Consider the following 110,895-nt stretch of genomic DNA (forward strand, 5'->3'; position numbering starts at 1 on the left):
TTTTAGCCAAGGTTCTCACCAAAGTAGGAAAAAAAAGCAGATTTAAGCATGTGGCAGGAACAGGCATGATTGCACAGGCCTGGACAGTCTTTCAAGCTAATCAGATGTCAGTAAGACTTACACTTGAACCTGGGCCAAGCTGGATTCTGCGCTCAACTGAGAGTCTGGGCCATATGCCTATGACCAGTCTATGTTCAGCAGGCTTCCCTGGTCTGGGGCAGCTGCTCATTTTGTCCTAGATAAGATGGCTCCTCCCCCAGGAAACCTGGGGCATGGACTAAGGAGGAGAAGGAGGGTGGTGGCCCCAAGTCTGCAGCCTCCGGCAGTATGTTGAGGTCCTGAAGGCAGCTGGGAGTGGAAGATGGGGTCCAAAGGAGGGATTTGGGGACAGAGCTGACAAGTCCTGGGACAGAGGAGGCAGTGAGAGGTGGGGGTTGCCTTCCAGGGGCTCTCTGGCCCTGACCCCTGCCTGATGCGGCTCCCAACTCTGGGGCTTGCTCAGTGTCCCACAGACCCAGCCCTGCTAAGAGACAGGCAGCCTGAGCCTCCCACTCCTGGGAACGCAGGGATGTGGGTGCCTGTCCCCACGAGGAGGACTGTGAGGCTTGTTAGGGAGCAGTGGACAAGTAGGTCCCTGGGGCCTGGCCGGAGGGGACGCTGCTGTATATGACGGCTGTGCCCTGGGCGCTCACACAGCACCGGATGGCACAGTCTCTCAGATACCTACTAGCACCCACTGCAATATCCCCGCAAGCTCAGGCACCCAACTCTCACCCTCAGAGACGTACACAGGCACTGCACACACGCTTCCACTCACACCCACCCGCACTCCCACCGGCTCACCTGCGCACCCTCCCGAAACTGACAACACCCCGCGGCTCATCCGCACCCCACGCCCCCCACGCGCGCACTCCCCCACGTGCTCCCACCCCTCACCCCACACTGCGCAGCTCTGGCCAGGAAGCCACCGTCGCACCCGCCCCGCCTGCCCGGGGTCCTGAGCGTCCCGAGGCGAGCGGCGCCTGTTTGCGCAGCTAAGTGGCGTCCTGTGTACAGAGCCGCGCGCTTATCTCTCGCAAACACGGCGCCCGCCGCCCGCCTGCATTAGCCCCGGCCCGGAGCCCTTCGCCCCGCGCGCTCATCCGGCCGCCGCTGATAAGGAGCGGAGGCAGCGGAGGGGACCGCCACTCTCCGGCGCCCCACCGCCTCCGATCGTCCCGCGGAGCCCGGAAAAATGACGGGATCCCAGTCAGCGGCGCTCCAACCCAGGGGAGGCCGGAGCAGCTCCTCCAGCGCCTCCCCCCGCGCTGCTGCCCGCTCCTGCTCGGTCAGCCCCGCTCCCTTCCTCGCCCCACCGCCCGGACTGTGGCTGTCAGCCTGGCTGCCCCACGAACGCTTGGCTGTCCCGGCCTCCTTCCCCCTGTGGGACCCACGTCTTGACCTGGATTCCCCACGGATGGGAGCAGGAGACTCAACAGGAATTCCTAAATTCCCAGTGCTGCTGCGACTACTATTCAGCAGCAGCATCGTCAAAATAATATCTAACTTGACCAAGACTTAACTGGAGCGCAGGGCTGCCCGAGAAGCATCGCTATTTTCCAATTTCATTTTCCCGACAATTTCCCAACAATTGAGTGAGGGAGGCATTTTTTTAAGCCCCTGTTTACAGAGGTGGAAACTGCTGACTTAGAGAAGTTGAAAACCTTAGCACATGGATGTGAACCTGGTGCTGCCTGAACCCGGAGCCTGCACCAGCCTCCTCATAAGAAACCAGCTGGTTAGTCCAACCTCCTCGGTTCACCGATGGGGAAACTGAGGCACAGTCGGGAAGGCAGCTCCCAGACAGGCCTCAGTGCTGCCACGTCTGTGCCCTGCCCACTGCATCCGGGTGTCAGGCACCCAGTCGGCTCTGAGGTTACTGATATTGATTATCTAAGCCTAGATCTGGACCCGCGAGATCGTTAAATCTCGATTTTGCTCTTAGTTAAATCCAGTCGGGTGACATAAGTCGGTGAGAATCACAGAGACCCCTATTTTAAAAAGTGAGCAAGGGCAATGCACAAATGACTCACAAATGTAAACTGATTCAGTTCCACTTTTAATCAAAGAAATGCAAATTAAAACAGATACTTTTTTTCTACTAACAATTTTAGGCAAAGTTTTTTTTTTAATGATAGTGCCCAGGGCTGCCCAAGCCCCTTTGCAAACACTAGAGATAAGACTGTAAGAGAACTCTCAGGAGGCTGGTAACCTGTGTATAACCTTTCCTCCAGAGTTTCCATTTCTGTGAATGTAACCAACGGACACATCCAGAGATAAGCGCCAGGATACACACCACAGCCGCAATTAACAGCAGCACACACACAATAAGGGGGACAACACGAATCCCCCAAATGTCCCATAACAGGTAGATTATAGTATATAGGAAAGATGTGCTATTTTAATGGACCCATTAAAAATCACATTTTAGAAAAATGTTAAATGCTATGGAAATGTTTATAACATATGCTTAAATGGGGAAAAAGCAGAGTACAAAAATAATTCATTTAGAATGATTCCAAGTCTGTAAAAATATATATATATTTATGGAGAAATAATATATATAGATATTATATATTTAATATAATATATATTATATATAATAATATACATAAATATTTATATACATAATATACATAAAATTTATATACATAAATATATAATAGTTCTCCATAAATATATATGGAGAAATATTTATAGGGAGAAATATTATACACTTATAGGGGGAAATATTTCTATACATCTATTTCTAGGAAGAAATCCTATAGGGATATTCTATACATTAAAATGTTAATATATGCATAACGGATTCACTTTGCTGTACACCTGAAACTAACACAGCATTGTAAATCAACTTTACTCCAATAAAAAATTTTTTAAAAATTAAAATTAAAAGAAATGTTAAGAGTAGCTATCTCTTGCGATGGGATTACAGGTGGTTTTTTCTTTATATTTCTCTGTAATTTTTATAGTTTACAATGAATATGTATTTATAATCAGAAAAGTTCTAATTGAAAAAGATTAAAAACAAATGAAAGAAATGAGAACAAAAAATGTATAATTGACCACCACCTCCCTGGTCCAGTGTCAATGTCCAGCCCCCCTCTCCCACTCCCCTCCAGCCTCTGGCCAAGTGAGGGCCAGAGTTAAGACCAGAGCCCAAAGGGGCTGTGTTCTCAGCAGGGGAAAAGCAAAGGCCAGACTCAGGACCTGAGAGAAGCAGAGACCCACGATTCCCCAGGATTAGGTAACTGGGTGGGGCATCCCCTTGGCCCATAAAGAAAGAGGTGAGTTTCCAGCTCTTTCTCCCCCAGAGACCCATTGCTCCCCATGGCTCACCCCAGGATGAGGTCACTTGGTTTCCTGTGCCTTGTGTATCCCAAGTTTCTGTAGCCTTGCAGCCTAAAGGAAAGGGTCATTTGAAGACTATGGCACCAGAGAGGCCTAATATGGAATCCCAGTTCTACAACCCACTGATTTTTCAGCAAGCCACTTCACCTCTCTGAGACTCGGTTTCCTCATCTGCAAAATGGTCATAAGAAGAACACCCTTACAAGGGTCATTTTAAGGACTACAAATAATGGGAAAAAAAACACAGAGTAAGTATCTGTTAAAGGATACCTGAGGCTGTTAGGCCTGTCTCAGGACTCAGAACCACCGGCCACCATCAGGGAAGTCTGCGTGTTCCCGACTCACCTTCCGGTCATCTGCTCCCATGTGGATTTTCACATCCAGCTGCCACAAACTACTTTTTGAATCCCAGCTCTACATGTGTTTGCTGCATGCTAGACAACGCTGCTAAGCATTTTACATTTAATCCCCAGAGCAATCCTGTGAGGTCTGTGTTATTAGCTCCATTCTACTGATAAGGAAAACTGAGGCTCAGAAAGGTTAAGCAACTTGCCCCAGGCCTCCCAGCAGGTAAATGGCAATACCAGGGCTTTAGCTCAGGCCAGTCTAGCCCTGGCCTGAGCTCTTTCCTCTGTCTCAGGCCGCCTCATGGAGCCAGATGCCAGCACACTCCTCGGACCCCTGTGTCCCCTGCTCCTCTGGCGGTCAGCACAGATGTGGGTGACTGAGGCCTTGAAGCTAGGTCTCTATTACCAATATGCCCAGACTGGGCAGAACTGTGCCTTCCTCTGCCCTGATTAATTACACCAGGAGCCTCCTGAGACAATCAGGCCCTTCTCCCCCCACCCCTGCTGCTCTCTGGCTTAATTACTTCTCCTGGCTGTAATGAATGTCTCTGAACCCCCGAGACTGGAAACTTCACCAGGAGCAGCTGCCTCCATGACTCAGCCCTGCCTCCCCCAGCCCCGTCCCTTTGGGCCCAGACACAGGCCCAGCCTCTGCCCTGTCTCCAACCCCTGCCTCTGTGCCCTGGCTTCAGCTACAGAGAGCATCTGTGGGAGGGAGACTCTCAGCCCCTCAGCCGCCTTGCCCCTGATGGAATGCAGACCCCAAAACCAGGCACAATAGGTGTGCCCCAGATTGGGGGATCTGGATCCTCAGTCCCCCACCCAGCAATCTGCCCACAGGCTTTGGAGCAGATGCTTGGAATGACAGTTCCTTCTGGCTCCCTACCTGCCCACACCCCCTCGGGGCCACCTCGAAGAGGCCATTCTTTCCTTTCCTTCATTCACCCAGTATTTCCTGAGCACCTACACTGTGCCAGTCCCTGTTCCCGGCACTGCGAATACGACATGGAGCAAGAGAAGCAAGGCGTGCGTCCTCTAGGAGCTTACAGTCTAGCAGGAGCACAGACCCAAACAAGCAAACAAACAGATAAATACAACTACTTATAAGGAGGGGGAGCATGGGAGCAGAGAGTGGTAGCTTGGGTAGCAGAGGATGGGCAGGGAGAGATGGCACACACACCGCATCCCATCCTGTTTAATCCCTATGCTGGAAGTCCATAAAGCAGTCTGCCCTGCATCCCTCAGACTTCAAGGCCAACATGGTGTTAGTGGATCATCACCTCCAATAATCCAGGGCTTCGGTCACACACCCACCCCAGCCATCTCCTAAAAGAACCACAGGGAGCAGAGAGGGTGATCAGTGGGAGGCTGGGAGCCACCACATCAGGAATGAAGACAGGGCTCTTGGTAGCCGCCCAACCTCCCCCGTCTGCCTCTTTGCTCTTCCACTGGGGTCCCTCATCCTCCCATCAATCACCAAAATAATTTCCAGATAGATCAAAGAGTTAAATGTAACAATAGACTGAACCACAGGAAACCAGGAAGAAACAGAACAATCAGACCTCTTGAGGGAAGAGCTTTTTACTAGCAGAAAAGCACTGGAAGAAATCACAGAGAAAGGTCAACAACAGCCTTGCCCATGGAAGCGTTAAGCATGTGTGCGTGTCATAAAAGCACAGCTGAAATTACAATTCAGACCACCTCTCTCTACCAGGCTAACTCCTAAGTTGTTCTAGCTTTAGTTCCACAAGGAACTTTTCCTGACCCCACCCCACCCCTCACCTGCTCTGGGTCAGGTGTCACCCCTGACTGCTCCCCGCACCCTGGCTACTCCACCCTCTGTCGAAGCAGAGATGAAACTTCATTGGAACAGTGTTTTCTGCTTTCATCCTCATGGGCCATGCGCACCTTGATGTCTTCTGGTCTTCACAATCTCCATGCCAGCCCAGCACACAAAAATACTTTATACAGGATAGAGCTCAATAACTTTTTTAGTGTTATATTTTCTGCTCCCCCAGGTTTTTTTTTAATTATAATAAAAGACACATAACATAAAATTTCCCATCTTAATCTTTTTGAGGAACTGCCATACTGTTTCCATAGCAGTTACACCATTTTGCATCCCCACCAACAGTGTGTAAAGATTGCAACTTCTCCACACCCTCACCAACACTTGTTATTTTGGGGGGAGGGGGTTGATAGTAGTCAACCTGATGGGTGTGAGGTGGCATCTCACTGTTGTTTTGATTTGCATTTCCCAGTAACTGTTTTTTTAAATCAAAGTCAACAGACTAAAAAAAAAAAAAAACAACCCTTAAGGTAGTTATGACAAAAGGTTAGTGTCTTTTGTGTGTAAAATGAATATACAAATCTCTAAGTAAAACATTAGAATGCCCAAAAGATAAATGGCTGTGAACAGACTCCTTCAAAAGAGGGAAAACAACATTAGAACAAATAGTTAGCATCATTGGTTACCAAAAAAAAAAGACAAAACAGGATACCGTGTTTTACCCAGTAAGATTTTGAAACAAACAAACGAACAAAAAAATGGATAAAACTTACTTCTGGCAAGAGTGCTGGCAAATAGACACTCATTCATGGCTAATGAGAGTGTATATTGGTACAACCCTTTCAAAGAGCAACTTTCAAAGACTCGAGAGTATTAAACTTATTCATGCACTTTAACCCAGAAATTCACTGAAATAAACTGAATTTAGAAATCTAAGCACAAAAATGTGTACCACAACTTATAATAATAAAAACTTGGAAGCATTATAAATATCTAATAACAGCATACTCAGTATGACATTTTAAAATATCCCTGTGGCATAATGTTACGCAGTCACCCAAAAGACGATTATGAAGTTTATGAGACGAGAAACTGTCTAGGATTTAATGTTAAGTGGGAAAGGCAGGATACAAAATGTCACCTGAATAACGTCTCAACTAGGAAGAAATTAAGGGTCGTAAGTGTATATAAAAATACACGGCAGGCTGGTAGAAACTATCTCTGGCTGATGGACCTGTGGGTAATTCTTCTTTTCTCCATTTTGCTATTCTGTGCTTCCTCTCTCCAACTCAGACCTCTCTCCAAACCAATAATATAATTAAAACCTTTCATAGACTTTGATCAGCTACTCCCTCTTCTGAATATTGATCCTTTAAAAAAAAAAAGTCATTGAAAGACTTCCCTGGTGGCGCAGTGGTTAAGTATCCGCCTGCCAATGCACGGGACACGGGTTCCATCCCTGGTCTGGGAAGATCCCACATGCCGCGGAGCAACTAAGCCCGTGTGCCACAACTACTGAGCCTGTGCTCTAGACCCAGCGAGCCACACCATTGAGCCCACGTGTTGCAACTACTGAAGTCCGCTAGAGCCCGTGCTCTGCAACAAGAGAAACCACCACAATGAGAAGCCCGCGCACCCAATGAAGAGTAGCCCCACTCACCACAACTAGAGAAAGCCCATGTGCAACAACGAGGACCCAAAGCAGCCAAAAAGAGAGAATTCAATTAATTAATTAAATTTTTAAAAATCATTGAACAAAATGAGCGTAATTTTTATGCATAAAATGTTAATTAGGACATTATTTATAATCATATATAAATTGGAAGCAAATCAAGTGTTTAATAATAGAAAATTGATTAAGCAAATGAGAAAATTTTACCCTTGTTGAAATATTAGGCAGTCACTACAAGGCACGGTTAGGAAGTGCTATGGGTTGAATTGTGTATCCAAAAAGATATGTTGAAATTCTAACCCCTGTACCTTGGAATGTGACCTTATTGGGAAATAGGATTGTTGTAGATGGAGTTAGTTAAGATGAAGTCATACTGGAGTAGGGTGGTACTTAATCCAACATGACTGGTGTCCTTATAAGAAGAGGAGACACACAGGGAGAAGATCGCCAGGTGACTGTGGAAGCAGAGACTGGAGGGTGCCTCTACAAGGCAAAGAATACCAAGGATTGCCAGCAAACACCAAAAGCTAGAAGAGGCAAGTAAGGCTTCTTCCCTACATGTTTCAGAGAGAGCATGGCCCTGCTTACACCTTGATCTTGGACTTCTAGCCTGCAGAACTGTGAGACAATACGTTTCTGCTGTTTTAAGCCACCCAGTTTGTGGTCCTTTGTTAGGCAACCCTAGGAAATGAATACAGGAAGTAATATGAAAAATGTTTATGACATCCTGATAAATGAAAACTCAGGAAAATTAATATGTACACAATAACACAGCCATATTTTTTAAATTTATAAAAAGAGCTTGGCAGGAGACAGCCCAATGCAAACAACAGCTATATTAGTAGACTAGGTGGGTTTTGTTTATCCAGTTTTCAGTTATTTTCCTAAATTGCTTTTGTCATGAAAAAAAAAAAAGTTTTGTTTTGTTTTGTTTTAAAGTATATCCTAATTGTAACCACCAGCTCCTCTTTCCAATCCCACTGTCAGGACCCTGGCCTCTCTCCCTGGGATCCACCACCCCCACCTCTCCCACCCCATCCCACATCCCTTCCTTCTTCCAAGAACCCGGCTGGGATCTGGCCACCCTCCTCCTCAAAATCCTTCAGTGGGTCCCCAAAGTCTCTTTAATCCTCACCCACGGCACTGGCCTCAACCCACCCTCAGCTGTGCCCTTCCCTCCCCTTCATCTGCCCACCACACTAACAGTCCAGTCGCGGAACATCGTTACTTTCCTTGGGGTTCCTCAGTCGGAGGCAAAACGATCGGTAAGGTAGCGAGCTAAGCAAGTGTTCTCCCTGCTGGGAAGACGGAGACAGAGGATCCGTCCTCTGCGTGGGAGCGAAAGTCCTATACGAAGCCAGCCAGAGGCCAGTCTCTGAGGCTGGGACCCGAACCCGCGTGTTCTGAGCCCAGATCAAGGCAAGGACCGAGCCGGATCGCTGTGTCCACTCGCCCAGCGCCCTACCCAGTACACAGAGGGGGCTCCATTAATGCGTCCCGTCCCGACTGAGGATGCCTGAGCCCCCTCCTCCCATTTTTGCCCCCAAATAAAACTCCCACTCCTCTCAATGTCTTTGCCCCTGACTCCCCCCTTTGGCTGCACCCTCACTCCCTGGCCCGCAGGCTAGGTTTCCAGGGAAGAGGGTTGGCGTTAGGGACCCGAGAGAGGCGCGCGAAGATGGGGTGGCTCTGGTGGGGTGCAGGCTGGGGGTGGGGGTGGCCGCAGCTCGGGGGGAGGGACATAAGTCTTGGCATGAGGGAGCCGGGAGTCCACCTCCAGACCCACCGCCCAGGGTGCGTTCCCATGGGCCCCTCGCGCGGATTGCTTTACTTTGAGGATGTGGGCACTGCAAGCAGACGGGATGCGGCCAGTAGAGATCTCATACCGCGTGGCCGGACCGGCGTCGCCCCCTCGTGGCAATAGTTTGTAATTACAGCCTGTAGGCACACAGTGGAATCGGCGTCCACCACTCACTGAGGGCCAGGAGAGTCTTTGGGGTGTGGACCTGCGCCCTGAGTTCCCTGAGTCCCAGAGGCTGACTATTCATCCTTAGGACAGTTTCCTGAGTCCTGATACCCCACAATCCCCTACCTACACATTAACCTCACCTCTGGACATGCACATCTTAGGATGAACCGTATGAAATTTCCGTTAGTTGACTTTTTTTTTTTTTTTAAGATTTTCCTTTTTTTTTTTTTTGGCTGTGTTGGGTTGTGGCGAGCGGGGGCTACTCTTCATTGTGCTGCACGAGTATCTCATTGCAGTGGCTTCTCTTGTTGCGGAGCACGGGCTCTAGGCACGCGGGCTTCAGTAGTTGCGGCATGTGGGCTCAATAGTTGTGGATTCTTAACCACTGCGCCACCAGGGAAGGCCCCCTCTTGACCTTTTTAACGTATAAAAAACACACACATAGGAATCCGCCTGCCAATGCAGGGGACATGGGTTCGAACCCTGGTCTGGGAAGATCCCACATACCAGGAGCAACTAAGCCCCTGCACCACAACTACTGAGCCTGCGCTCTAGAGCTTACGTGCCACAACTACTGAACGCCTGCACGAAGCTACAAAGATCCAATGCAGCCAAAAATAAAAATTAATTAATTAGTTAATTAAAAATTAAAAAAATAAAATAAATGTATCATCACCTTTAAAATAGCACACACAAACATATGCACTCTGCCCCACATCTCACCTTCACACATGCCAACACACACACACACACACACACACACACACACACACATTAACTCTCTTCTCTTCTCTGGAGAACACACAGAGCTTTCAGCCACTAGACATGGAAATACTGTACCACCCAGCCCCATACTGACTTAGCCGTGAGTCCCACACAACACTCCAACCCCCACCCAGCCGTAAACTCACACACAACACCCCTCAGTCCAGCTCCCCACCCCGGCATCTTCACCTCACCCTCTCCACCTCCTCAAACTCACTAGGGACATCCCCATACTGAAAGCCACCTCTCCTGACCTCTAGGGACAGCTCACATCTCTGCTCCACTCTTTTCAGACTTTAATGCCCCCAGAATCCCCTGGGGATCTCGTTAAAATGGAGATTCTCTCTCAGTAGACGTAGAGTGGGTCCCAGACTGCACATCGCTAACCATCTCCCGGGTGATGCCATGGACACACTTTGAGTACCGTGGGCCTGCTTCTTTCTCTAGCCTCAGTTGCCCCAGGAGTTCCACACTCTGGTCTCATCCCACACCTCTCCCCAACCCTCTGCCACCTGGCTCCCCCACCACTCCACTGAAACAGAAAAGTCCCTGATGAGGGAAGCCAATGGCCTTTTCTCAGGCTTTGGGTCATCTACGGTGTGGGCTGCCCCTTCCTTCTTGGAACATCGCCACCTGTGAATTCAAGGTGACTCAGGTGGGCCTCCTGCTCTGGACCCCCTCCAACCTTTCCCCTTTCTACAGCCCTCCCTGGCAGCTCACAGCCAGGCTTAGGGGTTTCATCCACCACTCTCTCCTTACGTCTCCAGCCCTGACCTCTCTCCTGCGTTCCAGGCCCCTTTTCCAGCTGTCTGCTAGGAAGCTGTAACTATACCCTGAAAGCACCTTACCTCCACTTGTCTGAAACCAGCCTCCTAGAATCTCTGTAATAATGGTGGGAATTCCCTGGCATTCCAGTGGTTAGGACTCCACGCTTTCACCGTCGAGGGCATGGGTTTGATCCCTGGTTGGGGAGCTAAGATTCCATAAGCTATGTGGCTTAGCCAAAAAAAAAAAGATAACGCCTAACTTCATGGCACTATGTGAGAATTAAGTAAGTTAATACACACCATGTGCTTAGAATAGTACCTGAGGAGTTTGCTTTTTTTTTTTTGGCGGCGCCCCACGGCATGCAGGATCTTAATTCCCTGAGCAGAGATCGAACTCACGTCCACTGCAGTGGAAGCTCAGGGTCTTAACCACTGGATCACCAGGGAAGTCCCTCCTTTTTCAAAAAATTTTTAATATGTTTATTTAGCCCAATGTATCCAAAGTATTATTTCACCATGTAGCCAACATAAAAATTACTTGTGAAGTCTTTTACATTCTCTTTTGTATTGATACTAAGTCTTTGAAATCTGGCATGTATTTTACACTTAGAGCTTATGATCCAGCAATCCTACTCCTGGGCATATATCCAGAAAAGATGAAAACTCTAATTGGAAAAGATACATGCACCCCAATGTTCATAGCAGCACTATTTATAATAGCGAAGACATGGAAGCAACCTAAATGTCCATGGACAGATGAATGCACAAAGAAGATACAGTACATACACACAATGAAACACTACTCAGCCATTAAAAAGAATGAAATAGTGCCATGTAGCAACATGGATGCAACCAGAGACTATCATGCTAAGTGAAATAAATACCATACGGTATCACCTATATACGGAATCCTAACAAATGATACAAATGAACCCATTTATGAAACAGAAACAGACTCATAGACATAGAAAACAAACTCATGGTTACCAAAGGTGAAAGAAGGGGCAGGGACAAATTAGCAATTTGGGATTAACAGACACACGCCACCATATACAAAACAGATAGATAGGGACTTCCTTGGTGGCACAGCAGTTAAGAATCTGCCTGCCAACGCAGAGGACACGGGTTCAATCCCTGGTCTGGGAAGATCCCACGTGCCAAGGAGCAACCAAGCCCGTGCACCACAACTATGGAGCCTGCGCTCTAGAGCCTGAGAGCCACAGATACTGAGCCCATGTGCCGCAACTACTGAAGCCCGCATGCCTAGAGCCCATGCTCCACAATGAAGAGTAGCCCCTGCTTGCTGCAACTAGAGAAAGCCCATGAGCAGCAACAAAGACCCAACGCAGCCAATAAAAGAATTTTTTTTTTAATGTTAAAAAAACAAACAGATAGACAAAAGGGACCTGTAGGTCCCTGTATAGCATAGGGAACCATACTCAATATCTTGTAATAACCTATAATGGAAGAGAATCTGAAAAAGAATATGTACATATAACTGAATAATATAAGAATATATAATATATACAACTGAATCACTCTGCTGTACACCCAAAACCAACACAGCATTGTAAATCAACTATACTTCAATAACAAAATAAAAATTAAAAATAAAAACTAAAAAAAAAATCTCAATTCAAACCAGCCACATTTCAAGTAATGAACAGACACATGTGGTTAATGGCTATTGTACTGAACCCCTCAGCATCAGATAATTAAAAACAAAGGGGAACAAAGGGGGGGAGATAATCTAAGGACACCAGCATTCAGAAAAGAGGCTGCCTGCCTATTGCAATAGGGGAAGAGGGGCCATAGTTTTCTGAGAAGAGGCCACCGCAAGTATTGATGGAAACTTGATCATTTTGTTATCATCTTCATGGTCTTCACAGAGCTTGTTCCATCTTCCCCCTGACCTTGTGAACTAGGGAGTTTTCTCTCCTGATTAACAATAAGGAAACAAGTGTCAGTAGTCTAAGGTCTGGTCCAAGGTCACACCATGAAGGAAAATTGGATGTGGGATTCAAGCTCAGGGCTCCTGACTCCTTGTGTTGGCCATATGGTGCTCTGGCAGAACCTGCTTCTAGGGGACGGTTCCTGAAACTCCAAGGGACTCTCATGGCTTCATTCTGTCCCCAGACCCCTCCCAGCTCCTCGAGGCCCTGTAGTGCATTTGGCTGCAAGCATTGCTCTCCGCTTACCTGATGGGGTGTGCTAAAGTGCTGGACTTGGGGACACCACTGCAGGCACAGCAGGGGCCCCCAGGAGGACACCTAGACCTCATATAACAAAGGAAGAAGGAATGGAGACCGAGGACCACACGGTGGACAGGAGAGATGAACAGATGAAACTGCCAGGGAGGCTTGGCACCATCTTCCAAGCAGATCAGGCTAAGGGGCAGGAAAATGGGTCGGATATCACCTCTGAGTGCTGATTTTTCTTACCAGTAACATCAGTGTAACTTGATGAATGGTGACTCCTAATGAGAAGAATGTGCCCAACCAAAGAAGTTCCGTTGGCCAAAGCACAGCAAAGCAAACACTGTGATGCCAAGGTTCGCAGCCAAGAAAGAGTTTACTCACAAGGCGGCCAAGTAAAGAGATGGGAGAACAAGTCTCAGGTTACCTCCCTGAAGTTCGAGAGTCTATTCCTTTTAACAAACCCCCAGGGCAGCAGTGAGAGCAAGGCAGAGAGTAGGGAGCCCCCTGCTGGACAAGAGGTTCATGGCACATTTGGAACTGAAAATCTTGTATCCATACATCTGTGGGTTTCCTCCTCCATCTTGTACTATGTATTTGCGGAGTATTTAGTATTTCACATATTTATGCCTTGGAGGAAAACTATGCGTGGAAGGAGAAAACTAGCTTTTACTAAGAGTCTACATTATGTCAGACTGGGAACATGAACGAATGGGAATTCATTGAATCTTTTATTTTGCAAATGTCCAAGCATTCATAAAACTTGGGAGATTGTATAGTGAATCTCCTGTATCCATCACTCAGCTTCAACAAGTATCAACTCCTAATTCATGGTCAATCTTGTGGCTCTGTTCACCCACCCCACTTTCCCCTTTCCTGGGTTATTTTGAAGCAAATTCAAGGCATCTTATCATTTCATAAATATTCAATATGTATTCTAAAAGATATGGAATCGGGCTTCCCTGGTGGCACAGTGGTTAAGAATCCGCCTGCGCTAATGCAGGGGACACAGGTCCGATCCCTGCTCCAGGAAGATCCCACATGCCTCAGAACAACTAAGCCCCTGTGCCACAACTATTGAGCCTGAGCTTTAGAGCCCATGAGCCATAACTATTGAGCCCATGTGCCGCAACTACTGAAGCCCACATGCCTAGAGCCCATGTTCCGCAACAAGAGAAGCCATGGCAATGAGGAGCCCGCACACCAAGACAAAAGAGTAGCCCCCACTCGCCACAACTAGAGAAAGCCCGCATGCAGCAATGAAGACCCAACACAGCCAATAAATAAATAAATTTATTTAAAAATAAAAAAAAATGGAATCATTTTAAAAATAGTAACACACAGTCATATCACATCTGAAAAATTCATATATCAAATATACTTTGTGCTCAAATTTTCCTGATTATCTAATTTTTTATGGTTTGTTTGAATCAGAATCCAAATAAGAAACAACAAGGTTCTACTGTATAGCACAAGGAATTATATTCAATATCCTGTGATAGATAAGATAAACCATACTGGAAAAGAATAATGAAAAGAATTTATATATATATGTATATATATATGCATATATATATTACTGAATCACTTTGCTATACAGCAGAAATTAACACAACATTGTAAATCAACTATGCTTCAATTTTTTAAAAAAGAATCCAAATAAGGGTGAAAAGGGACTTTCAAAATACATGTTTTGATCTATATGTTCATCCTTCCCCCTCCTACTCTTTTCCTTGCAATTTACTTGTTGGAGAAACCAGGTTGTTTGCCCCACAAAATTTGCCAAGATCTGGCTGACTGCATGCCCACAGAGAACTTTACATCTTCACCACGGTGCAATGAGGTTGTTTTACTCTCTTTCCCCCATTTTACAGGTGAGAAAACTGAGGCTCAGAGAAGTTACATGCCTTGCCCAAAACTCTGCATCCTAGAAAGCAGCAGAGCCCAGGCCTCTTGACTTCCAGACAGAAAAAAATGGGACTGCATCCTCAGAGCACCTAGTTCAGTACCTGGTACATACTACGTGCTCCTCACAGGTGGAGAGGGCTGCCTTGGGGCTGCCTGGGCAATGCTAGGGCCAAGCCCATGAACACAGATTCCACAGACCCCACAAACCATGCAGCCAGACCTTTCTTTCCACAGGTTCTGCTTCTTTCTCTCTGTCTTCTCTTCATGAATTCATCCAATAAATAGCTACTGGGCACCTCTCCTATGCCAGCGCCATCCTGGCATGTGAATGAGTACGGCTGTGTGCCTCTGCACCTGGGTAAATGGGTACGGTCTCGGGGAGGAGTGGGTTCTGCTTCTAACCCCGTATGCAGTGTGTGTGTGTGCACACATGCACAAGTCTCTGTACACTTGTATTTCCAGCTCTAAATATCCCTGCAATTGTCAGTGACTACAACTGGGTGTACAGTTGTGTGTTCTCAGTATCTATCCATGTATATGTGTGTTTCTATGTATGACACAGTCGCTGAGAAAGCCTCCGTAAATGGGCATAATTCTGTATGCAAATGTATGTGTGAGCAGACCTGTGTCACTCTGTACACCTGTGTGTGTCTATGTGCACATGTGTGTCCGTGTGACGATGGATGCTGGGGGGTCTCCATGTTGTGTGCTCTGCGTATCTCTGTACCCCTGTGTGTCTGCGCATCTGTGTATCTGTGTGCATCTTGATGGACGGCGTGGGTCTCCACTTCTGTGTACTGTGTGTGTGTGTACTGTGTGTGTGTGTGTGTGTGTGTGTGTGTGTGTCCCCTCTGGCACTGTGACTGGGACTGTCAGATATCAACCTTGGCCCCTCACCTGCCCAGACTCCTGTCACCTCTGTGCCCACCTATACTAGGTGGCAACCATGGAAGACTCTCATGGGAAGGAAAACCTTGGCTCTTCAAACCAGCCCCTGTGCCCAGGGCTGAGGTCCCTGCTGAGAGGGGTGTCTGGAGGGGTCCTAAGTTTGTGTCTGCTCCCAGCATCTTGAGGACCCAGGGCCTGGTGAGAAGATGGGAGCCTGGCAAGGGTAAAAGAGATTACAATGAGTTGGGGGAGCCAAACTAGAGTATGAAATTACATTAAAAAAAAAAAAGAAGATAGGAGCCTGATTGTGGGTCCATTGACAAAAGGCTTTGCTCTGAAAAATGAAACATCAGCCTGCTTCAGAGGGGAAAACATAAAATTCAAGTTGGAACCATAGACCAACAATGATCCCGTAGGCCTTCAGTTCAGAGGGGTGGGTCGGGTGGGGGTGTTGACCCTGTGCACCCACGTGCGTCTCCTCCAGCAAGCAGGGCCAATTCCCAACCACAGGCTGGCCTTCCCCAGGGAGCGTGACCCCAGGGTCACCCGGCCTGGAGTTAATCATCTATCTACTCGGGGTATCCCCGGGCCCCATTGGCTGCCTGAGGACACAGCCCTCTGGGCTGAAACCCAAAGGAGAGGGAAGGAGCTCCCCAGTCAGTGTCTGCCCCACTGGCCCAGGGGAAATGGGGCGGATGCTGTTGGCTACTGGACCCAGTGGACCCTCAGGAAGCCCTCAGTCTGAAGGGAGAGGCCATCTCTGCCTTCACAGGGGCCCTGAGTTGGCAAGAGGCAGGACTCAGCTGGGAGAAAGGACCTTGAAGGGGAAGTACAGTTGAGTTGGGAGAAGTGAAGAGGGGCCAGGCCAGAGGCAGAGACCCAGAGCCACAAAGGCAGGACAGACCCAGAAGGAGGAAATCTGAGTAGAGAGGGGCCCGAAAGCGTGGGCACTCTGATGAGGGGCTTGGATGGAGAGACTGGGAAGGGGAAGCACATTTGAGGTTGGAGCTCTCTCAGAGCAGAAAGAAGGAAAAGGATTACGCCTGCGCCCCCCCCAGGGCTAGGACCATCTCCTCTGGTGGATTCTGGGAAGTGTGGGGGTGGGAGGAGCAGCAGTGAAGAGGGAAGAGAAAGAAGGGCCTGGAGGTGGCTCCACAGGGCAAGGGGTACAGGGCCTCCCTACCATTGCTTCACTCTCTGTTGGTACCCAGGATTTCTAAGTAGAAAAATGGAAAAGTCAACGGAGGAGATCACAGAGGTCAGCTCCCGGCTCGCCCTGCCAGGAGTCTCCTGTCCAGGCATGTGCTGTGCTGTGTGTGCGTATACGGCTGCTTGTGTACGTGTGTGTGTGTTCATGGGAACTTGTTGTGGCGAGGGATCCCAGGAAGGGTCAGTGCACTCACCCAGCACCCTCTGGGATACTTGGGAGAGAAAAGCCCAGATCACTGCTCCCCATTCAGGCAGGGCCCCAGGAGTCCTAACTCTCAGCATAGGGAACACAGAACTGTGCACGAGGAAGGAAAGAGCCAGGGGGTGGGAACTCAGGATGCTAAGGGTCTGGCCATGACACTAACAAGCTGTGTCCTAACACAGACGTTGGCCAAGTCACCACCCCTCTACAGTTGGTTTCGCCCTCTATAAGGACAGAGGATGGGTAGAATGTACCCAAGGGCAGGATGTGCACCACACCAGGTGTTTTTAGGCAACACACGTATTAAGCAACAATGAATCACATCCTGTGAAAGTTTTCAAGTCCTTTTCAAATCTTGCTTAAGAGCATGGATCAGGAGCAAAACTGCTTTGCTCCACTGCTAAAGAACTCAATGACCTTTGCCCCATATATTTCTGTGCCTCAATTTCCTCATCTGTAAAATGGGTGTAATAGTAATACCCATTCTGGAGTCATTGTAAGGATTAAGTTACTATGTGTGAAGTGCTTTGCAGGATGCATGGCGTTCTGCATGTCTCAGCAGCTGTTATTGTGAGGAGCCAGCCTCACAGGGTGCTAGGGGATCTCTACCACCTGGCGCTTCCTAGCCTTCTTTGCTTCCGAGAGAAGCAGGCAGCACCATCCAGCCGGAATTTATCACATTTTGTTCTCTTTTTGTAAGGCTTTCTTACAAGTGATATTGGCCTTCTAGTTACAGTCCTGATGCGGATAAATTTTAAGTTTAAAGAAAAACTTTAATCCTAATAAGGGGTGATTTGAGGATATGACAAAATTCTTCAAGGTGGTACCCAGTGGCTGGAGTTTAGTGAACCTTGGTAACCCCGTGATTCTATCTTCTTTGAGCTCAAACAGGACAGAGGCATGCCCCACCCTCTACTTTTTCACGCTTCCCCCACCGCTCCCTCCAGTCGGCAACAGCGACCTGCTCTCCCCTCTTGCCTTAATCACACTCCCCCTTAATCATTCAAGACCACGCAGAGGACTTCCTAGGTGGCGCAGTGGAAAAGAATCTGCCTGCCAATGCAGAGAACACGGGTTCGAGCCCTGCTCTGGGAAGATTCCACATGCCACGGAGCAACTAAGCCCCTGCACCACAACTATTGAGCCTGTGCTCTAGAGCCCGTGAGCCACAACTATTGAGGCCCACGTGCCTAGGGCGCGTGCTCCACAACGAGAGAAGCCACTGCAATGAGGAGCCTGTGCACCACAATGAAGAGTAGCCCCCGCTCTCAGCAACTAGAGAAAGCCCGGGTGCAGCAACGAAGACCCAATGCAGCCAATAAATAAGTTTATTAAAAAAAAAAAAAGACCCCGCAGAGAGCCAAAGCCACCTTTGGGTCCCCTGAGCCCTCCCTGGAACTAGCCTCAGCAGCAGATTAAGACACCCAGCCACCCTTTATCTCGGCCTCGTGACTCTCGCTAGTGGGTTCCATCCCCCCCAGGGGCGGGGGATCCCGTCGGCGCCGCCCTCTGATCCATGGCCTGACCCTCCTCAAACGCACCCTGAGGCAACTCCGCGCCCCGCCCCGGCCGGCCCAGTCCCGCCCCGCTGCAGGTTAAGAGGCCCCCAGAGCCAGGAGCTCCGGACAGAGGGTCTCACGCAGGGGGGGCGAGCTGGTTTGGTTGTCATGGCGACGGCGCGGTTGGCCTGGGCCTTGCTGGCCACCCCTGCTGGCGTGAGGCTGCGCGGCCCCCGAGGCACTGGGGACGCCCGGAGGCTCAGCGGCAGCGCGCGGCAGCGGGCGGCCAGGGGCACCAGTCCGGGACGCCGGCTCAGCACCGCCTGGGTGCCGGCCCAACCCACCCGAGAGGAGGCCGAGGGCGCCGCCCACTTGCCTGCAGCGGAGAAGCCGTTGTGGACGCCGCCCCCCGCGCCTCCGGTGCCCCCCGACTCCCCCGGGCCCCCGGCCGGCCGCTCGCTGGTGCAGCGGGACATCCAGGCCTTCTTGAACCAGTGCGGGGCCAGCCCCGGAGAGGCGCGCCACTGGCTCACTCAGTTCCAGGCCTGCCACGACTCTGCGGACAGGCCCTTCGCCGTCATCGAGGTGAGCGGAGCCCGGCGTCGGCCGGGTCACAGACAGGGGATGGGGGTTGTGTGGCGACGTGTCGCCAGGCATGGCAGCGGACTCTGCGCAGCGGAACCAGGAAGCGGCTCCACGGAGCCGGGAGGAGCGCCCGGGACCGCGCGAGGCTGCTCACTCCTCGAAAAGTCTCGCGCCCAGCCCGGGTGAGGAGCCTGGGGTCCCCAGCCCGTCACGTGTGATGCGCCAGAGAAGTCCTCTCATCCTGGGCGCAGTTAGGGGTTCCGTTGGCAATTGGGGAACCTGGACAGAAGCCGCCTGCGTCACCCCTCCCCCCTAAGGTGTCCTAGAGTCCAAGGTCGCAGGGAGGAGCGGAGGGAGAAACACTAGTGTGAGATAAGAGGATGGCAAGACCCAACGGGGCAAAGGGCGGAGCAGGTGGGCTCAGGTGGCCAGAACTGGGGCCCGACAGCTCCTGGGCAGGATGGGGGCCCCCGAGAGGGCCCTCAGGACCAGGCTGTAGCAGCAAGCAGGTGCAGCAGAAGTCAGGGCCAGTGTTGTGCCCCCTGAACGCCCACTCCTTCGCAGGTGGATGAGGAGGTGCTCAAGTGCCCTAAGGCCGTATCCAGCCTGGCCTTCGCCCTGGCCTTCCTGCAGCGCATGGACATGAAGCCGCTGGTAGTCCTGGGGCTGCCCGCTCCCACGGCGCCCTCGGGCTGTCTTTCCTTCTGGGAGGCCAAGGCACAGCTTGCCCAGAGATGCAAGGTGCTGGTGGACGCCCTGCGGCACAATGCAGCCACTGCCGTGCCTTTTTTTGGCGGCGGGTCGGTGCTGGGCGCCGCTGAGCCAGCCCCTCATGCCAGGTTAGTGCCGACCCTGCCTGCCCCTGCGTCCTCAGATCACGCTACTCCGCCCGCCCAGCCCCAGGCCCGCGGGGCCTGGAGGCGACCTCCTTGAGCACCACGTCTGGCCCACAGCTATGGAGGTATCGTCTCCGTGGAGACTGACCTGCTACAGTGGTGCCTAGAGTCGGGAAGCATTCCCATCCTGTGCCCCATCGGGGAGACAGCCGCGCGCCGGTCCGTGCTCCTGGACTCGCTGGAGGTGACCGCGTCCCTGGCCAAGGCGCTGCGGCCCACCAAAATCATCTTCCTCAACACCACGGGCGGCCTGCATGACAGCAGTCACAAGGTGCGTTTCCCCCTTCCGGAACCCACTCCCCGAGACTCTGCGCCTGGATGAGCCCCTCTCTTGCGCCCACTGCACGCCTCCCTCACGGGCCCCAGAGACACTCTCTCTCAAGCCGCATGGATCGGGAATGGAGTGTGAGGGAGGGACTCAGCCTATGTGCTCAGAGCGGAGTCCTCCCTGGCCGAGGACTGCGGGAGGCAGTAAGGGAAAAGGTGTCAGCGAGGAGAGGTCCGTGGGGCGGGGACGCAGACCTTGTCCGGCTGCTGGTGGGAGGCTCACCCCCTCGTCCTGGACATAGGTCCTGAGTAACGTGAACTTGCCCACCGACCTGGACCTGGTGACCAACGCCGAGTGGGTGAGCACCAAAGAGCGGCAGCAGATCCGGCTCATCGCGGACGTGCTCAGCCGCCTGCCCCATCACTCCTCAGCCGCCATCACCGACGCCAGGATGCTGCTCACCGAGCTCTTCAGCAACAAGGGTGAGGGCCGGGGCGGGGGGCGCGCGGGGGTTTGGGGAAGCCGTAGTGAGGAAGCCTTAGGGAACGCCACAGTAAAGGCTTCCTGCTCCTGCCAAACCTGGGGGAGGTGAGCAAGGAGGTGGTCCGGCGTGGGCTAGAACTGGGTGGAACTAGATAGTTGGGCGGGACTTGGGTGGGTGGGAGGAACCACAGACCCAGCGGCACCAGGTGGAAGGGGCAGAGCTGGGAAAAGTGGGCGGGGTTTGGATGGGTGGGCGGGATCCGGGCAGGGGGAGGGCTAGGGTAGGCAGGACTAAGGAAAGTAGGTGGGCCTACAGGCGATGCTCGGAACTTGAGGGACCAGCTGCCTGGGAAAAGCATTTCCCTGAGTGAAAATCGCGTACAAATCTATGCAGACCACAGGAAGCGTCTCATTGAGAGCTCCCAAAGAGGGTACTTGTCCCATCAGCCCCTGTCCTATCTGGAACCCCTACCAGTCTGCGCAAACGGAGGAGTGGAGGGGACCTGGATCTCGGGCTGAATTAAACCCTCCACCTCCATCCCACCCCCAGGGTCCGGGACCCTGTTCAAGAACGTCGAGCGGATGCTGCGAGTGCGCAGCCTGGACAGCCTGGACCAGGGCCGCCTAGTGAACCTGGTCAACGCCAGCTTCGGCAAAAAGCTCCGGGACGACTACTTGGCCTCGCTGCGCCCAAGGCTGCACTCCGTCTACATCTCTGAGGGGTGAGCCTTCGGGCCGCGGAGGGCAGGGACCAAGGGACAGAGCCGGGGAGCTTTGGGCCAGAGAGAGGTCCCAGCCTGCCTCTCCCCCGCTGCGCCAGGTACAACGCGGCCGCCATTCTGACCACGGAGCCCGTACTGGGGGGCACCCCGTATCTAGACAAGTTTGTGGTGAGCTCCAGCCGCCAGGGCCAAGGCTCCGGCCAGATGCTGTGGGAGCGCCTGCGGCGGGACCTGCAGACGCTTTTCTGGCGCTCCCGGGTCACCAACCCCATCAATCCCTGGTAGGTCCCGCCCCTCCCGGCTCTGGGCTGGGCCCCGCCCGCACTCTCCTCTCCAGCTCTCGCCAGCCACGCCCGGGCTCCACCAGCCAGAGAGGCTGGACTTCCCCTTCTTTCATTAGCCATCCTTCCCCAAAGGAAACGGCCAGCTCAGTGTGGCCCGGCTCTACCCTGGGAACAGACCACACACGGAGCCTGAGATTTCCCTAGAGGCAGAGCACACCTAACCTGGCTCTGCCCTGCTATGGTAGATTCCTTGAAGACACTCTCCACCCCGCTCGCAGCCTGCTTCTCCCAGGGTCTGGAGAAATCCAGCCCCTTGGGGCTCTATTCCAGGCCCCATTGGCCAAGCTCTGACCCCAGCCCTATTGCCTCTCCAGTGCAACACTCCCTCATCTTTTTCCTTCTGCAATTATCCCCTCATCCCCCACTACCCTGCTCTATGGGCATCAAGAAGTGAACAAGAACCCCTCCCCTGGCTGCACAGCTAGAGCAGTGTGGAGAGAGCAAAAGAGGGCTTCACTCTAACCCTCCTAGATGTGTGACTGTGGCAAGTTAGCTAACTTCTCTGAGCCTTAGCTGCTTCTCTATGAAAAGAGCATAACAACACCAGGCTACTGGCTGATGCTATGAGGATAAAATCAGATTACAGACTGCAGGTCCTAGCAGTGTCCAGAATGTATAGGCATACCCCACAGAGACTGCCAGTTTGGTTCCAGACCTCCACAATAAATCGAATATTGCAATAAAGCAAATCACATGAATATTTTGGTTTCCCAGTATATATAAAAATTATATTTACACTCTACTGTAGTCTATTAAGTGTGCAATAGCATTATGTCAAAAATCCTACATAAAATATGTACATACCTTAATCTTAAAATACTTTTATTGCTAAAAACTGCTAACCATCACCATCAGTGAGTAGTCATCTTTTTGCTGGTGGAGGGTTTGAAATGTTTCAAGAATTACCAAAATGTGACATAGAGACACGAAGCGAGCAAACGCTGTTGGAAAAATGACACTGATAAACTTGCTCCACATAGGGTTGCCACAAACCTTCAATTTGTAAAAAACGCAGTATCTGCAAAGCACAGTAAAGTGAAACGCAGTAAAACGAGGTATGCCTGTCGTAGGTCCTCAATAAATGAACCAGTGAGTATTGAGCACTGGCCTTGCCTAAAACCTACCTCCCACCCTCACCAGGTACTTCAGACACAGTGACGGCAGCTTCTCCAACAAGCATTGGATCTTCTTCTGGTTTGGCCTGGCCGACATCCGGGACTCTTATGAGCTGGTCAACCATGCCAAGGGGCTGCCAGACTCATTCTGCAAGCTGGCTTCTGACCCAGGCAGCTGACCCTCTCTACCGGCCCTGCAGGCCCTGGGACAGCCAGGGTGAACCAAAAGCCATGCCTGCTGGAGGTGACCTGAGGCAGCCGCAGGCCAGACCAGGCTTGTTGGCTGAGTGATCTGCAGAGGAGGCAGCAGCCCCGACTCTACCCTGCCCATAGGGGGGCACCCAAGTGAAGACAAGTGCAGGAAGGAAACGGGCCTGCCTGAGAACCCCTACTTGCTCCAAAGCCACAACCAGATGGCCCTGAATTTTCAGTCTAGGGATTTGGGGGGAGGAGGGCTTGCCTTCGAGGGCTCTACCCAAGGCTTAATGGTGGGTCAGTGTCTGCGGCCTCTGTGCTGTTTTGAGGCCCCCATGCCCAAAATATCACCCACATCTGCCTGATATTCCACCATTCATTTTAATTCCTTCGGATCTTGCAACTTTTCAGGAGGTCTTGATTAAAATGAAAATACTTGTCTGAAAGTCAGCTCACACTTGAAAGGAAATCAGCAGTGACCCTCTGGGAGCAAGATCTTGAGGGTTGGGGAACCTCTTTCTAGAGGGAAGACAGGAGCTAAATGAGGCTGAGGCCCTGGGATGAATGCTGCCACCGCCTCCCTCATCCAGCTGTCAGCAGGCCCCAGAGGGGCTCCCCTACCCCTTAGTTAGAAAGTATCTTCCATGTGACAGACCAGACTGACAGCAGCCCCAGCTTCCTTTCCAGGCAGGGCTCAGGGCCAAGCCCAGACTTGGGTGTTTTCCCCTAGGCCCCCCTGGAGGTTGTGTCTCCATCCTTGCAGGAGCAGAACAGCTCAGACGGGCAGGAGTCCAAAGCCCGAGGTTTCATTCGATATTTTTGACCCCCACGATGTACCAGGCACCACACTGGCTGCTGGGGCTACTTTCTGTCAGGAGGTGTCTGGACGAGAAGAGAGAGGGTGACCATGGCATACCAGGGGCTGCTGTGACACAACCAAACCCCGCGAGCAGCCTGTCTTCCCTCAGGAGAGTGGTGGTGTTGAGTACACATCTGGGTGTGGGCATTAGACAAATCTGACCTAGAATGCAGCTCTATGGCTTGAGGCAAGCTGCTCACCTTCTCTGAGCCTCCATTTCCTCATCTGTGAAATGAAAACTTCTCGGCCTTATAGTGGACACTTAATATCAGTTCTCTCCCTCTAGCTGCCCTCACCAGAGATCTCTTCAAAAAGAACTGGCACGAAGTGGGGAGGAAAAGACAAGCCACAAGAGGGACTGAAGTGAAAGGTCAAAGCATGTCCTACAGGGAGCATTCAGAGACTCTTGAAAAAAGAGCCAAAGGACTGTGGGAACTCTCAGAGCAGGGGAAAGATCATGGGCGGATCAAGGTGGGGCTTAACCAGATGTGGTCTTTCAAGAAACCCGAGATCAATCCCAGCCAATGGCAAAGTGCCCCGTGGGGAGAACAGAGAAGCACAGCCAAACGTCTATATAAAATGTTTATTTTTGGAGGACTGTGTGGTCTGGTGTTTGGGAGGGCACTCATCCCCACCAGGCCAACCATGGAGCTGGAAACAGAAGGCCAGAGGCAGGAAGCTGGCCGCTGCCTGCCCCACCCCTGCACACCCCCAAGTAGACTGGGGCCTGCTCTGCCCTCAAGGTAGGTGACAGCTAGTGCTGTTTCTGCCCCTGGCACACCCTGAGAGCCCACATGGCTTCTGTGGCGCCCAGCCCCTCTGCTCCTCCTGGGCCTGATCCACGTGTCAACACGCACACTCACTCAGTCTCAGAAAAGCACGGGCGAGCCTATCTGCATCTGCCAGGTTCAAAAAGGATTTTTCACATTGGCTCATTTCCGGTTCTGTCTTCCTTCCTCTGTCTCCCACTCTCAGTACCCCCACCCTAACCCTGCCTTACTCCTTCCCTGTGACAGGAGCCCCAGGGCAGCAGCTGGCTTCAGCACGCCTCATAAGGAACAGGAAAAAGAAAGTTGTAAGGCAGTCATCAGGGCTCCCACCCCACCAAGGCCTGAGCCCAGGAACTGGGGAAGAGGCCTGCCTGTTACCAACACACACACACACACACACACACACACACACACACACACACACGCGCGCGCACGCGCACACATAACACAAAGGATCAAACAAATAGACCAAAAAGCATAAATAAACATAACTGGGCCAGCAAGGAGGGAGGCAGAGTGGCCCTCAGTGGCTCCCTACACCCATCTCAGTGACTCCCGCTGTGCAACTCAGCCGTCAGTGGCCAGGATGACAGCCGCCCCGAAGATGCCCACACTCTCTCCAAGCAGCTTCATCTGGTTCCAGAACTCAACGCGCCGCGTGTTGTGCCAATAGGCAACATTGCCATCAATGAGCAGCATGACCGGGGGCAGCAGTACAGCCAAGATCTGGGCAGCCAGGGTCACGTAGTAGCCTGACAGGAAGGCCAGGGCCAGGACACCATACAGCACGAAGAAGAGCTGGATCATCAGCTCCCCTCCTGGGAGATGGTTCAGATACGCCAGCCGGTCCTCCTTGCTGTGCTGCAGCGAGTAGGCCTGGAGACACACCGTCCTCTAAGGCCCTCCAACAGGCTGAGGAGCCTGTCTGGGGAAGGCCACCCCTGAGATGCAAGCCAGCCCCTACAAGGTGGCCTTCTGACTCCCTTCTCAGATTTGGGGCTTTCTGAAAGTAAGGCCTGTGTCTCCTCCTCAGCCTAGGAGCTCCATGAGGTTAGGGCCTCTGTCTCTCCTCATCCTGGGGGCTCAGAAGGGAGGCGGTTCCACAGTCAGACCGGGGCTCTCACCTCTGAATACAGAGCTCTGCGCATGGGAGATAGTGCCCAGAAACTAAGATGAAGCCAAGTGACTTGGGGCCTTTCCATGTCCCCATCCACACTGGCCTTCCCTAGCACCAGGGAGGACGTAACTGGCTACGCTAGGCAGCCCCATCAGTTCTAAGTGGCAGAGTCCCATCTGGGACCTGAACTCTACCAAACCTCTCCTTTGTCCCCTCTCCCAGTCCTCTGGGGGCTGAAGCCATGAGAGGACCAGTCCTGCTTGTTCTCCTGGCTCTCAGGCTTGGGACTGAATGGTCAATCCCTCCTCTTCTCTCCCTAGTGGCAATAATGTTGGAAGAAGGGACTCTCAGCCAGGTCTCAGGCATTTAAAGGGCCCCCGAGGCCCAGAAGTTAGCGTGGGCAACTGCCGAGAGCCAGGCCATCAGGAACTACATGCAAGGCCTCGTTCTGCCCACCTCCCTGGGTTCTGCCAGGTACCAGGCATGGGCTCACATCTCACTCCCAGTCAAGCACCTCCAGCCAACACTCCCCCAACCTACCACGCAGATGAGGTAGATGCCCAGGAAGACCTGGCCGGTGGACTGGAGGGAACGGCTGCGGGGTTTCCGACGGTACAGCTCCCCAGCACCGCTGGCCAGCACCAGAAAGCCACCAATGATGGCAACTGTGCGCGAGTACATACGGACCTAGGCCGAGGCGAGGGGACCCCAGTCAGGAACTGAAGCCACCACACTTCTCCTGGCTGCCCCGAGCAAAGAACTGCCCATCTCTACACATCCCATTCCGTCTGATGAACCCTCTTCCCGTTTCCAAGTGTGGTGGGCAGATAGAGCAGAGATAGATAATTCTTCTTATCAGAAGTGGAAACTGAGGCCCAGAGGGGTTAATAAAATTATCCAAGGTCCTGCAGAAAGTAAGTGGCAGATCCCAGATACCAAGCGTTGCCCCCCTCCCCACCCCCAGGTCTGCTCGAAGTCCCATGTTCTTTCTGCTATACAGTATACACTGTTCCATAAGCCAACCATTGATCTCACTATAGCTATTCATACATCTGCCTCCCCTACTGGACTGACAGTCCATTCCTTGAGGGTAATGCCTTGGTCCAGGCTTACCTCTAAGGCTGTAGTGCCTGCCACAGGTCCTGGCATCTACAGGCTTAAATGCTTCCCTAGGATTAGATAAATTTCATAAAATTGGATGGGTGGACCAGGTACTCTCTAAAGTCCCTTTCGCCCCCTGAGTCTGAGATTACTAAACTAATGGTTTAAAGGGTTCTGGGAACCAGGTGACCTGGGTTCTGGTCCCACCTGTAATGCTAACTGTGGTGTAACTTTGGGAAAGTCTGTTTCCCATCTCTGGACCTCAGTTTCCACACTCTGAAGGGGAGTTCTGTGTGGTCTCTAAGGTCCTTCCATTCTTTAGGTCTGTAATAACCTCTACAGGCCTGGGGGTTTAGCCTTCCGAGGCTTCGCACTGTGCTCCTGGCTAGCACCAGGCATTGCCCAACTGTCCCGGGCACTGGCTAACTGTCCCGGGCATTGGCTCCCCATCACCCCAACCAAGTCCCATCTAGGGCCGAGGCGCTCACCTTCAGCCAGTCCCCGTAGTGGACGTAGCCCCCGATGTAGGCGGCATAGGTGCTAATGGCCAGCTGGAGAGCGGCCCCCAGCGCGAACCAGCGGCGCTTCACTCCAAAGGACATGAAGCTAGCGCACAGCACGGCCGCCCCCATGTCGAAGTACAGGTAGGGCACTGGGATATCTGGCTTCCTGCAAGCCGAGAGAGGGGGAAGGAACGAGGTCAGAATGAAGCACAGAATGAAGTGGGAGGAAGAACCTTGAGACCCCTTGGGCTCCCGCAAGCTCCACTTCTTCCCCAAACCAGAGCCCCCTCTCAGGGCTAGGACCCCCACACCACGCTCGATGCCCACCTTGCTCCGGACCAGAGTCCCTAACAAGTCCAAGGTCCCAATTCCTCCCAGTCAAAAGGTCCCAATTTCTGGGCCGCAGCTTCTTCCCCACCTCACCGCACCCCCTTTCCTGGGACCGGCCGGACCGCCCCCACCGCGTTCGGCGGCCGCACGGGCCCGCTCACCGGCGCGCCTCAGCCCTCTCAGCGTACAGCATGAGCTGGCTGAAGCAGCCCCAGAAGGGGCAGCGTGTGAGCAGCACCGAACCCAACTGCATGATCAGCTGCAGCATCCACCGTCGCGAACCCATCTTTGACGCCATCTTGAGGAAGGGCAGTCCGCCGCGGCCTCACCCCGCGGCCAAGGAGGCCGGCGCGAGGACGCAACGCGCAACTTCCGGGTCTCGCGGGGTGTTTTTCCCCCTTCCGTCCGGAAACAAAGCTCTCGCTCTCTAGTTCTGGACCGAACGAAATGTTCTAGGTGCAGGGTTCAGTCTTTCCTTCTGCCCATGGAGGCTCAAGGGTTCCTGCTTGTAGCTGCGAAATTGAAAACTAGAGTAGAGGAAGGAACAGTAAGCAAACTAGCCTTTGAATGCAGCTAAACATGGGCCCAACCCTAACGCAACCCTGTGACTTTAGGCATGCCTCCTACACTTTCCAAGATTCATCTGGGAAACGGGGATGACATCTACCTCACAGGGTTATTGTGAGATGTAAGTGTGACAGTGTTGGTCCTAGCACATAGTAGGGGTTCAATAAATGGTGTACACAACGCGGGCAGACACACACACACTCTAGAGGAAATCCCTCTGCTTCTGTTTAAGTTTAAAGTAAGAGATTCTTCTAAGAGCCACTGGTAGAGAAGTTTGGTCTTGGTCTGCCTTTCTTCTGTCCCCTGAAAGAAGAGAGATCTGATGTGGACATATGGGACATCTCAGGTAGTCCATTTCTCCAGTTCCAATGCTCCCACTGTAGCCCAGACTACCACCTTTTGTCAGTTTAGCTGAACCGGGCTTCCGACTGCTCTTCCCCACTTCTCCTTTGGCGCTGTTTGTTCTCAGCTCCTCTATTTTTTGTGCTCATAACCATTAGGTACCCTTTCTTTGAATCACTTAGCACATTGGCAATTATATATTTGTGATTTCTTTGTTGTTGATGACAAGATTAACACTAGATTGTGAGTTCCATCAGAGCAAGGACAGTGTCTGGTTTCTGTTTACCATTACATCCTCAGGGCCTAGAAGACAGGAAGCGTTCAGGAAATGTGTGCCCAATAGATAAATAAAGGAACAAAAAGGTGTTACCACTATTTCTTGTCTCAGTAATCATTTCTTGAATAAATAAATAAGCAAAAGTTCTGGGCACTCTGGGATTGCCACCACAAAGCCACCCTCCCCCCCATCTTCCTGCACCCCCCTACCACCCTGCAACATACAAATTTATCTTCTAATGTTCAAATTAACACTCTACAAGCACTTCCACTAGGCAATTCAGGTCTGTTTCCACTTTCCTGGGGAGGGGAGAGGGCGCTCATGTCCAAGTAGCATTTCTGACAGTATGAATTTAAAATTCCCAGTCAGGGCTTCCCTGGTAGCACAGTGGTTTAGAATCTGCCTCTCAATGCAGGGGACATGGGTTCAATCCCTGGTCTGGGACAATCCCACATGCCAAGGAGCAAATAAGCCCGTGAGCCACAACTACTGAGCCCACGTGCTGCAACTACTGAAGCCCGTGTGCCTAGAGCCCATGCTCCACAAGAAGCCACAGCAATAAGCCTGTGCACAACGAAGAGTAGCCCCCACTAGCTGCAACTAGAGAAAGACCTTGTGCAGTAACGAAGACCCAACACAGCCAATATGAAAGAATAAATTTATAAAAAAACAAATTTATTTTTTAAAAATTAAAATAAAAAAAAATTCCCAATCAGCCAGTGTAGGCTGGACAACACAACACCTTTTCACATCTAATTTTTAACAAAGTCACTAGGATAAAGTTTGGGTTTATCAGGAAGAATGTGAGAAAGGGATACATCTAGGCAGAAAACCAGGGAATGAGATTGTGTGATTGCTAGGGTGGGGATTTGGGGGTGGGAAAACTCCAGTCAAGGGGAATGAGAAAAAGACTGGGTTAAAGGTCATTTTACCCACCCCTCCCACCCCCTACTATCACATGAGGTAAGTTTTCTTCACCAAAATACAGGCACATACTACAGAATCAACTTTCCAACTGATTTTCTCTTTCCAATCTCCTCATCCATCCCCAATTCAAATGGGACAAGATGCACTGCCATCAGGAAGAAGCTAAGGTGTTGAGAACTGGATAGTGTATGTCCACGAAATAGTTCTAGGAGTCTGCCTGGATTGTGCCCAAGGGAACAATACCCTTATCCCACCCCACCTCCATCATAACTTTAGCAACCAGCTTCTGATCAAGTCCCCAAAGCAGAGCCCAGGGACATGTGTGAGGAAGGGGAAGGAAATTAGAATTAATGCTTTCCTTGTACACATCCCACCCCTGTCCCCTCCAGTCTTCAGTTTCCACCTTTTAGTGCCCTCTTCCCCAAAGAGGTGGTGAGGACTAGGGGCCATATCCCCCTTCCTAGGGCTGAAAAGATAATGGCATTGTGCTTGATCGGGGGAAACAGGTGAGGGGAAGAGTGGTCAGTCCTAGGCCCTGAGAGATGAACACAGCCATTTCTCTCCCTCCCACTATTCCTCCCACCCTGCCTGGGCGGGCAGATAACTGAGCCCCGAAGACTTCCAAGGACTATCCCTCTTCCTCTCTCACAGCTCCATCTTCTCTCCCTCCTCCAGCTGCTCTCTAGAGGGCTCCCCTGCTCTCCAGTTCCCCTGAGGCCCCACCTGCATTTGCACTCAACCATGACCACAGCCATAGCCACATTGACCAGCATGGTGCCTGATACATAGCCAGGCAGAGCTGGGGCTCCACCCTGCTCAGCACCACCCCATCAGCTGCCCCGGGCCACCACAAGCCAGGCTACCCAGGTGGGCAAAACAGAAGTGCCACAGGTGGTCCAGCTTCCCCACAGCCCATGGCAGGTCACAGTGGCATACCCAGGGGTTGTCAGCATGCCTGCTGTCCAGATGCCCGCCACATCTTGAACTCGACGTGCTGCAGCCGGTTGCCTACAATAGAGAGGCAGCCCAGTGCTTGCAGGGCTGCAAAGGCCTCAGCCTCCAGCTCGCTGATGTCAGTCACAACCAGAGAGCATCTCCAGGCTGGCATCCCTGACTCGCTGGGCCGGTTCCCGGCCAGCTCTGCCAACATAGGTGGAAGAGGCCCCCGGGTCCAGGAGTGCCCAGCTTAGCCCCATTGTGTGGCTCAGGTCTAGCTGCCCCAGGTTCCCCAGGCCCCACAGGCTGCAAGGATCCAGGGTGGCAAGCAGGTTGTGAGAGGTCTAGACAGAACAGAGCACAGGGTGATGGCAAGGTCTGGGAGCAGGCGGGCCAGCTGGTGTGGCTGAGGTCAAGCTGCTCCAGGAAACCCAGGCCTCTGCCCCCAGGGCTCCACCAGCCAGACCCCACGGGACACTGAGAAAGCAGCAGCCCCCACAGCCCCCACAGGCCCTAAAAGCAGCCACCTGCTGGGTGGCTGAGACTGTTGTGGCTCAGCTCCAAGAGCTAAACTCAGAGAGCCTGGGAGGGGGCTGAGTAGGTGGAGACCCCCACAGTCCACACAATGCCCAAGGCTGGGGGCAGGTACATGGCACTGGGCACACTTGCTGCCAGACCCCGCCATTGTGGCCATGATCACTGTGAGGAAGGAGTGACCACACCTGCCCCATCCTTGCTGCATGAGGGGCTGGAGTGAGGATGGCACTAGGCAATCATGGATGCTGAGGACTTGTGTCACTCTGCCCAGGAGCTTGGGGAAGCATGTTGATGCGAGGAGAGAAAAATAAGCGCAAACACCATTCAGGGGTCTCACCATGTTGCCAGCTCCCCCAACATGGTCTCAAGGATACCTTCCCTCCATCTTCCAAGATTTTACCTGCTACCTAGGCTTCTGGCAAAGCCGTTTCAGCCTGAGACCCAAACATCCTGATTCCCCACCCCCAGGCACCCCTCATTCCATTATTCCTACTAGGATGAAAGGCAATCAAGGAAGATGGGCTTTTTAATCTAGACATTTTTTTTACTCCCACTCCACACCTCACCTCACTTATTTCCCACATGATCGCAGGAGACCTCTGCCTCCTCCTACAAGGAGAACTTCAGCTAGATCCTGCCCTAATCCGGCCACTGAGGTCAGGGCCTCAGGCAGAATCCCTGTGTACTCACATGTATTCCTGGCACTACTTGTTGAGTGTGGTCCTCACCCAGGAATGGTAGCAGAATCTCAGCTCTAGCTACCTTGCCTTGCTGGCCTCCTGCCAGAGCCCCAACCACCCAAAACAGGAGAAATCAGCTTTCAGGAAGCCATAACCCTAAGGGGAGGGGGAGGGGGTTAGGGTTAGGGTTGAGGAAATCGTCAAGGCCCTTTGGTCTTATATCCAGGGCAGCAGGACCCTGCCCTGCTTTTTAAGAGCAGGTGTTCCCCCCTCCACCTCTTTCTCCCTTCTGGAGCCCAGGCCCTCCTCTATTTCTTGTCAGGATGGCAGGTGGAGGCCCCTTGGAGCCCTCCCTCAAGTCAGGAAGCAGCCAGGTGTCTCTTCTTTCATTCCTACTTCCTGCCTAAGACATCTGGACTTCCTGCCTAAGACATCTGGACATTAAGGAAGAGAATGCTCTCTCTTGTTCTAACTAGGCCAGAGGTCAAAATACTCCACTCTGGCCTTCCAGGAGTACCCATCGTCTCCTTCTGAAACAGAGGGGTCTGAGGCCAGGGTACCCACTGCTTTTGCCTTGCCCTGGGAGGCCAAACAAGTTACTTTCTCTCTAGGTTCCCGAGTGTGCTCACAAGCCCCACCCAGCAAACTCTTAAGAGAATAATAATGGCCACAGGGAAGAGATGGTTACCAAGGGCCAGGCATCTCATTAAAGGCTTCATTTAATCCTCAACTGAGACACTCATTACACAGATGAGGGAACTGATGCTTGGCAAGGCTAGGTAAGTTGCCAAGTCATACCGCTAATTAGTGGCAGAGGTGAAATCTGACTTGACTCAGGCTTTTCTGAATCCAGGCAGGAGCCTAGCCCCTAAGCTACAGTGCCCCAAAGAGTGGGCCACTGTCCCCCATGCCAGCCAAACATGCCCCTAAGAAGTCAAGGTCACAGGTGAATAATACAGATGATGCCCAGAATGCTACGAGCAGCTGAGCCACCACCAACCTAGGATAGCAGTCTCAGAGCTTGTGGTTGATGAGACTTGAGCCCCTTTGAATTAATTCAATGATCTGGTTCAAGCAAATTATACCAGAAAAACTTGAGGACTCATTGTCAATAATCTTTGAGAAAGCATTATAAACAGAGGGTTGCCACAGTCTAGAACTGAGCACAAGTTCCAATTTTCAAAAGTCAGATAAATGTAACCACAGTTAAATTCGAAAAGGGCTTATGGAACATGCAGTCTCACCAGTTACCTAAAACAGGATGGTCACGAGGTGCCCAAGAGTCCACTAAAAATAAGTTATACCCAAACAACTTTATTTCCCTTTTTGATAAGAGTTGTTAGGTGGCTATCATAGACAAACATCTGGATCTTATTAAAGTCTCTGATGATATCCCTTTAGATAATATGAAAACAGTTTATAAAAATTGGAACACAACATTGAGATGGATAACTAGTATATTGGATTATAGCACTAAGATTTTTTAAAAGTTCTTAAGAGGTTGGAATAGTTGGCTAAAAATAAGCCATTTCACTGGAGAAGACAAGACAGCTCCCAGTCCTATCTGCCTGTTTAGCTACTTCAGTGCCCCTCACTCAAGGGCATAAAGGCCAAAGTACAGCTATCACATGTTGCTTCTCAAAGTAAGGAGCTCCCCATCAATGAAAGTGTTCAAGTAGGTGCAGCCTGTCAAGGATGCTATAAGAGAGGATATTTAAACTGGGATGCAGTTTAAACATTTATATAAGATCCAAGATCACTGCCATTTCTAAGTGCTAGGATACCTGTGCTGAGCTTTGGATACCACACCTGGGCCCTGAACTAGAAGCATCCTGTCTGCACACTGCTCACACACTGCCTTCTGGAGTTACGTGGCTGCATACCCTTCCCTTAGCCAGTGCACACGAATGACAGCAAGACACTTTCATAAAGGCTAATGTGAACAAGAACTGAACTGTATTTGACACCCGCATGCATCTGCAGGGGTCAAGGGACCACTGCTATAATCACTCCCCCTGGCAACCATCCTCAGTTGAACTCCCTTCTCCCTCCACAGTACAGACCTCATAACCTCCTATCCTGCTTACAACCACCTACCCATCCTCTGTGTCGACACCAAGTCATTCAATATGACTCACACAGTGGCCACGTGGCTATACCCTAATGCGTAAGCAAGCACCTCTAAAGGGCACTCAGCAATCTTAAGGCAGTTCCTTCACGCGTTTACTGAGCCACTGGCCACGTTCTCCTTCATTCTCATCTCCCTGCCAAATCTACAAACTCAACCGCAACAGTACAATCTTCTTCCTTCCTCTTTATTATGAAGGGCCCCCTCCAATCAGAGGCCAAAATGCCTACTGTGGCCATGCATCTCATCCATTTCTCGGCATTCAGGACAAGGTCACAACTCCTAAACGTCTAGGTCCAGCCCAGTCCCCTCCTCTGAACTCCAGGCTTGTTATCCTGCTGCCCGTTTGCCATCTGCTCTTCAGGGTTTCGTGGGTGAGACAAAATAACAAAATAGAACTCCACTCTTCCACAAACCGCTTCCTCTCCCACCGTTCCCATGCACCCAGGTGTCATTCTTGAAGTTCCTCTCTGACCAGCCTGCCCTCACATCCAATCCGTCAGCCAGTGCCATCAGTCCTGCGATCATGCTTCTGTCACCACCACCTCTTGCCTGAACCACTGCGACGGCCTCTTAATGCCGAGAGTCTCTCTGCTTCCACTGCTGCCGCCTAGCATCAGACTAAATGCCCTGACAGCTGAAACCCTCTGGCAGCTCCCCACTGCGTCAGGAACAGACTCCAGTCCCGACTACAACGGTTACAAGGTCCTGCACGATCTGGCTCCTGCCAATTTCTCCATCTTGCTCACCAGGCTTCAGCCACCTATATTCCAGCAGTTCCTAAATATCCCTAAGCTCTTGCCAACCTCAACTTTAGCTCCTGCTGGTCCCTCTAACCAAGCACACTTGGCTGGCACTCGTTCTTCAGATTTCAGCTTATATCACATCCCAGAGGCGATCCCAGAATATTCTCTTTAACAGCAGTACACGTACCTCCCTATAGTAAGCACAGGCAACTGCTTTAAGTTAGGAGATCGACCAGAAAGGGGGCCAGATCAGAAAAAGCAGCCACCACTTCTTAGTCCCTCCACTAGAGACTAACTGCTGCAGTCAGCATCAGGATTAGTTGGTTGAGACGTCACTAGAGAATTGCCTTACCCCCACCTTACCCTGCCAGCTCAGGAATTTAGTTTTTTAGTCTTTTCAACAAAATTGGAAATTTGGGAGGCCAATATCTGACCTACCTTGGTCCTAGCTGCCAAAGTCTGCTCTGGAGATACCTGTGGGAGGGCCCTGCTGCTTTTCAAGCTGGAACCCGGTACACCCTCCTCCTCAGCTCCTCCCATGTTCTTTACTGGTCCTTCACCCTTTTCCCAAACTTGACTTCAAGCTTTCCTCAAAACTCAATCAGCCTGGACCACTTTTCATCTTGGCTCAGGCAACTCATCCAGTTATTAAACCGATGACCTTCAAAACTCGACCTTCAGTCTCACCTCAATGGCTGGATGCTAGGGAGTAATACATTATCCTTGCCTCAAAACTCCTCAGACCATTTCCGATAACCCTAAATAACTATAATGCCAGTCACACATGCCACATGATATGAGTGATGTAAACAAACTACAGAAATCACTTTCCATTTTCACTGTCAAAGATGGCTTCACGGGTGGCATCGTAGGAAAAGACAGCGAAGATAAAACAGAACAGATTATTGAGATTGGAAGGATCTTAGAGATCATCTAGCCCCCATACCTTTTACGTGCATCAATTCTAACATGCCAACAGATTAGAGTACACTCCGTGGGATGGGGATGAGGAAACTGGCGGGCAAGTTTCTTTTGACATGGTGAAGCACGTTGCGTTTTCAGAAATGCAAGGTACAGGGAGAGGGGTGTTATGAAAGATGTCAACAATGCTTTCGGGGTGGGGGATAGATGGAAAATGTTTGCCTTGCTTTCTAGTTTTCCTGTAATGAGCCATGTAAGGCTTTTATAATATAAAAGAACAAACTCATTCTGAAACTTTATCACCCAGCAGCAGTCTATCACCAGGGGAGGGCCACCCAACAGCATCTCTTTTTCATCTGTAAGGTACTTCATGCTGTTATGATAAACCCCTGAAGCTGAGGCAGTATATGCCGATTTCAAGTTTCTTAAAGAGGAATGAATGCTCTGGCACCAGCGGCCTCCAGCAGTGATGGGAAAGCAAATCTGCCATGTAAACAATGACCAGCCTCCAACCCAGATGACCAATCCCAGCTCCCAAACTCTTGTCCCCAGCCTGTCCCAACTCATCCTGTACAGTGCAACTTCTAGTGTTACACATTCTCATTGCACATTCTCAGTATCCTCCACATAGCAGGACAGTAGATTCTGTATGTGTATGACTGAAAGCCCTCTACATCTTCCTTTACCAGTATGTCTTATGGGAAAACAGATTTTTGACACACACATTCTTAGCTTCAAAAATATCAAGGAGCCTTTACCGTGAATCAGTCGTTCCCAGGCTGCAGCCCCTTAACCAATATTGAACTGCTTGAGCAATATTCAAAACACCAAAAATCAGCAAGGAGCTGTTCAGACTTAAACAGCAAAGTCCATATCAACTCACTGTGGTAAGGCTGTTTATACCATATTGACCAGATGCTCTAAACAGCAGTAAACCCAAAGGCACATATGTGGCAGTGGGGAGGTGACCGGGTGCTAAGGTGTAAAGGTGTGTGTGTGTATGTTTGAGGAGAAAGGAGAATGACTGCAAAACCACCTGTACGTGTTCCCCTGTAGAAGCAAGCCCTCTGTGCCACATTCAATAGTTCAGTGTTCTTTCAACCTAGGACACAGTTCCTGCCACTCTCACCAAGGTCCTCTGTGTTCCACCCCAAATCTGGCTAACAAAGTGAGCAATGCATGTGCCCTCAGTTCATAAAGTCAGAGGACAGCATTAGGAACCCACGAATGCATGAAGCCCGGGGTTTGTTCCAGCTCTGCCTTCGTGGGCAGCAGTGGTATTCTCGACAAGTCGCTTAGCTCTGCTGGAACTAGGGCTTCTGTAAAATGAGTAGTCTTCAAATTATAATCAAAGAAATTTCTTAGAGATTTCAGGGAAGAGGCAGGGGTGTAATCTGTAAGAGACTGAGAGGGCAGGGCTCTGAGGCCCCCTATCACTGCCCCAATGTTTTACATATTAGCCTCACTTAAAATGACACCTAAACAAAGACTTTTAAAACAAAGTTGGAGCTTCTGAAAACCAGCTAATCCAATCTCATCCCGATTTTTTAACCACCCCAGGACCAAGCTAACATATATATTAACATTTACAGAGCACCTTCTAAAGCATTAAGCATTTTAAATATGTTATTTAACCCCTCACACCAATTCTAGGAGATGAGTATTAGTTTCATGTTTACAGCTGGGGAAACTAAAGCTTGGACAAATAAAATAACTCATCTACAAAGTGAGGAAATGGAAGTGTGAGAACTGGAAGCCCAGTATTTACGTCTCCAAAGCCCTTGTTATTCCTTCTACACTGCCTGTCTTTCCCACCATATTAACTCCACCTCTTGAATTGCTCAAAGTTTCCCCACATCATTTCATAAACTAAAACCAGAGAGTCAAAAGTGCTTCCTACCAGAAACAGTTGGTACCCACTGTCTCCCATTCACAGACCTAGAGGCTAATGGGAAGAAAGTGATGACGGGGGACACGTGACACAGAGGTTCCTTCCAGGACTGCCATTTCCCATTAATCACATTCACTTCTTTACTCGCATCTCTCAGGTTCTCTAGACCCTGCAAGGTCTCCTCTCTTCTCCCTCTTTTCTCCAGAAGTCTAGATTTCCATGCAGAGTAAATCAAAGGCTTGGTGCTTTAAATCAAGTTCTGGCCAATGGCAGGTGATATGAAAGTATACTTCTCAGTCTTCTCTCATTTTTCTTCCAAACAGTCCTGTAACAAATGGTCTTACGTATGTACCCACCCCCTTTATGCCTCTACTCCACTTACATACAACTCCCAACCCTGGATCCCTTTCTTAACTTATATACTTGGCACTGTATTTCTGGATGAGTTCTTAGGGATAGAAGGAGACAGGGTAAAGAGCAGGAAGCAGAGAGTTTAAAGGGAAAGGTTAAACCAAACACACACATCCTCAGACCCCTCCCTCTGGGGCCTCTAAAGCACGCACAAACCCAAGACAAGAGTGATGGTTAAAAAAATTTGGGTTTTATTGTTTTTGCTAAACAATACTAAAAAAAAATTTTCATTTTGAAGGCAGGGCTTGAATTATTTAATTTTGATCCATTTATTTAATTAAAAAAAAAAGGAAGGGGAAAGAGATCATGGCCAAAAAAATAGTAGTTAACCCCACCCCACCCCCGAAGCTCCAGCCAGTCACATGAGCATCACCCACTTCCCACGCCATGGTGCCTGACATTATATTCAGATGGTGGCACACGCTACCCACTGGACCGCCTTGAAGGCACAGAGGCAATGGGTGCCAGTTCAGCTCTCAGCAGGTTAGTCAAACCAGACAAACTGGTGGGCTAAAGTCCAGAAATTCTTCCCAGGTTTTCTGCCCATCGGCTGAGCATATACAAACTGTCATAAGTTGTAAAATTTAAGGGGGGTGGGGAAGGGCGTAAGAGCAGGAGGTTGGCAGAAGAGAAACGACAGGTCACCCAAGCTTTCTCCTGGGCTAGTGGCTCTGGATACAGACTTAAAGAGAGGTTGGGATAGGTGGACTCCAGGTTTCTTGTTAAAGAAAACCATCCTTCGAGGAGGAGCTGAGATGTGCCATGCAAAACAGTTCTTCCTGCAGAGGGCACAGGAGAAAGGGCAGCTGCTGCTCCCATCTAGGAGACAGAAGAGTGGTGAGGAAGTTCTTTTAGTACCATGAAGTAAGACAAAGGCAGAGGGAGAATCCTGAGGTTTTTGCCAAATGTGAGACTGGTACACATACAGTTAAAGACTAAAAAGCCACCAGGAACCCTCAAAGCCAGATCCCATCTGCATACACTGCTCTACAAAGTGCTGCAGGAGACTCTTGCTGTGAACTAAGTCAAGTTAGTTGCCTGGCTATGGGTGGTGGGGAGGACAGTACATTTTTATTTTCAGAGGGATGAGGTGCAAAGAGTGGCCATGGTCTAGTAAAAAGAGACCTGCAAGAAGCAGAAAATATTTAGAGAACATTTTAATATATATTTTCATATATATATTTAAAGTTAAGAAAAATAAAACTAATTCAAGCCATGCCCTGTGCAAAAAAAGAAAAACAAAAACAAAAAAAAGAAAAAAAAAACAAAAACAAAAAAAAAAGAAAAATTTAAAGTGAGACCTCTGTCTGCTGCTCTAGTCTCAACTTAAGTATCACAGTCAGCTTGTTACTTTTATTTTGGAAGAGAAGATGTAAAAGTTTCTTTCAATCACTCAGAAGGCAAGTGTAGCCACTTATAAAAACAGAATGGCAGAGACAGACTGGGAAAGGAAAGTCAGAGCTGAAAGGGCAGAGCAGGAAAGGAATTTTCAAAAATAAAATTAACAAGGTGACTGTTCCGGAAGGGGGCTGTGAAAAGGACACGGTGGACCGAAGTCTGTTAGTCAAGTAATGATTCAACTTTTAAATTATTCTCTTGTTCTTTTTTGTTGGGTGTTCTGTTTGTTCAAGTCTAAGATTTGGAAATGCTGACCCTTTGTTAACAAGAGCCAACAGGAAATATAGAATCCCTTCCCTCCCCCGGCCTGCCTCCGCTGAAGCCACCGCCATCGCCTCCTTGGCTGGATGCTGGAAGAGTCCTCTGTATGTGTGGACTCAGGATGACAGGGCAGCCTCCTTCTGTGGTTGCTGGGCTTGTGAACGTTGCAGTATCTTTTGGCTTTCCACGTCTCTAAAATGTTTTTCAACCTGAAAGAAACCAGTCAGCCTAGATCAGAAAAAGAGATGGACACACAAGGCCTCCCAAACAGTTCACTCTAGAGTTGGACAGCCCCCATCCTGGCTGTCCAGCTCATGGATTATTCAGTGACGCCGGCCTTGCTGTCTGCTGGCCTTCCCAACAAGGTAGGTGGGGGGTCCTCTTGTTTCAGCCACATTTTTCGCAGCTTCAGTTAAGACTGTCTAAAATAAGGTGAATCTGTAAACTATAAAGTAGAATGTGAAGGGAGATTATTATGACCCAAATTCCCTCTCCCCTCCTTACACCAGTGCAAAATGAAAAGCTGGTGGGGAATTGCAGTCTTAAAACTTTTTTACATCCACAGTGTTGGTCTCTCAATGCTCAGTTTGTTTCTGCAAATGCTGCAACCCAATCTAGAAAGTCAGATGACACATGCAGGGTCACAGACTCCAACAGCCACTGATGTGTATACCAACAAGCCCTTCCTGAGAAGAACTCAGCCTGGGTTCAGACCCAATACCATGGAATGGTCTGGATAATTTCCAAAAGCCACACTGCAGAGGGCATGGGGTTGACCACTCACTTTATTCCGCACTGCCTAGTGGTTCCATCCCCCCAAGAGTATCCAAGCCATGGCTGCAGAGCACCACGGTGCAGGGAGGCAGGGTGGTCAGGAAGGGCTGCTCACAGGCTGGCTGTGTGGCAAGGGGCATGGATTGTAGCGTAATAACCTGCCCTGATGCTGGAGGGGAGAAGGCCAAGGAATCATCCTCTCCCTAAGGTTTCCCAGCTCCTTTACTTACTATTTTGCGTACATGGCTCAGTGCACTCCCCTCTTTGCCTTTACAGTTTTCCACTTGATATGGGGGTGTAATAACAACTTCTTCCATGACTACGATGTTTTTTTCTTGCCATTTACAGTCTTTAATGCTGGAAAGAGAAGAGAGCAGATGAAAATTACCTCTTGCGGGCTATCCCACACCCTCTGCCTGATGAATAACTCCAGAAAGCTAACCCCAAGTTCCTAGCTCAGCCAGTAACTAGATGCCAACAGCCCATAGGAAGAAACAGCCAAGAAACATTTCCTGGGCACCACTGGCTAGGAAAAGCAATGAAAGTGATGTATACTTATTTCAAGGATGGTCCAGAAGAGTTACTCTGAAGTGTTAGGGTCCTGAAAAACCATGGAAAACTTGGTAGCAGCCTCAGAAGTCCACACTAATTTGAGTTACAAATAAACAGCTACGCTCAGGCCACTAGATTCAATTTAAAAAGCAGCCTAGGGGAGGGGTTGGCAAATTTTTTCTATAAAGGGTCAGATAGCAAGTATTTCAGGCTTTGCAGGCCATACAATCTCTGTCACAACTACTCTGCTGCCACGTGTCAAAAGCAGCCACAGACGATACACAAACAAATGAGTAGACAGATCTAGCCCGCTCTCTATAGTTTGCCAACCTTTGACCTGGGGGAAACGGCACCCTTAAAAAGACAGGAGAGCAAACTCCCCAACTTATTGCAATCTGTGCTCCGCTCGCCACCGAAATGAAAGCTGCTCCTCAAACTGGCCCCTCTCAATTATCAGACAGCTGGGTACTTGCCAGAATGGGATAACCCATCCCAGTTCACACTTGGGGGAACCCAGGGCAGCTGATACTACTAAGAGAGTTCCTTCACATACCTGTAAATGTTCAGATACTCACACCATGGCCTCAAACAGCTCTGATGCCAGCTGCCATCTGTGCACCAGACCCAGGTGGTTAAATAGGGTAACAGAAGGCAGCAGGGGGGAGGGGGAGTGTCAAATGTTTCAGTTTTTCAGCAGCTAGGGAAGCTAGTGCAGAGTCAAATGACTTCTGCTGTGACAAAATGTCTTTTATGAGGTGGTAATAAGGTGGCCTTCTGCTCTCCCTAACTCCCTATGTTCACCCCAATGTATAATTGGGAAGAGTGAGACAGCTATAACTTTCCCTTAATGAAACTGCATCAGCTTTTAGAGACAGGTACAAGATCAAAATAATAAAAGAGAAAAAAAATCACTAATTCTAAATTATGGAATACTAGGTATGGAAGGGACCCTTAGGGATATTCTAATCCAAAACTAAGTTCTACAGATGAAGAAACTGAGCTCAGAGCAGACCACTTGGTGGGGATTACACCATTCTGCCATATGGAAAGATAACAAGCACTGCATCCCTGGAAGCCGAGGTACTGCCAACACCCTACCCAGCTTCCCCAGTGACATTCAGAAATACAGCTACCCAAAAATCGGCCACCAGACAGCACAACCAGGCAGCATCACCCCCGGGCAAGGGATCCCTATGCTCCCCTCAACTCACGTCTTGTGTATGGTCTGGAAGAGCTGCTGGCCCTCTAGGGAAACACCAGCGCTGATTGCATAGGCCTGGCTCAGCTTCTCCTCCTTCTCTGTCCGTGCTTTGCTGGCAAGCTAGGGTGGGGGAAAGGAGAGAGACTCAGAAAAGTATTCACCTTCATCCTTCCTTCAGGACCTAAGTTGAGGAAAAGATGCTGGAAAAGACTGGTTTGGATAGATTCAGTTTTCTCAGAGATCAAAAGTGAAACAAAAACACATACAATATACCTCAACAGTTACTGCTATTCCTAGCAAACATCCGTTCCTTCCAATACTTACTGAATGCCTACCATGTGTTAGACATTCACTGTACTAAGCTAGAGATACAGCACTGAAAGGGGCAGGGGAGACCAACTATATACAAAAACAGAAACAAGATAACTTCAAACAGGGCTAAGTGCTAGAAGAAAATAGAGCAAGGCAAGATTATAGAGTATGATTGGGGGGGGGGGTGCCACCTGATGGAAAGTGATGGTCAGAGATAAAAAGTAATGCATACATTTCTACGAAAGGAAATTGAGAATTTTTATCAGCTACTGTGCTGGAACCTCAGGTTTAGAAATTAATGTCTACCACATCTTCAAATGCCAGGATCTGAGGTGCTAAAGACCCAACCATTCTAGTACCATCACCTGTGCTCACATGGGGAGCCAGCAGGACTCGAGGAAATCTAACCATGGATACTGTCCATCTTCAATTAGCTACCATGCTCTTTAAAAAAAGGAATGGGCTGCATTCTATCTCATGTCTGTTCCTTAACTGCCCTCTAGTGGAACAGCCATAAACTGTAGTAAAATCTAGTAGTCTACTCAAACCTAGTAAATGGCTCCCAGCAGGGTGGGTATCGTCAGTCCCTACTGCCCCTCTAATACATTTCTGGTCCCCACCCCACACTATTGGTTGCTACACTACAGAAGTACAAATCTGTCTGAGTGTAAGACGAAACAAACATACTGATTGTTAAAACAAAAGGCAGATGATGCATCTGAAAGTCAAACAAATGACATGGAGATTTTCAGATCCATGAACAAGAACGTACACTTAGTATACCGATGCTGCAGCATACTAAAGACACATGCACAAACATACACATGAGAACACACAACCTGTTCCCAAATATCAGCTCCTTAAATGCAAAAAGAGATCATACCTCCAGCACATGCCCAAAGTACCTAGATGCTTGGAATTCTTAAACATTCATATTCTGCTTTAACAGTGACCCTTCAAACCATAAGCCAAATATAGTTCTACAGGGGGAAAAAATAAGCTAAGTGTTTAATTGTTGGTAAAATGAAGGACTTTATTAAGTGTGGCTTTGACTACAAAGAGAAAAGGAGGCCTTCGATCAGTTATGGGAAACTGGGGAGTCTCAGCTGCCTCTGAGTTTCAAAGGCTGTCTGAGGGAGGAGGGGATGTGAGCACAGCCCATACAGGCTGTCATTTCAGTCTCCCTAGGTAGAAGGGGGAAGAAAGGCCACAACTCTGCAGCGATTTAAAGCCAGAGCTCCCTTTTCACTTGGTCCCCAGGACGTGGAGAGAGACATACAGCAGCAGTAAATAAAGAATCTTTCAAGCCAGGTCCTGCCATTCTGGCCTCACCAGGCTACAACTTTACAGAGAAGGAAATGACAGGACGGACAGCATTCCCCTGAGCACTGTCAATCCCAACTGCAGCCAGGAAGCCTCATGGCTTGAAAGCGCTCAGTTTCTATAGAAGGAGAACTGCTAGGGGTGTATTTTAAGCAGCAACAAGCAAAGCTTACTTGGTCACCGAGAAAACCCTAGTAACAAGGAGTTTCCTTGAGTCTCACTTTCCGAACAACGCTGTAGAAAATCTGAAGTCTCCAAGGAAAGAAGGGAAAACTGGAGGGAAGCAGAGCTCCCCTGAATTAACCAAGCTCCTGCAGCGCTCCTGGGAAGTGGCTAATGGTCAGGCACATGTTTACCCCATAAGCAGGCGGATGGGTCTCACTTTGAGGTCTTTTTAAAACTATTTATCCCTGAAGACCAAAAACATCTCCCAATGTTGGGTCAGACGAAGCTGCTGCTATAAAACTTGTGTTGACTAGATAGTAACATCACCCATTCAGGAAGACAGGAGTTGGCTCAGGAAAATCAGGCATCTATGCAGAATATTTAAGAATGGAACTGACAAATTAAGCCGGTGTTGGGGAGGGAAGGGAAGGCTGGAAGAAGAACCACTTTTGAATTTCTGCCAGAGGCAGAATAGAACGGATATACATCTCGGCCACAAGTGATTTGTTTGGACAGCCTGAGTAACAGCAACACAATGGTTAGAGAACAATGATTTCAAAATACACTCTAGCCCCCACCAAATACCCATCATACAAGGCTCTGAAAGCAAAAGAGAATGGACTAGATGACTCCATCTCAACCCATAGTGCAGACTGATCCCAAATGCTAAACGATACAAGGGAGAGCCTTGGAAAAGTCAGCAGAAATCAGTGTAAGCTGACTGTACTTCAACCTGCCCCCAACATCATCAACTACTCTACCAGTACCCGAAATTGTGCTTTGGGGATTTGGATTCACGGCAAACCCTGAAGCCTCCAGCTGTCAGTTTATGAACTGTATTTTTATGGCAATCTGAAAATGCTTAAATCTAATATTTAGCTACAGAGATCTACTTTCACTAAGAAGCTGTATAAATGGGGTAAATTTCTCCCACAGAGCACTACATCAATTAGGCATGAGCAAGATTACCTTCACAAAGAGAATCTAGAAATGTTTCTTCTCAAAATTGAGGTGAGAAGGGAAGGGAGATTACCTTGCTCTTTTTAGACATGTTCCTGAAAACCCATGAAATATATGGATAAGCCTCCTTTTGTAACGCGAATGACTATCACTCTACCCTCAAGTTAGCTACCTGTAAACTAATACATATCTATAAATGGTCCAGTTACTCCAAGTTAACAAGTTTATGGTTTCTGTCAAATCGCCACAGAGAACGAATAAAAGCTGCCCCCATTAGAGAAGATATAGGGTGTGCCTTTTAGGCTTGGGAGGGTCATCAGGATTGCAATTTTTAAATTCAATAACTATCACTACACTACATCCATTTTCAATGCAAGCATGCTAACTGCTGGCCTCTCTTCCAATCAACAATGAAGCACTAACTGGTTGGAATCTTAAAGAAGGTTAAAGGCACCAACTTTAAGAAAACACTGGGGGGAGGGTGGGGAGGACTCGAGGGAGGGTGGGGGGGAGTCGAGGGAGGGAGGGAATACGGGGATATGTGTATAAAAACAGATGATTGAACTTGGTGTACCCCCAAAAAATAATTAATTAATTAATTAATTAATTAATTTAAAAAAAAAGAATACACTGGGTTCAGGCAAACTGAGAAGCACAAACCTACAAATACTAATGTGCATGTGGCCTAACTGAAACAACTGCACAAGAAAACCTGCATTTATCTCTCACTCCTTTTATTCTGTACAATTCCCAGTGAAAACATTCATCCTTTGTCTACCAACCAGTGCTTCCTCCCTTGGCCATTTTATATATAGCACCTTGACGTGGGTAACAGAGAAAAGTGCATGAACCTGATACCAAAGCACATCAATATTAAAAGGCTTCTAGTCATGCCTGCTGCTGGGTAATCCTCAAGTGAGTGAATCAATGGACACTGACAACACATCTCTCTTCCTGCACTCAGCGATATGGAGAAGAGGAAACAGCCACAACAACAACATAATCCAAGCATCTTGTTATAACCTCATCTTGTTACTTGGTCACCAGCTGGGCCATCTTATTTCCACATACTCAGACCAGGAAGGCACAGGTGCTGTGGGGAATCCAGAGGGATTCCTACTGCAAGTATTTAACAGGCTGTGACAGCTGATCCAACAACGGAAGCAAAGTCCAGAGAGGAACCTGCTGGATGTGACCTACTGACTCCACTGAGCACTCTTGGTTTGTCTTCCCTCTGCATTCGGGCCTTCCAACCAGCTGCCCTCACAGGGGGGTTAGGAAGCACTGCAGCTGCTGCCCGGAATCGGCAGTGCTGCCTGCAAGGCCTGATGGAGGCTGAGGGATGGCAGACCAAAGCAGCCAAGAATGACTGTCATCTTAAGGGCCCACGCTTGCTCCTGCTGTTTCAATGCTGGGGCGCACTCCTGGAAAGCCCTCATTCTTAGCTAGCAACAAGCAGGCTCAAAAATATTTCTTCCAACTATCAATATCCCCAAGTCTTCCTACTCCCTAGCTGAAAGCTCTTGTCTGAGAGTTTCTAATAAAATACTGTTCTTTACAACCTCAGATAGCTGGGAACTCAAAAAATAGAGAACCCTGCTTGAAGTCACGTCCCAGAATACATAACAATGAACCAAAACACAGAATCAAACAGGAGAACAGTAGAGCCAAAGAGGCCTGGCAGTGAACACTAAAATCCTAAGAGCTAACCTGCTGAGTGAGAAATGACCCCATGCAATGCACGGAGCTACACGTTTTACATGTATTAAATGTTTAATCTGCCCAACAATTCTGTGAAATAGGGACTAAAATTACTCCTACTTAACAGATGGAGAAACTAAGGCACAGCTGTTAAGTGACTTGCCCAAGTCTACCAAGTCACAAGTGGGAGAGTCTGGATTTGAACCCAGACAGCCTGAATCCAGAGCTTGCATTCTGAACTCTGCACTCTACTCAGATAGTTCCACCTGAGAGAAATGTCTACATTATTGTTGAAAATAGTTATAAACTTGAATGTAAAAGAAAATGTTTTATAAAAAAGAAAATATTTCAAGATTCAGCTGCCATCTATCTTCTCTTTTTATCAGCGAATTCTTACATTTCCATCAATGTCCCCTGTACAGAACACAACTGTCTGCCTTTTAGTGAAGGGCCTCTGTTTTCTGAAAAGGGCCCCACGTCTCATCCTAAACCTCAAGGATATCCTTTATTTCTTTTGTCGAAGGCTTTTAAGAAAACAGATCCTGTGTGAGAAAGCATTTCAGGCCAATAATGATGGGTATTCCCTGAACCCATCACTTTCTGATGTGCCAAGACTAGAGGAGCTAAATCAAGCATGTCTTCTGCACTAGAAAGTTAAGGTACACTGAGTGCTTTGAGCTATGATGAAAAACACCCTGCAAATCCAGGGGCCACAGTGACATGTCAGTCTCCAGGCTCTGCCCATCATATTGCTGTCATACAATACAGGCCAGCCTCAAGTCAGTCAGTACACGCCATAAGCAAAGTTTTCTCTTTCACCTGGCTTAGAACAAAATTAGTCGTGAGCAAAGTTATTAGTTTTTCTTAGTTATTTGTAACTATGTAACCAAACACTATTCACAGCTACAACAGACAAGGAAACCTCCTGGACATCAACAGAGTGATTTCCTAGTCCTGAGACCCTGACACCAGCAGTGCTGTGGAACCTCCACAGGACTCTGCCAGGAAAAAAAAAACTGGCTGGGATGTAAGCTGAAATTTGACCTTAACAACCTATCTGTGAGAGTGCATGCTCAAATTAGCCATCTCACACATGGCCATGAGGATTAAAGGAGATAACATGGTGAACTGTAAAGCACTGTACAAATATTAGCTGTTAACATTATTATTATAACATAATTATTATTAGCACAGAGAAGGTGGCTTGTGGGTTATTTCAAAAAAATTCATACAATCCAACCTTCCTTTACCCAACGAGTTCAGGGCTCTCTCTTTTGCTTTCTATAAGAGCTGCTAGAGAGGTTATAAATCCTTAACAGAAAATCTTCCAAAATACAAATGGAATAGTAAGTTGGAAAATGCACTTTATGTGCCAAAATGGGGGCTTTGCCTACAGAATAAAGAGTAGATTTTTATTCAGAGATAGTGAAAAAACCATGTGCTGTTGTTTCCTGGGTTCTGAAGAGGGCAGAAAAGGCAAAGTAAAACAAAGAAGTCACCCCCTTGGTGCCCCCTTGCCCCAAACAAACGTGATTCCAGCTCAGATCCCCACCTACCACTCACGAGCTGCAGCAATCTGAGCAAGATGCATAACCTCTCCTGAGCTTCAGTCCGCTTATGGGGGCCCATTACTGGAGTTAGTAAGATACACCTCTAACACCAATACTGGCACCTACCTAGTCCCTTCCCTCCCTTCTGAGAACCACCACCAGTTTAGCTCACTGACAGAACAGCAAAAGTTTTTAAATTGCAGAGATGGACAAATTGAAATCAATCCAAATCATCTTGATTCCATTTAACTTCCCTCCCTTTATCTAATTAATTGTCATTTGTTCTTCAAGACCCTATTCCATTGCTACATCTGAGAAGCCTTCCCTAAAATGTGCACGACTCTACACCAAGGACTGGCAAACTACAGCCTGGGGGCCAAATTCAGCCAGCCACCTGTTTCAGTTAAGTTTTATTGCAACAACCATGACCATTTGCTTACATATCACCCATGGCTGCTTTTGCTACAAAGGCAAAGTTGATAGTTGTGACAGAGAATGTATAGCCCACAAAGTCTAAAATATTTACTATTGGGCCCTTTACAGAAGAGGTTTGCTGCGCCCTGCAAAAGTTAAATGCTGCTGCCTCGTACCACTCCCAAACATGAGATTCCGAAGGGGAGAGAGAGGGAAGTCAGATCAAAGGAAAAGAAATCTTGACTATTAGAGATTCACAGAACTAACAGCTCCCAATGGTTAAGTGACTAACACACAGTCACACAACAGTTCATTAGCAGCCCAGCTGTGAAAAGAACCCAGTTCTTCAAACTCCCCACATTCTACCAACACCACAGTGTTAGCTTTTGGCATGGTATATGGATCCTTTAACTTTCTAGTTCATGTACAATTTGCTTCACTCTCCAGGGTAGTTTCTGGTATTTACCTAAGCTAGTCTTAAATTCCAATGCTAGAACTTGACTGCACTACTTGTTTTTTTCTTCCCCGCAAGCCTCATCTCTGCCAGGAAAATTAAACCAGTTAGAAAGCCCCTTTCTTAACACTGTAAGAGATACTACCACTGGGCTATCAGTAAAGTGCTTATTTTGAATTGTCTCTGTGTCAAAGAGACAGAACGCAGAGATGGCTGCAACAACATACTATGGCACATCTCTGCCAGTCACCCGGGCCCAGCAATTTGTCTTTTCCGGTGGACGATTCTCCCCACATGCCCCATTATATCAAGAAAGCCCACCTCAGAACCAAACTCTTCACCTAAGGAAGGCCCCACCGAGTCAGCTGGCTGCCATGCGCTACAGCCTGAACTGAGTCATGAGCCTAGCTGTACCCCCTACTGTGGCTGTCAGGTTGACGCCAAAGTTTGAATGCCACCAAATGTGACTCTTTCAAAGGCTAGTGATTTTTTAAATGGCAGTCACTCACTCCACCTCTCTGATTTCATCCCATACCACTTACTACTTATTGTGCCCCCTGTTACTCAGCAGTGATGGTTTCTTCCTCTTCACCTCACACCTGCTTGCATCTTCACTATACTTCTGTGAGGACGCAGCTGTCTGCTCAAAGCCAGGTGCAAAACTTACTGGTGGACTCTAACCTGGGACTGTGGCCTTAACAACACACTCTAATCAAGTGAGCCAGTAGGTTATATGTAGCTTCCAGAAGCCAGAAAAGTTTTATCTGACGAAAAAGTCTTGCTTTCCCTAGACAAGTTATTTCCCTTCCCACTTTCATACGTAATATGAACACATTTTACCTTTTACTAACATATACATACCTAAACATAGGGTGGCCAAGTCATCTGACTCTACTTGGTGATAACTCCATACCTCGACACATTAGGGTCAAGATATGGTCAAGGTCCCAGCTAACAGGATAGGTCCATGAACATAGGCCACAATGCAGTACCTACCAACTACCCAGGAATTCACTCATACTTGAGGATTATCCCTCACATCAACAGAAAGCCGTAAGGTTATGCTAAATCTTAGCTTTCAAACGGATTAGAACTCAAAACAAAAACCACATCAATTCTTCCCTGTGTGACATCATACCTAAAGGTAAGCAATGGCGTCAGTTCCTTTTAAAAGTGAATTTTGTGACTCTTCCACTTTCTCAGCCTTTCCAGGCCCTTCCACCCCCAGACCCATCTCCAAGTATCATTTTTATCCAAAAGCGGCCAACTCATTCTTCATTACCAGGTGCTGATGAAAACCTCTTTGAATCTCTTTTTCCTGGTTCTTCTTCCATTTAATCACTCACTGCTGGTTAGTAAGGTATAAATGAGTAATAAATACTCAAAACAGGCTGATAAATCAGTCACTGGTTTGGTAAGGGAGGTAGATGCCTTATCTGTGGAGTTCAATTTTCCATGCTTTGTCCCTTTTCCTGCCTCCCCTCACAACATACAAATATCTCCTTCAGAAAGTCTTTTCCAAATCAGCAAAGGGACAGGAAGACGTACATGTCACTCAATGCACTGGAGGTATTTATCCAAACAAATGGATACATACACTTGCCTTGGCTGTCTCAATGAATTTTTTCCTAAGAGTCTCAGAAGTTGAAAGCACAACCTCCTGGGCCCTGTGACTGTTCACTCTACCCTCCAGTACTCAGGCAAGTGTTCACTTAATTATGCCACTTATTAACACTGCCCTGGAAACTCAAGTTAATTCTGGTCACAACAAGAGGTATCCAATACAGTTTTGATTTTCCCCAGTCTTGGGTTGGCAAGTTCTGATATCTGAGTGAATGTCAGATCCAATATGAGGAAAGACTGACACAGTACCAGTGCCAATGTTCTTGGCTGCTTCCCTCTGTCACACTGCCCCTCTCCCCTCACCCTGCTCCTATTCCATAACGCAAGGAACATCAATTGGCCGCACTTAGCTAATGCGAGAGAATAGGACTAACATTTGCCATCTGTGGTCAACCTGACCCAATCCTCCAAACAACTCTAGGAGATAGGTACTAACATGATCCCACCTCTATGGTGAGAAAACTGATGCTTAGTAAAGATAAGAAGCAGAGAAGTAACTTTAAAGACTTGTCCATTTGGTTCCAATGTTCTTTCTACTAGACCATTCTGCTCCTGACCACTCAACACAGATGTATCTCTTTACTCAGAAATATTACTTAGGATTATAGATATCTGCACACTCATTTCATTTCACCAATCTACTCTATAAGTTCCTTGGGTAAGCACACGGAAGCAGAAAAAAACATGGGACTTTGCATCAAAACATCAGACCTGAGTTCAAATCCCAGCTCAATCACTTACTAGCTGAATGACCTTAAGCTAGTGACTCATCCTCTCTGAGACTCAGTTTACTCTTCTGTAAGGTGGTGGTGGTACCCACACCATAATAACTATTGTTAGGATTAAATGTCTACCGATCGCTAGTTCAGAGGGTAGCACATAAAATTATTACTTCCCACACTACTTGCCATATAACCTAGAACAAGTCACTTAAACTGATAAGCCTGTTTTCTCATCTCTTAAACTAAAAGGAAAAGAATACACTCTAAAGATTACAAAGCATGGTTGTGAGAATGAAACGAGATGTGTCAAAGCTCTTTGTAAACTGTAAAGCACTAGAAAAATGTAAGGTATGGTCCCCAACAGAGCTTACCACAATGCCTTGCACAAAATAATTTTCAGTAAATGTTTGATAAATGCTACATAAAAGAGAACTTTGTTAATACTGACATGTCCCAAATCACCTGAAAGCACTACTAACTCACAGTCAATCTTTATCCCCAGAGAGTAAGATGTGGCGTCAATTCAAAGGAACTTGTGAAGAAACACTTTACTTCACCCTACCATGTGGACCCTGGGCTCTTATCCTCACGCAATATTTAAACCTTCCTCATGACAGTATAATAAGCCACATGGTGAATAACCTGAACCTCACTTATGATTGAATTTGGTGTGCTTTTGTACTTTTACAGTCAAGAAATTTGAAACAGTTTTAGAGGCTACAATGTTACTGTGGAGAAGATAAAATGACATTCAAAACTTCCACCTTCTGCGAGGCCACTGTCCTCTTCCAAGCTTCCTCTTACATCCCACTGCTGTGGACATAGGACATCTTAGCCTGCAGTGAAAGTGCCAACTGAAAGCAAAACAAGCTCATCTCCAAGAATTGCTAGTTCATACCGTCTCTAGTTGTGCTGGAATTAAGTATTTCCTTTAAAAGGCCTTCTACTCCATTTCCTGCTGGGTCGGAGTAAACATCCAGTTTATAGCAACAGGTTTAATTAAACAGAGCACTTACTATGTCAGCAAGATGAGCCATCATGTGATAGTATCTTCCACTGACGTGGAGCACACAGGTAATGCTCCCCTAGATTGCAAGTATCAACAGCTTTCTTCCAGGGAGTTCAGGGCACTTTAGTTCCCTTCTAAAACGCTTAAAGAAGGCTCCATCATAAAAAAACGAAAACAAAAACAAAACCCCAAGCTCATGCTCTTAAATGAGATGAACTTTTTGTCATTCAAGCAACACGTAGCTGCCCAGATTAGCTGTTTTCAGTAACAGTAAGAGCCCAACAGGCTCTTCTAACTGAATCTCAGGAATAATCACAAAGCATCCTCAAAGGTTGATTTCACAGGAAAACCAATATAGCTTACTCATAAACATCTCTACGAATGAAGAATAAATAAATGGAACCCAAAGACAGTCCTCCAACCTAATTTTAGTCTTCAGTTTCTGACTCCTTTTTCAAGACTTGGCAAGCAGGGCACAAAGTAAAAGTAAAGATTTCTGGTATTCCCCAACCTATTAATTCCTGCTGCTTTTTTGAAAGACTGGGTAAACAACTAGTTTACAATAATGCTAGTAGGGACCTCCCTAGTGGTGCAGTGGATAAGACTCCATGCTCCCAATGCAGGGGGCCTGGGTTTGATCCCTGGTCAGGGAACTAGATCCCACATGCATCCCACAACTAAGGAGCCTGCGTGCCACAACTAAGACCCAGTGCAACCAAATAAACAAATATTAAAAAATAAAATAAATGAATGAGCACTGAAATGAAAAAAGTAAAAAAAAAAAAAAAGCTAGTATACAACTGACCAGCAGAAAACAAAACCCTAAAGGCAAAGATAATCCACAAACCAAGAACTATTTATACTTGAGGTCAAATGTAAGAAAAGAATTGCTTCTTAACAGCTCCCACTTAACAGTCCCACCCACACCACTCCAGCCCCTCTCAAAATAAATGGTGGCACTTGGTGGTCACAAAAGCAGAATCCTAGTATCTTTTAATTTTGAGAAAATCATCCCTCTTCCAAATAATCTTTCCTTGACTACTCACTGAAGGTTGCTGACAGACTTCTCATACCCTACAAACACTAAAAGATAACTTAGAGCCTTTTTTTTCCCTCAACATACCAGGCATAAACTATCTTATTTGAACCTTTTAAAACTCCTTCTGCTAATAGAAGATCATTCAAAGATCTCTTATACTTTAATAAAAAGACTAAGCCAGGGTTTCAAAAATCTATAAGTCTAAGGATGGGACATACTGTATGCAACAGCCTTTAACATGAAACCCAAGGCTCTTCTGAATCTGTCCTCAGACATCAGTAAAAAAGAAAAAAAGTGTGGCATTTCTCTGGAATCTAGAAAGGGAGCTCGGGATCTGAGGTAACTACATTCTGCCAGCCTCAGTCACCCTCTGTTTTTTCAGCTGCCTGAGTGTTTCCCTGCTTTGCTGAATTGTAGCAAACACACTATACTCCCAAGAGAGGCAAGAGACTATACATTATTACAAGACTCTTACACAGGGACTCCACCACACTAATTCAAAAGACTTAAGGAAAGGCAGCAGCTATGAAAATTGAAGACCTAACTTATTCATTCAACAAATATTTATGAAGCACCTACTCTGTGCAAGGCTCTGTATATTCAGTGATGAACAAAACAGGTATAGTTCCCATCCTCACAAAATACAGTTTGGTTGAGATAGAAAAGCAAACAAATGATATACAATTATAATTACAAAAAAGCTACGAATAGGGTAACCTTAAGTCACAATTTGCCCATGACACACCAATCTATACTTGTCTCGGTGTAAACTAAAAGCACCCCGCCTCTTTCACTCGAAAATGTCCCAGACTGTACTATATATGATATGTCACCTTATCTCTAAAGGCTAAGGTACTCTAAGAGAATAACGGGGGCAAATCACTTTAGCCTAGGTGATGAGAAAAGACTTCTTAAAAGAGGTGCCATTAAACTGAATCCTGAAGGATAAGGCTCCAGTCATTCTGAAAGCGTGTTCCAAGTACAGGGGTCAGCAAAGGCTACAACAGGACAAGGGGTATTAATATTATTGATCAACATGAACTTTGGCTAACAAAACTGAAGAATCAGAAAAGGTATTTGAGGGTTCCCAGAGCCCAATTTGTACATTCAAGATTAAAATATCCTAAACCTCTAATTTTGTTAGACCTCTAAATTCAAACATAAAGACAAAAACAGAGCTCTAAGGCAGTGGTTTTCAAAGTTTTGTAGGTCATTAATCCCTCTGAGAATCTGAAAAATACTCCAGATCTTCACCCAGGAAACACATATATTCTCGGCTGCACACAACACAATTTCAGGAGGTTCAGAAGCAACGCCCCTACCCAACCCCACCAACACTGGAAGTTCACACATGGACTGCAGGTTGAGGGAGGGGGGGGGGCCCTCTTTCGCAAAGGACAAAAGCCAGCTCTCAACTCTATTTCTCTATTTGGGCATTAAGACATTTCTTAAAATCTTCTGAAGATACCCAGGAATAAAGAGAAAAATTGAACTGATATATATATATATTTTAAATATATCAAAACAAGCAATTGTAAATCACTGAAAAAAACAAAAAACAAACAATGGACAACGTATATACCACCAAGAGTCAATGAAACTCGAACTTCCCATCATTTTGGAGAACCAGAACTGCCCGTAGTCCTTACCTTACTAACATTGAGTGAAGCTAGGGGAGGAGGGGTTTCTGTTCGGTCATTAATTATTTCCACTTCTGAAACATACTGTAAGTTTATGAGCAAGATGTCTGCGTGGTTGGGCTTTCCACTGGAAGAGGGACATTCTGGTGAAAAAACAAAGTTAAGGAAAAGGGGGGCAAAGAAGAGCACTGACACACCCCAAAGGGGCATGGAAAACACAATTCACATAACGCTGGCGTAAAAGGTGTGTCACCAGCAAGACGGGGGAGCCTCACAAGAACCTCAGCTCTCCTCAGGAAATCTCTTTCTGTCACCTTCCCCCCCCAGCAGCCCCATAACCAAAAGATCTCAAGCTTTTCAAAGCCAAACACAATCCAAAATTGGAATCCTCAACAGGATTTCTGTCACCTTCTCTTTACCAGTTTTATGAAGAGGCGCAATACAGTTTCAATGCCGTATGTATACTGTCTTGAACTTAATGAACCACAGGAGAGCAAGTACTTTCTGTTCTTGATATAATACTCCCTATATCTGAACAGTGCTCTTTTCACTTTTTCAGATTTGAGATTTCCCATTTTGCAGAGGAGAAAACTACAGCACTGGAAAGGAAGCTCACTCAAGGTGACTCCACTAGCTAACCCATTCATTCTCCCATTCATTCATTCACTCATTCTCCAACCATGTCTCAAAAGCATACTGTATGTCAATTAAAAGTAGAGTAATTCTTCATTCCAAAACCCTTCCAATTAAACCACTAATATAAAAGGTCTTATTTGGTCCATGTGTGAAGTCTTGTGTTTAAAAAACAAAAAAACCCCACAACTGTTCTTGCTGTAATTAGTTTCAAAGGACATCTTCCTAAGCTACAAATCCAGTGGTTAAATGAATTAAAGTACTTGCCAAAGGCAGCAGACTCAGTAAGAAACTTGCTTCTGAAAGGTACCATAAAAGATTAGTCTTTAAAAAGAAAAAAAAAAATCCAAATAAACCTACCTGTGGCTCAAATAAAAGGGGAAGGGGTGGCTCATTTATTACAACCAGGAAGTATTTTGTTTCCAAGACTGAGTTTCCTGAAGTAATTCAGAAGTTATTTCCACCCCAAAGGAAGAGGCCACTTTTTGCATTCTGTTTAACACTGACACATTCAAAAGGGAAGGCTACTACTATGGAGAAGTCAGGACTCCATGTGCTGGGCTGAGCAAGAGAAGATAACTTACTCTTTCACCTGTAACCCACACATCCATACATAAGCCCCTGAAAAACGTGGTCCTCTCTATGAACCAGGCTTCCAACACAAACAACCCCCAAACAGCAACTTCCAAATGACTGAGAAGCCTAAAATTCAGCACTCCCTGCCCCGTGGCACCACGCATACATAAGCACCACCAAAACAAGCCCCTATTCCCAGCTGTGCTACAAACTCTGTCCTGCAGTTACTCTCCCCTCAAACAGGCGAGGCCCATTTGGTCACCACCCCACCGCCCTTTCTTGGACCAAATCCATCAGTAGACAACCCCTCCTGAACTCCATACCCTTATCCCACTCACTAGCAGTTTCTTACTCTACACACCCCCTCCCCACGTGATTTTACCCGCCCCCCTCCCATCCGGGCTCCAATCACCAGCCCCCTCCCACGACCACCCCTCTCCTGATCACTGTGTTCCCTCTCCTAGCGTTCCCCCCGAAAAGCCATCCGCGTGTCAAGCCCCCCTCCACCCACCCACCCTCGTTCGCGGCCCAGCTCCCACAAGCGGTGGGACACAAGGGTCCCCAAGGCGGACCGAGGGACCCGCGAGAGGGGGAGGGGAGCTCAGGGCCGTGCGCATGCGCTCCGGGCGCCGCAGTAGCCGGTCGCCCCTAGGCCCGGAGAGGGCCCCAGCCACCGCCGTCGTCCCCCAACCCCCCCCCCCCCCCGCACCGCACATACACGCCGGCCCGGCCTCGGGATCCGCGCAGGGAAGGATACTTAAAGCCAGCATTTTGGACTGGTAGTCGAAGGCTACCACCTCCCCCTGCAGCCGCTGCTCCTGGCACGTCCGGCACGACACCTGGCTCCCAACGCTGAAGTACTCGCCCGGAGGAGCCGCCATCTTGGGAGAGCAGCCGCGGCCGGCGGCGGCGGCGGCAGCAGCGGGCGAAAGCCGGGCCCCCAGTGAGCGCCGCGCCGCGACGCACGGGGCGTGCTGACGTCACACGCCAGGGCGTGGCCTGGACTGGGTGGGGCGGGAGCCTAGGTGGAAGAGGAGAGAGGAGGAAATAAAGAGGAATCTGAATAATTTTGTTTGTGCAGCTGCGCCCGGTTGGTAACGTGCTTGCAAGGTCCTTTTTAGAAGTTAAAGATAAGTGACCTATGTGGAATAAAAAGGTGAAGGAGGAGGAAACTGCAGTCTCCATTACGTGCACACCTTGACACAAGAGTTTAATGAATGAACTCTGTATTTTACATATGAGGAATCCGAGGCCCAGGAGATTTAACTTAACTTGCTCAAAACGATTACACCTAATTACAAAGTGGTAGTGGAAAGAACATTAGCTGTAGAATTAGCTAAACTGGAATCGGAATTCCACTGAATTATATGACCTTGAGTAGATTAATAAGCCTGATTGTTTCTTTATTCCTTCTATATTACCACTATTGAGCATCCGACAACCTTTCGATGTAGGAATCAATATCATTTTACAAATGAAGAAACTAAGTCTTAGGCTAAACTTTGTCCAGGGTCGCACAACTAGCAAGGATTCGATCTACCTGTTTTCAAAGACGGTGCTATTTACTGCTGTGCTGTATTAGATAATACCTCATGGAGTAGTTAGGAGGAATGAGAGAGAATGAGATAAGGTGTATAGACGCATGACATGTAGTAGATCCTTAATAAATGGTAGTTCCTCCACGATCACCCACCACCCTTGGAACTCAAGATGCTTCCCCATCTCCCATCTTGCCCTTTCCTCTAGAAGACCCGGCAAAGAGTCAGAATGAGGAGCAGTGGTATTGACAAAGTGAGCCTTGGGGCAGGAGTTTTGGGCTCCCTATTAATGACTAACATACGAAACAGTTTTCTTAACATGTAAGTACGATGTAGATGCATCTTCAAGCCCTACCGTCACCAACTGCCATCCCTAACCCACCTACCCCTCCACTACAGAAGTTCTAAAGGCCTCATGTATAAGTAACAGGCAGAGAGGGAGGCGAAGGGCCAGTCCCGGCACTACTTAACTTGAACAGATTTGAAAAGTGTTTCCTTGCCTTGCGAGAGACATCTGCTTCCTAATAGTGGGCCCATATTAGTATAATCATTGTCATAGAAATAAACATTCTGCTCCCTCATACTTGGGTTTTTCCAGGGAACTTTCATGACTCCCCCATAACAAGTCATATGTAACTGCCACTCAAATTTTTATATAACATTGTGATTATAGCTTCTCACAAATGACTGCCAGGCACTGTTAGGAAAAGCTTCCTGGAAGAAGTGAAAAATCTGAGACCTGAAGGACAAGCAGGGAAACAGTGACCATGTTCTAAACAGAGGGAACTGCAGACGTGTCAGGACTCCTAAAAGGAGAGAGCTTGGTGATTTCAGGGAGCATAAAGTAACTCACAAATATCATGAAACAGAATGTGGGACTGGGCTGGTAAAGGTTGTCTTGGCTAGAACCCAAGCAAACTTTGAAAGACTTAGAAAATTTACGCTTTTTCCTTGGGGTAATTGGAAAACATTTAGCAAGAGAGTAGAATGAGATTTGTATCCAGCTTCCCTTCCCCGCGGCTTTTTTAATTAGTGAAATTAATCTCTTTCCAAGAACCAGATTTACATTCTCATTTTCACCCCTTAAAAAACTCTCCAAGAACAAAGTTGCTTCAGGTAGGAAGGAACCAGTTCAACAGTCTCCTCCCGCCTCACCTGTGCCTCTAGGCAAGACCTCGCCTAGAATAGCTGAGATTTCTATTTCTGTGTGTTCCTCCAGAGGATAATTCCAATTTTTGTCGTGGGTGTGTGTCTCTCCTCTTCGCTTACCAACCCAGCTACTATATCATGGTTTATCTGCCCAGGGGAGTTTTAGAAGGCAAGATGACGAAAGGAGAGGGGCAAGGCGAGCTTAGAACTGGAAGCGTGACTTAGACTGTGCTATGTGTAAGAACTCTCAAGCCTTTAGGGATGAACCCCTCAAAATTAAGAAGCTGATCTGTCAGCTTCCAAATCAACAGCGCAAGAATTCAAGCAGGAGAGACTTGGGCTGGGGGAGGAAGGCGTGGACCGGTTAGCCAGCTCTGTGTGCAAACTTAGGGTCCCGCTTCAGCCCTGACAACCTCAGAGCGTCCCTAGCCTTCTCTCCAAGAGATCTCGAAATATCTCTGGAGGGTAGCGGTACTGGAGGAGAAGGGTGTGATCTGGAAGGAATCCTGGCCCGAGATATTACATATCCATCTTCACAGCAGCAAAGGAGGAACCCTGGACGCACCGCCGACCCTCAGCTTAGTCTGTCCCTTGACCCGGAACAGCAGCAGGAACCGCCTCTATGCCCTCTGCCCACGTGCCGGCAATAGCAGCCACGTGGGGCTCTGCGGAAACGCCTTAGCAAAGATTTGTCCCCTGCGCTGCCCAGTAGAGAGGAAGGCCCAGGAAGCGCGCAGGAGGAAACGGTACCGGCAGGAGGCCTTGCTCGCGCTAGCCTGGAGCTGCCGGGGGCGGGGCAGGAGGCGGGGCTTTCCCCGGCTGCCGCCAGGGGGCGGGGCCTCGGCTCCGAAGGGTGGGCTTTGGAGGGCAGTGAGTAGCTGCTTCCTTGTGTCCTGGATTGCTCGGCTTCCGCTCAAGATCAAACCCTGGCTGGGCCGGCCCTGGGGTCGCCATGGAGTCCACGCTGGGCGCGGGCATCGCGATGGCCGAGGCGCTGCAGAACCAGCTGCCCTGGTTGGAGAACGTGTGGCTCTGGGTCACCTTTCTGGGCGACCCCAAGAGCCTCTTTCTGTTCTACTTCCCCGCGGCCTACTACGCCTCTCGCCGGGTGGGCATCGCGGTGCTCTGGATCAGCCTCATCACAGAGTGGCTCAACCTCGTCTTCAAGTGGTGAGACAGCGAAGCCTTCCGGCGTCCTGGTCCCCCACCCTCAAGGGCCCTGACCCCTGTGCAGTCCTTGATCTCCCTCAGCAGCTGCCTCACTGCTTGGCTTTCCCCCACCCCCCGACAGTGAACCCATGGCCTTAAGACCTCCCCACCCCTACCCCGTGGCCACTGACTTTTCCCCTTTGAGCATCTTTGTGCGTCTTGGACTCAGACCTCAGAGTCCCCATCTTAATCATTGGACTAGCGTTAAACGGACCTGATCAGAGAAATCACCTAAGGGTGCATGTTTAAAATGAAAATACCCCCTTCCACCTCAGAGGTACTGATTTTGAAACTCCAGGGGATGGGCTGGGAATCTGTATTTTAACAAGCATCTGTGGTTGACTTAAGTAGCAGGAAGTCCTGCTTCTCAACTCACTCTTTGATTCATTTATTCATTCATTTATTTGACATAGTTTTTAAGAAGCATGCTTTGTGCCAGGCTTCACACTAGATGCTAAGGACAGAAAAGGCTTGCAAATTAAGTGTGGTCCCCCGGTGTGGTCCCCAGACCGTGGCCAGCAGCATAAGGAGCATTTGAAAACTTGCTAGAAATGCCGAATCTCGGGCCCCAGGCCAGACCTACTGAATCAGAATCTGTATTTCAGCAAGGACCCCAGGGGATTTGTGTGCACAGTAAATTTCGAAAAGCACCTAAAGCATTGCCTTCCAGGGAACACTTTCTCTTCTCCCTTTTCCCCTTCATTCACTAGTAGGCTCTGCACACAGACAAGTGGGTGGGGCCCTTGGGGCTTATCTAAAGGGAGCTATACTTGCCGCTGGGCATGCAGCTGCATCTCCCCTCACCTCTGCCTCTGTTGCCAGACTGCCAGCCTGGGGGAGGGAAGTGGGGTTCATGGGAGACGCTTGAATGGGCTGGAATGACTTGCTGAAAAACAAAATACCTTCCCTTCCACTCCTCTCTGCCAGGCTTCATCCCTACTGTAAACGGAAAGCAATTGTCTAATCATTTCCTTCCTACCGAATTGCCCTTTGCTTTGTGCTCTCCTCCCTCAGAGTCTGTATACGCCTTCCTCTTTCATCCACTTCCCCTAAGACCACTGCCTTAGGTAGACACTCTTAATGCCCCCCACACGGCAAAGCCCCTATTCATTTCCTAAGCGTGTGTTGAGCATCTGGTGTGTGAACCAGGCTCAGTTTTTGGTGGGGAGAGGCAAGTCCCTTCTGTACCTTCTTCCCCAGCAGTTGGCTTTCTGCCAGCATCTCTTCTGCTCTCCCACCTTTTCTGTTTCTGGCCACAGCGGCCTCCGCAGTGTGTTTCCCAGGGTCCAGCAAAGCACCTGGCTAAGTCAGAGGGCTTTTTTTGTTGTTTTTTTTTGGTTTTGGCTGCGTTGGGTCTTCGTTGCTGCACATGGGTTTTCTTTATTTGTGGTGAGTGGGAGCTACTCTTCGTTGCGATGCACGGGCCATTGCAGTGGCTTCTCTTGTTGCTCTAGGCATGCAAGCTTCAATAGTTGCCGTGCGCAGGCTCAGTAGTTGTGGCACGCAGGCTTAGTGGCTCCATGGCATGTGGGATCTTCCCAGACCAGGGATCGAACCCCTGTCCTCTACATTGGCAGGTGGATTCTTAACCACCAGGGAAGTCCCCTAAACTAGGGGCTTTTGAACTTTTTTGTCTTCCTTATTCTCTCTCGGCCTCCCTGTCCATTCCCCACACCCATTTTCAAACATGAGAGGCTTACCTAAGTAACTCAGGCTGGAATTTGGGAAATGGAGAGCGGGGAAGCAGGAGGGTCAGTGAGGGTCTGGGAGGGAGGGGAGGGTCAGGTCCTAGGCTCTCTATAGATGAGAAGAGCAGAGCTGGCCCTGCAGCAGGAGGGGTAAGAACGGGACTTCTGAGCATCTCAGAGCAGGCACACATGCACACGCCACAACCTGTTGCCTCTTTGTCACTTTTTAAAAAATAGCATGCTAAAAAAAAAATAGAATGCTTTCTCCTGTTCCAAGGTAAAACACCCTGGCAAGGCAATGGCACCGAATTGGACTCCCTTTCTGACTCGACCCTGTAAGCCCTCCAGAGTACTCCAGGTGTCCTTCTGCCTCACTCCCAGTTCCCCTGGCTGTGTGTGTGTGTGATGGCATCTTGCATCTGTTCTCTTCAAGGTTTCTGTTTGGAGACAGGCCCTTTTGGTGGGTCCATGAGTCTGGGTACTACAGCCAGGCCCCAGCCCAGGTTCACCAGTTCCCCTCTTCTTGTGAAACTGGTCCAGGTGAGAAGCCTCAAATCTCCCTTTTCCAATGTGGCTATGGTTCAGTGAGTGTTTGGTAGTACCTTTCATTGGGGGTGACCTCATCAGAGGCCAAGCCTCTCAGTTACTGGGCCAGAGAACAAAGAAACCCAGGGAAGACCAAATTGAATTATAGGAGAGGAGCACCCATGCCAGTGTGCCAGCTGCCTGCCAAGTATAGAGCCAAAAGCCAAGGTCAAGGCAGAAGGCTGACAGCAGTGGCCTCAGGTGGGGGTGCACAGGGATGCAGGGCAGAAGGAGCTATAGGCCAGTGGTAGAGGAAGGCTCTCTCCTTGGCCACGGGGAGGCAGCTGTGTTGAGCTATCAGCAGGGGCACCTGGGTCCCACCCGCATCCTCTCACCACAAGCTTCTGAATCCCCTGGCAGGCAGTCCTTCCGGACACTGTATGATCACAGGAGCAGCCCTCTGGCCCATAATGACGGCCATCTCTTCCCAGGTGGCCACCCGGACCCACAGGTACACCTTGGCATTGCCCACCAACGGGGGCAGGCATAATGGTACCCTGGACCCAAAAGACCCAGCAGCAGGGCAGCCTGGGAGCTGGAGTTCTGCGGACCCCAGGGCATTTGGTCAAACCACGAGGTGCTTGGGTGCTGAGGGAAGCCCAGCTGTGCGTGGACACCTCCTGAACCACTTGCCTCTCTTCTTTTCAGCCGCTGGGTGAGGGTGATACCTAGCTTGACTTATTGCACCTTCCTGCTGGCGGTCGGCTTGTCCCGGGTCTTCCTCTTAGCACATTTCCCGCACCAGGTGTTGGCTGGCCTAATAACTGGTGAGCAACTGGGGCAACAGAGTGGACAGTGGGAGAACCAGTGTATGATCTTCCCATTGTACAGCCAACCCCAAGGCCCCCCTTCTGCCAAACTACCCTGCAGCTCCGGGTGGGGGTCATATCCCCAAACTCCTTGAAGCTGCCGTCACCCCACTTCCACAGGTGCCGTCCTGGGCTGGCTGATGACCCCTCGGGTGCCCTCAGAGCGGGAGCTGAGCTTCTACGGCTTGACCTCACTGGCCCTCTTGCTGGGTGCCAGCCTCATCTATTGGACCCTCTTTACCCTGGGCCTGGATCTTTCCTGGTAAGTCTTGCTTTGAAGCTTGGGCGAGTTGGAGCCTGTCCTGCCTCATCGGCACCTGGCCTGGTGGGTCTCTGGTTCGTTGTAGCTAAAAAGGGACACCTTACCTGTTCACAAACATAGAGGCTCCTGGGGTCACAGCATAACATGGCGGTAGGCCCCAAAGAGGTGGAGAGCCGTCAGCCCTCTCGGACCCAGGGGCATCTCTCTCCTGGCAAAGACTCTTGCTCCTTACAGGTCCATCAACCTAGCCTCTAAGTGGTGTGAGCGGCCTGAGTGGGTACACTTGGACAGCCGGCCCTTTGCCTCCCTGAGTCGCGACTCAGGGGCCGCCCTGGGTCTGGGCATCGCCTTGCACTCTCCCTGCTATGCCCAGGTACGGCGGGCATACCTGGGATACGGCCAGAAGTTAGTCTGCCTTGTGTTGGCCATGGGGCTGCTGGGCCCCCTGGACTGGCTGGGCTACCCCCCTCAGATCAGCCTCTTCTACATCTTCAATTTCCTGAAGCACACCCTCTGGCCATGCCTGGTCCTGGCCCTCGTACCGTGGCTGGTGCACACGTTCAGTGCCCAGGAAGCACCACCCACCCGCTCTTCCTGACTCTGGGTGCCTCCTGCGGGTACTTTCCCTCTCACAAAGCCCACACTCCATGACCTCCATACTCCAGGGGAGCAGCCCCATCCCCTTCCAGCCCTCTACAGGTCCTGCTCGTGTTGAATTTTCTACTTCTCCCACCACCTGGTCTCAGCCCCAAAGAAGGGGCTTCTCTTTCCCGGGAAGGCTGGTCCTCCTTCTGCTTTCCTTCCCAAGTCCCCAAAGAGGAAAGGCAACAGCGAGACTAGTGGGTTCCTGTAACACTGTGAAGGGCTCACAGCAGTCCCAATAAAGCCCTTCCATACCTCTGGACTCCTCTCTTGCCTCTGTGCACATCGCCACTGGACTCGCCTGTGTGGGTGCAGGTGGGACCTTGCCAGGCTGCCTGTTCTGCACCCACTCCAACCCTGTGCCCACAGAGACTGAGAGTCAGAAGGAAAAGGGAGACCTTCAGCCCTGGGCCCCCTCCCCACCATCACCACACAGAGGTCCCAGGAGATGCTGTGGCTACTTTCAGTGAAACCTTGTGCTTAACCTACAGAACAGAGATCCCACTCCCTCCCACCCAGGCCTCTAGTTTCCTAAATTGGCTAGTCCAGGAGCTGGAGAAAAGAATTGTTTTGTTTTGTTTTGGCCAGGAGAGGGAATGAGAGCCTCAACTCCATTTGGGAGCCCAGAGAACAGAGACATTGGCCCCAGAAGGCACTGCCAGAAACAAGTTTATTTACACAAGGACACACAGTGTAACAGGTTACAAAATCCTTAACTGAAATCCATGTCCAGGGAAACAAGCAAGGAGTGGGTTTACATGAGAACCAGACCGGCCATGAGGAGAGGGAGGGTAAGGGGCCCGGAGCTGGGGCTCAGCATGGGGAGGCCTGGTATACTGGGCCCAGCCCCATCCCCATCCCCCAGGAGGATCTAGAACACACTAACGACACACAAGACACAAGTGCACAATGAACCAATGGTGGTGGGACTCCTGCCCCTCCCCTGGCTCCCTCAACCCTGCTCAGGCCCCCATTAGGATAATAAATATGTAAACAGATTGGTGGAGCCCTGGAGACGGGAGGAAAGAAAGTATATGTGATACTGGGGAGAAAGAAGAAGGAAGACTTAGCCCCCTAGGAGCTGCTTCCCATCTTTGGTTTCCCACAGGCTGGACAGCAAGCATTCCCTAGAAGCCTTGCAGGCTCCTAGCCCTGGCAATAAGAGGCCCAGCAGGGCTCCTGGGAAAGAGAAAAGGCAGCGCCCAGCCCCATCCTGGTCTTAGTTCCCTTGAGCTGGTGGCCCACAAAGGAAACCCAGGAGGAAGGGAAGCTACAGCTGAGGACAGACTCCTGGGTTCTGGCCCTGCCCCTTCTAGAACCCCCACTCTCACCATCCCCAGGCTTCAAAGCCAAAAGCCCCAGGAGGGAGATGGGCCACTGACCCTTCTGCTTGCAGCATGCTGGATGGCTGGGGAAATCTGGTCCTGAACAGCAGGGGGGCTCTCAATGGTCCTGGAGCCCCCCTGAAGGGACCACCCTCTCCCCCTCCCCAGATTGTGCCAGCAGAGGGGCAGGGAGGCCAACAGAGTAAGATGGAGAGCAGGCCTGGTTCCACGGCTCCTCTTGGCCCCTCAGAAGCCAAGAGTCCAGCTCCATCCCTCCCCACACACTTTCACCCTCTCCAGCCCCTGAGAAGGGGAAACAGACCCTGAGGAGTGTAAGGCAAGACAGCCCTGCCCACAGACCTCAGGCCCATGTCCTAGAGCACAAAGCTTCCCTTTGGTGCTGAGGCCAGGAGAAAGGAGGAGAGAAGGGTCTGTGTGGAGATGATGAGGACACCAGGGGGAAAGGGTGAGAATCACAGGGTGGGAGCCCACCTCCCCTCTACATCTTAGACTGTAGAGGGACCCTCCGGATCCTCCCCTGGGGCTGGAGAGGGGAGGAGGGTGAAATTAAGGCATTTCCCCCTAAGTCAGCTGAAGCCAAGGCACCGAACTTACTGTTCCCTCCTCACTCAGGGAGACCCCAGAACTGAAAGGTGCCATCTGGGCCCCATGCCCACCTTAAGCTGGCCCAGGCTCCAAGGGGTACAAGGACAGAATGCAGGAAGTGCGTGTGGGATACAACGTCGGGGAAGGGCCAGAAAGGGTACCCCTCGCCCTACAGAGAGAGCAAACTTCTAGAGCTGAGACATGGGCCACGGGGCGAAGGGGGGCCTGAGGCAGCTTAGGGGAGCAGGAGGGGCGAGGCTGAGAGACCCACACGGTACACGTTGTTGAATGTGTGACTTTTTGTTTTTTAATAGAAAAAATAAACAAAATCACAATGATGAAGCCCAGAGGGACGGGGACCAGGACGTCACAGGGCAGGCTCCTGTTCCATGGGCTCCTCTGCCGGCCTGTGGGGACAAGCACAGGGAGGGGCACTGAGACAGTGCGGGGTGGGGGGGACCCGCCTGGGCAAGGGCGGGGGGGGGGGGGGGCACCTCACCTGGGGCTGTGCTCCCGGGCGGCGGCAGCCTGGGCCTGCTCGGCCCCCACCGACAGCAAGGCCATGGCGCTCACAGTCTCAGCCTCCTCTGTCTCACCCGCCTGGGCCTCCCGCAGGGAACGGCCTAGACCAGCAGCGAACCTCTGCACACAGCTCCAGTGTTTGCCTGTGGATGAGGGATGGGCAGCGGGTCAGGGAGGGACAGAAACCCCCAAACACACAGAAATCCCCAGCCCGAGCCCTGGCATCGCACAAGCTCTGCCCCCGCCCCCTGGCAAGCTGGGCCCTGAGCCCCTCTGCCTGTCCCCACGTACTCTGGATCTCGATGACTTTCTCTAGCGTGGCCACTGCGTTGATGTTGGGCTTTTGTTGCAAAACTGCCTCGTCCAAGGGCTGCAGCTGGCAGGGGAGAGAAGAGAAGGCTTAGAGCAGGGAGTGGGTGGCCGTGGCTGCCCCTCTAACCAGCCCGTTCAGCCCCATGACAGGGGCAAGCATAGCCTTTCTGGAAAAAAAGCCTTTCTCCATTCAGAAAGCCTTCCCTGGCCACCAGCTGTCCTTAGGAACCAGGAAAACCTCCCCAAAGGCCCTCGGTGGTGCCTGACCAGGGAAAGGGACCCTTCCTCGCTGGCCCCTTACCCCCGGACCTACTGGTCCACCTCCCCCAGCCCCTCTGTGTACCCCTCACCTCCACGCTGAGCAGAGCTGAGACACAGGCCTCAGAGGCATCACAGATGGCGGTCAAGTCATGGCCTCCCTCCAGGGCCAGCACCACCCGGCCCCCTGCCAGCGTCATCAGCTGCCTGGTCAAGTGGCCAAAACCTTTAGGGATGGGTGAAGGGAGGAAGATGAAACCGTTAAAGAAAAAAATCCATTCAAGAGAAAGTAAGAATGGGGCTTCCCTGGTGGCACAGTGGTTAAGAATCCGCCTGCCAATGGAGGGGGCATGGGTTTAAGCCCTGGTCTGGGAAGATCCCACATGCTGCGGAGCAACTATGCCTGTGCGCCACAACTACTGAGCCCATGCACTACAACTACTGAAGCCCGCACGCCTAGAGCCCATGCTCGGCAACAAGAGAAGCTACTGCAACATGAAGCCCTCACACCACAATGAAGAGCAGCCCCCGCTGTCCGCAACTATAGAAAGCCCGTGTGCAGCAACAAAGACACAATGCAGCCAATAAATTAAAATTTTTTTTTAATTTAAAAAAGAAAACAAAGAGTAAGAAAGGAGAGCAAAAGAAACACAAGAGATGGGACAAACCACACAAAAGAAAATGGTGAATTTAAACCCAACTAGATATCCATAAAAAAATTCAATGTCAATGGATTAAATGCTCCATACAAGGCAAAATCTAAGAGGCTTTACATGTCTCCTAAGGAGCACCATGGAAAACCACCACTGAAACATAAGGGATCAGCAAGCTCCATCCCTACACCTTCAGGAGGAGATACACTCCCCCCACCTGCTTGCCCCACAAAGCCAGGGTTGGCAGAGGGAGAGCGGGAGGATGCTGCCAGGAAGATTCCAAGTCTTAGACTTGCCCCCAGCTCTCCTCCCAACCTCCCACTCAACACCACCTTCACTGCTCCATAGCCCCCCTCAATCACCCCCAGCAGGCTCACATCTGGCGGTGACAGAGTAGCCACCCAGCGGAGACAGGTGTCCCTCAACAGCATCAAACCCGGCAGAGACCAGGACCACGTCAGGTGAGAACTCGTGGGCAATGGGCATCACCACTGTCCTGCAAAGGGAGGGCCCGAGCTGACCCTGGCGGGTGGCTTGGCCAGGCCTCACCCGGCTCTATCCCCAGCAGCAAAGCCAACCCCCTCCACCCACACAGAACTGAGTGCCTTCTGCCCCTCCCATGCAGGGCCCGGGCGCTCCCACCCCTCCCTTGGCTCTTCTCAGTCCCCACCTGAAGGCCGTTAGGTACTCCACGTCTCCGATGGGGGGGTCCACACCTCCCGTCCATGCCACGTTCACATTGTACCCCACGCCCGGCCCTCCGCCAACCTGGCAGCACGGTGGGGGAGAGGTTACTCTCACTGCCTGGGGATCCCAGACGTTGCCCTGCCCTCAGCCCTGCCTCCAGCCCTCATGCCACTGACCTCTGTTCTGCATGGAGGGCCGGTCGGCCGGCGTGGTCCTCCCACTAGGAGCCCAGACTCCCCAGGTACCAGCACCACCACAGGCCTCCATGGCTCCCTGCCAGGTCCCATTCTGCTACCTCCCCGAGGGCCCCACGTTTGAGCCCAGGAGCTGTACCTCTTCAGGAGCCCCGGAGCCCGGAAAGAAGTTCCCGTTGTCATAGCGATGCAGGGAGATGTAGAGCACGGAGGGGTCGTTGTAAAATGCTTGCTGGGTGCCATTGCCGTGGTGAATGTCCTAGCGGGGAGGGGTGCAAGCGTCAGGCAAAGAGGCGCAGGCTCTGACCCAAAGGTCCGAATTCCACTCGGCCCCACCCCCTCCGCATGGTGAACGCTGAGGGTGCAGCCCGCCACCAGCTCCAGGGCATCTGTGTTCCATTCGCAATGGAATCGCCCCACGCTTCTCTAACCAGGGTCTGCGGGCCAGGACACGGCACTGCACAGAGGAGACGCAGAGCCAGGGCACAAATGTGGTGGATCTCCCTGCGAGCCCACTCTGCTCAGCAGTGTGGAGGGAAACAGTACAGCTAGTCAGGAATTGCAAGCAAACAAATGCATTGTGAAGAAAAATCCAACATCATGAAACTCTGAAGCCCAAGTTGGGCTTCAAAGAGATCAGATCCCTCCTTGCTGAGGCTTGCTCCTCACTGGGAGTGGTGGGGGCCTTTCCCTCTGCTGTGAGAGGCAAGGGCCGAGAAGCACAGCATGGTAGCCAGAGCAGACGTGCCGGGGCCAACAGGCCTCATCTGAAACCTGGTGCCAACATCCCAAGCTAAGTGACCGTGGTTGGGTAAGTCCCTCAACAGCCCAGTGTCTCCATTTATCGAAGTGGATGTCCTGCTACTTAGGCAGTGAAGTGGCCATGAAGCAGCACTGTGTGTTTGGCACGCAGTCAGCCCCTAATCAACAGGGGTTCTAGCAATGGCAGGAGCTGTCTCTGCTGCTCAGCTGCTCAAGGCTGCAAGTTGGGGGCCAAGATGGACCAGGGACTAAGACCACTTTCAAGTCTCCACTAGTGAGGAGGGAGCCCTATGGGACTGTGAGGGCTGGGCTCACAGGCACCTGAGGAAGAGGGGGCGGGGGTGGGCTGGGGCGGTGGTTCCCGAACGCTGAGCCCTGTCCCACCAGCCCACTGCCTACCCAATCCACGATGAGAACCTTGCCCACATTCAGCTTCTGCTGCAGGAGTTTGGCTGTGATGGCTACAGAGTTGAAGAAGCAGAATCCCCTGGAGGCGTGGGGGAGAAGAGGGCAGGACATCCGTCTTAGTGGATATTTGCCCCGGGAGCCACAGATACGCGACATCAGTTCTGCCGAGGGGGAGAAGGGTGAGGGTCTAGGGCGGGGCTGGGGTGGTACTCACATGGCTGTGGATTCCTCCGCGTGGTGTCCTGGGGGCCGGATGATGGCAAATCCATTCTGAAGAGGTACAGACAGAGGGACAGAGACAAGAGGCAGACAGGCAGGCAAGGTGGCCCCAGCATGGGTGGACACAGAAGGAGAGAAACAGAAGCCGGGAAGAGAACACAGATCAGAACTATCAATCCCACAACCTTTAAGAACACCAGCCAAGGGCCACACGAGACCCGTGAGAGCATCGTACATGAGTGCCTCTTGGTCGCGCTCTCTTTACCCCTCACCCCCCCAGCTGGCCTGGAGCTGTCACCTCCTCCCCATGCCTGCACCTGAGAGTTGAGATTAGAGGATGGTGCCTTACTGACGGGAAAGCCGAGGCTGCCCCCATTCCCCGCTCCTGAGGCGGCAGGACCAAGGCCCCACGCACTCACCTTGAGCTCCCCCGTCGCCACCTTGAAAGCCAGCTCCACGAGGCAGCCCACTGCCATGCGCACGGCACTGGACGAGTGCATCTCGTTCCACACAGTGTCACTGTCCACCTGCGGGGGCAGGAGAGCAGGCTTCAGCGTGCCCCCTGCAGGGGGAAGGCGAGAATGGGGGTGCAGCTGTGGTGGGATGGAAGGGAGGGGCCGGAGCTGGGAGCACCACCCACCCCTCCCCACTGGCGGGTGCCCTACTCACCCCGATGCCCCCACAAGGCAGCATGGCGTACATCTTCTGGCTGATGGGGCCTGCGGGGAAGAGGGACAGAGCTACTCTGGAAGCTGCCTCAAGTGCCAGGGCCGCCGCTTGGGGTGTGCAGAGGGCAGTGAGCTCAGTCACAGAAAAAGAAGGCCAGACCCCAGCACAGGACAGGCCTCTGCAGCCCACGCCAGCTGGGAGATGTCTGTCCTCCGTCCTGGGGGGGACATCCTACCTCTGGGGCAAATGGCAGGGAGAAAGGGGCCTGACAGGTTAGGGAGAAGGGCAAAGCCCGTCACCAGACCTGACCTGGCACCTCCCATTCTCCTGCACACACCCCACCAGCATGTTGTCGTCTACGTGAATGGCGCCCTCTGGAGGCGTGCAGTGTAGCAGCTATATCCATGGCGACCCACTTGGCTACCCCAGCGGTGGTCTTCCTGACAGCCCCCAAACCTACCGGGGCAGCAGATCTGGCCCGGCGCACACCCCCCCACCAGCCAGCCAGCTAGCTCACCGAGCAGCTTCTTGCTGTCCAGCTTCTGTCGGTTGAGGGGGCTGGTCCCATAGAGCAGGGTGTGGTATTCGGAGTGCACCGTCTGGATCTCGTCCAGCGTGGCTTTGCGACCCCGGATCCGCTGGCAGGGGAGAGCAGGAGGAGAGGCCGGTGAGAGGGATGACACCGCAGGCCCTGCTGCCCCGAGGCCCAACCTCTCTCTCTGCCCCACAGCCAGGGGCACACAGAGCCACTCTCTAGCCTCAGGAGATCCAAAGGTTTTTGAGACAGGATGCCCCGGTCCCCCAGGGACCCCAGTCCAGGACCCTCCCCCATTCAGCTGGGGACCACGGGGGAAGCAGGCTACAAGGGATGGAGCTGAGAGGTGCCTGGGGGGCCTGGCCCTGAAGTCAGGGGTTGAAGAGAGAATGAGGAAGAGACCCAGACAAAGGCTTCCCCGACAGGGGAAACACCGCGGCTTTCGTTGGGGTTGAGGTGGAGGCTGGAAGGAGGGGCTCCTTTACCTCACACTTGCTGAGCAGACCTGTCTCCTGCAGCCGGGACCAGATGCTCTGAATCCGGCCGGCATGCTCGGGGTGCACATGTGTGTTCCCGCACATGCACTGGTGCTTCAGCATGAACGTGTCGTAGACCACGCCTGGGCCGGAGACACACCCGTCAGCCAGCACTGCTCTGGGCCATGTCCCAGCCTGGCCCCCGCCATCCTCGGCAGAGCTCACGAGCTCTCCCCAGCCCACCCTGGTCCCAGCACCTCCTCACGGCCACCCCAGCTGCCCTCCCGCACACCTGCCCCCCTTCTCTCCTGAAATTCCTTTCCCCCATCACCACCTATCGAAAGCCTCCCTGCTCCTCAAGCCTCCCCCAGGCCGCCCTTGACACTCCCATCGGCGTTGACCTCATGGTACGTGCTGCCTTCCCCCTCCTGTCACAGCCCGTGTGGGCTGCCCCTCTACCCCCCCACCTCCCCACTGGTGAGTCGGGACCACCCTCAGGCACCTGTGTCCCCTCAGAGCCCAGCACAGGGCAGCTGCACACGGAAGAGCCCTCTGCAATGGCCTCACACTTAACCTCATAGAGAAGAGAGGGAGCTGGAAGAGCAGGACCTAGCTGAGACAGTGGGCTCCCTGCACCCAGGCCTCCAGGGCTTGTGTGTTGAGGGCACAAGATTGGTGGTCCCTCAGCGGTTGTGGGGTGGGGACCCTGAAAAAGACACTGCCCCAGGGGGTAGGGACACCCACCACCCTCCCAGGGAGGCAGAGGCTGCCACCGCTACCACAGGTAGCTATGGTGCACAGGGAGAGAGCCAAGGCCTGCTTTCCATCCCTCCAAGGCAGGGGCTATGTCTTATCTTTTCAGGATACCCAAGGCTGGAGGCCATGCACAGGCCCACCCCCCCCCCCCCCCCCCCCCCGCCCCCGACACATGGTTGTAAGGACAGCTCATGGGGCGGCTCACCTGTGGTGAAGAGGTGCTTGGTGGGCTGGTCTGGGGGGCTCTTCATGCCCCCAGTGGCAGCAGGTGAGGACTGGGTGCGGCCCAGGGCCTGGTGGGGCACAGTGGCCAGGCTGAGGGGTGCCTGGTACACCTGCAGCGGCTGCAGCGGCTGGGCATCTGCAAACATCTGGGTAGGAGGAGAGTGGGAGGGAGCCTGAGTGAGGCTCAGTCTGAGATGGAAGTGAGGACAGGTGCCCTGGGGCCTCCCGGGGGGCCTGAATCCAGCCCTTCTCTTCCAGATCTCCTCCTTCCCCCGCCTCCTCCCTCCAGGGACAGGAGACACTTCAGCCTTAGCCATCTCCATCTCCATCTCCATCTCCGAGGAGATGGGGAGGGATGGGGGGGCGTGATGAGTCATGCTATTGGAGTAGCGTTGAGGTAAGAGGCTGGGAGGGACGGGGGTGTGGGAGGGGGTGGGATGAGTCAGGCCCGGAGGGCTCAGCTGTGTCCGCAATGAATGGAGTGCGCGCTAGGAGCCAGGGCAGACTGTAGTAACAGCGGGGGCGTGTGTGTACAAATGCACGCACAACCGGCCCTACGCAGGCAGAAACGCAGATATACACAGAGCATGTGCATGCGAGTGTGCATGTGTGTGCCCGCACGCGCGCGGGCACACACACACACACACACACACACAGAAGCAGACAGGTGGGGGCAGTCACAGACACAGGGAGGGGCTGGCAGACAGGGCACAGACAGCTCCGACACGGACACAAGCAGCTCCCTCCCTTCCACAGCCCCTTGTGTCTTTCCTGTTCCCCTTTTGCTCTCTTAAAAAGTTACTCCTTCAGAGCCTGGAAACGGCAGACTGGGGAGAGGGAATGGCAAAGGTAGAAAGGTGGCGGGAGGACAGAGGGGGTGGGGCTCAAGGACTGAGGCGGAGGGGGGCACCTTTTTGTAACCAGCACTGGACTCCTCCAAGTCGGGCCCCTCCTCAGCACCACTCTCGCCCTCCTCATCCTTGACCTGGATGCAGTCCTCCTCCTCCTCCTCCTCCTCCTCCTCCTCGTCCTCCTCCTCTTCCTCCTCCTCCAGGTCTTCCTGTGTGCTCTCACTCTCCGTGGAGCCTTCTCGGGGGATGGTCAGGGCTCCCTCCCCCAGCAAGGCCTCCTGCTGCTCCGTCAGCTCCTCCTCTGTCTCCTCGGGGTGGGTGGTGGGCTGCCGTGGCAGCTCCCCAGTCTTGGTGAGGATCTGGGAACAGAGCAAAGAGGCACATCAGCTGGGAGGGGGCGCAGCCATGCAGCCTGCGGCCCAGGAGGTTCTATCCTTCCCTCCTCTCTCCGTGGCAGCCGCCCAGCCCATACAGAGCTTCGACGTGAATTAGAAAAAGGCAAGGCGGCGCCTCGGATGCAGCCCGGGCAGTGGTCAGCCCGTTGCCAGCCTGGCGCCCTTGGTGTCCCGCCTCCGGCACGGCCCTGGAGGTTGGTTTCTCCCAACTCACCTTGCCCAGCTGCAGCTGCTGCTGCTTCTGCTTCTCCAGGAACTGCTGGTGCTGCTGCTGCATGACCAGTTGCTGCAGGGCCTGGGGGCTCTGGGGCAGCGGCGAGGACTGAGTGCGGCTCAGGGGCCGGTGCCGCGGGAGCTTGCCCACCGTCCGCATGCTGGCAGCCACGCGCTCACCTGTCACCAGCGGGGACTGCCCGTGGAGCGGCACTGTGGGGTGGGGAGAGGGAGGTTACCATCACTGTCGGGGCACCAGGCTCCCCACTCCCACCGAGATTTTCCTTCCAGAACAGCACCACCGACATACTCAGGAAAAACCCGGCAGGGGCCTGGAGCACGCGCACCCCAGACCTGAGCCCCATTCTTTCTCCTCCCCACAGCTGAATATTCGCAGCTCAGAACCACCACCTCCAGCAAGCCTTTCTGGATTCATAGCTCTCACCCTTTGATTCACTTACACTTGCAAGGATAGTCCCGGGCCCTCCATATGCGTGAACAGTGACTAGTTCTCTCCCCAGCTGCAAGACCTCCCCGATCATGGACATGGATCCCACCCGGCTGGGAAGCCTGGGACCAGGATCACGTGTCTTTTAAGCAGAACCTCTTCGGATGCCACCAGCTACTTAGGGGCTGATTGTCCAGAGCTGTGCTGTCCAATCCCATAGCTGCCAGACACACGTGATCACCAAGCACTTGAAACATGGCCTCTCTAAACTGAGATGGGCTCTACGTGTGAAATACGCACCAGATTTCAAAGACAGTATGAAACACAAAGTAAAAGATTTCACTGCTAATTCTTTATACTCATTATATATGCAAATGATAGCACCCTAAATATACTAAGTATACATCATTAAAATTAATTTCACCTGTTTCTTTTTACATTTTTTAACATGGCTACTGGAATACTTTAAAGTACGTATGCAGCTTGTATTATATTTCTACTGGACAGCACTGCTCTGGAATGTGAGCTCCATTACGATGGCAGATGTCGGGAACAGTGCCTGGCCGGCTGCAGGTACTCAATAACGTCTGTACAACGTGGAAGAAATCAATGATGTCATTGAGGGGAGCTCTGACAGGGCTGGTGAGTATCCCTGGCTACTTCTCCCTGACAGTTGGTCCTTCCTTGAGCCCTCAGAATGGGGGCACCTGACACCCCCTCCTTGCACAGCTGCCCACCCACTCACCAGCGATGAGGGTGCTCTGCTGTCGGGCCTGCTCCAGCAGCAGCACGTGCTGCAGCAGGGAGGCATGCCCGTGGGGGCTCGTGTCGCCCTCCAGCGCCACGCCCAGCAGGCAGCCAGGGATGGAGGATGTGCTCATGAACTTGCCCGTGAGGGCACCACCCTGCCGCAGGGACTGGAGGGCCTGCCTCTCGGCCTCCTGCTGCGTCGACAGCTTCGGGGAGGCCTGGGGAGGGGAGGTGCAGATGAGGGAGGGGTTTATACTGCCCCCAGTCCTGCTGACTTTGGACCAGCATCCCTCACCTACCCTCTGCCCACCCCCCAGCTCTGGGGGAGGGCCGTCTGATCTCCATCAGGACCTCGGGAAGACAAATGCCCCAGCCGGGGGCATCCAGGACCAAAGACTTCAACCCCAGAGGGAGGACAGGGTATGTGCCCTGCACTTACCGTGAGGTGCGAGTTGGTGACAGTGACCGTGGCCTGCAGCCCTAGGGAGATGTTGGGCAGAGAGGGAGACGTGTAGAGGCTGAACTGGTTGGGGGAGCTGTCCAGAGGGAGGGCCCGGTGCTGGGGGAGCATCTGGGGAGCAGTCGAGAGAGACAAGCATGAGAGCAGGCAAAGGGGGGCCACTTGGGGCCAAGGATGAGGGCTCTGAATGGTGCCCCTCTTCCTGTACCAAGCCCCACCTGGGGGGACTGGGAGATCAGAGCCAGCCAGAGGCCCAAGGGACAGATCCCACTTCCAGGTAATAGGTCCCTCTAGCCTGTCCACGCGGACAGAGAGGTCCCTGCCGGACACTCTCAGCCAGACAGACTGGACAGGACAGAAAGCAGCTCTGGCCCACCCACCCAGCCCTTGGTGGGCCTGTACCTCGGTGGGGATGTTGGGGACTGAGCCAGTAAAGCCATTCTCGGCGATGGTGCTGTGGGAGCTGTTGGGAGAGCTGGGGCCGGAGCCTGGCGCGCTGTTACACACGGCTGACACTATGGGAGAAGTGGCTGTCACCGGGGCCTGCTCAGAGCCACCCCTACTCCCCGGCCCTCAGAACAGGGACAGGAGAGGAGCCCTTACCTCCAGGCCCAGCACCTGTGATCTCAACAGCTCTCTTCTTAAAGGTGCTAATGACAGTCCCATCCTTGCGACGCAGGAGGGGACTGCTTCTCCGCTCGGCCACCTTCTGCTTTAGCCTCGAACGTACTTTTAAGTTGGGTTCGGAGGCTGGGGAGGGGGCAGCTGGGGCTCAGACATATCCACACAGACGGACACACCTGCAGCCTGGCCCCTCCACATTCCCACCTCCGCGTCTTGACCCGCACACCCCCCCCCCATACCCTGGGAGGCAGGTGGCACTCACTCACCTGTTTTGCGGAGGGGGAAGTCATCGCGGCTGTCGTAGGGCCCAAGCAAAGGCAGTTTGTAGGAGGGAGGCGTCCCAGGGGGGCCGCTCTGGGGAGGGGAACTCTGGTCCAAAGAAGCGTGGTGGGCTCCCCTGCACGGTGGAGGGAGGAGATGGAAACAGATCTAGCTTATCACCCAGCCGGCTGGACCTGCCACCGAGCCGTCTACGTGCATGAAACGTCCACTGCATATGGGGACAGGAAATGGATCCCGGGGAGGGCAGTGAGGACAGAAACCAGGAGCGGAGTCTCATCTCCTAGGAGAGACCGCAGGGCCCCCAGATGGCTTCAGGCCAGGAGCCTCTTGCCATCCCGCAGCCAGGACACCTCTGCGACCCACGCCTGCCGAGGGCCATTACCAGCATTTGGGATGCTGTGGGAGGGAATGGTTGAGGCCGCCTGGCGTGGGCTCCTTTGACTTCGACAGGAGGAATTCCTGGAGCCGCAGCTTCACCTCAGTGCTGGCGATGGCACCTGCGGGGCAGGGCACAGGGAGTTGGGGCCAGGACCCCGCAGCCGGGAGGCGCGAGGCAGGGCAGGAGTCCCAGCTGGCCCCAGGAGGCCCCGGGCCTTACTCTCTTTGCTCTTCTCCTTGTTTCGCAGGATGAGCAGCTGCTGCTCCAGCCGCTGCTTCTCCAGCTCCTCCTGCCGCTGCTGCTCCCGCTGCCGCTGCTGCTCCAGCTCCTGCTGCCTCTTGGCTGCCAGCATCTCCTGCTGCTGCTGCGGGGGCGCAGGGTGAGCCGGGTCCGGGCGGGGGCCAGAGGTCTGGGTGCCCCCCCCACTCCCGCGCCCTCCCTCGTTCACCTTGAGGTGCTTCTGCAGCTGGACCTCATGCTGCCGGGTCAGGTGGTCGTGCTGTTTCTGGAACTCAGCGAACAGGAGCTGCTTCTGCAGCTGCTGCTGCTGCTTGAGCGCCAGGAGCTCCTGCTGTAGCTGCTGCTCCCGCAGCGCGGGGTCCACGGGGCCTGCCAGAGCACCCCGCAGCTCCACGGGGCTGGGGCTGCCTCCTCCCCCGCCCCCCATGGAGCTGGGCATGGCTCCTGGCAGCACCGGCTTCACCTCCACTGCGGGGAGAAGAGACAGGAAGGGGTCAGCGGGCCATCCCAGACCCCACGGGGCCCTGGTGCCATGCCTGAAGCCCAGAAAGTTACCAGGCAGGACGACTAGACCCAAAGAGAATAGAGAGGAGGGGAAATCAAATCCCTCTGCTCCGTGAATGCAGCCTTTTGCCTCAATTAAATGAGACCGAAGCCATGAACTTCACTAAGAAACTGTGCGTAAGCAAAGCAGGGTACCTGGAAGATCATGAGTGTTCAACACAGAATATCATCATTGATAGTTAAGGCCACCTTATGTGACTTACTTTAGGGATGAGGAAACTGAGCTTGAGAAAGGTTTAAGTAACATGACCAAAGACGTACATCCAGGTGATCAGGGAACCAAGATGTGAATCCAAATCCTGTGCTTTTAACCACTGTCCTTCCGGTGCCTCCTCCCCCACCTCTCAACACCACACAATCCCCACCAAGAGGCCTGTACTACAGGAGAAACCGAGGCACAGGCGTTCTAGAGCTGATGGGACTGACAGCCAGGGACCTCAGGAAGCCCAGGAGAGGCCTGTAGGGACCCTCTGGACATCCCCATCTGTTCCCCCTTTCTCTGCCCCACACTCAGCTAGGGCCGAGGGGGCAGAGGGGGGTGGGGAGAGCTATGGGAATGGGGGTGGGGCGGGAGCAGGAGGCCACAGGGAAAGGGGGTGCAGGGCTGCACCACACCGGGGACAGGAGGGGGCTGGGAGTCAGACTCGCTTCCTTTGCTGGATTATCTCCTTTCAACAGTTTTATTGTAATTACCCTGAAAATGCCGCTATATATAGCGTGAGCCAAACAGCAGCTGTGCCTGGGGGGGAGGGGGGCAGGAGAGAGAGAATGGGCAGGCAGGCGCAGGGAGGAGGTGGGAGGAGGAGACAGGAAAGGAAAGGGAATCAGACAGGAAGAAGGGTAATGGGGGGGGGGGGGGGCTGGAGCCCAGGCAGAGATCCCAGAACTCCAGTCCCAGGGAGAACTCGGTGGGAAGGGGAGAGGGGTGGAGGGACCTGCTGGGTCTCAAGACCTTGGGTCCAGGCCCCCATGCGGACCACGGGCCAAGGGGCCCCAGGGGGTGGCAAAAGATTCCAATGCGCTTATGGGAAAGATGGGTCTCAACCTCTTGATCCTTGTACACTGTCCTCTGGTCACTGAATGTCACTCCCCACCACTGCCCTGTGGTTGCCAGGACAACTGGGCAAACACCACACCAGCAGGGAGCCCCAAGCCCAGCCCACACCCCACAAGCCTCCTGATGCCGGCAGGAAAGGGAAGGCAGGCTACCCGCTGCCTAGGAAGGAGGAAGTGAGAGAGGCAGGGCCAGGCCGTTTTGTTTCTTTTCCACTTCTTTCTCCAAAGACAGCCCTCACTTTCCCCACTCCAGCCCAGGGAGGCCACAGGGAACTGGGAAGACTTTCTGGTGGCAAGGAGGCCCACTCCAGCCCAGGCCTGGAGAAGGAAAGACCCCACCATCCTAACAGTGACCAATGTCCTCTGCCTTCGCGAGCAGGCCTCTGCCCAGGCCCCCACTGCCACCCCTTATCAGCAGCGGAGAGGGAGCCGGGAGGGGGGCTAAGGGCTGAGCTAAGAGAGGCTCCCACACCCACTGCAGTCTGTGAGCCTGGATCTCTCCATGGAGCCTGCACCAAGTGAGTGTCACCAAGGCAGGGCCAAGGCCTGCTGAAGGCCAAGGCCATACTACCCTCGTGGCTGAACATGGCCCCTGGGACCCACTGGAGGTGGGAGAGGAAAGGTAGCCTGAGCACAGTATCCCTCTCGCTCCCCACCAGCCCTTCATCCCCCAGCACTGCCAGGCACATTCCTCTGTGGTTTGCCCGCCAGCCACACTGACGACTCTGCGGCCACGAGGCCAGAGCCACATCTGCAGGAGTGGCTAGATGTGGCCAGGAGGGTAGGGTTACACACACACACACACAAACACACACGCACACACTCACTTCACTCACTTTCCCTCCCAACCCATGTCCTGCCCCAGCACCAGGAGGAAAGGCCCTGGGAAACTGCAGAGGCCCTTTCTGGAGGTCGCCAGCCCTGCCCAGCATGCAAAAGCGGGTGGCAGCGAGGAACCAGCAGCCAGCCTCGGGTGTCCCCAGCCCTAGAAACACGCAGCAAGGCCCCCAGCTGGCCAGAGCGTTCTCTGTTCCTAGGCAAGGCTGGCTTGGCCTGTGGCACTCAGATCACTCAGCCAAGAGGTGGACAGGCTTCAACCTGCTGCTCCCAGCAGTGCTGGGGCTGCGGGAGCCGGATGCCAGCCTGCCCGCCCAGGGAAGGGCAGGGGTCCAAGCGCTCCTGGCTCCCAGCAGATAACCCTGCTTGGGCTGGAACTGCTGCCAGCAGTGCTGGCTTCCCTTGCAGGAGCCCTGCAGAGAGGGCACGGGCTCAGGCGAGGGGACTCTCCCACCGGGGCTCCTGCACAGCGGCCGCCGCCGCCGCCACCGCAGCAGAGATGCTGGGTCCTGCGCTACAGTCACAGCCGCAGCCCCCCTGGTACGCAGGCGGCGGGCCGGCCAGCGGGCTGCGCCACACAGCCTTGTTCCCACACAAGCAGGAAGCACAGGCGACTGGAGAATATTAATCTGCAGGCCCTGTGGGGCCAGGACAGGATGCTGCACCCGGTGGGTCTGCCAGGTAGTCACCCGGCTCCACCCGAGGTGGGAGGAGCCGCGGCTGGGCAGCTGGAGTCAGGGAGAGGCTGGGGGCAGGCACAGAGCCCCCCAAATGCAGTGTTCCTGGCACAAAACCTAGAGGGTGGCCGGCCTCGCCACCCCTCGAGGATCTGTGCCCTCTGCCAGCGTGGCATGAGCAGAGCACGTGGCAGTGGCTGCCATGAGACCCAAGCACCTGGAAGGGGCAATGGGTGTGTCGTGACAGCAGGAGGCTCTCGACCGCCTCCTGGTGGAGCGAGAAAGGCAGGAGGACCTCTGGAAAGGGAAGAAAGTCGGTGGAGGAACACGAGTCCCTAAGAAGACAGGCTGGGGGCTCTGGCTAGCAAAGGCCAGGGAAGGGGTCACGTGGGAGGGCACAGCCCCCCACCCCAGGCCTCCTCCTGACAGAGCACGAGAGGAAGCCAGCAACTGACACAGGGACCTCCTGCAGAGGCAGACAGAAGGGTCCAGGTCTGCCCCGCTCCAAACTCCACCCCTTCTGGGGACTCCGACCCTGCCTTCTGGGAGCTGTGGCTTTAGGAGCAAGCAAGAACAGCACCCTGCCCTCTGACCTTGGTAGGACTAACCAGCACTGCCTCCCTGGAGAAGCCCCAGCCCAGGCCGCTGGGTGGACAGCTATCAGAGGGCCCCCCCACCCCGGCACGCACCAGGCTCTGGCTTAGAGGGGACCACCCTGCCCAGCTCATGGGTACCACTGAACAGTGCCAGTGACACTTTAGTGATACTTATTTCCCATCCAGTTGGGCTTCGGATCACTCCACGAACCCCATCGCCCCATCAGCCCAGTGGGGGCTCCCGCAGCAGATTCTTCGGGCAGCACAACCAAGGACAGCCCGGCCCCTGGGGGGGGGGCGGCGGGGGGGAGTGCAGGGAAGGTGGAGGATGACGCAGGTGCTGACAGGGTAACCTCTGGGATGACTGTCAGCACAGGCTTAGGCTAAAAAGAGAGTGCCCAGGCAAAGGGACACTGTCCCCGAGCAGACAAGGGGTTCTCGGACACAAGGAACAGGTTTTAGCAGCACCTTTTGGTTCAAAATAAAAAACAGATCTAGCTGCCCAAGAGCAAGGTCAAGCCTCCCTCCTGCTCTGAACAGACCACAGGCCGTGCCCCAGCTCCCAGCCTTCTCTTGGAGAAGTCACCAACTCCAGGGTCCCTGTGACCCAAACCCTAGCGGCAGAGAAATGGCACCTTGAGTTTCCGCCCTGGAGAAGCCCTGGAGGGAGGGGGCACCACAGTGTGTGGACCCACCCGGCAGAGCTAAGAAGCTTAACATTTGGCTCTAAAAAGACCCTGCTGCTGGGAGTCACCAGCCACAGAAGGCTCGGGGAAGGAGGGGAGCCAGGGTACGGACAGTACGAGGAAGGGGGCACATTAAGCGGTTTGGAACATCTACACAGGATGAAAGTGAGGCCTCTGCAGATAAACCCTGGATCTGAAGAGCTACCCGCAACGAACAGAGAGGAGAGGGAGAAAGGGGGCTCTGAGATCATCTGTTTCAGGTGCCTCGTAACAGATGAGGAAATCAAGCCTCTCAGGCTGCTGTGCAGGAAATCCCACCATTTAGGCAGCAGGGACTCAAACCCAGGTGTCCTGACTCCCGGCCCAGATGGGCTCCTGAACACTGACCTGTGCAGCGCTAACTCCGATGCGGGGCATCCCAGGTGCTCGGCAAGAGGCAGCCCTGGGGAACCAGCCCCTCTGGAGAGCAACAGGCTGGCAGCCCACCCTAGAGGGCAGTGCCTTCCACCAGCACCCAGGCCCTCAGGAGCTCCCTCAGCCGGCTGGGGAGTCAGCAGCTTCCTTAAATGTCTAAGGACCTTGTTCTGTCCCTCTGGAGAATGGGAAAAGGCTCTTGTCCCTTTGCTGGCCTTGAGGGATTTTAGAAGGAGGCAGGGAACAGCATTTCACACTCCTCCCCGTGACGCCGATGACCCCTCCCCACCAAGGACGGTTTCCCATGATCTATTTCTGTGCTCTTACGTGACTAGCCAGGCCAATTTAGGCTCGACAGGTTCTACCACAATGCAGACAGTATTTCCACATGTGCGAGCTGGGGGTGACTCTCACCTAGCAATTTTCCCAACTCCCCATGAAACACAAGCGAACACACATCACATAATGGTTAAGAGCGAGGGCTCTGGAGTGAGAGAACACCAGGGTTCAAGTAAGGCTCTGCCACTTCCTAGGGCAGAACACCGAGCCCCTCCCTGTGCTCTGTGCGAGCATCTGTAAAATGGGAGGAAGAGCAGCACCCCCCCCCCCAAAGCAGCTAGGGCTCCAGAGAGATAACACATGCAGTGGCGCTTGGCACAGAGCCTGGGAAAATCTCAGGAGGTACTAGTCGAGGCTATTAATGGCTCCTGACATTTTTGTGTGTCCTGGACCCCTTTGGCGGTCTAGTGAAGCCTGTGGACCACTTTTGAGAATGCTGCTGAAGTGCATGAAATAAAATACTTAGAATGATGTGGGGACAAGTTCACAGACAGCCTGAACTCTAAGGAAGCCAGGCTCAGACCTCTGCCGGGATGAAGCCTAAGCTCTCTCATCTCTGTCCCAAGGTCACTCTGTGGTCCTGTCCCAATCAAAGCCCTTCCGGTGGGCCCCACACAACACAAGCTAGAGCAGCCGGCAGCTGGATCCCAGCACTGGAGGAGGCATCCCTGGGAAGAGCCTCCTCCCGAAGGCAGCGCTTCTAGCCTGTCTCTCCTGCCTCCCCTGCCTTGCTACCTCCAAGAAGGGCCATCCTGTCTTCTGAGGCTCAGCCCACAGCGGTGGGATCCCTCAGTCCCTTAAGAGCATTACTTAACACAGATGAATACAAGTTTTGGTCCCTGCTCTTGGGGCCCCAGCTCCCAGCAGTCAGAAAGCTTTTCCAGGTATCTAACTTTGCTATGCCTGCTGCAGGTGCCACCCCTCTCCCCAGTACCATTCTACATCCTCCTCGGGCCAGGACTCAGGAGACCCTAAGCCCCTCTTAAGCAGAAGCAACGTGAAACTGATTTCAAAGACTCTTAGAATGTCACTGAAGGAAGGGCCAGCAGGGTCAACCCCTCAATCCCCCCAGTGACAGAGGAGGAAAGTAAAGCCAGGGATGAAAGAAATTCACCCAGTCACCAGGAAAGGAGGCAGAGGAGCCGGGGCTTACCCTTGGATCTTCTGGCTCTCTCTTGCCTCCCAGAAAAAAACAGGAGAAATCTTGAAGGCTGTCCCTGAATTGAATGAGAGCAGGGAGCCAAACTCTGTATGAAGGATCTGGGGATCTAGATGGGGCACCTGGCTGGCCCTCAGAACACCAGAGCCAGAAGTGTAAGGGAAGAGGGGGCCAAGTGAACAGAACCCCCAGAAACCTTGAGGTAGACCGTGCCTCTCTAGGACCTTAAGCTTAAGGGATACAGAGCCCTGGTGGAAGGCACAAAGCATGTCTCATCAGCAAAAACAGAGTTAGTCACTGGTCTTGAGCTGCTATCTGGAGAAGGAGACTCACTTCTCCCAGCCCAGTCATTTCCAAACACTTGGGCACTAAGCTAGAGGCAATTAAAAGGCACACTAACCATTCAGAGTCTGCAGCTGTTGCTGGGACTGCTCGCTCCACACCTGGGGTGGACAGCAGGGGCCCCAGGGCAGGAGCTCTGCCTCCACTCCCCACGCACAGCCCAGCTCAGAGCATCCAGCAGGGCGCCCTGTCCCCCTGGCCACTTGTCATAATCCCCTACCCTGCTGGGGTTTAGACACCTGCTCCCCAGTGTCTCAACACATCCTCCATCTCCAGACATCCTCCATCTCCAGACTGCCAGGCTGCTGGAAGCTGGATCGGACTCTGACTGGAGCAACCGCTTCCCTCCCTCTGCAGCAGGCCCTTCTCCCGAGAGTCCCAAAGCCCACCGAGGCCTTTCAGAGAGATTGTTGACACCCACTGGCAGGCTGCTAGGCCCCATAACCCCAGTCCACAGGACCCCTGTGCACAAAGCCCTTCCTCCAAGCACGGTCTGAGCCTACTTACATCAGAATCATCTGAGATGTGTTAAAAATGCTGGTTCCTGGGCTGCCCTATGGAATCTGAACCTTGGGCTGGGGGGTGAGGTAAGGCTTGAGAATCTGTATTTTAATATATCCGCCTGGTGATTCTGTGGCAACTGAAAGTTTGAGAACTACTTTCTCACAGTGTCCCCTGGCTGGCGGCACTCATTTCTGCTGCCAACCTGACAGCTGTTACAGCTGTGTGTGGACATGGTTAATCTGATTTCCTGTCTGGCAGCTGTGCAGCAGGGAAGGGACAGCTGAGGGTCTCAAAAACAAGAAGAGGGGATGAGGTGGGAGGGGAGGGGGGCAGGGGAGGCTGTCTGAATGGGACAGGGCGTTCACCTTTGTTCCTGAGTTCCCTTCTCTCCCTCGGGCCGAAACCCCTACAGGGAGGGAAATAGCTGATCTACCAGCCCCTAGTATTTATAGAAAACAGTCTCTCCCCAGAAACCTCAAGAGCCCCTCAAGGCCAGAATGGTCTCTCTCGTCTAGGAGCACAAACTATGGAAGCACAAAGACAGACCCACCACACAAGGTTGTGCAGGTTGTGTACTGCACAAGGACATACAACTGAAGGGTAAGCTGGGGGCTAAAATCTAGCCCATACTCCAAACACTAAGCTATGCACTCTGGCATGAGGATACAGCCACCTGGAAGAAGGGCTGCCTCTAAAACATTTGCAGAGGGAAGCTCTTATGTGGGTAAGCAGTGGCCCTACACAAAGACCTGAGTCTGACAATCCTGAAGCTGTCATTTACTCTGTGACCTTGGACAAGTTCCTTAACCTCTCAGATCCTTCTCAACTGTAAAACATAGCTATTAATACCTTTCCAAAGCAGACAGGTAAGGAAAGCACCCGATACCCATCATTTAGTACATTAAAATATTAATTCCCTTCCCACCCCAGTCTTGCACTTCCAACTTTCCCGCACCCCTACACCTACACAGCCACCTATCTAGCCAAGCTCGGAATGGCATGAAGAACGTGACTAAGAATATCCACGGGAAACCCCAATACCAAACCCAAACCCCATGGCACTTCCCAACATTCAAAGCATCCCTTGCTGGCATAAGTGGGATTCACACCCTCCCTCACTAGGGAAAGAAGACTCCTCCTCCATGCCTGTACGTTGCCCAAGTAGCAGCTCTGCTCAGTCCAGGCCAGAGGGAAATCCAAGGCCCATCGGAAGGGAGGCAGGGGATCCCCCAGCACTGCATCCTTGGGGATTCCACACCAGAGTTCAAGCTCCCGGGCTCCCCGAGCCGGGACCAAGCCTGGACGTGCTCACTGTGTGCTGGGCTGCTGCAGGGGGAGCCAGGCAGAGACCCCAGCCACCAAGGAAGACCTGACAGCACCAGCAGAAGCTGTGATTTGTCCCCGTCCTCAAGCAGGAACAGCAAAGAGCAACCCGCATCCTCTGTGGGCTCGCCTGCCAAGACTCTGGCTCACCCACTGGGGCAACTTACCATATCTGTCTATTCACCCAGAGGGCCAAGCCCCAGAATAGAACCCAGGAATCCTGCTGTCAACCCTGGATGCCAGTCCCCTCAAGCAACATTCATTCATCCATGTGCCAGGCACTGTGCTAAGTGCGCACAACACAGTCCAGGGAGCCAGGGATGCCCCGAAAATAGGGTTCCAAAGACTTGCTGCTGGAGTGGGCAAGGAGTTCAGGACAGACACCCACCCTGGGAAGCCCCTCTTCCTCAAACCCTGGCGATACACACTGCCCAAGAAGCGTCCCTGGACACCTGCTTTTTTAGCCACAGGCTTCTGCATCCTGTCTGGAGACGGATCAAAAGATTGGGGGGGGGGGGGCGCGGGGGGGAACACCAGGCTGCCTGGGCCCTCATGGCCGTGTTTATCCGGGGTGGATTTTTTTTTTAACCCAAAGGTTAAAGCGTTTCTATTTGAAACATCTATTTACATTCCAGAGTCCAAAAAAAAAAACCAGGCAGCAGAGCTCCAGGCCTATATCTGTCCCCAGCCGCGTCACAGACACAGCATCAGAGCTGCGCAGGGGGAACATTCTTAGCCCTCTCCCCGAGCCGCTGAGGTGACTCACGCCTCCCTCCTGCCAGCATGGACCACGCCACCGCTCAGAAGGCTAGGCAGTGTGCATGTGTCCGGGGCTGGGGGGTGGCACAGGGATCTGGAGAGCGGGACTGGCTGGGGCCGGGGGCGGGGGGGCAGCCTATGCAGGGACAGGGAGCCTTAGGGAAGGGATGGGGGCAGCAGGGTTCCAGCCTGCAAGGACTCTGGGGCCCAGCTTGAAAGAGGATGAGAGAATACGCTGAGGGGGAAACTTCAGGCCAACCGCCAACTGCCTCTGGGAGGCAAGGGACAGTGGGGCCAGGGCAGGACGGGTGGACTGATAAGGCATCTGCCAAATGAGGTGGAGCCGCCTCCAAGCAGATGCTCTGCGCCGTCAGCCCTGTGCTTTCCAAGAGACCACCTTGACTCCCAGAGGCTTCAGAGGAGGGGTGAGCAGGCAGGTCTTTAGCTATAGCTGTGTGCTCCACTAGACATCCTCCCAGGGATGTGTGCAGAGACTGCACGGCAGGCCCCAGGGTTCCACCCTGTCCCAGGGGCCTGCACAGGCACCCTCAGGGCTGGTCCCCAGGGTTATGCTATGACCTTAGCAGACTACACAGCATCCCGGCTCAGGCAGATGGTAGGCCTTGTTTGAAGAGTTTTCTGAATTTTCCCCAAACCTTCATCCTCTGACACATCCCAGTCCAGCTGCCACCTTATCCCTGAACAGCTTAGAGCCAAACACTGGCACTGGTGCAGGCACATGGCTCCCACCTTGCAATTCAAGGCCTGGGACCCACACCCATGTATTCAGAGGCAAAGACTCCCCATACATACACACACAGACACCCACACCCAAGTGCCAAGCCACTGCCAGGAGGGGCCGAGCAGGCATGGGTCCAGTAGGCCCCTCCCTAGAGGAAGCATCTTGTGGTGCCGGCCTGGTAGGGAAGCTGTGCCAGGAAGGCCTGATGCTGCCAACAGGTTCCAGCGAGGGAGGGAAGGACTTGCCCAGCTCTGGGGGACCCCACCCCCAGCCAAGAGCCAAAAAAGTCCCTGCTGAGAAGGTGGCAGGGCTAGGGAGTCCTCAGCCCTATGAGCCTGAGCAACATTCCTTCATCCTCATGTGCTGAGAATAAACCAAGGCCTAGGGGAAGGAGAGACAGGGAAGCCAGGAGCCAAGGCCCCCAACATCCCAGCTGCCAGCCTCTGCCTACCTCTACCACAACTGCATCAAGCCTCCTCCCCAGCTGTCTGATTCCCAAAGCACTCCTGTCTGGAGACTGGCAGAAATCACTGCACTGGACCCTCTGACCCCAGGAACCCAGCCAGAGGAGTGAGGGTAGCCTTTCCTCTTATGAACACTCCAGCTATAGCTTCTTCCCTTGTCTAGACCTGGGGAGCAGGTGGCCTGGAGGCAGGTCACTGACCCACTTCCTCCCCTCTGACCATGGGGCCAACTAGGCCAGCATGCTCTAGGAATCCACAGCCCCCAGCAGCTGATACCGACTCTGCGGACGCCAAAGGGGCTCCAAGAGATGCAGCAGAATACAGCTGGAAGGCATGATGGGAGGGCAGGTTTTGGCTCAGGGAAAGCAGGGAAGCCCCATCTCAATGAGCACACTTCCCCTGGCTGTGCATCGTCTCAACAAAGACCTCCAGAAAGATCTAAGCAGGACCCTATCTGGGTGAGACCTGAAGGCAGATGCTCAGCCCCAGAGACAAGGATGCCTGATGGCAGAGGGCAGGCGGGGACGCTGAGGCACTTACCTGCCACGGGGATGCCGTGTAGAGGGGTCCGAGGCAGGATTTCCAAGGCTGGTTCCCGGCCTGGCATCCCATCTGCTGAGAAACAGGATTCCGTCTCATAGATGGTCTGCAGCATCTCCACGAGCCCCTGAGCCTTGGGCACCAGCAGCATGCCCGGTGGGGGGGCCGCCCGAGGCGGGGAGTCGGCCAAAGGGAAAGTGGTCAGGCGAGGCCCTCGCGGCTCAGGGGCTCCCTCAGGCCGCCGCTGCTGGGCCCCGTGCTGCAGGGAGGTCCCTCATCCGGCCTGGGCACTCCTGGCGGCAGGAGGAGCCAGGAGCCCCGGAGCTACAGGCCCAGCTCGGGTCTAGAGGGGCATCCGACCACTGGCCTTTCCAGAGCTCCCAGGAGCGGGTACGGCCGAGCACTCCGGGAACAGGAAGGGGAGCTGAGCAGCAGGCGGGCTCTCTGTGTTCCCTCCCAGCCCTGGGTGACAGCTCTGGGCCCGGCTCCCTGCTCCTCCTTCCCGAATGAGCCGCCGGCAGCTGGCAGGAGACTGAAATAGCAGTTGGGGGAGGGCCCTGTCTATAAATAGGTGGAGCATGCTCAGGGAGCCGCCGGCCGGCTGCCAGGAGCCCGGGCCTGGCGGAGGCCCCAAGGGGGGGGAGGGGGAGGCGCGTTCCACCCCAGGAGGAAGCGCCAGGCAGGGGGATGGGAACAGGGGAGGGCCTCCACTCAGGGCCAAGGCCACAGAGCCGGGTGGCCAGAGACTGCGCTGGGGAAGGGCACAGGCTGGAATACCCATGCATCTGGGAGCAGCTCTGGCACTGCTCTTGGCAGGCGAGGGGCTAGAGACCAAAAAGCCAGATTCCATCCTCTATCTGCCCTCTCGCCATCCAGACCAGGTAAAGGAATTGGAAGGGTCTGGGAGAGGGTGGCAGACAGGGCCACATCGCCTGAACTTGCATCCTCCCTGGAGTCCCTCTAACAGCTGATGGGAGTTGATTTAACTTCTGCCCTCTTTTAGAGCTGGGAGGTGCCTCCTCACCCCCTCAACCAGCAGGGAGACCCCTGAGCAGCAGTAAACGGCAGCTCCCACCTACCCATGAGGGGTGTCACCTCCAGAGGCTGCTCAGCTTCCTTCCAGGGGGTAGGGAGACTTCCTGGACAGGTCTCGCCCCATCCAGGGAAGGGAACCTGGGAGCACCTGCCTGTTCTCAGAGCACAGGTAGCTCTTCCCATGGTGATGTACCAGGTGCAATGCTAAGAGCAGCATATACAACACCTCGTTTATTCTGCACGATGGCCTCAGGAGATAGGTGCAGACGGGGAAACTGAGGCACAGAGCGATGAAGTCACTCACCCTAGGTCATACAGCTGCTCCAGTGGTAGGGCTGGGATGTCTGAAGTTCAAGTCTGAGCTCTAACCACCACAGCCCACTGTCTCCTGCACAGGGAGCACATGAAGCTGCCCCAGGGTTTTCATGAACAGGTACGATGACCCCCAGTACCCAGGTAGGAAGAGACTTGAGGTTGGAGCCCCTCTAAGAAGAGTCAAGGGGCTGCCAGCATCCAGCCCTTCCCCACCAGCCCCAAGCCTGGCAGAGCAGCCCCAGCTCCTGGGGCCCCGATGGGAACTAAGACCAGCACACCATGAGGACTGGTGACACCCGCCTACCCTGTCCACTGCTGGCCCATCTCTTCTCTTGAGGTTGTACCTCCCACGGATACAGAGATCCCACTTGGCCCCCTGACCTCACTGGAGCCTTTTAATAGCCTGGTTATTCCTGGGTCTGTGTCCCCCTCCCCCTTCCCGATGTCACAGTTGCTATTTTGGAGTCCCCTCCTGGCCCCTCCTTGCCCCCAACTCAAGGCATGGAGCCAGGGACACCTGTCCTCTCCCTGGACTGGATGACCTCACCCTCCTGTCGGGAGCCCAGGAGGAGCTGGCCAACCAAGGACACAGTGGCTGTGGCTCCTGCCAGCTGGGGACGGCAAAAGGGCCTCCTGCCCTCAGGTGGGGGGATCACATGGATGGGGAAGTGGCAGAGGGGGGCTTTCGCAGGCCCTACCCTGGCTGGCAAGATGTATATTAGGGGAGTTGGAGGTCAATAGGACCTAAACAATGCTCTGGAACCTCAGCTTCTCAGCCAGGGCAGACTCTAGAAAACTGGTGATGGAGCAGTGCTCCCCACAGGGGACTGGGATTGGTGGACATTTCAGGGTAAGTCTGGGGACTTTGCTCAGCACCCTTGCCCCAACCTCATCCTGGCCAACCAGGCTCTCTCAAGAGCAAGGGAAGGGAAGCTCAAGGTCTCCTTAGTGGGATGACAAGCAGCAGACTCGAGGGAACCCAGAAAGCTGGGGGCAATAGCCCCTCCCAACCAGGACTCCACCCACCCACGCTGAAAGCAACCAGAAGGGCTGGCTAGCCCTGTCCTGGCTCTCTCTGCCTGCCCCAGGCACAGAGAATATGGTAGGGAAGCCCTGTCCGGGAAGAGAGGAAATCATCAGTTACAATGACTCAAAAGCAGGGCCCCCAGAACATGGAGCAATCCGAAATCTAAGGAAACACAGCTCCCTGTTTAGGGAAGCTGGGAGCACCCAGGAGACTGGGCACTCAGAGGTGGCCAGAGCCGGGGGCTCAGGGTAGTTCCCAGCACTACTATGACTTCCAGTAACAGCTTGAAGTGGGAAGTGAAGTGTCAGACACAGCCAGACAACGCTGTGTAGTTCCCAGAATCCTCCAGGGGAATAAGACAGGAGGCCTGGGATGGGGACAAGTGTCTTTTCTTCTTCTGAGATTCAAGTCACGCAACAAAGCCTTCCTAATGTCTAACCTCAGTCCTTCTTGCTTTATAGCCCCTCTCCTTGTGGTTCATGTCTCTTCATCCCCATGCATCTCGCCCTCCCATGTGTCATCCCACAAACCTTACGGAGCACACGCCCAGCACAGGTAACAGGAGCCGCGTCACAAGCTGGCACCTCCAGAGCCGCAATGACCTCGCTCGCTCGCTCCCTCCCTGGGAGGCTGGGCCCAGGCCTCCTAACCCTCTAAATCTGGAGGAGGAGAACCAAATGTGGCTCCTTGAGCCCTTAAAGGCTCCCATTTCCTGGGCTCAAAAGGCTGGAGTGGGGCCCTGACCAAAAAGAAGAAAGCAAAGTCTGCTTGTGCATAGTAAAAAAAGCCAAGGGCTGGCTGGGAAGCACCCCAGATGGAGTGTAGGGTGCCAGCTGCCCCTGGGGGCCCAGAGATATCAGGCCTGCCTGCCCTCCGGTTCTCTCCTGCCCTTAGAGCCCAGTCATGCTGGAGCCTGTCAGCATTGCCTGGGAGCCGCCATGCGCCAGGTCCCATGCTAGGTGCTGGCTGAACCCTCTCCTTTGAGACCAAGTCTGGGAAAAATGTGAACACCTACTTGGGCATCTTCCACATCCCCTCAGGGTTGACCCTGCCTCCTCTGACCGTCCTGTGCTAAGCCTTCAATCCCTTTGGAATGACGGGGCAGGGAAAGGGAGAGTGAGGCAGATCCCGCTCTACACTGCGCGCAGAGGTGTGCCAGGGGGCCTCTAAGTGGAGAAGGGACACCAGAGTCCACTTCCCAGACCCCCGCCCCACACTGGCTCTGACCCACTTTCTCTGCCTTCCCTGGGGGCTCAGAGGCAAAGCCTGAGCCTGAGGCTGGGAGGCAGGACGCCGAGGTTCCTGGCTCCACCCCACGCCTATGCCCCAGTTTCTCTGGTCACCCAGAAAGGAGGGGACAGCCGGGAAAGGGAAGGAGAGAAAGTGTGCAGCGAGCTGGGAGGTGCTGGGCAGGCAGGTGTTGCCATGAAGCTTGTCTCCTTCCCATGCTGGGGCTGAGGAACCTGCCCACCTCCTCCTGGGGCCCTGTCACCATACAGACTGGCTCGAGTGGTGGGCCTCACCCTGGCCCTCCCCTCTCGGCAATGGCACGGAGGACAGGGCAGTGACCAGAGTGGCCCCAGGCCCCAGGCACGGACGGCTCCTCCAGGCTGGCCGGGGGCACATTCTGTCAGTGCTTCAGTCCCACTGAGGGGAGCAGAAATGAAAAGAAAGCCTCACTCCTCAAGCCCCCTCTTGCCTGAAGAGAAGCCAGACCCCAGGCAGCGGCCTCCTCAGGGAAGCAGGCAGCCCCGTCCGTGGCCTCTGCCTGTACTCCCAGGACTGCGAGAGAGGCAAATCAGGTCAAATGCTGGCATTCGGCACAGCCCAGAGGTAAGTGGATCAGTTCCCACTCCCCGGGGAGGACGGGTGGGCCCCAGAAGCAAATCTCTCGAAATCGCTACCTGGCACCCCTCACCCGGAACACACTCTCTTACGAACTTGTTTGCTACGAAGGCCAGGATGGACCATCTTCTATTTTTCTTTTCCAAACAGGAAAGCTCCTGCCCTGAGAGAAATGGAGGGAAACTGTCCCTCCCTCAGGCCTGCCGTTCTGCGCCCTAAGAAAAGAGGAGTGAGTCCTGGGAGAGGGTGGGAGGTGCTCAGGGGCCGGGGTACCCAGGCCCTGGGGACTAACCACTCTCCCATCATGCCCACCTCTATCCCCAGCCCCGCAGCCTCAGGCTCTTCCTGGGGCTCCCTGCGAGGTGTCTACGCAGGAAGCGGACACCCAGCTACAATTCACGGTTTCATTTGATTTCTGTGGAATCCAAGCATGTGGTTTCCAGGCTTCTGCCAGGCGCCGGACACCGGCAGCCCCGGCCCAGATGCCACCCTGGGCTCTGGGAAGGGCAGATGCTGGGCCCCTGGAAAGGGGAGGCTGTGTGGAGGCTGGCCAGAGCAGCTGGGACTCCACAAGCGGGAGAGCCAGGCCTGCAGCCCCAGGAAAAACTCCGTGGGAAGGGCCTCAGGGCGCTGCCCCTGAACGATCCCAGTTCTGAGGCCTGGCCACAGTTTTAAAACCAGCTTCCTAATCTCTGGCCCCCTCTCCCTCCTTCCTGAACACGAGAAGACGGCATCTCCCCCTGCTGGGGGGGAGCGGGAAAGCCAGCTAGGAGGCGCGGCCAATTCTACAGGCCCCCGCTCTGGAGGCGCCCCACCCCCCCGGCCCGGCTCAGCGCTGATGGACACCTTAGGCCCCTGCCAGCCCTGGCACGAGTGGCAACAAGGGGGACTCGGGCCACCTGCATCTGGAAAGGCAACCCACTGACCTGATCTATCAGAGGCTGATGATCTTAGCCTTTCACTGTAAGGGAATAAAATCCCAAAGCTAGAAAACGTCCTCCCCAAGCCACCAACAGATGCCTCTGGGTGGCTCCTGTTCCCCTAGCCAAGGGTTAGACCCCAGGCCCGGTGTGGCTGGAGGCGGCCCCTGGACAGGTCAGCGTAGGAGCTCAGAGGGAGAGAGCGGCTGGCACCCCTGCCGGGCACCACCGACCCTGCAAGGGGCAGCGTCCAGCTGAGAAGGCCGAGGGACCGCTGAGAACCCATCAGGCCTCTCCTTCCCCTTCACCAGCCCAGCCTGAGAGGAAGAAGCAGGAAGTCAGGGCAGCCCACCCTCCAGCGCCGGAGTCACACAGACCTCTCCACGTCTAACACCTGGCACAGCCCCTGCAGGGGGAGCGAAGGCAGGCAGAGGCAGGGGGATCTGAGGAGGAACCACAAACCCTGCAGGAGCGGCCCATCAACGGAGCTGACTTGGTGAGTCTCAGGAGCCCAGCCTCCTCCAGCTGGCACTCTACTCTGTCTGTGCCCGCTGGAAAGGGAAAGGGGAGAGGGCACAGCCTTGACCAAAACAAATGTCACAAAGCCAAGCAATCCCACCAGCGTCTGGCTTCCCTGAATCTGCTGGAAGCCCCCGGACCGTGGTCAGGGCCACGCGTCGCCAGCACAGGGTCCTTATGACAGGAAGCATGAGATTTAGCACAGGGATGACAACAGGAATGAGATGAGGAGGGAGCCTGGATTCCTCCCTGGTGCTCCTCTGGTACCATCCCGCAAAGGGGTTTTGGTCTCTAGGCCCTAGTTTCCCTATCTCTAAAGAGGGAAAAATAGCTCCCACCCCTACAGAAAAAGATGTAAGTGATAGGATGGGCTGTGGGGGGTTAAAGTTGAGCAAGATGGACTCTGACCCTTTAAGTCTGTGCAGAAGGAGACAGCCAAGGAGGGAAGGCAGTTATTACCCTGACCACACCGACCCATGACCCCCCCTGTGAAACTCCGGAGGGTCCAGCTCAGGCCGCTTGGACACATCCTCACGGGCACACACCCAGACCCACCCGTACACAAAGCTGCCGGGAGTCCCACCCATCGACTATTTCTGGAAGCACTAGGCAGGCTCCCAGGAACAGAGAGGAATAAGAAATCTCAGAGCCAGAGACCCCAAATTAGGGATCTCCCATGGCCAGGGCATGTCTACCTGGACTCAAAGGAGAGAGCCAAGTCTCCTCTGCCAACATGTCACTGCATGCCCACCCCAATACCACACATCCCAACACAGGCTGAGGCTGAAGGCCCTGCAGAGCTCCACTAGGGAAAAAGTATAGAACACAGAGAAACACTCCACCAGGAAGAGAGGACACCACCACAAAAAGGAAGCTGGACATTCAGCTATCATAGGGAACTTCATTCAACATCATCCCCAGACCACCTGGAGAGGTTCGGGAGCACACATCCCTCTCAGCCCTGCCTGTCCTGGTGACCAGGGCAAAGCGGCATGGAATCAAAGGCCCCTGAGTTGAGAAGGCAGGGCTGGGGACAGAGCTGGACCCATGCCCTCCCAGGGCCAGGCTGGACCATCAACCCATCGATTTCAGGTCTACCCCACGGTCAATCACTTCGGGTTTGCCTCTGTCCTTTTCTCACGATGCTTTTCCACTCCTGACCCCTCGTTCCCTTCCGGCTCAGACCCTGAAGGTCAGCTCGCCTGGGCTGGATACCCATACAGCCCATTACATCCAAAGCCACCCCAGGTGCCTTCTCCAGCCTCCCAGCTCTTACCCGACTCGGTGGGAGAGTTCATGCCGGCTCTGGGCCCGCAGGAAGCTGGCGTTGGGGGCTGGGACGGGAGGGGGTGGAGCTGCGGTGATGTCAAGAGAGACAGACGATAACAGACAGATGGACGGGACAGGAGCCCGGGGCCGCTGTGCCTCTAACGCCCATCCGAGGCCATCCTTCGGGTCAGGCAGTCAGGCACTCAGAACGGCATCCCTGGGGAGAGATGGAGCAGGGTTAGAGGTCCCCAACTCAGGAATCTGAGAGTCGAAGGAGACCTTGGAGCTTGTCGGTTACGCCTAAGGAACAGAGGGAGGGCCTCCTGCCCAGGGGCACAGAACTGGACCAGAACCTGGTTTCTTCTCTTTCTAAGTGGTGAGGATGTCTGCCCTCAAGGGAAGGGAAATGGCTACAGTAGCCACATCCAAACTCCTTTTTAGGTGACAATGTCCACTGCTGGGTGGGGAGACCTCATAGACTCCCAAGGGTACCTGAGGTGGGAGACAGTGCACACTGCAGGAGAAAGCACAGGGAGGCCTCTAAACTCTGTCCAGGGCATGCGGAGACGCAGGGCTGAGCTGAAGCCCCTCGCAGAATTTAAGGGAGAGACTGATATCCCAGCCCCATCAGCCTAAGCTGGGACTCTTATTGTCTCTCTACTCCCTGATCTTTGTGCCACCCAACTCTGGAAACGTGATGTACTTCTGTCTTGGTCTCCCCCACTCAACAACAGGTCAGAAAAAGAGGGCAACCACTGCTCTTCCTCTACCCATTAACCATGCTGTTTCCAAGAATTTCAAAAGACAGAGACATTCATCCCACATCCGGTGCCCTCTGGACTGGGGGTCCAAGACCCAAGCCAAGGGCCTTGCACATGTTGTATAGGTTGTGCCCTGTGCAACAAGGTCTGAAATCCAGCCTTTGCTCTGCTTGGCAAGCTACACAGGCTAAATCCACCCAGAATAAGGGACACCATTTTCCAGTTTGTACAAAAGCACCAAAAGGCCCAGCAGTAGGCCTGCTGAGGCCAATATAGTGAGAGAGGATGTCCCAGTACTACAGGACCATGAGTTTGCCAACCTGTGCCCACTCCTCCAGCTCCCAACACCCCTCCAGCCCCAAAGCTCATCCTCAAGCCTCAGACACTACGCACGCACCCACCTGGGCCCATCCCTAAGCAGTCCATGATCCACCCTAGACATGATCTCATTCGTTTTCTTCCAAATGAAGGCAGGCCCTCCAACACTCAGTGAAATCAAGGCAGCAGGAAGCAATAGCTGAGGCAGAGATTTAAACCCTAACTCTGTTCCCCAATCTAGGAAGAGACAAGCAGCTCTGCCCCAGGACAGCCCACCTCCTGGCAAGATTAATTGTCGGTAAGCTTCACGTTCTCATCAAGGATTGCCAGGCGCCGGGGTCCACTTGGAGTCGAGGAGCCCAGGAGTCAGCCACGGCAGGGACACAAGAACACACACACAGACACACACACATGTATGCCATGCACACACTAGGAAGACCTCAAGTCTTCCTAGGCCTGCTGCCCTCTGGGTTTGGACTCTGTAGCTGGAGAAAGGTGCACTCAGATGGGGAGGTGGGAGGAGGCAGAGACAAGGGGCTGAATTGCTCCCAGAAGGCACAGGTGTGGGGCCAGGACAAAAGAGGCTGCGCAGGTGTGGGGCCAAGCTCAAGAATGCGGCAGGTGGGGCTGTTGGTGCCCTGGCAGGGCCCGCGTGGGCAGACAGCTCAGCCCATGCCCACCCCAAGAATGGCGCCCAGTCCTGCTCACACCCTTTCCCGTGGGCTGGGGAACAGAGGTTCAGAAATTTCCACGATTCCTAGCAGGTTGAGCGACCCAGCCTATCTCCTTAGTGAAAGGCACCTCCACAACAGGGCACTCAGGAGGAGCAGAGCCTCCGTGGTACACAAACTACATTACGATCTGCCCTGAGCCCCCACCATCATCACCCCTTGGGGAGAAGAGGAAGGGAGGGACTCCTAGAACTCCCAGGGGGCTCGGGACTCAGGCTGCACTCCTGCCCACCCTGCAGGATGCAGCAGGACCCCTGAACCCCCGTCCACTTATGGAGAGTGGCCGCCAACACCCTCATCCAGCCTCCCTGGGAAACAAAGCCACCTTCACAGCCTCATCAGGACAGGCGTAGATTTCTGACTAGGGAGGGACGTGAAGGGGGAAAAGGGCAGCTTCATGGCTAAAACCTGAGCTGTCTGGTCCCTCCTCAGCCAGAGAAACTCGCTGCTGACCACTGTTACAGGAAGGTCTCAGTGGACGGTCGGGGACCAAGAGCTTTGTGGCTCCTGGCACTTCGATGCCAAACCAGTGAGCAGCCTGGCTTCCGTGACATCACAAGGAGGCAGACCCCAGGGCCCTGTCTCCACCCCCTGAGAACTCTCTCTTCCAGTCAAACCTCTGTCCCACTCCAGGATCCAAACCCACCTCCCACCTCCAGCCAGGACAGGCAGGAAACCAGCTGCATCTCACCCTCCAAGCAGGAGGAAGGGCAAAAACCCTAGGGGAATACCCCCACTCCATTCACAAGCAATAAAAACTCTGGCAGAGGGTGGGAGGACAAAGGCACACAAGTGAGGGGGGACATGAGGAGGATGCAATGCCTCAAAGGCCACAAGTTCACAATGCTTGCCCCCTAGTATCCTGTCCCTCAAGGAACCTGAACTCCAGCATCAACAGGCAGCCTCTCTGCCAACACACCAGCTCGACCCTGCTAGAGGCAGGCCCAACTCCTGAGCACTGAGGCTGGGGACCCGTCCCCAGGTCAAGGCAGCCAGGTGAGCTGTCCGAACCAAATCCTGTGAGCCCAATATTGCTCACAATCTGAGAGGTGCCCCCAAAGACTTCATCGGAAAGCTACAAGCCCAGATATCCCATCCCAAGGCACAAAGGAACTCTCATCTTGACCCCTCCTGACCGTGGCCACGGCTGATCACTTTCCCCAGCCTCCAAAAGCTTCCACTGCCTTAGGCCTTCCCCCAAGCTGGCCCACCAGAAACCTGGAGGTGATCAGAGCCAGGAGGGCTGGCTGACTTGGATATCCAGGGCCCAAACTAAGGGAGGGGGAGGGCAACAGGGGAGGAAAAAAGGCACCAGGCTGACAAATTCATTTTTGCAATCGGCCCATTTCTGTTTGTCTGCTCAGACGCAGCTCCAGGCATCTGCACAAGCCAGATGGAGGAGGCTGCTATTTCTAGAAAAAAAAAGGGGGGGGGGGAATGGTGAGAGGGGAGGGAGGGGCGAGGCAGAGGCAGAGGGCAGAAGACCAGGTCTGTTTGCCCTAAAACCTCAAGCAGAATGACACCCCCTTACCAGCCCTACCAGACAGGGTCCCCATTCAAGAAAGGGCTGGGGCCGGGGCCGGGGTGGGGGGCGGGGGAGAAGAAAGGCAGAGAAAGTTTAATTAGCCAAAGTCAGCTACAATAGGCCCCCTCACGGGCTGCATCAGGTTTTCATTCATGAGCAAGCGACAGTGCTCCAAAAATGCCAGGAACCGCCCCCCCTCGCCGTCTCTGCCCCACCCCCCACCAACAGGAGTGCATCCTCTAGCAGGCTGGCTGAGCCTGATGCCGTGTTCCAGACATCCCTCCTCAAAGGGATGTGAGTAGGAAGAATTAATTATTAAAGAGCAGCTGGTACTTCGGCACCAACTGCACTCCCCCCAGCTCCTGTAGCTGATGCCCCCCTCCCCTGCAGAAACACAAACTACCCGTCCCACAGCCTCCCCCCCCCCCCATCCCCAGGCCCCATTTCTAAACACACAGCTAAGATGCCACCCCTAGGGAAGGGAAAGCAAACCTTTGTCTCTGCAGCTACTTAGAGTGGGTGGGGCATGTGATACTGCTGCACACCCCCCCCCCCCAAATTACTCCATCCAGCCACAGAGGAGGATATTCTGGGAAGGAGAAGCTACCACACGGCTAACATGTCCTCCATCCTTGTCCCCAAATAAATTGCACGTGGTATCTGTCTCTCTGGCCCCTGGCATACATACATTCCCAGGATAGAGCGGCGAAGCTAGGAGCCCACCCCTCTAACTCAGAAACCCCCACATGCCTTGTCTGAACATAGCCCAGATCCAAGTCCAAGGGGAGATAAAGCAAAGAGTGGATTCAAGAGAAGGGGCAGGAGGCAAATCATGAGCTCCCCAAGCTTTGTGTTTAGGAGGAAGAGGAAGGAGAGAAGACTGAAACGAAAAAGCAGGCAGCCCCCAACACGGCTCACCCACCATCCCCAGCCCAGCCCAACCCAGCCCAGCATCTAAACAGCCAGCATAGGCTCAGGGTCCCTGGTGCCTGGAACTCGCACTGAGGACGCTTCCTGCCTACATCCTCTGAACCTGAGGAGGCTCAGAGCAGGACCCAGCTCCAGGCTCCAGTCCTGCCAAGCGGTCTGCTCAGGGGTCCTTCTGGCTAAGACTCCTGGATCTCCCATCCCCTGCTTCCTTTTGTTCCTTAAGGTCTGGCTCCATCCTTCCCTCCCAGTTGTATCGTGAACCCAGTCACCAGCATCATCACCCCCAGTAGCCAAAGCTAATTCCAGGCCCCAGAAGCACAGCGGTCACTGTTAGAGTGGTGGGTCTCTTGAGCACCCCCAAAAGCAACTGCAGCAGCTACCCTTCCTCTTTAGGGACACACCTCATCTCAAAAGGTGAACCGGGGCATATCAGGTGGTCACCTCCTCCCCCAAATGGGGCACTCCCACCTTCCCCTCTTCTCCCCACAACCAACCCCACCAGCCAGACTCCCAGATTTACCTATCACCCCGCCAGTTCTCATCTTCCCAGGGCCCCAGGGAAGGGTGGGGTAGGGAAGCAGCCTCCCCCAAGTTAAAAAGCACAGTCAGTGTCCCTCCCTCTGTGAGATACAGACACGGGGTGAAAAATGGGGAGCATGCACCCCAGACAAGAAGGGGGGGAGCTCTCATCTGCTAGCTTTCTCTCTCCCTGGCTCCAGGGTGTCAGACGGGAGAAGAGGGTGGGAACAAACGCAGTAACGCCTCACGCGGGAGGGGGTGAGAATAACGAGAGCGAAGTAAGGTGGGCCCGCAGCCCCCCTCCTCAGGCACGGAAGTCAAGGACACAAAATCAGGGATGCGTTCTCAGGTATAGGTAGAAGCCCTGTAGGGTGGGCAGCGCCCCTCACCTCAGAGTACCAAGAAAGGGTGTCTAGCGAAGAGGGGTCCGCACAGAATCCGGGTGCAGGGCTCAAATCGCTCTGCAACGCACCACGCGCCGCCCGGGAGAGGGCAAATCAGACAGTCCCGGCCGGTCTCCCGGCCATTTGGGGGTGTGGGTCGCGGGGAGAGGGCCCCTCCCTTACCTGCAGGGAAGGCGCCCCTGCCTGGGAGGGGCGGGGAGGGGCGCGCGCCGTAACCCCGAGGCCCGGCTACCGGCTGACGATGCTCCCGGGAGGGCGCCTGCTGGCACCCGGGCGCCGGGAGGAAGGAAGGGGGGCGCGGAGCGCGGCGCGCGCTCGGGGAGCCCACGGGCAGCGACGGCAGGAGGAGGGGGCGCCGCGTCGCGTCCGGGGAGCCTGGGGGAGATGGGATCGGGGCTGGGGGGCGCGCTCACCCCCTGCGGCTCGAGCTCCGGCTCCGCGGGCGGCGGCGGCAGCAGCGGCGGCGGCAGCAGCGGCAGCACCTCCTCGACGGCTCCTCCATCTTTGCGGCGGCTCCTCCGGCTCAGCTCACCGCCGCCACCAACAACAACATTCGAGACGTCACTCCCGTCACGTGACTCGACCCAGAGCTAAAAATAGATCCAGACCCCCCCCTCCCATAACCACCACCAACCCCTCCCCTTCTTCTTGGCCCTCCCCGCCGGGCGGGGCCAACAGCGCCACCGTGACAGCTTCTTAAAGGGCCAGTACCCAGCAAAGGGTTGGGCTGGGGAGGGGGAGGAAGGCAAGGGATCGGAGCACTGTGAGTAGTGCGGGAAGGAGCACTGCAGGCGTACGAGCCTGGCTGCTGGGGTCTCGGCCTTTGGGATGCACGATTTTCCTGCCTGCGCTTCCTCCACTTCCTTTTCAAACCGTGGATGGTGCAATCGTTGCCTGTCTAAGCTTCTCCCTAACACACCCTCCCGCGGTGGGGGAGGGGAACTGGGGATGGATTCCTAGGGGCTGGGAGGGCCGCGGAGGCCTCGGCCAGAGGGCCAGGCTGGGGGTGGATGTCTGGGACAAGTCTCGAACCCGCCAGCTCCGACCGCACACACTAAATATGTGCCAAGCAAAAAAGAAAAAAAAAAAAGACTGGGAAAGGCCAGGGTAGGGTTGTAATAGTCCAAGGCCTTCAAAAGGAAGACTTCCGGTCCCTGACTTTGGTACCATCCTTTAGGACACAATATGAGTATGTGTGAGAGAACCTAGGTGGTTTGTCAGTGACCCAATAATTCCGCTAACGAAAATGTAGTCTAAGGAAATAAGCATTATCGTGCTCAAAAATGAGTATAGAAGGAAAAAGATTGCTGCTAATGATGTGAAAAGTTGGAAACAACCTAAATATCCATCAGTAGGGGATTGGCAAATAAACTGAGGCACATCCGTTCAGTGAAATACCACTCAGATCCAGACATTTTAAATGATATTCTATATTGACCTGAAAAGGTGCTCAAGATATATGGTGTTCTTGAAAATCAGGAATCGAACAAGTACTACTTGTTTATTGTTCCATTATTACAAACAACAAAAAACTAGATCCATATGTCTGAATATGTATGTATAGTAAAAAACCTATAAGGCTATATGCCAAAATATTTACCTTAGCTTTCCTCTTTATCTTTTTCTGTATATCCGAAATTTTGCAACCATCATGTGTTACTCATCTGATCAGAAAAAGTGAATATATAAATGTTTCTGTAATAAATCATAAGGGTTCTTCCTACAAAGTATCTTATGAATAAGTCCCACCCATCTTCATCCCCACCCCTTTTTTGAAGCCAAAGCATCCCTCACCTGAGATATTATGGCTGCCTGCCCAGCCAGTCCACTCCCTGCATTCATCCCAGCCTTCTCCCAAAGCCAGATTGACCTTTATAGAACTCAAACCTGATCATAGGAGGGCTTAAAACCTTTCCAATGTTGTCACCAAAATCTGTATCTGGCCCAGAAGAGTGGTTTTCAAACTGTAGGGTACTCACAAATTACCTAAGGAATGTGTTCCAAATGCTGATTCCTGCATCCCACTGACAGAGTTTGTTCATTGGGGATGGGCCTAGAATCTTCATTTTTAGCAAGTACCACAGGGAATTTTGCTGCAGATGGTCCTCTCCTCATACCTGGAAAAAAAAACAGCCTAGAAGCTTCTATATGATCTGGTCCCACCCCACCTCTCTTCCCTATCTCTCTATACTCCAGCCATTGTGGCTTTCTCTTATCTCCTTGAATAGTGTGTGCCTTGTTCCTCAGGACCTTTGCACAGGCTGTTTTTTCTTTCTGGAATGCTCCCCTCCCCTCATCTCTTTGCCTGGCTAACTCTTACTCCTCAGAGAGCTCAAGTAAATATCACTTCTTAGGACTCTGCGCTTTCACTGCCAAGGGCCTGGGTTCAGTCGCTGGTGGGGGAACTAAGATCCCACAAGCTGCGTGGGTGAGGCCAAAAAAAAAAAAAAATCACTTTCTGTAAGAGACCTTCCTTGGTCCTTTGATTAAATTAGATCCCCTTGTTACATATGCTTTCATTGATCCTGATAACAATTTGTAACTATACATCTATTTATGGCATATGGCATCTCTTCCCCTAATGAATGTTAAATGATTCAGCCAAGATAAGCACTTTTTGACTCTGAGCAGAAAGGCCACCCCAACAAAGTTATCCCATGTTGCTCCAAGACAGGGGTCTCCTTGCCTCTCTCCTGTAATCATGGTGCCATCCGTTTACTGTCATTCTTACGCAATCTTATGATATCTCTTGGGAGGTTAGGTTGGGCTGGGATTTTGCTTTTTCAGTGCTTATATTTTGCCTCCCCAAGTGGAATATGAGCCACTTGAGAAAAGCAGTAAGATCTTTTTTTTTTCTTTGCCTTTCCAGCACCTAGCACATCACCTTACACATAGCAGATAAAGGCTTAGGGATACTAAAGACTCTGAAATTTCTTCTCTCAAGATCTCAGAACATGGGGAAGAATCTCCTCATCTGGTATGATAGATGTCAGTAACTGTCTTAGGGCCAGGCCCTTCCCATTCCACAGATGAAAGGACTGAGGCTCAGAGAAGCTAAATCAGTTGCCCAGAGTTACAGAGTTCATGCAAGCAAGAACTAGGATTCAAACCCAGGTCTCTCTGGCTGTCCCCCAAATACTAGGAAAAGGGCCTGCGGGAGCTGGGCTCCGAAGCCCAGCACTCTAGCCCTGTTCTCTGGAGGTTTCTGAGATCAACAACTTGTTCTAGCCATGGCCAAATGCCCCAGAAGTTAGGAGAATTCACTGCATGGAGCCCTGAAGAGCCTTCGGATTCTTCCTTCTCTGGTAAGTGGGGTTAAAGATTCCACATGAATTCTTTCTCTGTTTCTTGAGAACAAATGGTAGGTGCTGGAGATATAGAGATGAAACTGCCTTTAAGGATCTTAGAGTCTCTCACAGAGAATAAAACTATCTTTTGTTATGAGTCTCTAGCATGGGCCATTGCTAGGACCATTCACCATGGAAACAGGAGTTACAAGGTTGTCTCCTTAACCAGTGCCTCAGTTTCAATGATGGGGCAGATGGATCTAGTAGCTGACGGGAAAACTTCTGACCCTGGGACCCAGTGGTGAATTTGGCCTCATGGTAGAAGGAAATCAATCTCGGAGGAGAGCCAGGTGTTTAACCTATAGCCTGACAGGTTGGCAGCACCAGTGGACTTTGAGAAGGAGGCATCAGGGCTGAGGAGAGGAATAAGGAGTGGTGAGCAATGCTGCCAGGGGCTCTGGGAGCTGCTACTCCTGTCTGAAGTCATGACAAATGTCCTGGCCAGTTCTTGGAGCAGGACAGACAGCAACCTTCCTCCCTGCTCGGTGGATGCTGCGGAACTAACAGCTACACCCATCTCCTCCACACCCCTCTCACTCACCCAGTGTCTAAAGTTAGTATTGCCTGGGGAACAGACAGGGCATCCAGTGCCAATGTACCCTTACCTGCAAACTCTCACCCGGAATCTCTCCTGGGATGGAAAGCCTCAGATCCATGGATAAAATTCCAGAGGCTCTGGGGTGGCCCTTGTCAGAGTGGTCCAGCCCACAGTTCTGGTCCCCAGTGAGCAACACTTTAGGTGGCCCTGCTGGCCTCCAAAGAGTGCCTGGTGTGGAAATAGTCCAGCTGTGCCTAAATACAGCCTCCGGTGGAAAATATTTAATATAGAACAAGGAACAACTGAGCTGGTAAACTCAGGCAACATGTATTTACTAGATATTTATCGAAGGAAATAAGCATTCTTTAGAGCTTTTATCAATTACCAAAGGCAACTTGTGCATAGAGGCGTGTTTTTTCTAGTTCATTCAGCAAGAATTTATTGAACTCATTGAAAAAGTATGAGGCCAGCACAATACTAGGTATTTTGGGACCTGCAAAAACAAAATAAAATAAAATAAAATAAAAAAGAAAACAGGACAGGAGATGAGAAAACCTGGCTCCTAGGATTGACTCCATCCCGGTGCGCTATTAGATGAGTCCCTCTGGGCCTTGGTGTCTTTATCTGGGAAGCAAGACTGGACTTCTGTTCTCCAAGGTTCCTTTCAGTTCTGACCTTCTGAGAATTCCAAATTAGATGTGATGACAACAGCCCGTAGTGCTAGGCTTCAAAGTTTAGGCTGGACCTTCATTCCTTCAGGATGCTTTAAGGTCCAGTCCTGCCCATGGGTGGTTTACAATATACTCAAGAGTCAAAAGAGGTTTATTTCAGGGCAAACAATTCATGTGCCCCAAGGCACAAAGCAAAGGCTGTCACTGAGGACTGAGTTATGCAGAGTATAATGAAAACTGCCCCTAGGGTGCCTGAGTTTGGCCCAGGCCTCCCAGCTTGACCCTGGACAAGTCCCTTCCTTTCTGTGGGCCTCCGTTTCTTTACCTGTAGGATGAGAGGGTTGGACTGGATTTCCTTCCTTCTAGGTGGAGATATTTCTGGAGGGTCCAACAGGTGAAGTTGAAAAGGAAAGATGGAAAAACAGTTTCCTCCTCCCCTTCCTCTCCTGTCTTCCTCCTAGGGCCCTCTCCTCCAGGCTTGAGGCAGAAGGAAACAGGTTTCAGGCCAGCATCCAGGATATAGTCATGCTTGACTATGTGAGATGTTTGGAGAAACAGCAACAGACAGGTGCCTGGGCAAGCTGCTACCCCTCTGGACCTCAGTTTCCTCATCTGTAAAATGGTATGATTGAATGGATAACTTCTGAGGATTTTTCCAGCTCTGTGAGCTAACAATTCTAGAGCTGTAGCTCAAAAACAAAAATAAAAACAAAATGAGTGTGGCCTGGCTACAGGATAGGGCCTCAGTTATTCCTCACTTGAAAACTTTACCTGGCCCTCGACACCTTCTGTCCCTTCCCAGGCCTCCTACCTCCTACCTCCTGGCACAGAGATTGGAAGCAGATCACTGTCTCTTCACTCAGCAATGGCCAAGCCTCGAGAAAGCCAGCATTGTGGCTCCTAGAACAAGCTGTGAATTTGTTTAAAAATAAAGATGATCCTGGGCTTCCTAGGTAGTGGTGGTTAAGAATCCGCCTGCCAATGCAGGGGACACGGGTTTGATCCCTGCTCCAGGAAGATCCCACATGCCGTGGAGCAACTAGGCCCGTGAGCCACAACTATTGAGCCCATGTGCTGCAACTACTGAAGCCCACGCACCTAGAGCCCATGCTCCACAATAAGAGAGGCCGCGGCAATGAGGAGCCAGCGCACCACAATGAAGAGTAGCCCCCACTCACCACAACTAAAAGAAAGCCCATGCACAGCAAAAAAAGACCCAACACAGCCAATAAAATTAATTAATTAATTTAAAGAAAAGATGATTCTGGTTGCAGCTACCACCATTTGTCATGTTACTTCTAATATATATGTCATTTAGAGAGAGAAAGTAGAAAAAAGTTGCCAGTATATCAACCAAGAGCCTCGCCACAGCAGCTAGCTACCTGCTAAGGGACAGCAGGTGACCAGGAGGCCTGGGACAGAGGTGGGACCCTAGGACAAAGGTTCTCAGCCCAAATCCCTCCCCCCACCCCCCAGGACCCAGAGTGACCCCCGCTGAGGCTTCTTACCCCTGTAGCAGCAAGCTGAGCAGGAGGCCCAGGGGCTGTAGCTGAAAAGGAAACCTACCCTCTCCCCCACCGCTCTGTTGGAACCTGGAAGTGAGGCCCAGGATTTCCTGGACTGTACGGGGTTCCTGCCTGCCCGCTCAGGAGTCAAGGCCACGTGAACACAACAGTGCAAGGGCAGTTATGGCCAGTCATATTTCAAATGTCTGCAGGTCCTTCCAGTATACCTTCTCTGGGTGGGGCATGCATGTCGGGGAGGGGACAGAGGGTGCAAATATGCCGACCCTCAGGGAGCTTATGATCCTGTGGAAACAACAGAGCCCCAAGAAGTAGAGTGAAGCAGTGCTGAAGGAGGGAGCCTGGGAGACACAGGCCAGCTCTGCCTGTAGAAGCTCAGGCAAATCATTTGCCCTCTCTGAGCCTCAGTTTCCCCTCTGCGATCGGAGGATTGGACTCTGTGATTCTGGAAGGCCCTCTTGGCCCTGAGGTCATGAAACCATAGAGAACAAGACACCGTGGACTGACATGCTACGTGGAGGGGCATAGGCCACAGCCACACCAAACTGGCCCAGTTTGCTTCCCTCCAGCAAGTTGTTTTTGGTTGACATACATTTTGCCCCCTTTCTGCACAAACATTTATTGAGCAACTTCCTTCTGAAAGTTGGAAGTTGCTCATATATTACCATTCTCACAACAACTCTACTAGGTAGATGCTATGTATTCCATCTTACAGATAAGGAGACAGAGGCCCAGTGAGGTTAAGCCATCAGTAAGTGGCAGAACCAGTGCAGACCCCAGGCTCTCTGGGCACAGTGCCAGAGAAGGTCTCCCCAGGTTTGAGGGGTCTCCTCCATATAGGCAGAGACATCTGGGTGTCATCTTTCTCCTGGGAACTCCTTGAGGACCCAGGACACCCCAGCAAGAAGGCCTCGATTTACATGTCTGGAAAGGACATTCCATCATCCTCAAGCAGTAGGGTCTCTGGGGCACATCCATTGATGACTTATGTGGTCCAGCAGTCAGACAGAGCAGCAAACAACAGCCTTTACCTGCACAATTTCACTTCATCCTCCCAACTCCACAAGATATATCGTTCTTCTTCTTCTTATTGTCCCCACTTTAAAGATGAAGGACCTGAGGCTCAGGAGACTTAAGAAACTTGCCAAATGCCACAGACTCAGTAAGTAAGGATACAGGGATCTGATCCCAAGTTATCAGAGCCCAGAGCATGATTAGTTTAACCACTGGACCCAACCCCAACGAAAGGGTAAAGATCTAGACCTGATCTGAGGCTCTGCCACCTCCCAGCTATGTGAACTTGGAAATTTACTCTAGCTCTTAGAATTTCCTCACCCATAAGAAAGGACAAGAACTTCTCCTCCCTGGGTTGCTGGAGCAGGACATGGGGTACCTGTGTGAAAAGCTAGCACAGGGCATGGCAAAGCGTAAGCCCGACCCTCACCTCCAGCCTTCCTGTTAGCACAGCTTGGTTCTGGGCCAGCTGAAATGCTACTGCCACTCCCACTCCTAGAGCAGGGGACTCACCTTCTGCCCCAGAAATGACCTCTGCCCCACCCTCTCTCACCTTGCTGTTTCCAACTCCTGGGCTCCCCATTCTACTCTCCCAGACTTTATGGAATTGCCCTAGGGGTGCAAGCTCAGATGTCCACCCCCAGTTCTGTTTCTCTGGCCCAGGGATGCTGCAGGAACAAGGATTCCAGAGTAGAGTTGCCAGAATTAGGGGTAGAGGGGGAAAGATGCCCAGTTAAATTGACATTTCACATGAACAAGGAATAATTTTGTATACTTATATAAGGAGATCATGACTTTTTAAAACTTATTTATTTTTATTCTTATATTTAAAAATTATTCCTTATCTGAAACTCAAATTTAAGTGGGTGTTCTGTATTTTCTCTGGCATCCCTACTCCTAGACCTCAAGTTCAAGTTGGAAGACAGCCCAGCAAATGGCTTTTGTTAAGAGTTTTTAGACAAAAAGTTACTCTTTTGAAGTATACAATTCAACATTTATTAGTAAATTTACCAACTTATACAACCATCACATAATCCAATTTTAAAACATTTTCATCACCCAATAAAATGCCCATTCATAGTTAACTCCCATAACCACTCCCCACAAATGGTTTTTTAAAATATTTAATAAATAAATTGTTTTCTTCCGCTGTAAAAAGTCACAAACTCTTTTTTTTACTTTTTTTTTTTTTTTTGGCCCCCGCATGGCACGCAGGATCTTAAGCACAGAGTCTTAACCACTCCACCACCAGGGAGGTCCCAAAAGTCACAAACTCTTAATGTAGAAATTCAGGGGGTGGGAGAGAAATACAAAGAAGAAAATAAAATAACTCCTAAGTGCATAATTCAATGAGAACAATTATTAATAATTGGGTAAGTGCTTTACTCATCTTTTTCCCGTGTTCACATTTTTTCAAGAAAAATTGTATCACATGATATACAATATCTTACTATCTAATTTTTTATGTAATACATCATGAAAATATTCCCATGGCATCAAATCTTCTTCCACAACATCATTTTTAAAGGTTGCACAGCATTCCTTTGTGTTGTTTTCCCAGTTTTTTTGTTCAATTCTTTTTTTTTTTATAAATGTATTTATTTATTATTTATTTATTGGCTGCATTGGGTCTTTGTTGCTGTGTGCGGGCTTTCTCTAGTTGCGGAGAGAGGGGGCTACTCTTCACTGCAGTGTTCTGGTTTCTCAATGCAGTGGCTTCTCTTGTTGTGGAGCATGGGCTCTAGGTGTGGGCTTCAGTAGTTGTGGCATGTGGGCTCAATAGTTGTGGCTCTCAGGCTCTAGAGTCAGGCTCAGTAGTTGTGGCACATGGGCTTAGTTGCTCTGTGGCACGTGGGATCTTCCGGGACCAGGGATCGAACCTGAGTCAGTTGGGTTGTTTCAAATTTTTCGCCATTTTAAATAATGCTGTGATGCACCTTCTTATAGCTAAATCCTTGCACACATCAATTTTTATTTTCTTAGGATAAAGTCTTAGAGGTGGAGCTGTTTTGTCAAAGGGTCTACACATTTTTAAGGCATTTGATGATTTATTTCCGGCCCTGTAAGGGACACCACCATGGGACTCAGTTGTCCAGGCCCAGGTGACATTCAACCCAAGAGAAGAAAGCTGATTGATGCTGGGTTGGTGGGGTTTAGGGGATTGAGGGAACAGATGGAGGAATGCTGATGAGAGAATCTACCAGGTTCTGAAGACAGTCAGGTACTGGAGAGACACTATGTGGGACCTCCCTGGAAACCAGAGGAATACTCCTTGCCGCTGCCGCATCCCCTCCTCACCTGGAGCCACAGGTGCTCCAGGCAGCAAGCTTCAGCGACTCCTTCCCTGCTGCCCCCATTTGTCTCGGTGCTCCACGCGAGCTGGACGTCGGGCTCGCAAACACCCAGCCAGCTGCAGCCAGTCCTGAGCCTCGCCCACCCCCACGGTCCGGAGAGAGTCAGCCTCCCTTCCAAACGCAGACCTTGGCACCCCACCAGGTGTCAGCCTCCCTGCCCCCACCCCTCAACCTTGGAAGAAGACTGTCGCCGAGAGGCTTGGGAAGGTGGGCGTTGGACTGGAGGCGTAGATCTTGTGATGACTCACATGCCACCGGTGGGGAGAAAGGGGCTGGGGGATGAATGGATTGCAAACCAGAGGGAGGGGCCAAGGAGATGAGCTTTGGTGCCTTGATTCGTCCGCGTCAGTTTCTTCAACATCTGCAGTGCGTGGGGTTAAGCGATCCCCCTGGGGGGTTGGGGGGCAGGACTGGGAGGCTGGCTGACGTTAGCTTCCCGCCTGCTGGGTCGGCCCGAGCAGTTCATGAATGACTCACCTCATTGTCAGGCTGATTCACTGCTCGCCTGGGGACTGGGGGGGGCCGCTGGTTGGGGGGAGGTGACAGCAGCCCCTCTATACGTGGCACGCGCGCGCGCACACGCGCATACACGCGCAGGCGGGGCTCCAGCGGGTCTGTTTCCCTGCTGGGGTCGGGACG

General features: G+C 52.3%; 5 protein-coding genes across 24 annotated transcripts; 2 read left to right on the forward strand and 3 right to left on the reverse strand.

Moving 5' to 3' along the window:
- Positions 1-18,754: 18,754 nt before the first annotated feature.
- Positions 18,755-23,654, forward strand: NAGS (N-acetylglutamate synthase). Its single transcript, XM_057717094.1, has 7 exons — positions 18,755-19,185; positions 19,750-20,024; positions 20,139-20,352; positions 20,651-20,831; positions 21,383-21,554; positions 21,653-21,835; positions 23,039-23,654. Exons 1-7 carry the CDS (start codon positions 18,769-18,771, stop codon positions 23,190-23,192), a joined length of 1,596 nt encoding a protein of 531 aa, XP_057573077.1. The 5' UTR covers positions 18,755-18,768; the 3' UTR covers positions 23,193-23,654.
- Positions 23,655-24,653: 999 nt separating this feature from the next.
- TMEM101 (transmembrane protein 101) lies at positions 24,654-28,212 on the reverse strand. 2 transcript variants are annotated; one of them, XM_057717095.1, is made up of 4 exons: positions 28,050-28,212; positions 27,544-27,724; positions 26,495-26,641; positions 24,654-25,713 (listed from the first exon to the last, which is right to left on the reverse strand). In XM_057717095.1, exons 1-4 carry the CDS (start codon positions 28,184-28,186, stop codon positions 25,405-25,407), a joined length of 774 nt encoding a protein of 257 aa, XP_057573078.1. In that variant the 5' UTR covers positions 28,187-28,212; the 3' UTR covers positions 24,654-25,404. The 2 variants fall into 2 exon arrangements, with proteins under 2 accessions (XP_057573078.1, XP_057573080.1); XM_057717097.1 differs by having other exon boundaries at positions 25,387-25,762.
- Positions 28,213-29,786: 1,574 nt separating this feature from the next.
- On the reverse strand, positions 29,787-57,509 carry LSM12 (LSM12 homolog). The gene is made up of 5 exons (XM_057715620.1): positions 57,316-57,509; positions 55,359-55,492; positions 42,448-42,557; positions 40,915-41,041; positions 29,787-40,119 (listed from the first exon to the last, which is right to left on the reverse strand). Exons 1-5 carry the CDS (start codon positions 57,437-57,439, stop codon positions 40,027-40,029), a joined length of 588 nt encoding a protein of 195 aa, XP_057571603.1. The 5' UTR covers positions 57,440-57,509; the 3' UTR covers positions 29,787-40,026.
- Positions 57,510-59,994: 2,485 nt separating this feature from the next.
- Positions 59,995-64,702, forward strand: G6PC3 (glucose-6-phosphatase catalytic subunit 3). Of its 2 annotated transcripts, XM_057713798.1 has the most exons (6): positions 59,995-60,415; positions 62,576-62,682; positions 63,088-63,178; positions 63,376-63,494; positions 63,657-63,798; positions 64,033-64,702. In XM_057713798.1, exons 1-6 carry the CDS (start codon positions 60,198-60,200, stop codon positions 64,394-64,396), a joined length of 1,041 nt encoding a protein of 346 aa, XP_057569781.1. In that variant the 5' UTR covers positions 59,995-60,197; the 3' UTR covers positions 64,397-64,702. The 2 variants fall into 2 exon arrangements, with proteins under 2 accessions (XP_057569781.1, XP_057569782.1); XM_057713799.1 differs by lacking the exons at positions 62,576-62,682; positions 63,088-63,178.
- A 1,957-nt stretch (positions 64,703-66,659) lies between these two features.
- HDAC5 (histone deacetylase 5) lies at positions 66,660-101,368 on the reverse strand. 18 transcript variants are annotated; one of them, XM_057714616.1, is made up of 28 exons: positions 101,223-101,368; positions 95,629-95,838; positions 90,031-90,114; positions 88,692-88,763; positions 77,898-78,157; positions 77,669-77,813; positions 77,453-77,567; positions 77,055-77,185; positions 76,768-76,914; positions 76,567-76,679; positions 76,144-76,275; positions 75,700-75,922; positions 74,508-74,719; positions 73,958-74,257; positions 73,028-73,193; positions 72,076-72,209; positions 71,573-71,693; positions 71,056-71,105; positions 70,806-70,979; positions 70,382-70,437; positions 70,159-70,246; positions 69,137-69,256; positions 68,787-68,884; positions 68,494-68,612; positions 67,556-67,689; positions 67,185-67,269; positions 66,871-67,036; positions 66,660-66,778 (listed from the first exon to the last, which is right to left on the reverse strand). In XM_057714616.1, the coding sequence occupies exons 4-28, from the start codon at positions 88,756-88,758 to the stop codon at positions 66,739-66,741; spliced, it is 3,396 nt and encodes a 1,131-aa protein (XP_057570599.1). In that variant the 5' UTR covers positions 88,759-88,763; positions 90,031-90,114; positions 95,629-95,838; positions 101,223-101,368; the 3' UTR covers positions 66,660-66,738. The 18 variants fall into 18 exon arrangements, 15 of the variants coding, with proteins under 15 accessions (XP_057570599.1, XP_057570603.1, XP_057570602.1 ...); XM_057714620.1 differs by lacking the exon at positions 90,031-90,114 and having other exon boundaries at positions 70,806-70,913; XM_057714619.1 differs by lacking the exon at positions 90,031-90,114 and having other exon boundaries at positions 70,806-70,913; positions 88,692-88,766.
- Between the last annotated feature and the right edge of the window lie 9,527 nt (positions 101,369-110,895).

Source organism: Hippopotamus amphibius, chromosome 17 (assembly GCF_030028045.1).
Source record: "Hippopotamus amphibius kiboko isolate mHipAmp2 chromosome 17, mHipAmp2.hap2, whole genome shotgun sequence".
Taxonomy (NCBI): domain Eukaryota; kingdom Metazoa; phylum Chordata; class Mammalia; order Artiodactyla; family Hippopotamidae; genus Hippopotamus; species Hippopotamus amphibius.

Bases quoted from the DNA above. Each gene is read 5' to 3' on its own strand.
- NAGS (XM_057717094.1), top strand. From the start codon at position 18,769: ATGGCGACGGCGCGGTTGGCCTGGGCCTTGCTGGCCACCCCTGCTGGC. The intron at 20,353-20,650 runs GTGCGTTTCCCC...TCCTGGACATAG, and splicing joins TGCATGACAGCAGTCACAAG to GTCCTGAGTAACGTGAACTT. The intron at 20,832-21,382 runs GTGAGGGCCGGG...TCCCACCCCCAG, and splicing joins CGAGCTCTTCAGCAACAAGG to GGTCCGGGACCCTGTTCAAG.
- TMEM101 (XM_057717095.1), bottom strand. From the start codon at position 28,186: ATGGCGTCAAAGATGGGTTCGCGACGGTGGATGCTGCAGCTGATCATG. The intron at 27,725-28,049 runs GTGAGCGGGCCC...CTCGGCTTGCAG, and splicing joins GAGAGGGCTGAGGCGCGCCG to GAAGCCAGATATCCCAGTGC. The intron at 26,642-27,543 runs GTGAGCGCCTCG...GCCTCGGCCTAG, and splicing joins ACTACGGGGACTGGCTGAAG to GTCCGTATGTACTCGCGCAC.
- LSM12 (XM_057715620.1), bottom strand. From the start codon at position 57,439: ATGGCGGCTCCTCCGGGCGAGTACTTCAGCGTTGGGAGCCAGGTGTCG. The intron at 42,558-55,358 runs GTAAGGACTACG...CCCCCACCCTAG, and splicing joins CTTCACTCAATGTTAGTAAG to CTTGCCAGCAAAGCACGGAC. The intron at 41,042-42,447 runs GTGAGTTGAGGG...TTCTCTTTCCAG, and splicing joins TTCCAGACCATACACAAGAC to CATTAAAGACTGTAAATGGC.
- G6PC3 (XM_057713798.1), top strand. From the start codon at position 60,198: ATGGAGTCCACGCTGGGCGCGGGCATCGCGATGGCCGAGGCGCTGCAG. The intron at 63,495-63,656 runs GTGAGCAACTGG...CCACTTCCACAG, and splicing joins GTTGGCTGGCCTAATAACTG to GTGCCGTCCTGGGCTGGCTG. The intron at 63,799-64,032 runs GTAAGTCTTGCT...TGCTCCTTACAG, and splicing joins CTGGGCCTGGATCTTTCCTG to GTCCATCAACCTAGCCTCTA.
- HDAC5 (XM_057714623.1), bottom strand. From the start codon at position 95,650: ATGAACTCTCCCACCGAGTCGG. The intron at 88,764-95,628 runs GTAAGAGCTGGG...GTTTCTCAGCAG, and splicing joins GAACTCTCCCACCGAGTCGG to ATGGGATGCCAGGCCGGGAA. The intron at 72,210-73,027 runs GTGAGCCGCCCC...TCTCCGGCCCAG, and splicing joins CAAGCACCTCTTCACCACAG to GCGTGGTCTACGACACGTTC.